At 40.1% G+C, this 144179-nt stretch overlaps 4 protein-coding genes across 6 annotated transcripts; 2 read left to right on the forward strand and 2 right to left on the reverse strand.

The window, feature by feature from the left end:
* The first annotated feature begins 31319 nt into the window (after nt 1-31319).
* BEND4 (BEN domain containing 4) lies at nt 31320-69502 on the forward strand. Its single transcript, XM_037384105.1, has 5 exons — nt 31320-31703; nt 39674-40240; nt 53145-53236; nt 57266-57506; nt 60773-69502. The coding sequence occupies exons 1-5, from the start codon at nt 31334-31336 to the stop codon at nt 60988-60990; spliced, it is 1488 nt and encodes a 495-aa protein (XP_037240002.1). The 5' UTR covers nt 31320-31333; the 3' UTR covers nt 60991-69502.
* Nucleotides 60990-69565, forward strand: LOC119146442. Its single transcript, XM_037384092.1, has one exon. The coding sequence runs from the start codon at nt 61856-61858 to the stop codon at nt 62768-62770; it is 915 nt and encodes a 304-aa protein (XP_037239989.1). The 5' UTR covers nt 60990-61855; the 3' UTR covers nt 62771-69565.
* A 3017-nt stretch (nt 69566-72582) lies between these two features.
* Nucleotides 72583-110308, reverse strand: SLC30A9 (solute carrier family 30 member 9). 2 transcript variants are annotated; one of them, XM_037384069.1, is made up of 18 exons: nt 110000-110303; nt 108062-108238; nt 104582-104644; nt 100585-100684; nt 99128-99220; nt 98662-98744; nt 97220-97278; nt 96404-96471; nt 94177-94279; nt 92225-92280; nt 90727-90862; nt 90268-90307; nt 89749-89820; nt 89176-89283; nt 87756-87921; nt 81646-81775; nt 79160-79273; nt 72583-77663 (listed from the first exon to the last, which is right to left on the reverse strand). In XM_037384069.1, exons 1-18 carry the CDS (start codon nt 110094-110096, stop codon nt 77619-77621), a joined length of 1710 nt encoding a protein of 569 aa, XP_037239966.1. In that variant the 5' UTR covers nt 110097-110303; the 3' UTR covers nt 72583-77618. The 2 variants fall into 2 exon arrangements, with proteins under 2 accessions (XP_037239966.1, XP_037239975.1); XM_037384078.1 differs by lacking the exon at nt 72583-77663 and adding an exon at nt 81128-81261 and having other exon boundaries at nt 79168-79273; nt 110000-110308.
* Nucleotides 110309-119637: 9329 nt separating this feature from the next.
* Nucleotides 119638-130824, reverse strand: TMEM33 (transmembrane protein 33). Of its 2 annotated transcripts, XM_037384121.1 has the most exons (8): nt 130751-130824; nt 130578-130642; nt 129391-129485; nt 128802-128989; nt 127768-127835; nt 126850-126983; nt 123981-124064; nt 119638-122588 (listed from the first exon to the last, which is right to left on the reverse strand). In XM_037384121.1, exons 2-8 carry the CDS (start codon nt 130632-130634, stop codon nt 122459-122461), a joined length of 756 nt encoding a protein of 251 aa, XP_037240018.1. In that variant the 5' UTR covers nt 130635-130642; nt 130751-130824; the 3' UTR covers nt 119638-122458. The 2 variants fall into 2 exon arrangements, with proteins under 2 accessions (XP_037240018.1, XP_037240026.1); XM_037384129.1 differs by lacking the exon at nt 130751-130824 and having other exon boundaries at nt 130578-130744.
* Between the last annotated feature and the right edge of the window lie 13355 nt (nt 130825-144179).

Raw genomic sequence — 144179 nt, forward strand, 5'->3', positions numbered from 1 at the left:
AGTACTTCGAGGTCTTGGTTTTCCCAAGGCACTCCAAATTTGTTGTTATGAAAAAATACAGTCTTAAATACCACAAGCCTGCTAAAATCCGAAGAAACCCACTCAGTATCCAGCTAGCCTAGTGAAATGTGTATCTTGGGGAAGCTCTTATGAACCCTCCAGTTCAGCATACATCGGCCTCCTCTGTAAGAACAACCAACAACCAGAAACTAGTCACATGTCTCCCTACACCCCAAAGATCTCCCGTCCACTAGGTTCTGAGCGTACCTAAATGACACCGTCAGAACCAGGACCTCAGAGCAATTAATAGTGGCTTTTTTATACTATGGTCAGACACAGAGGAGCTTGTACCCAACAGCCTCCCAGGTCAGTCTTGGTAGACTGGAGCTGTGGGTTTAAGCTGAAAGGGGCTCTAGTCCCAGAGCTCTTACTTCTCATGCTGTTACTCCAACCACAGAGCATTGCTGAAGAGCAAGCAGAGCCTCTGACTGTGTTTCACACTGTAGAGGGAAACAAAAAGAAACCATGATTTCTGGTCCACCTTTCTGAGGAACCAGTACACTTTCTTAGCAGAAGGAAAGAGTTGGAGAAGTACTAGCCAACAGCTCTCAGCAGAGGACCTGGTGGTCTGCAAGGAGATGGCACCATTTTTTGAGTGATCATTAGATGGCTTTTAGCATCATTCTGTTGGATAATACAGACACACACCCCTGATATTCAGTTGTTTTCACAAAAAATATTCACTGCATTTAGTTGCTGAACAGTTAATGTCTGAATTTCCAACATCTGCAACAATACTACCAAAGCTAGCAAGTAATTACAAGAGTTTCCCAGAGCCCTGAAAACCTTGCCCCTCTGTCAGCAACAGCTGTTCCATTAGTTTAATAGTCTGCACAGCGCCCTCAAGATCCTCAGATTAGTGCTTTATATTTCTGCCTTGGCAGCGTTGATGTATTTTGAGTGCTCCTTTGTCACCAAACCACCCTCCTTCTTCCAAAAAGAGTTATGTGAAAACAGGAAAGTCTACAGTTAAAAGCAAATGGTACAAATGGTCCATGAGATGTGAAACTTCCCCAGGAAGTTCCCCCCTCCTGTGTACTTCTGGAGGGTTTTTTTATAATATTGTCAGCATAAATTAATGAAAGCACTGTAACACCTGAGGATTGTACAAAGTAATGCTAGTAGATTACAAAAGCAGTTATTTTTCAGTGTGAAACAGTGGAAGTGTACAGGAGATTTTAAAAATACTGTCTGAATTTGTACTGTCCATTATTGCTAAATGTTCTCAATTCCATAGAAGTTTCTTTTGTCTTTACTATTCTTTTTTCTTTTGCTTTGAAATTATAAAAATGCTTTAAAAACATTTCAAAAGCACATGCAAACTAATATAGAGTGTGCTTAAAATCTTCTGTCAGAAAATGTTTCAATTAGAAAAATTCCATAACTTGATACTGAAATGACTTGCAGGAAGATTTTCAATAACATTTTGTTTCAGTTAATAAAACATTTTCAAAAAGTTATAACATCTGTGGCAACATATTTGCTCTAGAATAATTTGATTTCATCCTCAAGTTATTTAGTTCAGAAAATTTAAATTAAAAATAAAATTGTAAATGTAAGTCATGCCAAACAGAACATTTGTCTATGCTGCTCCACAGGAATTTTTTTTTTTCTGTGTCTTCCACAGAATGGAAATTCCACTGGAATTTCCCACAGGAACAGGAACCTGTGCACAGCTCTCACTAAAGACAACAGCCCTATAGCCAGCTCTGCGGAAAACTGTTGTCCCCAGCTCTTTAGCATGGCCTTTCTTCTTCCGTCAGTAACATTATTAACAAAGATATGGCATCTTGAAGGTTAATAGATTTGAACTTAAGGCATCATTTTGTCAAAGGGATAACAGGTTTCAGAGCTTCAGGACGGGGTTGGCTCCCACGTGTTGGCTCCTGCACTCCACGGAGAAACCTTAAGGAAGACGTCTTTGGACAACAGCTGGGCTGAGGCCATCAGCCCAGCCAGTCACAGCACATGGGCGAAGGCAGCAGGGCTCCAGAGACTCCACTCCTGCTGAGGCGGTGTGGCTAGAGATGAGGAAGCATTTAGAACAGCCCTGAGGAAGCCCATTTTGGTGGCATACCAGGACAGTGCCCTGCCTCTCCTTTGGACTGAGAGCCACAAGCTCTTTCCTTAAAGGGAATATTGAACATGGGGCCCTTCCATGAAACTGAATGAGCTGTGGGCCCATTGCCTCTCTCCAGTTTGTCTCCACAGGAGTACTGTGAAGGAGAATCTGCCTTTCTAAAGTGCTCACAGTACGGAGGTGGGCTCCATGGCATTGTCAGAGCAAAGCGAGGGTAGCCAGCCCCAGGGTCCCCCCAGGGCCCATCACCAAGTGGAAACCCTACTCTGCGGGACTGCTGTCACCCCTGTAAGCCACAAAGCCAGCAGGAAGGGGGCCAAGGAAATTAGCAGTCTTCAGACATTAACAGGTTGCTTGGCCAACAGAATTATCTGAAAGATCAAGCAAGCTGGCAAGCAAAGTGCCGGGCCTGAGCAGCAGTCCCCGTGGCTCAGGGGAGACCAGCAGAGCCACCACCCTCCTGCGAGCACGTGGGACACGCTTTGCTCACCAGGTTCCAATAAGGATCACTGGGTTTGTCCACAGCCTTCAGGGGTGAGCTGCCTTCATGTGTCTGGAGCCCTGCAGCTCGCCTGTGCATAGAAACTGCACAGGTTTTAAGTCATTGTTGTTAAATCTGCATATTTCTCTATTAATGCTTGACTTAAAAGCTGGCCTTGGCTTGGATTGTGACTCTTCAAAAACAAGGTTCTGTATTTGTCTTAAGAATGTAGTACATACAAACAACAGCAAAGGGCTGGGACCAGAGAGGAACATATTCTGTCACCATACAAAGTACAAATCCGTGGCATACATCAATTTTGAAGACTTGCAGTTCAAGTCTTGGTAGGGAGATGAATGGAAAGGAAATACAATAAAGCCATCTTCACTTACAGGCATTCATCATACAGGTACCTGCATGATGACCCACAACTTCATTGATAACGTACATCACACAATTAATCATTGTTCTGACATTCTCATGTTTTCACATAATTGTTCTCTCTGTTTCTTGGAAGCCTGTAAATCTTGCATGGTCTGGTAAAGTGCTACTCCATTTTGTCAGTCCCAGCCTTTAGTTGCTCAGGCCTTTGGCATTGCCTGCTCCCACATTTCAGTGTTCAGCCTCACGCGCCAGATCTATGTGATCAGCTTCATGACTTCCCTTCCTCATTTTAAAAGCCTTATTAATTTCCATGTATGATCATTTACAATTAAGATGCCCAGATCTACGCAGGAATCAAAGGAAGTACTTTTCCTCACGAAGTATAATTATACCAGAGGATGTTACAAAGGCCAAAAAGCATAAATGAGCTCAGAAGAGATTAGACACATTCCGGGATAATGGTGCCATCAGCACCTATTAAACACAAGTTCAGAGGCAACCTCTAGCTCAGAAACTCCTTCAGTATCTGAAGGGAAGCCTTATGCTACATGTGCGCTGTTACTTGTGTGCTTTCTTAGGCATCCACTTCTGGGCACTTTCAGAGAGCAAATTCCGAGTGCAGTGAAGGTGCCTTCCACCCAGTGCAGTGATGCTAACGTCACTAATTTCTGTGCAGCAGAGTGGACACACTGCTCCTCTCCTTGTTCATGAGCAACCAGACAAGAAAGATGCAGTTTCCACTCCTTGTGGAAGGGAGGCTGGGTTCAAATTTGGGATAGGGCTGCCTTACCTTAACAGCACTCGAGGGGTCTGCAGTGCCTGCTCTCAAAGTCCAGCAAGGCTGCACAGGACCTAGTACTCAACGCATTTCTCTGCTTTATTTCTCCGCTTAGAGCAGGTGGAGTGTGCAATAGGAGGAGGGACTGCAAAACACAGATGAATGGAAGAAAATCCAACAAGCTACCCATACAGACATCCATGGGCTTCAGTTTTATGCTACTAATCACTGTATCAGCAATCCAAACAAGATCCCTAATTTACAGACCCCTGTGTGCATCTAGAAGATAATTGGTTTCAAAGAAACCAAAGTATCTCAGGTCCAGAAACATGTGCAGGATCAGGGCTTGGGGTGGTACCTGCCTGTGGAACTGACCGGCATCCTCAGACCCACATGCCAGTGACACCTTGCCCCACTTCACCTGCTTGAGGAAACACTTACAGCACCAGCTGGTCCTCCAGCACAGAGGAAAGCCAGCCCAGCCTTTCCTTTTCTAGCCATCATTTGCATTTTTACATCATTAATCATTGATATACAACATCCTTCCTTCTGAGGAACATACCGCTGTGTCACCCTTTCACCTTCAACTTTCTCCACATTGGCAAAAGCTATGTAATTTAGGCTTGAAATCTTGGTATTTCATCTTGGCAGCTCTGCCTTCCTATAGAGAAAATACGCCACCCTTTTTTGATCTCAAGTCTTGTATCTCTAGCTGGAGCCCTAAATCTTACTTCTAGCAATAAATAATGATAATCAATATATACCATATGCTTTCTTTCATATTCTTATGTATAAATTGTCCATGTCCCTTAAAAATTGGTGTGGGAAAATATATTCTGTAGCATTCTGCGTAACAAAATAGTTACAGCCTATGCTGCATACTAGGAATTCAGTAAGACACAGCAAGAAATCAATAAAAACACAAATTGCTCCATCAATACGTACATTCATTTATACTCTTCAAGGTTATCTTTGCTATGCCAGCAGAGACACACATTTTCTCCATATATAGCCATGCATATTAAACTAGGCAAGACAGAAAGGAACGGAAACAAAAGCTATCAGCACAAATCTAATCTAGCTAGCACGCACATTCAAAGACTTCAGAGTTGGTTTGCCCCTGTTCAGGAAGCAGTCTGAAATCTGGGCACACCAGCTGACACTGACTCTCCATTCCCTATAAAATCATCTCCTTCCAAGGCAGGTGTGTTCAGTCATATAAAACATCTCCAAATTAATCTTATGGGTGTATCATTCTGTCCATTGGTATAATTTCTGTGAACAGGACTTCTTTTGCATCAGTGACAGATGAATGGATTATGACCAATGAATTGATGGGTTAAATTCTGCTCAGTGGTTATCCATGCCAAAGGAAGACAAAGAACACCCATATAAGTGTCTTTTGGGCACTTTATGTACATAGGCTTGCGCTGAAACCCACCAAGCCAGGAAGGCCCTACAAAGCTTACATCTTTACTGATGTTCCAGTTCTAGGTTATGAAGATGCTATTTTCAAAGCAGAGCTGAGTCTGCTGTGCACAAAACCAGATTCTGCAAATGTTGAGCTTTAGGGACAGAAGAGTTCATATTCCTAGTAAAAACTGGAAAAATACCAGGAAAAGACATGAGATAGGACCTGCCAGAGGTAACAGACGCTAAACAAGCAGGGCAGTGACAGAGAAAGGTCTCTTTGCATGAGGTCTCTGGTGCAGGCTAGCTGCAGTAGGAGACACCTCTTTTTTTTCCTGTAGTACTCCGTCATTGCAGAGAAACATTTCAAGAGATTGCATTGGTGAACACATGCACTGCTGGCTTGGCATGTTATTAATATTGTGCACAATAATATGCTACTTGGTTGCAGAATTTTTATTGCACCATTTATTATTTGTACAGTTCAATCAAAGCTCAACTGGCCAGGCCACCATCACTGGTATTTTCCCATTTTGACCAGTCCTGATGCAGTCTCTTGCCTCTTATTTCTGTTGTGTTTACTATTACATGCACAATTTCTGCAAGGTCAAGCTGAACATGCACCTTCCAATCAGAGCTGAACATTACATTGTTTATGGTGGATATTCATTATTTTTGTAGGCAGATCTTCATAGTGTGCTCAAGAAGAAAAAATGAACCTTGAAAAAGCATGGAAAGAGCTGCTTCCTTCATGCCACTTTCCTGATGCTGAGCGTATGGGGTAACAGCTATTCTCTTTGCTCTCATTCATCACCAGTGAGAACATCAAGATATAGATGTGAAGTAATTTGCTATGTTCTGGGCATCTCGAATCTTAATGTAGGATTAGCCATGTGTTACTAGAGACTGTGTCTCATGGACTAATTTTTCTGTTTCTGATCAGATCTCCATGCTGTATTCACCTAGAACTTATGTGCCTTGATCCAACTGGTTTTTTTCAGAACCTGCATAATTTTTAGCTAATATGGATTTTTCTTTTCTTGTCAAATAGAGTCTTCTACTTCTCAGATGAAAGCTTCATAAAAGGCCTTATGAACACTCTGTGAGAGAGTAAGATGTACATCTATGTTCTTGGAAAGCATCTCGCTGCTCTCGAGACGCCTGAATACATCTCTGTGGCTGAACACCGAGTTCAAATCTGTTTAACTCTCCATTCCTCTGCCCATGAGGTGCATTTTTATTACTCCTTTCTTTAAACATATTTACAGCGAAACCTCTCTCTGAGTTTTTCCTGATGAAACCTCAGCAAATCTTGCAGGCAGTAGCAGAAGTCAGTACCAGAGAGCACAGACATACATATACCATAGGAGTTGCACAGCAGCACAGTCTTAAAACTGTAGAAACTTTGTGTGCTGGAAAAGCTAAACAGAACAGTGAGCAAACTTGTTTGTTTCCCTCTCCAGAGGCTGAAAGCAAACTTTACAAGTGTTTTCCCCTACATGGGGTGTCTCAGCAATACATGTGTTGTTATGATTTTTGTCCAGTCCATGTTCAATATGGAAATGACAGTCTTGCAATTTTTGTAATCATCTCACAATCTATCTCTGGATTTCAGCATTTAAGCAGACAGGGGTACCGTAATGCCCCATGATTAGCTCTGATTGTGAAACTCCTTCCATAACAAAATGATAAAAGTGATCAATCATCTTAACAATAGTTAATAGCTCTTATCCAAAGCCATAATAATCCCACTCTGCAGTTTGACTATAGCAAGCTATTACCCTATCAGACCAGCCTTGTGTCTAAAGCAGCACTGTTCTCTCTTGCCTAGCAGCCTGAAAGGACACCTAATCTCTCGTAGTCCCACAGGCTTCTTTCCACCTTCCTCCACCCCTGCACGGTAATTCCTGCTCCTCTCTGGCTCTCAGTCCCCATCCTAAAATCTCAGTTAGCTCCCTGGGAGGCTGTCATAGGAAGCCTCCAGTCCCTGAAGCCACATCTTGCTGCCTGGCTGTCTTTTACTTCACCATATGTCACACCAGTACTGGACTCTTCCTTTTCACACTCATCCTTTTTCCTAGCAAAATGTAAAAATACTGTGAGTCTTGAAACATGTTATATCTTGGCATTTGCATGCTAATAAAGAGCAAGAAAATTAGCCTGTATCATAACAAGTGTGATCCTACTGGCCTTCAAGCCAGACCTGAAGGCCTGAAGTGGGGCACACACAACCTGTTAGCATCTCAATGAATGATGCAGGGATGCAGCAACTCTACCTTTTCCAGCCCAGCTTTCAAGGAACAAGCAATTACTGGTGATGCCACAGCTTTAGGAAGGGGAAAGGTCATTCCACTAAACTGCCTTTTCCTCTCTGGTTTGCCTCAAACCTATTTTTGCTCATTTCTAGTTAAATTCAGCCGAGTACATTGAATGTTGAAGGATTTTTCTTTTTTTTTTTTTAGAGTATGGGATAAAGCTTTCTGAGAAAGCAAAGACAAAGTTTGTGAGGTTGGTGGAATATGGAGACATGACACATTTCCATGCTGAAGCAAAACCAGCTAGGCAGGCAGGATCATAGAATCATAAAACAGTTTGGGTTGGAAGGGACCTTTAAGGATCACCTAGTCCAACGCGCCCTGCAATGAGCAGGGACATCAGGGTGGTCATCACCATTTGTGTACCAGAAAAGACTCATCTTCCTTATGCTGCACTCGGAGAGCAGCAGGAACTTCAGCACCCTGTAACTGGTTGTTCATTGTAAGCGATCTGCACATGTGCTGTCTGAGCCTTGCTCCTGTTTCCACAGAGGTCTGTCATTTCATTCATAAAGCCAGGCAGGACACTTGTGGTGTGGGGACAGAGTGAGTTTTCAGTTAATAGTACTCAATCACTTTTCTGCAGATTTATCACTGTGGGCTAGTCCAGGCCACCAGCCATCTGCAGAGGTGAATGCACGAAAGAAAGAAAAAAATTACCTGCTGAGATAAGACTTCTCTATAACCTTTGGAGAACCACACAGACCTCGATCCTGAGTCAAAGAAGTAAAGGGCACCATGCAGTCAGGAGAGGTCTGTAATCCAGACCCCAGAATGAAACACAGTCTCCCAAGACCTGAAAAGTAGCAGAGCTTCAAAGTATCCTTCATTAGATACCTTTTCATTAGGTAATTCACTAAATAATGTCCAGAAAGAGAAAAAAAAAAAAATCAACTCAGTACTGTAACACAGGTAAGATCATAAACGAGGTAAAGATAGGACAAAACGACTGTGACAAATTTCTCAGCCAAGTCAAGGAAAAAACTGGGTGCAGGACAGTGAGGGTTTTGCTGAACTCTCCCCAGGAACATAACTTGGTCCTATGGGCGCATATAATGATCTAGTACAGTCAGGAACTCCTCAGCTGCAGTTCAAGAGAACATGACGTGGGGTGAGCCAACACTTTTCCACTAAGGGAGCTTCCCAACTGGCACTGACACAATACAGAGAGTATCTCCAGCAACGTCCATATTTCCAAAGATGTCACTCCCTGAGAAGCAGTCTTTAGCTTTCCCATCCTTATTTAATATATTAATAAGTAACCACAGGTTCTCTTTTCCCCTGCAATGCCCAGAAATTGTATCCACTCTGGAGGGATGCTTCACTTACTCTGTGATTCAATAGCAATGACTTCACTAGCTGCACTTTTGCCTTCTGGTTTAGCATGAGAGAAAACCTTATCTTGGAGGCATTAGATGGAGGATAAATAGGTTTATTCAGATTTAGTCTGGGCTTTTATGCCTCCTTGCCCACCCTCTGGAAGATCCCCTTAAATTATTATCAAGTAGATTTCATCTTTTTTCACTTTAATAACTGTACTTTTCTTTATTACATGTTTTTAAGTCAAAAAATAGATCCGTTCACCCTTGGCACATCTGCAAATCCTTTTTTCTTAATTTATTATTTGCTTATACATTTAGTTCACACACTCCCTTGGCAGAGATAAGCTTCCAACTGTAAGACCCAACATTTCCAACTCATTTCCTACTGCCTGTGGCTGTTATCTCCATGATAGTATCTATGTTTCTGGCCCCGCACTAGCTTGTCTACCTATGTCCAACTTAAAATTCATAAATGTTCCATTTGATTTCAAGCTAATATTCCACTCATCTTCTGCAGCAGTGTCCATTGTTCAAAGAAGGAATTGCTCTGAGCTAGTGATGCTGTTGTCATCTTCTTTGTCCATGCTGTGCACACTCTGCTGGCATATGCACTCTTGCAAAATAACATAATCCATTTCAATTTTGCATATCTTCCCAAGTATCAGGCATTATCTTTGCTTACATTGGTTTTCGGTGCATCTCTATATGCTATTTTTGTCAGCCATGACTTTCTGCCGCTCTCTTTTCATCTAATATTCTGGATTGCCCTTACCAGCCACAATGTCACCTCATGTAGCCTTCACAAGAAAAAAACGCAACTTCAGTTGCCGCCTTTCAGAAGTGTTATTTTCTTTGCCATGTATTAATTCTGACTTCTCAAATAGTCACTCTTGTGAGTATTTTGACCCAGATTCTTGTCATGATCTTGTGTCTTACTAGAGACTTGGGACCCCAGGATTGTCTTGTTGGCCTTAAATGAGTCACAGGCTATGTTCCTCTTTTTGAGTCTTCAATTTCTAGATATAGATATAGTTATAGATATGGATAGGTATACATACACGTATGCTTGCATGTGTACACATATTCTACACATACTGTGTGGGGGGTTTATATAGGATATGTATGCAATCCTAGCAACATATCTTTCTTCTGTGATGTTTTTCATCACTTCTCAGTTGAACGTCTCCAAAAGAGAGTGAAATGAAAACCATTAAGCACATGAGCTGCCTCAGATCAAAGTGTTGCCAGAAACGAAATTGCCTTCTGATTATCTTCTTGTTTGCCATATCTTGTGGCTGGTGAAGTGGGATCTAAACCATCTCTAACTGTCTGGCACATTTTCAGAGAGTTTCAGCCTGTAACTTCCAACTTCCAACGTTTTCTCAGGATACTTTCTTAGCTGGTTCTCCTCTTCCTGCCTTGTGTTCTTCAGTAGCCATACAGAGCCAAAAAGCATCAGACACCTACTTTGTTCAGCGACCAGCAGCAGACACCACTGCTGCATAACAGCTGGTCTGAGCTGGCTCGTGCTGAAGGGTACGGTTCCCTACAGCACAGACCTTCTTGCTTAAGCAAAACAGCTGTGATGCTGACATGAGACCTCATGAGGCAGAACTGACTTTCCAAACCCTGGAGCCCAGCAGAGCCAGTCACAATGAGGCATTACCATCCACCCTTCTCCGAGGTCAGAGCGTGCTTCCCCAGGCCAGCAAATGCCTAGTGACCAGTGAGCTCAGACTGGCCCCTTCAGCTCTCAGGGTTTTGGGGAATCACAGTATCATGCACTGTGTAACTTTTTCAGTTCCCTCAGATCAGGTAAACTTGCAGCCCTACCTGCCAGGGGCACGAAAAGACACAGCAAATTTGTTCTGGGCTAGAAAAAGCAGGAGCTCATAATTACAGTCCATCCTGGCCAGCCCCAGTCCAAGCCCCAGGATCTGTCAGGGGAACACCAACGCTGCAAACCGCTGATTGACAAAGAGGTCCCCCAAGGTTTCAGGCTGTCTCAGATTTGGCAATCCGGTAGACGCTAACAGCAGACCTGCTGCAGGATGTTGCAAAGCCCTGTACCCTCGCTGAGGGATGCATGGCAGCTGACAGCAAGCCATAAAGCAGCGACGCCACGCACCAGTTTTGGTTCACAGCATCTCCTTTCCCCACTTCGTGTCTCTTGTTTTCCTCTGAGCTAACATCACCTCTTGGCTGACTGGCAAGACTAAAAGATTGCGAATGGTGGCGAAGCCCTGCTGATCTTTGTCCTGCCTTTGCCACAAATGCTGATAGAATGAGTATTTTATAAAAGAGACGGCTCCAGCTTAGCCAAATGTTTTCAGAACCAAGCGATTCAGGGAAGCACTAGTTATTCAGTTAGATTATAAACACATCCAAGAACATCAGAGAAGTCAAGACCTCACTGTTTACAACTTGATACAGAGAAGACAATGGAAACATCTGGCCTCTGCAAGAAGACTGCAGCCAGAAGAATCCCTCCAGTGAAGGTTTAAGAGACGTAACAATATAGTAGGCATAAAGACAGTGGCCAAGATAGTGCTGGTGCAGGGAGTCATATATATTCCTGAAACTGAGTGGTTTGTGAAAGACTCAGAATTACTTGAACACCAGTCCTCAGACTACAAAATCACCAAGCCCTCATCCTGAACAACCCTGGCTGCAAATTCACTCTGGGCAAGAGCTGTTCTGATATGTGATGTCTTTTCAGAACTTCCCAAAAGATGTGCCACAAAAGCAACTATAATAATTCACTGTCTCCAGAGGACAGTTGACATTGCAGTGATTCTCCCACTTTTCTTTAACACCACCCCTCTTATCCCTCAATAAGAAAGGCCACACGAGACTCTGGGCCTTGGATGATTATGCTGGGACTAATTCTTTTTTTCATTATTATTTTAAAAAAATCTGAGGCAATATGGTTTTGAGCCTGAGCAGATCTTATTTAATCAAACTTCTCAACAATGTCATTCATAATAATGACAGTCTGGCGGGAACTTGCAGCATCCCGAATTAAATCAAGTAGTATATAAATATAATCAAAGTATTCTCAAAGTAAATACAACTAACCCGTTTTAAAATGGCAGCTGGGTTTTGCTTTTTAATTGGGGTGACATTTTTGCTGAGGCCATTCCTTGGTGAGTTTCATATTCTTCCATTCTGTTCTGCTTTTCTTATTTGTATAGTGTTACCAAGGCATATATGAAATACATTTCAAAGTACAGATATCAGCTCATTTACAGCTAATTATAATAGGCAAGTGGTGCAGTAAATGGAACACCCGATTTTCTCCCCGCTTTTTTTTCCTTTTGGTTGAAGCTTTTGTGATGTTCTCCAGGTGACTCCCATGCATAATGTAACACTAGCAATGCTGTTTGCATAATAAGCTATTTTCTACCACAGAAGCAGAAACATTTTATCACTATAGAGAAGGCTTGGATTATGAATACATTTCATATAAGTTGATTTATGGTGAAAATTACCAATAAATGCATTCTAGCCATAAGTAAAATGTTTGTTCCTACTTTAAGAAGTAGTATTATTTGAAACTTAGGGGGAGGGGAATGCATATCCCACCAAGGGAAACTATTCATTAATATGATTCAAATGTCAGAGCTTGCAGTCACCTTCCAAAGCATGGAGCTCCCTCAGTTTGCTCCAGTGAAGTCAATGAGAGTGGAAAATGCTCAGCACTAGACAGAAGTACTCTGCATCTCACCACATTGAACCACCAGTTCTAGGGCACTTAATGCAGTATAAACAGCAAAGCAAGCCCTGCTCCAACCCAAAGGCACCTGTTGCCATCTTCACAATAGTTGTTTGTTGCCCTCTAGCTCAAAATGCTACATTTTTGTATTATGAGGTGCATGTTTCCTTATGAGTCTTTTTTAAACATATTTATTGGAATTACAGCAACATTCTCAATAAGACCTGGAGTCTCACTCACCTGCCCAGCACTACAGGAGCTGGACTATGAAGCCTGGGTCTAGTCCAGCAAATGCAGGCAGGCATCCTCCATGCACTGGAGCAGCCCCACTCTACTTTCATACCCATGCTGCAGCAAGTGGAGCAGTGGGGTTAAAAAAGGCTCCACGTGGCCCTACACACATTTTGAGATCAGCGCAAGATCACAGCTCGTGTGTTTGGTCACAGATGAAATGTGACCTAGATGCATATAAAGCACCAGCACCAGTCTCAAAACCGACACCCTTGAGACTAAGCTGGTGCCCTTTGAAGCCAGCAAAATAGAGGGCTTTGGATCTGGCCATTTGCATTGGAGGGTATCCCAGAACCAATTAATTGCCATTGCAAGTGTGTTTTTGATGGGCTAGGGTAAAGAGGCTTTCCTCGGGAAGCGCTGGACTTGCTCCTATTCAATGAGGAGCTGATCCTGCAAAGTACATGCTGTAGGCAAGCCCCAGTCCTCCTGAGCCTGCAGGGACCTTGGCGGAGCTGCCTGACAGAGCAAGGCTCTATCCCAGCGGAGCGGATCAAGCCTCCACCTTTGAAACAATGAATAAATGTACACCTCCATTTTTCAAAGCAATATGCCACTCAGATCTCCAGCTACAGTAAATCAAGGTGGTTTTATTGACACCAGAGGAGTTCTGCTGATTTACATGAGCTGAATGTCTGATCCAGAGCTGGTGATCAAGATTATTTCTGCTTAATAGAGATAACTCACAGAAGAAAACTTTTCATACAATATGTCAATGGCTTTCAACTCTACAAAATTAAGAGGCTAACACTGTAGTTGGTGCGGGGAGGGAGGGGGGAATTGACTACTACAAATGAACACACAATATTTTTTTGCTTCAGATGCCATTCTTTAGTTGTAAACATTGCTTAATGTCATAATTTCCCTGCAGATTTTGTAAGCTGCTGCAAAAATACTCTGTAGAAATCCATTGACTTTACCTGCATTATACCACAAAGGCTGGTGTGGATTTTTTTCCAAATACTTTTTTTTTTCTCTAGATGCCTTCCACTTTTACTAATTAACTTCCTTCTCTTTCCCCTGAAGACCTGCCTGTGAGGAAGAGCACTGTTCAGCAAACAGCCTTGAGCACTACACACCATTCTTCAGTTCAGCAGCTGCGAAAACGCTGCGAGCCTTTAGCAGGTGTCACTGAACCTCGGTGGGGAACGGAGCCCCCCGCAGCGGGCTCGGCGGTGCTCAGACCCACGCCACTTGCGGTCCAGCTCCTGTTGACAGCAGGATACGCAGTGCACTATCTTTGTGCAAGATCTGACAACGCTGCTGCCCTGGGTTGCCTCCGGGCAAAATCCAGCATCGTTCATTCCCACTCTCTGCTGCCAAGAAGTGTCTGTACCTACCTCTGCTTCTTACTTACATTTGCTGTTAGGGTCACCTTATAGAGCCCAGCTCACTATATTTCTCACTGGAGTGAGGGGTGTTTTGTATAAAAATGTAAATTAAACTCTTTTCCAAAGGGGGATATTCCCCGGGCACACCTTGAGTCCCAGCTTCCCTGCGTGACAGGGGCAGCACTGCTTTGTCCTGAAGGCTGCTGCTCAGGTGGCCAGCTCCACACCATCAGCCCAGCAGCACAAGTCAGCCAGCCCCTGTGTCTTGTTACCCATGGTATATTTTCAGCTCCTCTCAGGTGAGTGTTGTCCACATGTTTTGTCTGGGGATCTCTTTTTATGAGTACCACAAATCCTTGCAACCCTCCCTGCATAGTGTCCCCCTCCTGCTGTGCACTCATCCAGTCCCCGCTGCATACAGATCCTGCCCTGTAGCCTGCTTGGTAGCTCTACCTTCATACCCACGAGTCTGGCTAATACCGCTAAAGATGCCTTAGCAATGTTTCTTCCCCCTTGAGATTTCCGTCTGCTCTCTGTGCTCTGCCAGTGTCACTGCTGGCACTGGTGCTGTGGCAGCTCCATTGGCCCCAGCTGTAGCTCACTGAGCCAAAATCTCTGACATGAAGAAGGAACAGCCCAGGTTACCCAGCTGTGGACACACCAGCCTCTCCAAGTAGCAGGTACCACCAGGAAAGCTCTGGACAGGTTCCCTCATTTATCACTGAACCTGGGGCATGGGGAGTCTGTTCCAGCGCCCCTGGTCCTACTCCCCTGTAAAACAAAACTGATGCTAATTCACTAACACTGAGCCCTACATCTTCATATTTTCAATTTTAAAACATTTAAAACTATATTTTACTACCATTAAATAAGTATGTGCTTCTATGATAGTAACTAGTACTGCTGCTGGAGCAGGGATTCAAGAAATTAATTCATATTCAGATGAGATGGTGTTGTAGAGACGAAAGGTGGGAAGCAAGCTACAGAATGGGGGTGTTAGATCATGCAGTCTTAGTTACACATTTACTATATCTATAACAGCTCACTTTTCTATTTTAAACCCTACTAAGTGGAGACTATTTAAATGTACTGCTGTAGTAATAAAGAAAAGGTCAACTCAATGTCTGCCTTGGCCATTAATCAATCTTTCCCACACTTTCTAATTATCTTGATTGCCTCATTGAATGAAGCATGGGACAGTGATCATATCTATATGTTCCTTGGTTGTATCTGCTCTTGGCACCTTTTTTTTTTTTTTTTGTGGAGACCAGAAAGGATATTTTCAAATGGCAACTTTTTTTCAAAAAATATCCCCAACTTCTTCCTCTGATAACCAACTCCTTTTCTGCCTTATCTCCCACCATTTTCTGTAGCAATTTTGCTGGCTGTTCCCTATAAAATTTTGAAGTGTCTTTAATCATCTCAGGCAGCAATTTTGTGTTGTTTTTTTCCTCTCTTTTCAGTAATCTGGGATTCCCAGCATTATTCTCTCTCTCTGATTATGAATTGTAGCTTTTTATTTTTAGAGGGAGCTTAATGCAATGCAATAACACACAAACACACAGGAACGAATTATAGACATGAAAAGATCAGATTTTTTTATAGTGATAATTCCATTTTACTCCTGGGTGTCACATACCCATGAGGGACCCAAGAACTTCAGCAAGAGCAGCCAGATAGCTTGTTACCAAGGCACCCAGGGGCTGCACAGCAGATCTCCATCCCCAGGTGACAGTGAGGGCTTTGTGGAAAGAGTGTGGCAAGGGACAGGCAGCAGGTCACATGCAGACTGCTTAGATCCAGCCTAGGGACTAGGAATGTATGTAGCAAATGTCATACAGAAAGGGGCAATTGTGCAGCTGCCATATGAGCTCTGGGAGATGGTTTAGTCTCAGTTCTGCTGTATGGAGAGTACCACAGAGACAGGAGACCTGCAAGGATGGAAACCTTGTCTTAATTCTTCTGTACCGAATGCACTGGGAGTTTGGGATGTTTGAAGAATGCAGAATGGGACCCTTTGGGAGCATTTCTCACCCCCTTTGATTATCTTTACAGCTTGATTGAATGAGTCATGCAACCCAGCCCCTTCAGATATCCATTAATGACAGGCAAAAAAAGTGTATTCAAGCCATCACTGTTTTTTGTGAGCTTTGTTTTATTCCTGTTCATAAATAGCTTCAGAACAAATGTATTCATTGTTCAAAATCTTTGGCCAGTAATTTTTGCAACTTAACAGAGCCTACAATTTGCTCAAGTAATAGCTTATGGTGAGCACAGTCGTCCTCCGAAGCTGCGTCAGCAGGCAAGCAGCTTCAACAGCCTTTCAGCAGAAGGCACCAGCAGTAAACCTCTACAAACCTTGTCCCTTGCCAGAACTAGTGCACTGCTAGTGTGAAGCTCAGGTGCTCCAGCCACATCACAAAACCCCAGATCAGACTGGGTTTCTGTGGCATGATACATAAAGGGAGCTGCAATATTGCTGGCAAGGGGTCTCCTATTTTTCCTGGGACAAATAGTGCTACCAAAAAGATAACTGCAACTGTTAACATCCCCATTCTTTACATACTGACACCCTTAAAACCAGGGTGATTTCCCCAGCAACTCGAGGGCAGTGGGCTGAAGCTGGGGGAATTGAAGCCCACGACACTCCCCAGCACAGCACCAGGATCCCTAATCCAGGGCTGAGTGAGCTGGGACCTTTGCAAAGCAGATATCACCTTGGGTCCCAAAAGAGGTCAGCTGAGGTTGCTGGAGTGTCACAGCCATTTCTTTTCCACTCTTCCCCGCTTTCACGGCAGAAACAATCCACAGTGATGTTTGAGTGGATCCTGCTCCTCCACGTACCCTACTGGCTAACTCTTGGTGCTTCCCTGCTCCACATATTAACCACCCCCCAGATGCATATGTCTCTCCCCACTGAATATTTAGAGAGCTTGGCAGTCTGATTTCTCTCTCTCTGTCTGTCTTAATTGAGCATTTTGTTGGAACCAGCTACTGATTTCATACATTGCAGAGCCACACTGGCAGTACATGTGGTACCTTGCTAGATCTTACCCCTGGTAAATGGTGCATGCTACTCTAGAAATGAACAGTACAGCCAGGTTAGCACAGGTTAAGGGAGATTACCGTTATATGACTTAGTCTCATTTCCTAGTCTTCCAAAGACAATCCCATAGTGATAAATGAAACAGTATTTCTAATGGAGAATTACTAGCCGCAAAATTACAAACTTCAGATTCAGTAATAGTGCATTCAGGCAATATTTACATGACAAATAAGAAAAACCTCTGACAGAAGAATCCCTCATGTACTTGCCTGGTTTTATCACTCAGCTCACAGTTTTATCTTGCATTTAATCATATTGCCCTTCATCTGCCATCCAGTAGCCAAAGTACTAAAATAGCCTTAATCTCTCTGTATCTCATTACAATGTGAGACTCTGTTTTTGCAAAACTTTCTGTTAAGTATGATATATCTCAGCTGCATAAAATACATGCCCAAAATGCATACAGTACATGGAATAGTACTATAAATTCTAGGACCATCTTAAAAGCAAAAGCACTGGATAAAATGAAGCAGAAAATACAGTGATGGGTAGGTAAAGTGTTATTAATAGATCATAAAGGCAAATGAAAAATATCAAATGCAATCTCATTTAATAAAGAACACAGAAAAATACACATCAGTGGATTTGATGCCGTAAGACTTACTTTGAAGATTGTGCCCGTCCTTCCTCAGAGCTTATAATAAAGGGCTCCATGATGTCTGTTTAGGGCAAATACAACTATGGAGAAAACATTTTGTTTTGGTTTTAATCTCTAAATCTGTAATCAGTATGACATAATGTACTTTCGGGCCAGCACAACACGATACAGTAAGTCAACAATATTTATGATGATCGCTATTTACTTGATTAACTCCTCGTCAGCTTTAGGCCATAGACATTCAGTACTGCATAGCACTAGGTCCTTAATTGGATGTGATTGTTGTCACACCTTGGTGTTAAATTTACTCTTCACCTGCCTGGCATTTGCAAGTGGAAATCCCTTTAGGCAAATGTATGTGTGAATAACTAATTATTATCATTATTGTTGTTATTTTAGCCTCATCTTGATGGAGATTTACACTCTGAAGAGTGGTAAGTGGCACTTGGAAGTCTCTGGAATGACTGAATTTGGGCTGTAATATTATACTGCGGATAGCTGGTAATTTATTAGTTACACATTCCGTTTGTCTACACCGGTTTCTGTATATTTTAAGATCTCTGCTTTTAAGTATCTCTAAGACCCCTGTTGTTTCAATTACTTGTCACTGTGGCCTGAGGTATCATTACTACACTGAGGATAATAAACAACTCCTCCTATTTCTGTTGCTAGAGCTGTGACTAACTTAGCATGATCAAGAAGCAGCATAGGATGGAGAAGTAAGTGCCATATGGTAGGCGGTTGATCCTAAATCATATCCTGCTCTGCCAGCTTTGTTACGTGGTCTTGGGCAAACCTCTAAACCTTACTTTTTGGAAGAGCTGAGCACTATATAAACCCACAACATATACTGACTACACAAGATCACATAGTAGTTTTGAAATTATATATCCTCTGCATTTTCTTTGCTGTAATAGGGTTGAGGTCTGATGCTAGGAATAGCAGGAATCTATTTAATGCAGCAAATTTAGAAAAGCAACATTGCAGGATTAAACATCAGAGTCATTCATTTACATTACAGCGTGTGGCTGGATGTCAGTGTATGTTCTGATGGGGATAGCTTTAACACTTAGGGTAATGCTTTACTGAATATCGATTTTGACAACTGACCCGCAACTGTACTGTTGCCATCAAAGTCTAGGTACAGTTTCATCTGGTTCTTTCTGCGACTGTCTTATTAAGGCTCTCTCCATAGCTTCTTGTCATTTTCTCACAGCCGGTAATAACATTTGACCCATTTAACACAGAATTTGGGCCACGTAACTGCTGCTAATTTATTATGACCAGGTTCATCCTGTTGATCAAAAAAAGTCTCGTCTACAAGACCTGTGCCAGCCCTGAAGAATGCAGTAGTTCAGAGTTACATCTCATCTGTGTCCGTGCATCATCTAACTTAAAGTCAATTTTAAGGGCAAAGAATTATGTCATTTTTTTATTTGTTTACAATGCCACAGAAGTTATACATTAAGCGCTCCTCCCTTTATAGAGGAGCAGAAAAAATGCTCTGTAAACTCAAAGCTCATACAGAATCCTGCTGTTAGGATTTTTGCAATCATATCTTTCAGCTCCTTTTTCCATTAAGTGTAATGTTAAAGAAAAGAACTGCTTTGCAAACATTTAATAGCTTCTATCTGTCTGAACAAATGAATCCATAAGTTCTTGCCTCTATATATCTTCCCCCCCCCCGATATTCAAAAGAAGCAGTTTCTGGTTGTTTTTTCCTGCAGGTGCGAGACTGTGAGGTCCCAGGCATTTGAACATTGCTTCTTTTTCTGGGGTTTTGTGGACTGACCAGGCTGCAGGCTCAGAGTGTGAGCTGCACTGCTACACCATAGGACTATGTTCTTTCCTTATGCTGCCTGTAATAGGCTATGAGCACAAAAAACTCTGGTGGTGGGACCAGACAGAGAGCTGGGGTCAGTCTTAAAATGGCCAGTGTGGTTTGTTAAAGGACTGCAGTCAGAGTCCAAAATCTTTGATGCTGCCTTCCCCCACAGACTTTGCTACACTAGGCTGTTTGCTTGGAGGGGAAAACCATTAAATGAAGTATCACAAAACAAAAGAAAAAAAAATAGAAGAGCAAATGTAAGAAGAAATGGAAGAGATGGAAGAAGAGGAATGTGAATATGCATAGGTTCAAATTGTCGCTTTACACTCTGGAGTGAGCATTGGTTTGGTCTAAATAGGGAATTTAACCAGTACCAAGTTAGGGCGAATTTCTATCCCAGAAACTAACTACACATAAACTGTAGAAATGATGCTCGTACATGGCCAATGCAAAGCACAATTCCACCTGCAAAGGACACCAGCTGCCTTGAACGCAGCCAGCTGCCAGTGAAACCTGTCCATGCTGGATATGAGATTTTTTATTTTCTTAGGTCTAGGTGACCTAAACGTGGACTTGCCATCCCAAAAAGCTGCAAGTTCAATAAGAAGGTCCAAAACCCAAGGCTGCTGAGATCTCCAGGGACAGTAGCTGCTGGTAGCTGGGTCTCTTGCACAGATAAAAAGACTGGCAGCCTTTTGTCTACCCATTACTGGAATGGTTAGTCTCCAATTTGGGAAAGAAAACAAATATTGTTGAAAATTAAAACAGAGACAAAAGGGTTGTTTGTAATCTCCACGTTAAAGTTGTGCAATGGGATACAGAGTTACATTCCCTAGTGCTGGAAGTGGTGTGCAGTGATTTCCTCCAGTGCAGTGTTGCTACAACACTTGTATTTATACCCCACCTAAATGGCAGAACAATAGGGAATGAAACCCCTCACATTGCTAACAACCTCTTTTTTACCATGCAGGTGAGTAATGGGATAGCTGCATACAGTCAGCACTTTTAAGTTTGTGTCCTTACCACAAAATGTAATTCCTCTCACATTACTTTTCCCCTCCCTGCTTAAAAATCTTATTATATGAGGCCACTATAGCATGGCAGATGTAAGCATCAAGCTTAGTTTCCCCACATGGAGAAAATTGACTCCTCCCTCAATAAAGACAGACCAGCTTTTTTTTTTGATACCTCACCCAATATAATCTTGAGATGTACAGACAGATCAGCATTACAGATAGTTACAGACATTTTACAAGACACAAAAATAAGAATTCACGTCTTTTAAAATGAAAATTACTCTGGTTTTATATTGCTCTCTCTGTAATGGCATGAAGAACCGCAGACTTCAGAGGGAGCAAAAATCATCACATATATTTTCTAAAATATATTTCCCCAAAATAACCTTTGTATATGCATAATCTTCTAATTGTAGATTATTTTGTGTTAATTATATAAAATACCTTACTATCTGTCAAGACTCCCTCAACATCCAATTGCACAAACTAGTATTTTTTGATCTTTAACTATGTAAAACAGTGACTTTAAACCCAGTGAAGAGTGAAATAACAGACCTTAAAACCGCCAATGGAACAACACTGTCATTTCAGGCCTGTCAGGGAGTGAAGGAAGGACTGTTCTACATGTTGGGAAAAGAAAGGACCATTCCTCTAGCAACTCAGTGAGTTGTTAAGCCACAATTGTTTAAAGAACCTCATTAGCATAAGAAAAAGACTCTTGGTAGAAATGAATTAGCAGTCACAGTGCAGGTGAAGCAGACAGATAATATATGCAAGGTAATGGAATTTATTGTGAATATGGTCTAACACATGGCTGTCATCTCAGCCTGCTCTTTTTCTGATATATACTCCCATGTCATAGAAAAACAGCCTCACTGAAGTGTCCCACTCCATGTGGGAACAGAGCCTGTACCTGGAGAGTGTATCAACTTCTATGGCCCTTTGGGCATCTTTGGTCCAGAGCTCCCAGGGATGCTCACCATAACTGGCTGGCCCACCAAGGCCACCCCATGCCAGCCAGCGGTGGATTGCAACAATCTCATAACCGACACCTCTGGCAACTGAGTCAGGGAGAGGAGGCATTGAAGCACAGGTACATGTGTCTCAAACTGCAGGGACATATGAAGAAGGATCCAGTTGTCCTCCACGCAGTGCTTAAAACACACAGGTATACAGATCTCAGGTAAGATCCTGTCTGAATGTGGAGCAGTGAGCAGGAATGGAGACTTACAGGGACAGTCCTGCAAAACTTTTAGGTTGTATCACTGGGTTATTAATGTGCACAGAAACGTCTCTGTTAAGGAGTGATTCAGAGGATGGGGTTCTCAGCTGGTAAACAGGAGCCACATCTTCCCAAGACCAAGGGGTCACACTTATCTCTCCTTTCCTTGTGGCAAGGATCCCAAATACGAGGTATTACTGTCATTGTCATCATTGTCGTCATCGTCGTCATCATCATCATCATCATGACTTTGTATGGAAACACTGGTAACTGCTACTCTTTTGAAACCATGGTTAGCAGTGGTTGTTTGGAGAAAGAATAGAAGAAAAATAGAAGAAAAATAGAAGAAAAAAGAAATGAGCTCTTCTCAGACATATCCTCCCAACTCCTAGCCACCAACAATTTAGTGACTTCTTGGCATGGGCATTGTACCCATAACTCACATTTAAGAGTCAGCAATGGCTCTATGCTCTACACATTTCTCTGATATCTTTTGGATACATTACACTTCGGACCTCCTCAGCAGTCTACGGTGGTGAGTTGAGTTCATGCATGTGGCATATAGAATATGCTTGTTTTAAACTTGCTGGTTGAGTCTATGTGTCCCCCCCCAGCTTTTACAGTGGAAGGAATACTGAATCAGCATTCTTCATTCACCTTTCCCACACCACTCATGATTTTATAACCCCTTGTTATAAACCCTTTCAGTTATCCCTTCTCCAAACTGACGAGTCCACATTTATTTGGAGTCTTTTCATATGGAGGTTTGTACAAATGGTCCTGCCTAATTCACCTCACACTTTTCAGGAAGAAAAAATGTAGATATTATACTGTATAATCTGAGAAATAATATTTGATCATGTAATTAGACTGTATCATAGGCAAATGCACCAGGGAACAGAGTTAATGTTGCATGTACAACCTTAATTTTATTTCCTGACTTTTAAATGCCGAACTAGGCAACTTTAACATTTTCTTAATGCAATTTTTGTATGGAATATTATATAGCCTATTACATATGCATGCATATTGAAATATGAAATACATTAGGCTGTAGCACACAGATTGTGGCACACACATCTGAGTACTAGGTGTCGGCACTAGTCTTGACTGGCAGTGGCACAAAGTTACACAGGTCATTTCACAGTAGTGCTCTTAATGCTTTGGATGACACTGCCCTGTTGTTTATTTTCTATATACACTGTAAGTCTTACAAAGCAGTGTAACAGAGACTTTGTTTGAGAACATTTTTTTTTAATTTAATTGATGCTGCTTTTTACAAACTCCTTACAAACCTAGCCTTATTCAAATATCGAGGCTTCAGTAACTTAAAAGGAAAAGTATGTCCTCAGAAACTTTAAAAATTATGAAAATGTGAAAGAATACTATAAAAACATAAGTAATTTCCAAACATAATAATATCATGGCTTTACTTCCTGATCTCTGCAGACCTCCCTGGGTATGAAGACAGTACAATAGAAAGCTAAGAATTTCCCTTTTCAAGTGATAAGTGTAAGAAGTCCTTTTCTAGCTACAAAGGGCTATAAGATGATTGACTTCAAGGCTGACTTGTAAAGGATTAGACACTGTCCTTTCTCCATCTTGTTCCCCACTGTAATGTCAGGGTATCTCTGAAGCTACATGGCAGTTTTAGAGGTTAGAAGAAATCCTTTGCAGAGACATATTACTGAGCAAACTGCAGGGAAGACACTCGGATGAGCCAGAGTATGGGATTGATTGAAGTGGCTAATCTAAATAATTCAATACTCAGTCATCAAATGAAAAATAAAACACATCATACATGTGTCGTCATGAATGTGTGACACAAAAGGGTGCTGTCGGACATGGGGTGTCATTTCCCTGGTCAAAGACATCTAGTCTGTGTCAGGTTTACAAAAGGTTAATATCATATGACAGGAGCAAGAAATCTGCTGCCTTCAGAGGTTACTCTTGAAGAATGTCACCATGGACTGGATGGAATATACCACTAATAAATCACAGCAATGTTCTTCCAATAGACTAAGTGATTTTTTAAAAGGGCAAAAAAAATCAAATAACATATTCAGCTAACAGGTTTTGATCAGCCGATCATCTAGTGAATATTAAAAAAGCTGATCTGATGAATAAATTATTCAGTGGAAGCAGGAAAAATTAACAAATTATGTATTTGCTGAACAACAGCTAAACCATTCAGCATATATATAATTAAATATTTAGCCATACATATTTATATTGTTTCATCCAGGTGAATAAAAACTCCCGACTTTTTTTCTTTCTTCTGAGGAAAGTGGAAATAGCCTGTCTTCAGAAAGCTTGATCTCAGGTCAGCATCTCAGCGAAGCCAGCTTCATTTGCATTTTTAATCAGATGCCTATGTAAGTGAACATGTAAAATCTTAACTGTGCAAGTGTCAGATTTTAATATTTAGTTTTCCATTTTTCTGGATGCGTGTGTATCTGCATGACAGTGTGAAGAAAGAAAGGCTGTGTCTGTGCTCATGTTTTGGCTGGATGTATTTGAGCACCGTACCTTCTTTCAAGCCCAGACAGCTGTCTCTCTTGGTACTTGGGTTTTCCAGGAGCCAGAGCCTCTTGGTTTCAAACATACATATGTTCTGAAAACAATTAGGGAAGCTAATGCCCTTTCCTTGGAAAGCATGGTTTACTTCATCATTAATAGAGCTGATCAGAAAGGATTTTTATCTCGGCAAAAGAAAATTACAATAACCATTAAAAAATAAAACAAAAGGGGCTGGAGAATTACAGAGACAAAAAGAAAAAAAAAAGTTAAAAAATAAACCAAACCAAAACACCACAACCCTTTTTTTCTTAACAAGCTAAATCCTACATAAGTGAAATAGATGTTTGTGGAGGGAGAGCAAGAAATACTGTCTTCCTTGAAAAGCCACTTTCCTACCAGCTGAGAGGAAGATTTTCATAAATTTTTAAATGTTAGTCCAGATTAAAATAATGTAAATGACCTAAATTCTGATCTCCTTTACTCTAACTAAGGGTGGCAGAATCAGCACCAAAACCACTAGATATTTCTAAGGATGGTAGATGATAGAAGATTTCCTCAATTATAAAGACATTCAGGGACAGAGCATTAGTTAAAGTTAACTCTCCCCTCTCTGTTAATAGTCACAGGCAAGTTTCTCTCTCCTGTTTTAAGATGTAAATCCATTGTCACATAGCAAGGAAACAAGACTATGATAACAAGGATGCTGAATAATGGCCAGGATATAAAGAGATTCTCATGATAGAGTAATCAAAAAAGTAAATCTGATAGATGCTTGGGGTATTATCATATTATTGTCTAAGACAACCACACACATATATTTTTCTTTCAGATCCTTTGCATTTAAACAAGTAAAAGCGTACATTTTTATAGAATGTCACTTATTTGAAGAGCTGTTCTGAGATCACCTCTGGATGTCTTTTGGGTACAACTCATCTGTGTGCAGAGAGCCAGAGGTGGGTGGTGCATCAGGTGAATTTCAGCCTTTGCAAATACAACATCTGTACATTTGCCATTGAGCAAACACAGGTTTACCTATTTACTTTTTTTTCTAAGCAGATGCAGCTTGTGATGGACATGTCACCATGCATGAAGACTTGCGGAGTGATGGAATTTGTTCTCACTTGAAACCACAGAACCACAGCACCACAGCAGTCTCCTGGCCCTGCTCCCACACAATTTTGCCTTTATGTACTGCTGTCTTCCCGCCCGCCCCCCCCCCCCCCATTTCTTTTAATGTGGGTGTTTCAGTTAAGTTTGTGTTTCAAAGGTTTTAGCACCTCTCCCAACAGAGCCATTTTGTGTTGCACCAGCCAGTGTGCAGTCAAGGTCTCAGGAGACTCAGGGTTTTGCCTATTGATTTCCTTTTTTCTGGACTGTAAGTAATGATTTTTGCCTCCAAGGACAGCTTTTTGGGGTTTCCCACAGGATTACTAGTGTTACTTCTACACGATTATTAATGTAGAGGAAGTCCTTCATTTCATTTCCATGAAGTGATTGAACTCTGCATTTAAGAATGAGCTGTTAAATTGTCATGATTTCATGCAAGGTTTAGGGGCTGCCTGATAATGGAATAGTGATGGAGGCAAATGCAGGGAGGATTTTACACCCTCCAGTTCCTAACAGGCCCTCTTTAAAGCTGGGAAAGGCATCTAACCTGGGGTGAAGCCTATATTCAGCAAAGAATCCTGTGTCATCCCCATGCTTCCAGCATGGGTGGTATCTCCAGGCATCTGTCAGGCCTGTGTTTTCCATCAAATTAAGCCCAGGTGACTCTGCTTGGTAGATGCCGCATGGCTGATCATGTATATCCTGTTACGTGGAACTGCAGCCAGGTTCCCCATCTAGATGAGCTTGAGGAAGATTCCGCTTCCAGCTGTTTTCCTCTGTCCATCCCATCTGTGTTTTAACTGCAGCTGATGCGCACAGCTTGCCTGACAAAATACTTGGCAGTATTTCTGAACAGCCACCGAGCTGCGTAGGTGCCGGGCCCGAACATTAACACTTTGATGTGAAATATCAGTAACATCTCTACCTGGGGAAACCAGGTTTTTCCACTCTAATTGAGTTCTAGCTCGGTGTGACTTCTGTCCTGCAAGGACCACCCTTTTGCAGGCCTGGGTAACAGGGGCTGGAAAGCAGATGAAGGGCAGGATCTAGCAGCACCAGCGAGGGTCACATCACTTTGGCAAAGCAGCTCTACGTTACGTGGTACTGGCCGAGACAAGAGCACCAAGCCTGGGCAAAGACAAGAGCTAATGCTCCAGGAAGGTGAAGCTATTCCAAACTGCTCCGACATAGTGAAGCTTTTATAGGGCAGACAAAAGTTTGGACTCTGTTATGTCATCTGTTTCACCCATGATGTATTTCTAAAACATTCTCAGCAACAAGTACCATATACTATTTCTCCTTTCTTCAAACTGCTTTATGTAAGCTATCTTTAATTAAAACGAGCTTTTCCATGTGTCCACAATTGATTCCTTAAAATATTAATAATTTTCCCTACATCGAGTATCAAAGCCATTACTTTTTCCTGTGTGTCCTTTAACTATATTTAAATAATTCATTTATCCATTTTCCAGCCCTCAGGGAGACTGGTTCTTTTTTTTTTCTTTTTCTTTTTTTTTTTTTTTACACAATGTGATCCCATTTAAAACACAGGGTATTTCCTCCTCCTAAAGTTATAGGATGTTTTCTTTCTCGCCAGTGTTTACTCAGCACAAGAATCCAGCTAGCTACCATTTTATTAAGACACAAATGTAGCACGTAAATGTGTCTGCCTGTGTATAAATGCCCTTTCCACTGCTCATCAATCTTGCGCTAATTAGAAAGACAAAAATATTTTAAAACCAATTAATGTCACTGAGAAACATTCCAGTAATTCTCAAAATACAATGTATCAGTGATAGATACATTTCAATTATTTCCAAGCATTTTCACAGAACACTGAGTAAGCGTAAGGGAAAAGCAGGGGCTAAAAGCTGGGTCACTTGCCTGATGGATCTCTGACATAGGATGTGGATGAAGGTTTAAGTGAGACCAGCAGCTCATGTTCTCCCTCAAAAAGCTCCTGAGTCACCTGATTAAAGTGCAACCTTGACAAATATGCACAGCGTTGTCTCTCACAGTTGGAATCACCAAAGAGGCTAAAAACAGCACCATGCACTGCATAATCTCTAACCTCAGGGGACAACAAAAACAGAGAATTGCTGTGTCAATCTCATTTCCTTGTTAGGCTCATTATCATAAATGCAGGCCTTTGGTTTTGAATGCCACACTTCAATAACATTTACCTATCAACAGCCGCTGAAATATTGAATTCCACAGTCATCTTTTCCTTTTGATGCTTTCCCTTTTGTTTCTTTATCCATAAACATGAGCAACTGAGCTAAGCTTAAATTAACTAGCTGGGGTTAAATGTTTAGGGCATCAAATTATGGCTAGCCTGCTTGCAGAGTGGTTTAGATTACAGAGGAGAGTTGCCAATCTTAGCTCTCATCATGCACTCCAAATGCGCAGAGCAGTTCATGGCCAAATCCTGCATGCTTTAGTTATCGCAGGAGCACTGCTCCCATGAATAAGTGGAGCGAGATTTAGCCCCTGCTCAGAAGATAGAGATGAATCACACTTTTATTCTTTGAGTACCTCATGGTACCTTCAGCACAGGCATGTTCAGTGATTGATAGCCTGTGTCTAGATTGGGTATTTTTCTATATACTGACAAATATTCTGTTTGCGGCGATTTCTAGGGGCAGAGGAGTATACACTGCAGCAATGTTGGGTTTCTTGTTTTTCATTGTGCTCTTTATCTTTGTTTTGATTAGGTTTTTTTTCTGATGGTCAGTTACTTCCCATCCTTTTTCCGCTCAGAGATCTCTGAAATAATCCTGTTACAGATCTCCAGCCCTTAGCGTCAGTAAAACAGTGGAAACTTGCATCAGTAAACAGGTAGGGAAAGACATAACCTCCGCTTCAGGGTCAAATCCCAAGTGGTAACACAGTCTAAGGGAAATGAAGGTGTTTGGCTTTCTTGAAATGAGCTGCTGGTATCAGCTAAGGCTTCTCTTTTTCTGCCTTTTTTTTTTTTTTTAAATTGATCAAGGTAAGGGCTGTGTCTTAACTGTTTTAATCCAGTGTGCAATCAAAATGGGACCATAATTCAGAGATAAATGTTGGGTTAATAGTAATTTCATGACTACATGCTACTCACGAGACCACTTGGGTGCTGTGAACGTGCTGTGCAGGGAGCGGCTGTGGCAGGGGGCAGCCCACAACTGCTTGCAGCAGGTACAGCTGCATCTGCCCATACTTCAAGACCATCCCTTCACCCAGACTGCCTTTTTGCCAGTCTAGGGCCACACTCCTCACCTGCAAAGCCATGTCAGTCCTTCTGCAAAAGGACTGCATACCTGTACAGAATTTTTAAGTAAAATAGTGTTCCCTTAAGAAGGGGCATCCCACAAAGCCAAAGGTGGGGCTGCCAGGGTTAAATGCTTCTGCTCCACAGGGCTGAGCTGCAGGAGCCCCTCATCTGAGGCACAACACACAGCCTTTGGGCCAGCACCAGAGTCCCTCCTCTGAAACTCAGGGGAAGAGTGGTAGAAGGAAAGAGGGGGCAGGTGAGCCCAATACATTTTTTAGGTCTACATACCCAGAAGAATCACTGGGTATGTAGACCCAAAAAGAGAGCAGAACAGATGAAAAGCCAAGCCTTCCTAAAAACAACCAAAGGGGCATTTGGTGGTGGGCACTGTCAAACCTCAGCAGAAGGAAATTCAGTGCATAAAGTATCTATTTCGTTTTCCTCTTGGCTGAGGTCCCCACCTTATTTCAGTGGCTTTGGACTCCTTTAACCCCAAACTGGCTTCTCTCTTCATGTCCGTAGAGATCCAGCATCTGCCTGATGAGCTGCAGGGACCCCGGATAAAGGAGGCAGCTTGGAGGACGTCACCTGCCAACCCCAGTTTTCTGTGTGAGGCTTGTGGTAGGGCAAGGGTTGTTTCCTCCAGCAGGAGCAGAGGGGTAGGCGTCAACACCAAACAGTAGCGAGTGCCTAGGGATGTAGTTGACACTTCAGCAGGTCATTTTGGGCTGTTTCTTTGAAACTAACTACTAACAGCCTAATATTAACTTTATACAATTTTATTAATGTACTGACCTGCGATAGCTGCTGGTCGCAGCTGCGGTAGAGGCTGGTCAGATGAGACAAGGTGGAGGACGCATTTCATTTCTGAGTGGAAGCAGAGTTTCTCTCTACACTTATTTCCAGTCTCTCTTTCGCATTACAGTACTTTTTTTTTTTTTTTAAGGCACAGGCGATCAAAGAGTCAGTCAGAAAACAAAAAGACTTATGATAGATTTTGCTTAAGTAAAGTAGTGATTTCTATTACACTAGCCTTTACTTAGAGGCTTTTGGCTGCTACAAGGAATTGATTTATTCTACTTGTCAAAAAAATCAAAACCAGCAACAGCCCAGCTCCTTGTACGCCCTGCCTGAAAGAAATGCCTGGCTTGTAGAAGTTAGCTCGACTTTTCTGCAGGAGAGGGGCCGAAGACCGCGGGAGTTAATTACATCAGTAGAGAAGGGTCGCTTCTCATTTCCAGCGAGCCCAACTCCGACTAAATAAATAAAGCTGAAATGGGAGAGCAATGACCACAATATGTGGCCGAAACTCCACGTGATGACAGAGGAATGATTTCCCACCACCACTGCTTAAATATAACTAAGGTGTTCTGTAATTTTACTTCCACAAGCCAGAGGGCTTATTGTAATCCTGATAAATTATAGCAGCAGAAGCAGGAGAGAAGTGGGACAGAAGAAGGGAAATGTTAATGCAAAATATAAAATTGCCTCGCAGAAAAAGAATGGGGAGAGCGAGCGAGCGGTTTGTTATCATTTATTTTTCTTCAACATATCATTCAGTTTCAGCTGTCTCCCATCTCACCCAGATCTCCACCATTTCTCAGAAACGTCTCTCGATGGCATCTCATTCTCCTCCTGTCTTTCACCAGCGCTTCATTATTTCTTAACTGTCCCTGGAAGGGTCTGGGCAGGAGGCGGGGGAGCGGCGGGGGGGGTGCAGCGGGGCCAGCCTTTGCCCCGGCGTCCGCCTCATTCCAGCACTTTGCAAAAAGCGGGGAGCCGGGGGGGGGTGGGGGGCGTTGCAAATAATGTTAAATGTGATTAATCTCCCGGATTCCTGGAAATATGACATGCATGAGTTACAGCGAAACCTCTTTTATTTCGCCATGAAATGCTTTTGCATAATGAGAAAGAAAATGTCCTCTGTGCCCTAATCAACTCTGACAGGTCCTGGACTCCCAAATACTTTTATTTACGGCATTATTTATTGCACCCCTGGTAAGCGGGGAGGCGGGCCGGCGGCTTGCTCGCTGCGGGGGGAGCAGGGCCGGGCCGGGCCGGGCAGGGCAGGGCGGCGGGGGCAGCGGCGGCCGCGCTCCGCGCCCGGCACAGGGGCCACAAAGTTTTCGCGGCGGCTCCGCGCAGCGCGGCCCGGGCCGTGCCCCGCCGCCCCGGAGGGCCGTGCCGGCCCGGGCGGGGGGCGGGGGGTCGCGGGGGCTCCGCGGCCGCTCACCCCGCGCGGCGGCGCCCAGCGGCTCACCTGCCCCCGCGGCGGGGTGCCGGGGGCGGCGGCGGCCCCGCCAGAGCCCGCCTCCCCGCCCCGCTGCCATTAGCAGAGATTACCCTAAACACTTGCCGGTCGCCGCCCGTCTCCCTCCAGGCATTGGCGCGGCCGCCTGTCAATCAGGCCGGCGCCCTGCCGCGCCGTGGCTCCGCCGTGCCACAGAGACGAGCCGCGGCGGCGGCAGACACAGCCCCGGAGCGGGGCCGCGGCGGGCCGGGGGAGGCGGCGGAGGATGGAGGAGGAGATGCAGCCGGCGGAGGAGGGGCCCAGCACCCCCAAAATCTACAAGCAGCGGGGCCCCTACAGCGTCCTGAAGACCTTCCCCGGGAAGCGGGCGGCGCTGGCCAAGCGCTACGAGAGACCCACCATGGTGGAGGTGCCCCGCGGGCGCGGAGCGGGGCAGCCCTTCCCGCACGCCGCCGAGCCGCTGCCCTACGCGCCGCACGGCCCCTTCCCCAACGGGCCCGCCCGCCCCGCCGCCGCCCCCGGCGCTGCCCAGGGCCACCCCCGCCCGCCGCCGCCGCCGCCGGCCCCGAGCTCCTCGGGCCGCTACGGCCCCTGCCCGGCGGCGGCGGGGGGCGGCGGCGCGGAGCTGAGCGCAGGTACCCGCAACTCCTCTCCTCCGCCGTGCAACTTCGCGGGGCACTTTGCAGCAGGCGGGAGCGGGATGGGGGCCGCGGGCTCCCCCCCCCCCCCGCACGCACACACGCGGCCCCCTCCCCCGGGGGGTGGCGGCGGGCTCGGCCCCTGGCGGGGGTGCCCCACCTCGGGGCCGGCGGCGGCCGGCGCCCCGGGGCTGGGCGCGGGGGGCGCGGGGCGAACGGCCGGCTCCGCCCGCCGGTCGGGCATCGCTAAAGTTCCCGGGGGCGGGCGGGGCCGGGGCGGCTGCCCGGCCGGCGGCGCCCCCGGGGCGGCGGGGGACCGGGGAGGAGGTGGCGGCCGCCCCCCCCCTCCCCCGCGCTGCCGTCGGGGCCGTGCCGCCAGCCGCCGGCGGGGCGAGCCGCCGCCGGGCGGTTCGCACCTGCGGGAGCGGCGCTGCCGTCTGCGGGGCGGGGGGGCAGCCCCGGGCTGGCGGTCGCGGCCGGAGGGGGGGCGGCAGGCCGGGGCTGGCTGCCGGAGGGAGCCGCTGGTGACGGCGAGGCTGCTGGTACAGGGGTGGCGGTTTTCACAGAGGGGAAATAGATCGGCTGCTCGCCCGCACCGTTTCCGTAAGATGCAGCGAGGAACGGGAGATCGGGTTATTTCATTTTTTTTTCTTTAAAGGTGTAAGATACCGAGATGCTGAAGGCATATCTTTCTTCTGGTGATGGCTTGGAGTTAAAAACCACGTAGATCTTGATATGCAACCTAAATTTGGCATCAGGAAATGGGAAATTGCATCTTTAAGCAGAGTACAATCAAAAATGAATTACAATAAATCCTATATAATTGCATAGGTCATTCTCTTTAATGAGATTTTATTAACCTGACTGTCAAGCTTTTGAGTCAGGCAGATATTTTATCTTCTTCAACTGATAAAAGTGTCAGCTATAAACCACCATATAAATATTCATAAATCTACACATCTGTGGCAGCCTATCAGCATCATTCTTTTGGACATTAAAAGCATTCTAATTACTTTCTGTCTAGCAGAGCTGAAATGCTGCCTGTTATAGTATGTGCTTGGCAGGCATGATTGCTTTTGTTTGCCATCACAAATAGCAGCATCCTATTTTATATACTGATGGTCCAGAATATATTCAGGGTTTGACTGAACAGGATGAATGTTATGAAGCACCATCTGGTTTTGATAACATCGGGTATATTAACTCATCTGTTAATTTTTGACACATCATTGATTTATTTATTTAGAAAAATTGGATCCTGTTTTGGTATGTTGCTGTTTGCCTTTGTAACAAATGTGATGACATTTCCTTACTAAACAGGGAGATATGCTAGTTAATAGGATATATGGCTGTGTTTTAATGCCTGTTTTTGCACAGAAGCAGCCGTGTACTGGATTAATTTTATCATGTCTTGTTACAAATAATTCAAGTACTTTGCCAAAAAAGTTTAATACTTGAATAGATTAGCCTGAAAATTCACGGCTCTGACACGTCGTCCTGTGATCCGTGGCAGAAGGTCATCTTTTCTTTTTTCTTGAAAGTACTTCTTATGAAATGCCCAAATGGTGGTAGTTCAGTATTTTTTTGTAGCCCACAATCAAAACGTTGCCGATACATGTGACACCTACGTTTCTTTACAGAAGCAGACTACACCATGGAAAACAGCTGTATGGTAGATGATATATGAGGCCAAATTCACAGCAAAACCCTCTGGGCTTTGATGAGCAGAAGTTTGGACTTTCTCATGCCTCTGTAGACTGTACTAACCGGGTGCTGTGCTAGAACAGGCTTCAGAGCTTGGCATTGATTCAGTCCTATGCTGAAAGAAAAAGGTAGTTAAGGAACAGCCATTTGTGCACTGAAGTTCTGTGAAGTCCCTGTCCTGTCACGTACACATCCAGGCTTTACTTTAGGTTCCAATATAGGTCCCAACGTAGCCTTCTCTCAGCTAAGACTTAAGTACCAAGCCAAACGGAACAGGAGAAAACAAACCAAAAACTTGTTACTGTGTGCAGAAGTGGAATTTTGTACAAGTTGTTACCAGAGGCTGATAAAGCAAGTAGCAAGGTTTAGACCTCCTGGGTATGGTAATCCTGAGGTACGAGCTTTGCTGATCCTACTTGGTGGTGGAGAAGCACCAGGTGCTTGTGTTGGAGGAGGTGTGGCACCAATAAGCTGAGCAGGGAGCTGTGAGGGTGAGCTAGGGGGGACCTCGGGGATGTATGTATGTGAAGTGCTTCCATCTTGTCATCCAGAGCCTTGAAATGCTCTTAACAAATGTGTGAGCCAATTTAATAGCTCAGACTGCTGCTCGGGAAGCAGAACTGGGGTTTTGCCACAGGGGAGTGGGAGTGTTTGTCCGTGCTCCGTGCATGGTTGCTCTGTGCTTTGCCCGATGCCCACAGGGTCTCTGCCCACCCAGCTCCTGGGTTCCCCACAGCAGCAAGGGGCACAGGCTGGGCCCTTTCCAGAGCACCTCATAGCCAGAGGTTCATCTTCCAAGTGGTGGATGTTGTAGGAAGGGAAGGATCCATCCTTTAGCACGTATCCAGCTGCAGGTCCACTGGGTTGTTCTCCACAAGGCAAGACAGTCACCATCCCTGACTCGCACAGTTTTCCCACATAGCTTACCCGTCGCACTTGGTGGGTGATTACTTGAATGAAGGGGTGGAGGGCTGTGGATCACGGTTTTGTAGGGACACCCATTTTGCAAGGTCAATTTCAGAGATTCCCCTCTTTTTGCTGATACCTCTCCACTTGTCCAGGCAACAGTGAGCAAGCTGGCTAGTAAAATACCATTCCTGGGATGTCTAACTAGGTGCTAGCAACTTAAAACTTAATGCAGTTGGTTCTTAATCTTCAGGCATGACATTTCTGGCCCCTTGGGAGTCAGAGCACCAAGTTTTCTTTTGAGAGTGGGCATCTCACACACAGCCACAAGTAAGGACTCTTCCTGATTTTTTTTTAAGCTTTTCCTAATGGTTGAAGCTCTTGCCAAGAATGAATTGTTTCTTCCTCAGTCCCTCTCTTAAGAGACCACCCTGGCCTGCAAACTCCACAAGAATTGCAGGAAGTGGGGTTAGCAGAAGGAGGAAAAGCAGGTGTTCTTCATCCTGTGACATGGTGAGGAAAGATCTAGCTCAGGATCCCATCTTGTAGAGAAAGATCCTGAATGAGAAATGTCATCTTACAGTGAGAAATGTGGAGCTGCGCTGCAACACAAGCCTTCTCTGCTCTACTGAATAGTGGTTACCCTGACCACTGCTGCTGCAGTAAGCCACACAAACAGGTACATTCAAAGCACCAGCAGATACCCATTTTCTCGTGTAAAATATTAATTTTTTAATAGTCTGTTCAGATTATTTTCCTGGTACGAAAACAGTGTGTGTCTTTGTGTTTGGTAGCATGTAAGTTAAACAGTATCATAGTCCACCAAAGAAAGTCTTCTTCCTTAGGAAGGCATGTTGTAGACCTTACAACGTGCCTTAAATTTTAAGGTGGGCTTTGATGAAAAGTAGAGAAGAGCAGAGCTGTCTTAGAGCTGTTATTCCAGTGATAACACCTGGCATGTTTAACATGACCAGTTAATAAAACTTCTATCATGTCTAGACTGATCAAAGTGTTTTTAAGTGAACAAAGAAGGTGAAGATCATTTTTTTGGCCTGCACTGAGAAGTTGGGAACCCTCATCTAGAAGTAGATTGTCAGATCAGTACTGCAGTGATCAAACACTTGCAGTCTTCATCCAGTGGGCTATCAGTGGTCTTCATGCAAAATCCTCTAGAAAGCACCACTTAATTATGGGAGGTGTCAAATGCTTTCAGTTTTGTGACCCAATCATAGATATTTACAGCAGTGTTCATATCTAAAAACATAATGACAAAGTCTGTATGAATGGATAGTCATTTGGGAGGGTACAGAGCTGCTGCCCCAGGACCTAAATTAATAATAATATGATACTAATAAAAAAAATCAAGAAATACAAATCATCAGGTGAGAGGACTGAAACACTGCAAGGTAAAGTGTGAGATGATTGAAATTGCTAAGAAGCCTGGACTTTGGAATCTTGCTGAAAATTAAGCACCAATGAATACATGCCCTGCAGGGGAGAGTGTATGGTATTGAGTTCAGACCCACTCAATAATTAAGACTTCTTAAACCAGCTGCCCAAGATTACGAAGGAAACTATGGAAAAGCCACCACCTGAATCCAGAGCCACTGAGACCCAGCACGATTCCTTAGTAATAAAGCTGTCTGGTCTAAGTCTGGTCTAAGATTGAAAAGATCCTCAGGTGTAGGAAAAGCTGATGTTACACCTGCCAGTCTTTCGAGACATCTTTCTGATGCATCAGTGTATGTTGTCAGGTTGAGTTTTGGAAGTTTGTTCTTCCTAAAACACTGGTTTTAGTCTGGCACTTGGATAAGAAGCCCTGTAGTTCAGCATGAATGAGAAAAAGATGTAAAGATGAATGCGGTATTTGGGAGCTGGTACCTGATTTGCCATATGATGGTATCTTCTGGTTGCTTGCACTCTTAAATAATCTGGTTAGGAATACTGACACTTTTAGCCATTTAATCCTGCTCTGTTAGCACTTTATGGGCCTGATCTGGCAAGTCCACCTTTAGGCAAAAGTCTAGTTAAAGCCAATAGAAGTTCTGTAAGACTAAAGACTGCGGGGTCTGAGGCATTAGAATTACATAGTTGGTGAGCATCATAATACGGAAAAGGAGTATCACAGTAAGACTTTCATAAACCGTTTACACCGTTTTAGTCCGGTGCAGTCATTTCAATAGAATCCTCCGTTCCTAGAAAATACATATATTACATTAAATCAATTAGGGATCATAGATGAGTGATTATTCAGCAGTAATCACATAAAAACAACTTTTTGTCATTTCTTAGTGATTAGACATTGCACAGTGCTTGCATTTCTAATTACAGTCAGTCCGTAAAAGCTGAAATCCCAGTTTTTATGATATATGCTAAATGGGCAGCATTTGTTTTTGTTTCTTCTCCATCACAAGAAATAACCGCAGTTATCATTCTCATTTAGGGTTGTTCAGACTGTGGGTACGTGTACTGTTGCTGATGTAGAAGTCGCTTCAAAGTAGTACCCGCTTCAGCACAGAGACAGACGTTTCCAGAACGTGTGCTGAGAACATCCCTCGCTATTACTGCCCAGCGGTACCCACAAAAAAAACATTCGCAAATCTTTGTGCTAGCATTTCAGAATAGTCCTGCCTTGTCATGACTTTCATTTTTAAATCTTTGAGTATGGGTTAAAGTTAAGAAAAAAAACGGTAATTGCTGTTACTGTGTCTTTGTAGTTGATCTGATACTGAACTGAAGATTAAATCAATACTGTCATTTCTGTATAAAATTTCAGTTACATTTTAAGCCAGTATCACGGTGAATATGCCTAATGCATTCAATTTTATAAAAGAACTCATCATTAATTTTATCTTTACTGATATTAGTGTGTATTATAGAATTCTTCAGAAACTGGTATGTGAAATGTCAGGTTACTTTTTGCCATATTTTAGGAGAAACAATAATATTAGAGTAACATCTCTCATGCTAATCTAATCCCTTTTCAGTTGTTTCATTCATATTTTGTCCCCTTGCAACAAGGATATGCAAAGAATGAGTGACTGTTTTGTCAACAAGGACCATAATGATTAAAATACAAACAGTAAATATGACTTAAGGTCTGGAATCAGATTATAGGATTAAAATGAATGAAAAAACTGTTCTGCAGCAGGATTGCGAAGTTCTGATCAATATCATCCTGTAATAATTTTAAAGGGAAAATGTGGGAAGTAAAGAAGTAAAGCAGAGAAAGCATAGCTTGAAGTTCTTGGGGATGCTTGAGTTTCTTGATTTTCTTCTGGTCTATCACTAGGTCCCAGGCAGGAATCTGCAAAGTCACTGGGGTTCTGTGCTTTTAACTGATGTTACATCTGTTGTGCTGTGTTATTTTGAGCTTGCATCATAAGGGTTAAAGACAGGACAGCAGGTATGGAGGCTATAGAGCACCTGGCCCCTCACCAGCACCCACTTGCAAAGAGGGCAGCCGTGCCCCTGCATTTCTGCCCTTTTTGAGTTTGTAGTTTGGACAGAGGGCAATGCTTAACGTTTCGCATCAAAGATGTGTTGGAGAAATCTGCCCTGGTTTGTCTGAGCCTGTCTACAAGGGTGTGGTGTGACTCGTTAGCACAAGAGGCTGATTGCAAGGATGTTCTTGGGGCCAGCCCAATCCTTCCTTCACATGCTGGTGGGCTTTCTCTTCTCGGCCCTGGGCAGCCTTGCAGCCCAGCACTGCACCTGTGCTGGCTCTGTCCCCCTCACGTCCCTGCTCTTACGGCGAAGATCACGTGCCTGGGTGCCATGCCGGGCAGGTCTCCTCGGGCTGCCTTCAAGGCTGGAGGCACTTGTGTGCTGCTTCAGCCTGGCCCTCTTTGCAGAGATCTGGAGGATGGTAAAAATGCAGATCAGTGTTCTTTCAAATATTCTTCAGGCCAGCTGTACTAGCCTTGGTGTGAAGTAGATTTTCCACCAGAAGGTGTATCTTCTGTGTCGTGGAGAAGTACTGTGAGAAGTGCCACCTCTTTAAAGGCCCAAATTCTGAACCTTTCTGTTCTTTACGTATTATCAGTGTGATGAGGCCAAGTTTTCATCTCTGCTGATGAAGTTAAGATAAATGAAGGTCTGGGGTGCTTAGTCTCATTTATGTAGCAGGTTGCCTTTTCAAAAGTAAATGCATTTGTCACTTTCTAAAAGTCAAGCCTGCCTGAGAAAGCTCTCCAAAATTGGCAGCGCTTAAACCTACCAGTCTTTTTTTTTCTTTTTTTTCCTCATGCAAAATGTTAGTTACATCTTCTTAGACACCTAGAGGAACTCAGCTATGAATAAGCTAAAAAAATCTAAAAGGCATTATTTTTATTGGGGAACCTAACAGGTCGTATCATAAATGTCATGGTCATTTTCCATCCACGTCCAAGAGCTGTTACAGAGCTTGGGCTGTATACATAGCCACTGCAGAATGAAACATCCTACTGTGTAGGTTTAGGTTGTAGCTGCTATTGCTCCCTGAGACGTGACACCTCCTGTCACTAGAGGCAGGTCTGATTAGGTGCAGCATGGCATCTTTACCCTACTTCCAGATCTGGGCTGCTGCTTCCAGAAACTGCTGCACAGCCCTATGTAGGGTTTCCTGATTATGTCCAGAGAAGCTTGAAGAATCTGTACTGCTCTTTGCTGCATGATACTGGGCTGCCCACAAACTCATAGGAGGTCAGCAGGACAGAAAAAAATTCCTCTTCTGACCAGAGGAGCTTCGTAGTTTACATTTGATGCCTTTCCTCAGTGTGAGAAGAGGGGTTTGTGCTTATTGCTCTTGAGTTGTTCTTGGACATACCTGGAACTTAAAGCAAAAGGAACAGAAACAAAGTCCATAGAATTGGGAGTGGGTCATGTGAAGTGTCTCATGCATAGTGTCAAGCAAGTGCAGCAAAGATGAAAGTTGGGGGGGGGGGGGGAAGCTTGGAAGCCTTGTTGGAGAGGAACAGGGCATAGGATGAAGGTGTAGTGCAAAGTCCTGCAAATATGTACTGGCAATACCCACCAGCAGCCTGAAGTAGGCTTCCACAGATAGGATGGAATTTGTATCTTCTTCCCCATTTACTTTCTTAGTCCCTCTGAAAGAAGATGGCAGTAAGCAGTGACTGTCATCACAATGCGTTTCTGATGAACAGCAAGGGCATGAGGGCACTCTCAAAATAGAAGCAAAGTCAGGGTTGTTTTAAATCACAGTGTTGCAGAAGTATTAAAGCAGAAGCCATAATTTTAATGTGTTCAGAAATAAAATGCATGCTACTGTAAACAGTTCTGTACATCCATCTAGCTGCTACTGCCTGGCATAACCTTTTGCATTGGGTTTCTGTGATTCATCTTTTCTTTTGTTGCAGAGAGTCGAATGATTCTGGATGCCTTTGCCCAACAATGCAGCCGGGTTCTAAGTCTCTTAAATTGTGGTGGAAAACTACTGGACAACAACCACTCTCAGTCCATGATTTCTTGTATAAAGCAGGAAAACCCAAATTATAGTGAAAGACAAGAGCAATGTCAGCTTGGGAAAATGGTCCATAGTCAGACGTCAGACATTTTAGACATAGAGATGCAGTATATGCAAAAGAAGCAACAAACCTCAGCCTTTCTGAGAGTTTTTACCGATTCCCTTCAGAACTATTTGCTTTCTGGGAGCTTTCCTTCTCAGAACACCTCATCAGTAAATGATTTTAGCCATTTGGCAGATGTGGATCCACTTTCAACCTCTCCAGTACATACTTTAGGTGGATGGACATCTCCAGCAACATCTGAATCTCATGGTCACCCATCATCTTCTACACTTCCAGAGGAGGAAGAGGAGGAAGAGGAAGAAGGTTACTGCCCTCGATGTCAAGAGCTAGAGCAGGAGGTAATTTCATTGCAACAAGAAAATGAGGAACTTCGTAGAAAATTGGAGAGCATTCCAGGTAAATAATCCCCTGCCATCTGATACTGTCAGTCAGTGATAAAAACAGTTTGGGTAGTAGTTTGTTTGAAGTTGTTCTCATCATTTTTTAATATTGCGATCATAGCAATCGAACACTGGAATTTGTCTCCAGCCAAAATTCCTGTAGCTGTGCCCGGCAGAAAATTATCTTCTGGTACTCATCCATATGGATCTTGATTCCTAGATTAGTAGGCTGTGTTCAGGATGGGGTGTACTGTTAATCCCAAATTCCAAACATCAGGTGGTTTGTCACAGTAATTTCAAACATATGCTTTTATACCTAATTATCTGTCTTGTTCTTTAAGTTACGTTGCAGCTTATAAACCTAATTCCTCTTTGGGGCTTCTTTTTTGGTTACTTAAAGAAACTATTCAAAGTTGCATCCGTACTTTTAACTGAAATAGATTTGCCTTTTACCTTGAACAGTATCTCTTAAATTGCTGTTAGCTCAGTGAGAAGCATAAATACAGCTCCTCCCATTCATCTTCAAATAAAACCTGAAAAAAAAGCTTGACAACAACTTATCCAGTTCAGCAATACCTACCAGCCACTGGGAGAGAGAAAGCAGACAGAAAAACCTTATCTAATAGAAACCTCCTCTGTGGAAAACATCTCTTGCCCCTTTAAACTTGGTTCTCATTGTTAAGGTGCACTGAGATACTTGAAGAGTATATGGTGTTGGATAAGAACAAAATATCTTGGACCCATGTCCTCTAAAATTTAAGACAGGCAAAAATACACCTCAAATAATACTAAAAGCAAATTGGAATTTAGCAAAGAAAGGAAGTCTGCAACACACTTCTGACACATATAAATGTTGGGGAGCTGCAGCTTTCTAGATGAAGCTTGAGGTGCTTAGGGTAGGTACGTGCAAAGTTAATTGAACTAATCCCTAAGTGGCAGAAAAGCACAGATAACATAGCATGGGTTGCAAGAGAGAAAATATCTCAGAGATGTTAACTATGTAGAAAGTAAGAAGGCAGTAACCAACCGCTGCCCCAGTATGTACCTGCGGTTGCAAAATCTGAGCAAAAAGCAAGCAGCAGTCTTCATAATTCTCCCCAGCTCTCAGTGATGTATCATGCATTATTTGTTTTACATTGTGTTTTTCCTTTGTACATTGGTCCCTAGGGGTACCAGCAAATCCCATAAGCAACACTGTGCAGAGAAAACCCAAAATTTAGAATGTTTCCCCCACCTCTCCCAAAATCTGGAGTCACCATAACTCATGCACTCTCACTGGATTCAGTAGTGGTTCATACATCATGTGGAAACACTGTGACAAAGGGAATCATGTGGACTTCAACTCCTGTTGAGCCCTGGCTTTAGGTGTATAAGACCAAAAATGATCATTAGGGTCTGTAATCTGACCTACAGCTTTCATTCAGTCACCTATATTGAACCCAGCAATCTTTATGACTGACTAAAGCACAACTCATATTTGACTCAAGTGGTATCTCAGAAGACCTCCAGTCCTGAGTTGGAGACTCTGGTGAGCAGTAGCTCTGCCTCTGACCCTCACAGCTGACTCCAGTGGTTAATTACACTGGTGAAAACGAGTGCCTTATTCCTTGCCTATCTGAAATCAGCTTGTAGCCATTGGCTTTGCTCCACTAAATGAAGTGCTGTATAGGCCTTGGTAATTTTTCTGTTTGAAAGTACTTGCAGATTGAAAGCTGACTTAATTTCCATCTTAGATAAACTAAGCAAACAGAGCTGTTCAGAACTCCTCAAATGAGTTGAATCCTTCTTTGCAGTTCTTTTCTCCCCTTCTGCTCATTTCTTTAAAATCTGGGCACTGGAGAGACATGCAATATGTTACCATCTGCCTGGGCAAAGGTGAGTAGTCTCTCTGTTCCCACCCACGGACCATGCCCTGGTCATTTGGCCATGGGTCATGCAGCTGAGCTTCTTGTTCTGTGCTCATTTCTTCGTAGATGTACATAGTTTGTATTTGGCTGTGTTCATGTACTAGGTGATCTGGATTGCTTTGGCTGCCCTGTTTGCCCAGTGTTTGCTGGTTCACCAGTTTCTGCGTCATCCAGATTTTTTTTGATTGTTTTTAAATTAGCTTTATGATTCTGGTTAGAAACGTTCAATGGTATTGAAACTGCTGGAAGTCCCTGTCGAGCCTTGCTAGAAACACATCTTTTTGTGATGATTCCCTCAGTGACAAATACTGGAGATGTCAGTAGCAGGTTCTTAATCCATGTATGCTGATGTTGAGTGTTGCTGCTTTTGCAATCAGGTAACTCATGGTAGTAAGTTAAATGCCCTTCAGGAACCTAGGTATATTACATCTGTTCAACCCAACTTTTTCACACGAACCTGTAATCTCATCAAAGAATGACAGTTGGGTTAGTCTGACAAGATCCACTTTCCGTAAGACCATTTTGACTGGCATTAATTATATTCATATTCCTTAGTCCTTAGCCAATCGAATCCCATTGCAATTGTCTGTATTTTGCTAGGATTAGTGCCGGGCTAAGCAGCCGGTGTTTACCTGGGTCATCAGTTACCCTTCATCTCCCTTTAAGTGAGAGATAAACATACATAAGCACAGCTGTTTTCCACCCCCCCAGAAACAATGAACCACCTTGTTAACAGTGTATCAAAGGGAGCAGACAAACATAAAGTAAATGTGCGAGGAAGGACATATGACTTCATCAGCGAACATAAAACTGTTACCAGATGCATCTGCTGCTGTCTGGGTGAGGTATACAGGTAGGTCTAAAGTGACCCTTGCAATTGGGAAAGTGTTAAGAGCCACAGAAGCTGCCCTTGGATTTTGCTACATGGTAGGATAAAGGTCAGAGCTCCCCAGGCAGTCCCACAGCCACCACTGAGCAAGGTTAATCAAAAATCAACTAAAGGCAATGTCTAATTATTTTTGTCTCCAGTGCTGACTTTGCTCCAGTAAGCTTCTGCTGCCAAAGAAGGCAGCAGAAATTCTTCTATCACCTGGAACACCCAGCTCTGTATGTAAACAGGCGCAACACCCATTCTCTGAGCATTTTTTTGCCCATTAAGGCGTTGCACGCCTCGGGAGGGAGCCAGAATCACTCTGCTGAGGGTTTCAGTGTTGTTTGCCACTATCTGTCACATCAGAGTCATCTCAGAGCACAAACTTTGATGTACAAACCTCATGCTGGGCATCTGACAGGCCAGGCAATGTAATTAGTGCAGAGGCGAAGCAACTGCGGAGGCAGCTAGACGAGCGTGGAGGCTGCCATACTGTCCCATCAAGCTGCTGAAAGAGCTTTCTTTTTTTCGGATATAGTGGTTTTCCTTCTCATCCTTGAGGGAGCTGGGCTGGAGCTGCTGGGTGAGGCTGGCAGGGGACCCTGTGGGGCGGTGGGAGGCATGAACCGTGTTCTCCCCGCAGGTGCTGAGGCTCTCACCAGCAACCCTGTCAACAGAAGATAAAAGCACCAACCCCTCCTTTCTGCTCTGTCTATGAATCATTTTATCCTTTTCCTGAAATACTTTGCATTTCTTCTTTTTTTACTTTCCATATGCAAAAGCCCTTTTAAAATCCATGAGAGTTTGCGATCTAAAAATAGTTACCGCTGTACTTCTCTGCCTCTAGCTCTGCAAAGCACCATTTGCATGGCTCACAAAGAGAATACCGAGAAGTAGAGTGTTTTCTCAGCAGATGTAAAGGCAACGACTTTTTTTTAACAAATGTTTCAGACAACATATCCTCCTGTAGCTTTTGGACACAGAAAATAAGATTTTTCAGTTTTTAAAACTCTGCCCTGTTGCTGTAGAAGCCCTCCAGTCCTGTAGGATCTTTTTTCCCATTGCCTAGCCTCACTCTTCAGCAGATCACCACTGGAGAAAAACAATTACATGGGTGAAATATTGCATATGTTTTGGTTGTTGGTTTGGTGTTTGGTTTTTTTTTCTCAAAAAATACCCATTTGATTTGACTGAAACAATACGTAAATTTATGTGAAATCTTAATTGTTTCAGCTATGGAATAAATTAAGAAAAATTTATATTTCAGTGCTTTGGTTTTGGAGCAATGTGCGTTCTTGCAGCTTGTGCAGTTTTCCCCAATATGTTTTTTTTTAGGCAAAAACATTAACCGAACATTTTCAGTTTTCAGTTAATTTGAAAAGAAGAGAAACATTTTTATTCAGTGCATTTAGTCTTGCTTTGAAAAATAATTAAAGATTATTCCAGTTCCTGGAAGGAGTTTGGCAAATTTATCATTGACTCTTTAAGGTTTTGAGGCTGTCAAGAACATAGCAAAGTAATCCATCTATACAAGGAGAAAAGTGTCTCCTAATCTCTTTCCTCTGTATAAAAATTACTGTGGCTGTGATACATTCCCAGTAGTGAAATTAAAGACTTATTTGTGAAACTGCATGTAAGACCTGGATTTAGACCGTCTAATATATAAGGATATTAAGGAGTTCTCCTTCACTATTGTCAGCATGATTTTCTCACGAGTTTTTGGCCTAAAAGGGAGAAATTATTTCCAGGTGGTTAAAGCAAAGGCCAGGAGTCATGAGCGAGGTTTTGCCTCCTGGTGCTCCTGGCTTTGCTGCATGGTTTTGGGCAAACCAGCCTGGAAGCAGTGAAAAGGTATAAGTAAGTAAGATGAAGATGTGTGTCATAAATACAGTAATTATTCTTACCTCATTAGCCCAGCAGCAAAAGATACTCCAGCAAAGAGCAGAAGGATGGGGGTGAAAACCCCCTCAAATGTAGAGAGGTGATCGCCTATAGAGACAGCGTTCATGGTGGCCGCAAGTAGGCAAAACAAAGCAGGATTTGCAGGTAGAGTTAATATCAATGTAATTGAAAAAGAGTTTTCCGGGAGGTTTTGTGTGCCCAAGGCTTGACTTTTTTTTTTTTTTTTTTCCTGACTCTATCGGATGATCTAATAAAAGATATTACTTTTCCCTACAAATCCTGTCTCCTTTATACTTTCAGAGCATCGCATTTCCAAAGAGCCTACCACAGCTGCAGTGTAGATAAAGCAGCCATCAAGGGTTATGATGAACACTTTTTCATGTCTTTTTTTTTTTTTTTTTTTTTTTTGTCCTGTTTCTTGATGTTCACATTTAACCACTTCTTTGGTTTCCCTTGATGTTCTGGATGTTTTGGTCTGATCTCTGCCCTCGTTCTACTGTTCAGCTTCAAAGCATGAAGTTACTTCGGGAAGAGGGAGCCTCAAGCACGGTTGCCCAGTGTTTGGCATGAGAACCCCTTTGAATTTGCAGCATGGCTTTGCTTGCAGCTTGGGGCTGCCAGCTTAGTTTGCTAAGCCAGTCAGAGTACAAAAACTTACTGAAACACCTAACTGCAGCAGACCAGGGCTTTATTAATCTTTTTTGGATGCTTCTGGGTAAAAGCCCACAAGAATTTGGGGGGTCAGGTTTCTTAGCCTACTTTGTGGAGCAAGAGCTGGTAGGAGTTCTGTGGGGAGCTGCAGTTCAGCCTGGCGAGGCTGAACTCCCTGGTCTCAACTTCGGTTTGTGTTTTGCTCCTCAGCATTTTAGCAACACAAACTGCTGTCCCCGCTCACCGGGTGCTCCTTGGTTTCCCTGTTTGTTGTCAGCGGTTTAAATGTGTAGAGGGTTTACAGGGGAGGTCCCTGCCCTGAAGAATTCATGGCCGAAAGGGAGGACAAGAAGAGGTACCTTCTATTAAGTAGAAGGACAGCGAGGGAACACCGGCAAAAATGAAAGCCACAGGAGCATGTGGCAGCATCGCTTAAATGAGATGCACAGCTGCCTTGTTTGAGCTCTTTCTCTTCTGTGGCTTAGGCAGAGGTGTACATCCCAGGGGCGTATGCAAGGGGCACATGTTTTCTTCTTTCTGGGAGAAATATTTTTGTAAAAGAAAATTGAAAGAAATACAATGGCTTTTCAGATGCAGATTAACAGAAGTTGAGTAGTTTTCCACTCCACCTAGAAAACACAACTGAGAGGAATTTTAAAAGTAATGGGATATTTGCTGTAATTTTTTCTCCCTTCCTTGCTTTTGGCAGGCACGTAGGTCAGTTTAGCCAATCTTTAACACCTTTCTGCATGTAATGACGGTTCTTCTGATTTCTGCTGGCTGCTCTCACTACAAATGGGTGCTGGTTTTGTTTTGCCATCCAGTTAAAGCATCCAGATTTGTAGGGTCTTGAGTACTGAGATCAATTCCTCTTTGCTAACCCTCATCTCTCCTTGCCCCTCACTCTTTTTCCAGCTCATGGTACCCCAACAACTTGTCTTTGCAGCCCGTCCATGCAACTTCTCACTGGCTTTCAGCTGACGCTTAAAATAAATTAGTGTATGAGCTAAAATAATCCAAGCCATGTTATACTGCACACTTGTCCAAATCTCAGGCAGAGAAGGCATCTCCGTTAATGCTACAAGAAATTCATACTGCCATGTAGTTCGTCAGCAGGTTCCCTATCATTTGTTACATCTTTTTGACAGTCAAGCATCAATTTAGAAATGCCCTGCAATGAACTCAGAGTGAAGCATTGCTCAAGGTCGAATGAAGGAGGACGTGTTGCAGTTCTGAGCCACTCTTAACTAACAGCTGCTGATCAGAGTGGGGTGGATGTAGACGTACACCCTTCCCAATTCTCCTCCTCGCTGGCAAGTCAGAAGTAAATGGCCTTGAGTGCTAAGGGATTCATCTGCTGCTGTGCAGACCACCAGGAGAAATACTAGCCAGTGTCGGCTACACATCACAAAATCTCATTAATGAACAGAATAATCAGATTTCTTACTGTCTGCCTGTGGGGCTGAGGCCGCTGTGGGGAGACACACAGCCAAGCTGGAGGTGAGCCATCCCTTCTTGCTAGGGCTATCTGATGCTTTGGGAGAGGTTGGATATATCAGTTATTTACATTGGAGATACGCCTTATTTACAGCAGAGCCCAAGTATCTCTTCCTAGTGCTGTGCTTTGGCAGTACAAACTGCCCTGGAGTGTGTTACACAGGAGGCCACATTCTGGGGAGGATAAATGAGAGCACTCATTTTGACAGACACCAGTACAAGTGATTGTAGCCCGATAACACCTACAATGAGCAAAAACTCAGCCCAGACTAGTAATGGAGAAGTTCTTGGCACTTCATAAAAAGTTCGAAACAATTATTAGAGCCAAAGGTTAAAAAAAAAGGAGCTGGTGGTAACTTGGAAACATTAGAAGTATGTTGTTGAAGGCCCCAGAAGACTATCTAGGAGGAAGAGGTTCATGCTGGTTACAGAAACAACCAGCTTAGAGGGAAGGCAAAGGAACAGAAGTATAACAAGCGGAGCAGAGGGAAAGTTGATGGTGATGAGTAAAAATCAGGGGTTAGGATCAATGGAAATTTAATAATTAAAATTAACACTGGAGTGCTGTGTTCAGGAAGGAAGTTAAAGGGAGAATATGGCATCCTAATAACAGTATCGGGCAACTACCAGGTGGAAGTAGTAGGGTTTGTCAATAATATGGAACTGCTCATTGGGTATTTCTGTTCTGGTACTTGCCAAGAATAATCCCATGCAGTCACACCGATATGATGACGATGGTAAGCAGATGGAAGTATTTTCCATTTCCACTGTAACTCTGGGTGTTAGCACACACTCAACAGGAGCTTCAGGTGGGACTGCAACCTCAGCTGTTTGCCCTCCTGGTGTCGGGACAACTGGAGAGCTTGTTAGCACCAGAATTGCCAGCCCTTTTAGAAATGATAAAGAGATGCTGGTTCGAGCAGAGGTTGTAAGACGGAGCAGTTCAAGAGTGGAGTCAGGAGTAGCTCTTTCGGAGACTGGCATCGCCAGGGGAGCTGCAGCACAGGCCACCCGGAGCAGTAGCTGCTTGGGCACACCAGCTTTTCATCCCTAAGTGCACATCAAATTATTACCAGAAGCATTAGGCAGCTGCTACCAAAGCACAGTGTTTTCAAAATCATGAGATTTTGACAACTCACTTCAGGAGCTAAAAGAAAAATGAAGGTGGACAAAGAGGACTCTGACTCGTTCTTTTATGTTTTGGAATATTTGGGGTGCTCCAGAAGACTGAAAGATGCAAATACTATATGATTTTTATTTGTTTTTATAAGGATACGCGAGATGTCCTGGATGATTGTAGGCTCATTGGCCTGATACTGAGCCCAGACAAACTTAATTGCACAGCTGATACTGGCTTCAATTAATAGATTACTAGAAGAGAATAATGGAGTTTGTTCCAAGCAACATCTTGCCAAATTATGGTTTTGATAAGATTAAAAGTTTGGCTTGCTGAGGGTATTGCAGATACTCAGGGTGTTACATAACATATTACAAAAAGTGATTTAAAAAATGCAAATATATTTGTGTTCAGGAAATTGCCATAGTGCAGCTGAATTTCTGGAGGGATTCTTTCTGAAACTCTTCACAGCCCATGTTTTTAATACTGTCATCGGTGAAAGGTAGCATACAGTCATTGCTCACAGCTTGCAAGTGGTGCAGAGGTGGCAGTGAGTGAGCAAGATGAGAGGTGAGACTTGGTCAAACATGGTGTAGCATTACTATGTGTTGAGGCACAGAGAAGCTTTACTTGGTTTCAGCCCCTGAGAAATGGACACTTAGAAAAGCTTTTGGAGGACATGATGGCTTTCTGGCCAAGTATTGATGCACAGTGCAGCCAAAAGGGCTGGTGTGGTCTTCAGATGCACGGACACCTAAGTAGGTGTAGGGACTGTTGCTTTTAGCCAGAGCCCAGCGTGTCGGGAAGGTCAGTGTTGAGCTTAGCAAAGACAAGACAGAGAAATTACTTCACCACTAACTATAGGTACATAACAGGTAACAGGCATTTTCCATTTCTTTTCCAAAGACTTTACAAAACCCCACTGAAGGAAACCAAAATGCGGACTTGAAATAAGGTGTGTGTTCCTGAGGGTGAAATAACACATGCCATAACAACAAGCCGTGGGTAGAAGCTGCATCGCTGGGAGGTGACGGCTTGGGTTGTACTGTGTTGTACTTGCCGATGCTGTCTGGTGCAAAAAGGATTTAGTCTGGGAAGTTGCTGTGCTGTGTAGCAGGCCAGACTCGGAGATCACAGCCCAGCTTTTGTCGTTGGCACAGTCGGTGGCCACCACACTATTCAGCTATTTAATAGAAATTAGGATACTCCGCAAAGAAAGCTGTGTCAAGCCAAAGAAGCACTTGTTACAGCATACAGATGCCTAGAATAACAATGAAGCCTTAAAACTGGGATCAATAAACAACAAAGACCTGCCGCCTCTTACGCGTGTCCTGCTTAGCATCTTGGCAAAGCCAGCCTTCCCCAGCACGCTCGGGTCCCCGGTCGCGCTCCTCCTCACCCTTTAGCTCCCACAAAGATCTCACTCTTCACTCGCTGCAGGCCCGGTTACCTTGGCACTTCCAGTGTCTTTTCTGAGACACTGGCACTTTCAGAAGGTAAAGGCTGTGGAAACTTCTTGCTAATGGGCAGGAAAATTACTGCCTCCCTGCAGACTTTCTACTATATCGTAAGAAGTGTTATTTCGACATCAGTGTCTTTCCCTTGGTTACAGTAGGCACAGATCCCTGTTGGTGATGCCAGTGACAGTGGATACGTGCATAAGCATGCAGAGCATCAGCTCTCAGGGTTATGATCTTGTTAACTCCCTAGAGATCGCATGAAATTCAAAGAAATACAAAATAAATAAGCTATTAGGTTTAAGTGATTATTCGTCCTCACAGCTGGGAGGCGCAGGCTCTTAGAATGTTACATTTGCTGCAGGGTTTGGAGGAAAAACTTCCTGTCATCTCTCAGCAAAGAGAATATTTGCAGAGCCATAAGAGGGACGCAAAAGCAAAACCAAAGCTTTGACTCTCAGCCTCGTGCTGCCCTCTTTGTGGCTTCCTTTAGGCTTCGATTAACGCAGCAGCCGAAGAAGCCGTGGCTTTGCAAGTAGCATCTGGTGTTTGAACAGACTGAGCTTATTTGTACCAACAGCAGACCGTGATGTACGATAGCTTTACAAGTCAGAAATGCTCAGAATCCTCCAGTCACTAGAATGATAACTAAATCATACAATTTTGTGCTAGAAACATTACTGCTTTTATGAAGACAGAAATTTTTATGACCATCAGCCAGCTTTTAGCAGCTTTGTATTTCTCACTGGTAATGAGAAAGCATTTCATCAGCAGAATACAGGTGAAATAGAGCTGTACTTCATCTGCCAGGGACACAACAGGTTAAACCATTTTCTGTGTCTTCTCACTTGTGCCCCATCGCTTTGAAAGAACATGGGTAAATACATCTTTGGATAGCCTGCAGTGAAATTACTTACTGTGGGTAAAATACCATCCAGCTGTGAGATCAGCTCCTAAAAATTAGAAATTTTTGATGCATTATATTCTGTTCACTTTCAGGCCCCACGTTGTTCCACATAATTACAGGTAATATTACCAAGTATGGCTGAGAGCCATCAGGTTGTCACCAGGGACTTTTGCTAATAGAGATAACCAGAAAAGCAAGTGCAAACTTCAAGACTGTTTTGAGCACAGCTTCAAGGGCCCAAAGAAGTCTAAAGCTTCCAGGTACTGCGGATGCTTTGGCAACTGGGACATCAGTGAACTTGCTAAACAAAAAGTGACACATTTAGACAGGGCAGGAAAAGGATACTTCATAAGTATCTCTGATTTCCCAACTGTCACTCAACTCTCCTCCAAGTTCAAGTATCGTGCATCTTTCAGGCAGTAGTACAGCCATCCGTCATAGGCTCGTCCATCCTTCCTGTTACCTTGCAGGAGATGTGGGGGTCTCACAGGAGATGCTGGTTGCCCACGATACTTTCCATGCAGGTGGGAGGTTTTGCTGACCTTGTCACAGGGTTTCTGACACTGCTCAGGGCAGCAAGCCTGCATGATCATCGCTGTGCCTCTTTCTTGGGCGCCTACTTAATCAGAGAGTAAACTCTGTTCTTAGTTTAATCTTCGTCTTAGGCATGCCAGACAGCAAACACATGTGGAGTTTAAGGAAAGGGTCTCCAAATACAATCTTGCCCTTCAATCTTACAATCTTACCTTACATGGCGGGGGGGGGGGGGGGGGGGGGGGGCGGGGAGCGTGTGTAATCATTTCTTTTTCCCACATGATTTCCTGTATACAAAAATGGCGGGAGAGGGGGAGTCAAATCCTTTTTTTGCCACCCCTTCTTACAAATATCCAGTGTACTAAAATGTTCTATGTTGTTACTTTTCTCCTTTATTCCACGTAAGATCTTTTATTGAATTTTTGATTGCTGCTATATGCTAAGTACAGGGCAACTCATCACAGGAAGGCCACAGAACATGTTGGTAGGACTGTTAAGTTTGACTGCCCTTTTGACTTTTTCAGAAACTATCCAATGACACTTAAAGTGCTTTTTTTCCTACAAGAAAAAAAACAGCATCCAGGCCCTGGTGCTCATATGGCAGCGTCACTATGTAGCAACTGCGCTACCGAGACCCTGCCCTGGTCTAGCAATAGGTGGTGGAGGCACTGGAGAAATGAAACAGGTACAAGTCGCTTGAAATGCTAACTTTTGCCTAGTGCTTAACTTCCTAACCTCCTATGGCAATGTGTGACGTATCAAATGAAACAGGAGTAAACAACAGCGATGGGTCCTCTTTACAGGCAAGTCAGTGTGGAGTGAAAAGGCATTGGAGTTTATTATTCATACACGGCATTTTGAGTGACTTCTGTATGCAGACTGCTGGGTGTAACGCCACTTTGCTCTTAATAAAGAGTCTGTTTTGCACAGTGTAAAGGTGTTTTGCACCCTGGCTGCCTAGACAAGGGTGTAGTTACTGCACAGTGTGAATGCCCAGGAAAGAGTGCAAAATACCTGCAGATCCTACCTTGAGACATTCTCACTGATTTCAGCGCTTGCTTTTAGATTGCCAGCTTAAAGACAAAGCCCAGAACACCACATTTTTCCAGGTGTAAAGGCTGAATGCCAAGAAATAATAAAATAAAATAAAAAAAAGAAGGAACACTGAAGTATTTTTTTCTGGATTTTTAGCTGCAGCTATGATTATCTCTGAATATTTTAGACACACCACCGGTATGAAATGTGAGAGTGATAAGGTACCTTAAAAATGATGCTTATTTAATTTTGCACAAGTCAGTCATAATGTTGGGTTAATATCTGTTTAATTCTCCTACGGTGTTTCAGGCTCAGGAGAAAAGCACTGTATCTCAAAAATACTCCAGAGTTAATCAGGGACGTGGCAGCATCTGCTTAAGAGAGACCCGTAATTGAATCATCCCTAATTAACCTATCACCTCAGCAGAAGGGAATAGGATGTTGGTACCACTACTGAAATGGATGAGAGTGCTGGGAATAGAAAGGGGGGAGGATGAGGGAAAAAGAAATAAAGCCATTTGCCTAACACCTAGTTTTATAACAAATTTGGGAGGAGGGAGGGAAAAGAAATTAAAGTATATGAATCATTAAATCTGTTCAGTATAGTTAATCAGACTGTAGTTTCAAAAACATTTGACCATATTTACATGTTAATCAGTGCATGATTTAGGTCCAAGAAATGTTTTCTTCTTTGTGGGGTTTGGGCTATTTACAGTATTTACAGATATTTTTTCTTATTATCATTACTGCTGACCTAATTTGTATTGTAATAATTATAATTTCAAACTAGGAAAAAAACTCTTGGAAACTAGTGGGCAGAAAATAAAAGCAATGTCAGAGATCTCAACATAGGAAATACAGCATCTGTTGTATATTTATTGAATGACATGTCTGCACAAATCAAAATGAGAGGTATTTCCTATTTGAAATAAATCTCACAGACATACAAAACAGATCCTGAAGAACACTGCTTGATTTAATATTGTTCTTGTATTTTGTGCTAGATAGCTAATATACAGTAATTGCAATTTGTTTCATGCAGTGCCCTGCCAGACTGTTTTAGATTATTTGAAGACTGTACTTCAGCATCACAACCAGCTTATGGTACCACAGCCAACAGACCATCCGACTGAGGTAGTATACAGTGAAGACAAGCTACATCTCTTTATGTTTGACAATTCATTGAAAACCTGTAGGCAAATAAATCAGTAGGTGCTGGAAGAATACATTTAGTAGTAAAAATATGTAAAATCTGTTATTAAACTGTCATTCTTAGATACAGTAATCCCCCAAATGGAGGAGACTCATCACTAGTATAATCTAAGATGACTTTATTGAGCAGTGCATAACCCCCTCCATCCGCACCAGCTGCACTTTCCTTGTTTTGGTTAATTTTTCTCTCGCCTTTCCTCAGAAGCATCACTTTTATGGGTAGTATCTAGGCTAGGGCTAGCCTGGTGAAAACTGTAGCAGGGTGATTGACGGTGGCTGCACGCAGCAGTTGCCCAGTGCACAGGGGCTGCAGCCCACGCATGGAGGCACCAACATGTCATGTATGGACTCGGACATGCATATGTATAGAGTTAGTATAGCTCTAATGCAGTCCTGAGATGGTTAACACTAAGATATAAGTTTCCTTCGTTTTGCAAATAGACCCAAATATAGACTTCTGCAAGTCTTTGGAATGCTCGTGCTTTACAGAAAGCATCCCAAACAAAATGTTGAGGTTTGACAATTTTATACTTGATACAGAGTTTGGGGATTTTTGTAGTTATGATCTGTGTAAAAGCGCTGCAGTGAAAAAGCAGGAAATTTTAAGACCTCCCCTTCTCTAGAAAGTAGATGTATAGATTTATCTATGATCAATTGTAGTGTGACTCATGTTAATTTTGCTCCAGTGTGTTTCTATCCAGGCTTGTAAAAATGCTTCAAATTAAGTGGGTTTTGCTGAGACTTTTCTAGTTTGGAGTGTCTGTATTTGAGGTTCTTGCTATGCATGTTTTTGTATATGTAGTGTATATTTGTCATTACCCATTATTCACACAAACAAAATCAGAAGAGGGAAGTCTTATGTTTAATCTGACCTTCCTGTGTACAAATATGTGTGGTGCAAGCCTCATGTAGTCCAACTTACCGTAGTTTTACTGAAGATGCTTTGCAGCAGTTCAGGCTGTGCATCACATTGCTCCTCCATTCAGTTTTATCCTGTGGAAATTACAATGTACATATATATAGTTATATTTATATGTATCATTAGCTGTTATCACTCAAATATATTCCAAGAATCCATTTTCCTTTTTTTAATGTTCTTTTGCTTAACTAAAATTTTCAAGCACTGTAAAAACCGAGGCTGTTCTGTAACATCCCACATGGAATAGCTTGTCATGATGTGACAGAATTTTTTATTCAATTAAACACATAGATGCTAATCTTTTATTCATAAGCTTAATCATGTACAAATACAAGCATGAACGCATTTGTACTTTGGTTCTTCCTTCAGGGTCTGCTTATTTCATTTCTGGAAGGTTTTCTGTTTGTTTTAGTTTAATGACTGCTGGACATAGCAAACTGCATCATACATTTACCGAGAATCTTTTGCCCAGAAGTGCTTTACTTTCAGAGAAAGTAATGAAAGTATATCTGTAGCAGGAACCCAGTAATTGTTTAACAAAGTAGCATAACTCTATATCATGCCTTTGGAGAAGAATAAGGAAAAATATCCTAAATTTCAGGGGGAATAAGAAGTATAATAAAATTGGGGCTGAGGAAGTTAACACAAAATTTATTACCTTCTCCTCAATAGTAATGTGAGCTCTCATGAAATTAAGATGTTAGGCTTTTCTGCACCCTATTTCCATATTTCCATCAGTGCAATACATTTAAACACGGAGGTAGCTTCTGGGATAGCTTGCTGCTTAGCAAAGGCACACAGGAGCATCTGACCTAACGCACATGAGCAAGGCTGGAGCCTGACCCTTACGGCTTGCATGGCATTGCTTTTGCCTGCCAGGCCTTAAAAGCGAAGCAGTGCCTACAGAGTTAGCTGCAGCTCGTACTTACTTGGTGCTGGTATCAGTAAGGAGGGTTCTTGCTTCACTAAAGTTTTTTCAATAGGGAAAAAAATAGGTTTCAGAAACTTAAGGTAGGAAAGTAATTCGCTTTATATAAAAGGGATGTGGCTCTAGATGCTGAAAATAATAAGTAGCAATGTGGGGGTGTCAGATGGTCCTGTGCGTTACCTCTGTGGTGGAACAAGCCAGGGAAATGCCAGTGGCAGCTCCCCCTGAGAGGGAGTGGTCACAGCCACTTCAGCAGAAGAGTATAATACCCCCAAAGGGCTTTCCTTGCTGCACCCTGGCTCTTCCTCCTTCCCCTGTCCCTTCACCTCGTTGGCAGAGTCTGAGGAGCTGGACTGGATGGAGGGTAATGTTCTTTCCATGGCAGAGCTCCTCAGACACACTACAGGTTTCCCGGGGTGTGTGTACCTAGCAAAAATTCAAGCAGCTTCTTGTAGCGTGAGTGGAGGGGGAGGCATTGACTGCTGCCCTGTTGCAGCGGTAGGAGGAGACAAGTGAAGCGCAAAGAGAAAGTCTCGGATGGTAACAGAGTTGAACTATAGGCGAAAGGTCTTTTTCTTAGGGATTACAAACTTGGATTTACAAGCTGCAGAGGGAAGGAAGAGTTGAGATGTTTCAGGGGGAGGGGAGGGGTGCCTCAGACAAAGCCCATCTCTTCCTTTATATTTTGGCTTCCTTTGCAGAGCTTTGGATTTGCTTGTAGCTGTCTGTGCCAACAATTTGCACCACAGGGAACAAGTAGTCACATAGGCTCAGATCCCAGTGATGCTAACCCCCCCTGGGAGGTAGTGGTATCCTAAACCATACAGATTCTCTAATGACCCCCTGATCAGTCTTCACTAAATTAAACCTTCCATGTATTTATCTAACTTGCAAAAAAAATTAAAAGCAAATACCTGAGGAAAAACATGAGCAAAGATGCAACATGAGGAAAGATGCTCCCAAGCTGTCTCGCAGGATGCTATAATAAACATATGAAAGGAGGCAAGGGTAGTCCTTAAAATAGTTTTGAGATATCGAAGATCTGGAAGTGAGGAGGAGGACTTTACAACATTTGCCTACCAGTGCAGCATGCGGCTGATTGCCTCTGTTGAACATCAGACCCTTGTTTCTCTAGTTCGCTGTGACCTCCTATCTAAGCTGGAGGCTATACAAAGATTTTACTAATTGGGCCTCCAGATTTATGTGTTGTAATAAAAAAAGAGTAGCTGTAAAAGTGAGTGAGTCTCTAGAAGGGTGTGGTTTGGGTTTTTTGTGTACTTCAGTTATTTCAGCTATATTAACAGTACCATCTTACATTAATTGGGTAATCCTGAACTATGGCATTTTATGGGCAACAAGAATTAAGTACAATTTAGGTACAATCGACGAAAGAGGGCTTATAAATGTGTGTGGATTACAGGAATCCCCATAATTAGTCCCACGGCATTAATTTAGTGTTGGAATATTGAAGCACACAAATGATGAAGGTTAAAAGCAAAATTTCTTTCCACCTGACATGGTGGCATCTCCGTAAAGCTATAATTTGAGTTAATACGGCATTCATTAATAATAACGAAGCTTTTAGTTTTCATAGTTCCTTTATTTATTTTCTTTATATTTTTCACAGTAACATAACTGCTGTCAAGTTTCAGGTGTGTTCTACAGAATTAATAAATTTCTTACAAAAATAGACCAAAAGAGTCACCTCTGAAGTAAACTGTCAGCTGCGATGAAGTGATCCATTTGATCACGCTCTTCAAAGACCCTTTTTATGCATTTTAAGAGATTAAGAAGAAAGGTTATACTAAATAGTATGCCCAGTCACTGATTCTTTACTTTTTCTTAACCTGCTGTTAAAGTGGAAATTACCAATAGCCACCTCTCAAAACGTATTCCTTGCACCTCACCAAATTCATGTTCTAGAAATTGGAAATGTAATTTTAAAAGTACTCATTCTCAGTAAGAGCAATTATGTTGTGTGTTCACTTCAGGATGTGTTTCACTGTCAGTATCGCAGCTAGTTAAAAAGCATATTTTTTATTGCAACTGACATCTTTACTTATTTGCCTTGTAAAATCACAATAGAAATATTTCACTTTTTCAGGGGAGCAAGCAGTTGCTGAACAACTACCCTGTCTACATTACTAGTAAACAGTGGGATGAGGCTGTAAATTCTTCCAAGAAAGATGGACGACGGCTCCTTCGCTATCTCATCAGATTTGTTTTCACAACCGATGAGCTTAAGTACTCATGCGGCCTTGGAAAAAGGAAAAGGTCAGTGCAGTCAGGAGAGACAGGTCCTGAAAGACGTCCTCTGGATCCAGTAAAAGTAACATGTCTCAGAGGTACTGCATCTTTTCGCTCAGTGTCCACCTTATGTGATCTCATTTCACCACATTGGCTCTGGCTCAGTAGAAGCGTTTGGCTGACAGTTGCAGAACTAGAAGGGGTTTCACAGGCGGGTGAAAAGCAGCCAGAAACCCTCCGCTTTTCTTTTTTTTTATATACATACATATATATGTGTGTATGTATGTATTATATATGTGCTTTTGGTTTTTTTAAATGGGAAAAACAGGGCTGCTTATTTAAGAGAGGAGACAAATACGAGGGCACATGACACTGATATACTTGAAGCAGCAAACAAGGAAAAATCAGACAACTCTGATGACACCCTTTTATAATAAACTACAGGGCATTCTTTAACACTGATGTACAGCAGAATTAACCAGGGAATACTTATAGCCTAATGTGTAGTAGGTATATGGCACTCAAGGCTACAGTGCATCATTGGAGTTAAAAGCTAACCAAGTTTCAGAATAGGTTTGAACATTTTGTAGGGCCAAGAACATCTACAAGTTAATGACATACAAAGTGTGTGCAAATGCGTTGTCAAGGATTTAACTTTTTCTGGAGCAGTGATGCAACATTGACTGAAAAAAGTTAGGGGACAACTTTCCCCTATGTTTAGCCTGATGAGGAGGGGGAATTTTGCAAGCATTTCACGGTGTCAGAGAGCGAGTATGTTGGATAATACAGAGAAAGGGTCCAGACTGAGAAGAATTATCTGTTGTGGCAGTTCATACTTTGGTTTCCTAAAATTGTTCGAAAGGCCTGGTACTGGGCTTTGTAATGAAACAAACAAACCAGGACTTTTTAGAGCCCAATTAAAAACATGTTTGTAGTATCAGCATCTGCATTTTATAGATGCATATGCTTATCATTTCGTTAATAAACTCACAGTTAACTTTTTGTAGCATTTTGTGAACACATAGACAAAACTTTGGTTGAACTGATTTCAAGAACGTTTTACTAATCGATGCAGTGTTAAAAGGTGTATTATGGTCAGTCAGTGATAAAAATATCTTTAATCATCCAACTGGATTCCAAAGTGGTTATGTACACCAGATCGAGCCTCTTCCCGTCTAGGATAGAAGAATCCAACAAGGCCAAGTAGATAAGACTTGTAGTTGGGGTATATTGGCGTAACCAGGTAACGAACTCAGATTTTACATACAGCCAAATTAGGCAGATGCTGGGTTTTTACTACAAAGGAACCAGTTGACCTGTTATATGATACTCTACCAGACCTTGTACTCTATCAGAGCTTAATAGAAGGGCAAGTCTGTTGCACACCATGCTGCACAGAGACCTGGAATGAGATGCAGGGTCCCTAAAGCTCCCCTGGAAATGGAAGGCTGAATACAAGTGCATTGACCATTTACTAAATGGCTTTAAAGTTCTCTGAATAATGTATGCACAAGCAGCGTTAATACCCTTCTCTTTCCCTTTCTTCACCTGCCTCCCACCAAGACTTAACAGTAAATCCAGCTGTAGATGGACTTTTGCTTATGGCCACTCTCTTTCCTGGGGTCCTGGGCACACAGAACCAGTGGAGCACTCCCTGGGAGAAGGAGAAAGGCCAATTTCCTTAATTTTCAGAAGCTTGACAAGGAAGCCAAAACGTTCATTATCTAAGAACCAGTTAAGAAAACAGAGTAGACAGCTCTCCCTTGGGCTTTCATGCATGGGTGGGAATATGACAACTTTCTCCACAGAGCCAAGAGTTGGCCGCTATCTCCTACCCATTTGCAAGCCAAGGTAACAAGTGTCTGACTAATTCTCAGCACATCCAATTATTGCCTTCCCACCATAGCAGGGAGTACGAACTGCTTCTCTCCCTGCACTCAGAGTAGTTTAAACATCTGTAAACATTTTTAATATACTCCTACAATTGACTGATGTCTGGAACCAGCTTTAAAACAGCCTGGCATGCTTAAATTCTAGCATTACTCCTTTACGTGGTAACCATTTCTCCGAGAAAAACGCCAGTCTGTGGAGCCCCACGTGAACTTAACTAGGTAGGAATTACTGTTGCCTGTGTGGATATCTAGGGAAATGAATTTAAAACCGAGATAGCTATCACTTTTGCAGACACACTGCTGGAAGAGCTATGCAAAACTCACATCCTAATTGTCCAACAGATGAGATACCTTCCAGGCACAGGAACTCATGCAGAAGCACAGCATTCCCTGGTCTCGAGATGTGGTGACAGTAATGAAGTTACCTTATGCCACGTATTGTGCTGTTGGCTTGTCAACAGCAGAAAACAGAATTTAAAAACATCCTGGGACACACAATACTGAATGAGGAAATAACTAATGTTACAGAATAAATAAGCTCAGTTTCCATATGAGGTACAGCGTATCCAATATATCTAATAAGGTGCCTTCACATTTAAAATCATATTTGGACATTTCAAAGTCCAAATACATCTGTTTGAGCTATGTCTAGCAGTTAACTCCAGAATTGGTAAGGCACCTTCTGCAAGTTTAGCATGTTGCATGTCAAAGAATCCAAAAAAGAAATTATAAAAAAATGTAATCATCACATACAAATAGCTGTATGTGGAAGCACCAGCTACTTAAATAGCCCGATTACATACAGTACAATTCATTTTCTCCTGCCTTGAAAAATATCGCCAGGCTCCCCAAAATTAGCCCTCTCATCTCACGTAGCTATTTCTAAGGCAAATTTAGTCTCTGAAGAATAGGTGTCAGATTCAGGAAGATGGAGGAAGCAGGACTTAAAATGAAAGATATTCCAAACGGGAAGGAGCACCAAACTGAAGTGACAGTGGTGACATTTTCAAGCAGGTTGTGGGCAGCTGCAAGCCTGCAGATGTTGAAGCAGCCAGCAGAGGGAGACGATAAAGACCCGCAAGAGTAATCACCTTAAGGTATTAATACACAACAGGTTCCAAATGAAATACATCCTGGTTCATGCTAGCTTTCACACATACTGCACATGCTGAATTACAACCATCACTTCAAGTTAGTTCTTTTTATTTCCACAAGAAGGGATTTTATCTCCAGATCCCATGCGTCACATATTTAGCTCAGGTATAAGAATATACAGTGCATGTGGAGAAACACACTTGTACAGAAATAAAATAGGTCCGAGTGGCATTATCATGGCATCCCCATAAGGCTTTACTTCTGCCTAAATAGAGCAGTAATGCCCCCTTTCTTATTTCCCATGAGCTTTTGACACCTGGGCGATAACGGATGCTACAAAACCAAGTTGGTTTTTATCCTTGCATGTTTTCCTGCAGAATTCATTAGGATGCATTGTACTTCCAACCCGGACTGGTGGATGCCATCCGAAGAGCAAATAAACAAGGTATTCAGTGACGCAGTAGGACATGCTCGTCAAGGGCGTGCAGTGGGGACTTTTCTTCACAATGGGAACTCGTATTACGAAGGGACTGACCATCCAGGATCACAGGATGAAGTCTTCAATAGAGGTATGCAAGATGGATCTGCTGATTGATGGCAGTGAGAAGAACCTCATACAACAGTAGCAACCACTTAATTTAGGAGAGACTGTTTGTTAAACATACTTATCCTGCTGTCATTTAAGAGTCCAAAGCATGTTTGAACACATACTGCCTACATTTCAGCTTCTCCATCCTACCATGTCCCAGTTAACTGAAAGAAATACATTTCAAGACCTGCTCTATGGGACTTCTCAGTGCCTATTATTTCCAAATCCTTCATAGCACCCTCAAAGGGAAATTGCAGTTCATTTCATCTAGTTCCAGAGGAAAGGTAATTTAAAAACTATGAAAATGTCAAAAGAAACAGGAGCTACTATCTCATCTGCCTATTGCTAACAAGCCCAGGTCTGGACACAGGACAGCTGGGTACCCTTTGCTTTCCCTGTGTAGGAGATGTAAGAACAACTCTGCACACTTACTAAAAAAAAAAGCAGTCTCCCATTTCCTAACAGAAAATAATGTAATTATAGATGCTACCTTAAAATACCACACAAGATGGAAAATTCAGGGACTTCCTTTAGCCAGCTGCCAAGGAAATTAAGCTTCCCGGGTAAAACAGCAGCACTTGTCAACAGCAGAATCCTTCAAAGACCCAGAACAATAACAGGCACTTCTAATAGATAAAAATTGCTTTGTATAACAGATAGACACTGTATTTATCTAGATTTATAGGGGATTAGAGTTGATCATGACAGTTTTCATTAAAATAAGATTGCTAAAAACAAATTGCCATTTCAGAAGACAGGTTTTGCTTTGTCTGTTCCTATTCTACAGCCATATTATGTAGCTTTAGAGGCTTTAAATTGCCTTTTCTTGGTTTTGCTTTCATTTGTGTTTTATATCCATTCCTTGAAATAAATGAGGCAGCGTGCTGGTCTTAACAGTCAGATGCTCAGTGTTCCATTCAGGGAGGAGCTGGGTAAGAAAAGCCAACTTACAACTTGTGTTGTAGTTAAACCTGGGGTCCAGGCTGAGAGCTGTAAGAAAAGAGCTGTACTAGAGCAGAATTGTACTAGAGCATACAACATCGGAAGCAGATACCAAATTGAAAAAAAAAAAAAAACCACAAAAAAAACCCCACAACAAATCAGTCCACTGAAAACCTTTAATTTTAAAGGCTTGGGAGTCCACTGTCCCTCCAAATTGATGCACTGCAGAAATTATACAATGCCAAAGAAACGATACCCTTTCCTTCCCGTGTCAGGGTGTTTCCATCTCCTTTCCCTTGTCCGGTTGCTCAGGCCAGTGCTGGTGCCCTTCGCAGCCCGAACCAGCTCTCCTCGAGGCCACGTTTCCCCACTGGCCCATACAGGGAACTGCTTTTTGGGAAGAAAGTTCACTTTGCTTTTGACCATCCTTAGTGCTACCTCATCAGCGTTGGCTCTCCTGAACGTGTGTCTCATACTCCCCAGCTTTCCTAACCACCTTGTGCAAGCGACGAGAGAAGCTACTAATTGCTCCTTTTACCCTTCTCCTTCCCGACGGCCTCCCCGCGCACCGGGCAGGGCAGGAGGCACCTGGCCCCTTCCTCAAAGCTCGGGAAGGGCCCTCTGGGGCAAAGCGCTCCCTTCGCTCCGGCCTGATGGCGGATGGAGGACTGAGGCAGCCCCCCGGGGCTCAGCTCACCCACCCGATAGTCTCTTCCCACCGTTTGCCACCTCTTTGCCTGCGGTTGTGACCCGTCCCTCACAGCCGGCCGGCAGGACGTCTCGGGACATAGGGTCACCGTGCACCGCTGTAGAGGGGACCTTGCTCGGCTGGGATGTGCTTTAGGCCCTTAAATGTCCGATACCTCTCAATTAACTTTATTTGTGGTGACTTTTACAAGGGGGTTGGAAGGCACTCACTTGCCCCAGCGTAACTCAGATGTTTTCTGAAAGGGAACAAGCAGTTTAGTCACGCTGCACGCACCAGGCCGAGGGGTTTGGGAGAGCATCCCTCACCAGGGGCAGGAGATGACTTTCTTTGAGCTGTCAACGGTGCATGGTGGCCTCTGGAGGAGAAACTCGGTGTATAGAAATGTCACGGTACAGCTATCCTACAGTAGCTTTTCAGTGTTGAACTTACACTTTTTTTAAAAGAACTGTAATAGAAGATGTTACATTGCTCAGATGGTGTAAGTCTTGCTGGTCTATGTTTAATGTGGTGACACTTGCCAGAACTACTTGGTAAAACATGTCAGAACGTGTGAGTCAACATTATACTGTAAATTTGTCCACGGCGATATGTATCATGCTGTATTTTTGTAAACATTGTGATGGTTTCCTTTCAAATGGTTAATTGTATGAGGTTAAAAATACAAACGCTTCATTTTTAACAGTCGCAGAACGAATTACTGGACTGGACAGACCTCTCTCACTTAATAACCTAAAGATTTGCTGAAATAACTAGTAAGCCTAGCTTTATTTTTTAGTGTAAAAAATGTAGCCAGCGTCCTGGAACCACTCAATCCTCTGCTCTCATATTGTGCAAAGTAACCAAATGTATAGTGCTTCATCCTGAAAGCCACTCTGGCAGTAGAAATGGCTTTGCAGGTTTGGACCTTTCTTTACAAACAAAGTTTTGCCCTCAGTTGCTTGCATGCACTGGCCAGTGACATGAATCGGTAGTCACAGACAGGCATTAGCAGACACCAGCTCATTTTTTTTGGTTCATGTTTCCTTTTAAAATAATGGAGTATGACAACTTTTCTCAGTTGTCTTTGTATCCATCGTGGCCACTCGACTCTTGACCCACCATTTTAAAAACAAAAAACCCAAACCGTTCACAACAGCTTACTCCGATTATATTCGTTCATGAAGCATTATAAATTCATTCACATTGAAGTGTCTACATGCCTGCAAGATGTTAGGTATAATAGCATGGGACCTGAAGTAATAGATAGCACATAAGCCCTTGCAGAGCAAGATATCCATACTTAAGCAGTGTGCTTTGAAAGTCAGCACATCCCTTCCCAGCTATGGATGTAGACAGCAGGCTTGCAACAGAAGGAAACTGCTATCTATCATGTCACTCCAGAAAGTCCCAGGAGGATAGAGATTCTCGTCTTATCATTCCATACTCTTTAATCTTACTGTCATTTATGTATCTGCCTTCTCTCAAACTTTGTGTAGCAGTACCACACGCCCATCTGTGCCAACATGCCTTCGCTATATTTTCTATGACAAATATTTGTGGAGAAACTGTGATTAAAAAACCATTAATCCTGATATTTTTATTGTTATGGTGTAGTTAATTCTATGAATACTTTCTAATGATGATTGTACTGTGTAGAGTAAGTACAGGTTAGGGATAGACCTTTACCAGATATTGTACAAAAGAAGTGCATAGTGTAATATAGACTAGTAAGGTTTTTGTGACAATTTCTATAGGATGTGTGAATTGTTTTCTATGTGGCAACACACATTTCTTTTAAAGAATATAAAAACTTAGAGAATTTTTTAAACAGTCAATATTTTTTAATTATAAAGACATTTGTTACCTACAGTTTACTATTTCAGGTGTTAATTCTAATTTGAATATTGGTTTTATTACTGCATACCTCCAGTTCCATTTGTTCTGTTGCATAAAAATGCACAATAAAAGTTAGTCTCTGGTTAACCCCTCTCTCTCTCGGCGTTGCTGTGTTGGTGTGACAGCCATTGCAACTGGTTCTCACTATAAATATATATTAAAAGTTTTAGGCTCATATTTACATAAAAAGCTAGAGGGTTGTCTTTTGCATTAAATTCTTGTTTGGTGTGAAGCACTGGCAAGCGCAGTGAAAGATTATGAATTCAAGTATGAATATAATATAAATCATTTTCACCTCAAAATACAACCACATATATTTATGTGCTGGTTAGATAGAAAGACTGCTCAGAGAAAGTACCCATCTGCAATCTTAAGACCTGGATTTTCAAGCAGTGAAGTTTAAATCCCATTTTAATTCAAAATTCAGTGATGGCTGAATGTCTCCTGTTCTCTTCAACGCTTTAGAAAATCCCAACTCCAAATAATTTGTAGAGGAATTACAGTGACAAACATTCACCATGGCAAACCCCTTCTGCTGGGCTGTGAAGCCAGACGGGTCAGACTGCAGGCTGGTGCCATTCATTAGAAATGCTTGCCAAATGTTTCCATTATAAAACAAACATTTCAGGTGCCTGTAACGTTGCGAAACTAACAGGGGTTGGGCCAGGATTTTCTGGATCCAGGCTTCAGCCTACTGAGTTTCTTGTGAAAGTCCTTATTGGTGAAAAGCCTTATTAGTAAGATCCTCACCAAAATAATTCACGTGATTTTGAGAAATGTATGTAAAAAACTGTGTTAATCCCTCTGAAAAAAATTGTCTCTGGAACTTCTCTTTGGAACGCTCTGACTTAGACTTTTTGATGGGGCAGTACAGGCAGGGAACTGGCAGGGAAGGAGAGCATGTAGGTAAGGAACCGGAGCAGCAACTGGGTTTCTGAAGCTTGGAAAGATTCCCAGAGAGATTAGGCCTAATAGTGGAGTCCATAAGCAGCTGGTAAGCGTGAGAGGTAGCGACTGGGGCTGGACAGGCAGAGAAAGGGTAAGGAAGAAGTCCCTTGGATGGGGGAGAACCAGGCCTGGGAAATAAGGGGAACTGGCAGCACAGTTGGCTGGTCCTTCAGAAGCATGGCCCACCACTGCCGGCAGTTACGCCTTTGCTCAAGTACAAAGATGTCCCCGAAGAGAACCTGTAAGTTCAAAGTCAGCCATTGAATTTCATGCATATGAAGGAATTTCATTTTTACCTCATTTGTTTAGAACAAGCTCATGTGCAAGCTCGCTGTAATGAAAGTCTTCGTAATCTTACTTTAATAAAACTATTCAAGTTGCAAAATCTAGCCCTCAGGAGTTCAGCTAGGCAGGAACTGCCGTGTTCTCTGCCACCTTCCCTGTGCTGAGGCAACACTGTGACCGAAGCAGTCAGTCCAGGACAAGTTTCAGAATAAGAAGTGCATCAGAGTCCCAGGGAACACAGCACGACGTGGCACATTTCAACCTTCATCCCACTGTGCCCAAAACTGGGATGGTTCTACCTCTTCTTCCATAGTGGGATTGTGTGCGAAGGCTGGTGTTACTGAAGAACCAGAGCTATAGTGCCAAGCACAACAGAAAAGCCCTTGAAGACGGTAACAAGCCTGCCCACAGACTAGCTTCAGCGCATGCAGTACATAAAACCAGGCCACCGATCAAGGATAAAACCAAACAGTAAACGACTGCTGAAGAAGCAGCACCCTCCTCAAATGGCTGAGGCTCTGGGCAACAACAGCATTGTAGAGATAACGACTCCCAGGCATAAGCAGACCGAGATACTTTTGCACAGCAGCATTCATTTTGCTCTCTCCTAACATCCGAGGCCTTAAGATACTGCCTTTGCAACATTCCCTTCTCATACCTTTGCAATCAAGTAGCTCACACAGCACAGGCACCACCACCACAAGGTGAGTGCTGACCTGCAAAGTTTAGCTTTGGTTTGTAAACATGCGCATAGACAATATCTCAAAACAACCAGGGAAGAACGAACCTCCCTTGCCTTACCTGGTACTTATGCTCATCTGCGCCATGGGTGACAAATGGCCCCCAGGTGCTTCAGCAGGAGGAAAGCATGAGCACAGCTCCAGATGACAGTCATATAAATCTTTGTTATTGATACAGCAAACCAATACCACTGATGTGACTTAGGCACTCACTCCTTGAGTGGGGCCGGTTTAAACCAAAGTTTCTGTCTTGGTTATTTCCTAGCAAGTTCGTGCATGAACAGCTCTCCAGAGATAAATCCTCCCTGCTGCAGCTTGCAGTCCCTCGGTATGCTTGGCAGATCTCTGTATATGACCTTACCCTGTGAATACAAAAACCCTCCTCAAAGACTCTTCAACACCTGAAGTAGAAAAGCACCTTCCATTGCAGATGTATGGCATTAACAAGGGGGAAAAAAAAATATCCACCAGCAGATTAATTATCTGAGTCAAGAGAAAAAAAAAATCTGACATGAACTTAGATAACAGCATTGGGGAAAAAGCTAAAAAACCTTTTGTCCTTAAACTCTCCCACTCATCTGGCAGATATAATTGCCACAGCCAAGGCAGTCTTTGTAGGAAAATGGAAAGAAACAGGTTTGTTAATGACTCAAAGTAGTTTCCCATTAGTAAAGTTAATATTAGATTTAATTCTCATTTAGGAACAAGGTCAGTAACACAGCAGAAAAAGTCTAATTAACCCTTTCAAAAATGCCTTGTAGTAACGTGAGTGAAAAACTGAAGTCTTCTTGCAAAAGGATGAGAACCTGAAAGAGCTAACAACTGAACTACTTACTGAACTGATGGAAAGAGGGATTTTTTTCTAAATGATAATCCAAAATGAGAAGCAGAGCAGCAAGCAGTTCTAACACAAGTCTCTTGACAAAAGGAACGTGAAGGAAACACCTAGGCTACCTTTCTCATCCACAGCATCAGGAAGACAATTCCAGGGTGTGGCTAATCATTGAGGGGAAAAAAAAAAAAATCAGCCTTGGCAGGTTTGTGAACCCACCAAACACTAGCTAGAGCATTGCTGCACATCTCCCCCAATGACCCAGAAGTGTCTAATCGTCGCCTGAGCAGGTGGAGCTCTTAGAACGTAGAATTTGGAATTAGTGTTCTCCACCCCAAACCCCTTGTTTTGAACCACCTGGAGACTGAAGCTACATATTTGTCAGGTCAGAACCAAGGAAGTCGGTGCAAGGCATAAAGGGAAGGAGCAGAACGGGTCAAAGTCCACAAGTTTCGCATAGACCTAGCTAGAAGTAGCAGTCATGTCCCTTGCTAAGTTCTCTGCGATGAGATTATGTGAGTATTTACCTATTTCTTTTGATCAAAACCTAAGCTCTTAGTGGAAGCAACAGATCTGAGCTGTTTAGAGAAGCTGGGGACAATCGGGTTCTAAGGAAGTTTGGCTTTCTTCAATGGCAGAAGAAAGAACAAATGCCCTCCTATTTATGCCTGGAGAGAATTAAGAAATGTGAACAACATACCTATTCATGAACTTCAGCAACAGACATAAGCGTTTTGGGGTCATAAGTTGGCATACTGTGGAAATCTTGCACAACCGTAACTTGCAAGAGGAACATTTCCTCAATCAAATTCAACAACTACCAAAGCAAGCATTATTTCCTGTCTGTCACCATGGGACCAAATCTTAAAGGCAGAAATCTCATTCAACATTAAGAAACAAACCAACAACAACAACACAGCTCCTCTTCTCACCCCTCTCTGAACGAAGGAAATTAAAGGCTGCAAGAAGACTTCTCCCACAAGTGACTCATCCCCATGACTAGACTTGGGGGTGCCTTGCCAGTGCCTCAACCTTAGTCCAAGGCTAGGGCTGGAAAAAGATCATGCAGAGGGAGGTGTCTGGTTTTCATTGTTCTCTGCTCACTTTTGTTCTGCTGGGGATACATCATTTTTGATCTTTTCTTCAGGTAGAGCAGGGCTAGAAAATGGGCTGTCAGGAGAAACTGAGAGCTGCCAAAAGTGTTCTCCCACCGAGGAACTAATCTGAGCTCAGCCCAGAATGTCTTGTTTAGGCATCAGCTTTTGTTAAGGATTAGCACTGACATTAATTTATCTTTAGCATCAAAATTATGCATCAATATCAAAATTATGCATCCCCAGCAAACAGAGGTGAGCTGAGAACATGGAGGGAGAACTCAAACAAAAAACCCACACACATCTCTACCCAAGTCACTTTAAAATTGTTTCTTTTATGTACATCAAACATATCAGAGTATATCAAAGCAATAAACTTTGTCACAAAATTATTCAAACTTCTCCCTGTTGTGAAAAGCATCCCTCTTCCACTTCTCTTAAGTTACCTGCACTGTAACACATGATGGTATAGCTCAGGTATCCCCTTGTACCGTGTCTTGCTTAGTATTACTTGTGAAGTTGACTGTTTCATTGCTCAGTTTTCCCTACCTTCCTCCTCTCGTGTCCCTCAGTCTGAGCAGACACACAGGGTTCACCTCAGGCCTGTTAAGCCTCTCTGTGCTGTCTCCAACATCTGGACAGCAGCCAGATGAAAAGGTAGGGCAGAACGCAGAACACCACAAGTCTGGTCTTCTCAAGGCCACAGCCTCAGTGAAACATCTTCCTTTCAACAAAGTTTCCAAATTGTCCAAATTCATTAGAATCTTCTTACGCAGTATTTAGTTTTTGTTTTTCCTAAGATACCTGTCCTCTTTCAGGAGAAACACAATCAGTGAGGTACAAATATATAACCAAAAATACCTACATACAATTATAACATCCAGAGACCAAGTTCACATACAAATGTATTTGTATGTGCATCAAATGCAAGATGGATTTTCCTTATGATTGTAACTTGATGTGGAAAAAAACATTTTGACCCTAAATTTAATGCTTTGTGTATCCAGAATGGCCTGATTTATTTCAATTGTAAATTCCTGGTCAGTATTTCCAGGGGGAAGCGGGGAACGACACCAGAAGAAAAAAAAAAAAATCTCTAAAGCACCAAGTATCAGTCTACAATAGAGCACTGAATAACATTTAAGCCATCTCGTTTGTAGGAAAAGAGGGCCTAGAAAAGATCCTGCTAAACCCCAATTCAGCACCAGAAGAACTGAAGGAGTCTAAATTGGGAAAAAAAAAAATCACAACAGAACTTGGTTGGGTAAGTCAATACTAGAGGCAAGCTTCTGTGAAGGCAGGAATTATGTCCCTTTCCCAATGCTTTCAAAAAGTTTAATTCAAGCGGTAAAGGAAGGTTTATTCCCCATGATCTTTTAATGACATCTCCCATAAAATATTAGGAAAGACAGACAAAACTGATTCTTGAATGGAACTGTTAAGATCACCTCCAACCAGTTGACTGCAAGGTCCCACTCCAACCCATTATCAACCATTTGAAACAACTATTTAAGAATGGCCCTTCAACAAATACCGCAAGTGGAATAAAGGGGTTTGAAGATTCCAGCTTACATTATGTGAGGAGACAGAGTGCTCTCCCTCTTTTGAAATGGCTGAGCCCATCCACCTGGTTATTGAAACAGCCCAAAAAACAGTCCAATATTTAGACTTCACCTCAAACAGACAAGGCCCTGAAGTCTGTCACTCCCCTGCTCAGGCAGATTTTGTGCCATTTAGTTCATTTAATAAACAAAATAAATAACAACAAAAATCCCAAACAAACAAACAAAAAAACCCACACAAAAAAACCCACAAGAAAACACAAAACTCAAACAAAAACTATTGGCAATGGTTACATCACCCAAAAATAACGTTGCTGAATGTGGGAGCTGAGTGTTTGACTTGCAGCCTTTTGGGAACTGACCACCACACATTACCGTCCAGTGTCTCTGCAAGAAAATCCCTTGAGAAAGGGAGTCTCTTAACCTCTTAACTATGAAACGAAACATCTTTAGCAATCAAGACATATGCTGTATATCCAAAATCTTTCCTGAAATATGTTGCTTGACCACCTTATTTCTGATATCTGATACCATACAGACAAAAAAACTCCACCGTTTTCCAAGTTCTCCACTTTATCATCCAGGCTTGTTGCATTTTTGTCTCTTCCTTCCAACCACATACAGATATTTTTTTTAGCCCAATTGAAATAGTTCTTTCCAAACTGGATAAATCACCAGTTTTCATCAGTATTACTGATAAAAAGTGACACTTGAATGAACCAGACAGTACATTAAATCCTTTCCAAGATGACTAATTTCAAGTGAATGATACCTAGCTTTTTCTTAAAAGGCTTGGACAGCTTTGCCGGGACTGTCAAACTACAGTTACTGTGTACGTCTAACACACAAACCCATCTTCTTCAAGAAATTCTCCACACCCTTGACTGTACACAGACATGCGACCCATCTGTCTTACTACTTTTCTTCAGGTCACCCTTAGACCTGGATCAGATCAGTCTGAACTGGAGACAGCAGCAGCACGGCCTCCGAGCCAGGCAGAAAGAGCTTACTCGGTACTAGGGAAGGAGATGCGCGCTCTGGGGGCAAACAGGATGAAAGGCACAGGTGCCAGCTAAGTACAAGCGGTTAACAAATACAGCTTGGCTATCCTAGGCAGGTTGCTCACGTTCTGAGTACATGCTATTTAAGAGTGTGTACTGTCAACATCACAAAGGCAAACTGAATAACTAATACAAACAGATGGCTATAACAACCTTTGTTTTGCATCCATAAAATACTGTTACATGCATTTTGAATTCAGAATTGTAGCAAATCACCAACTGCTTAAAGCCAGTGTTACCACTTACCTTTACAATATGTATCAAATTGCTTAAATTAACAGAACACAACCTTTACCAGCTATGTAACATTTTTACTGGGTAATTACAACTTCCAGACATTTTACAGGATGTACCGAATTCAAGTATTACAAAAGAAGGAACATATGCAGAGAAATATCTAGATGCCTACACCTCACCAATCAAAATTACTTCCCCAAACTAATATGAAGTAACCCAAGACACAGAATGAAAAAGCCTGTACACCAAAAAGCATGGCTGGGGGAACACACTCAATTAAAAGGCTGCGTGGAAAAACATGTTTCAGCTTTGCGATTGCTCTTTGAAAGTTCTACCCTAGTGACAGTCCTCACCACTGACTTTCAGATTTAATACAATTTTGGCAATAGCCAAAATGCTTTCCAAATGTTTCTTCTCACATAGTTCTTCAGCATCTTTAATTTGAAGACAAACTTACAAAAAAACCTTTATAGTACATCATTTATACAACATTGCATATTTTTTCTTCTGTCTTCAGATTTGAAGCAGCGGATCACAACCTCAAAATTTTTAAATACAGTCTAAATACAGAAATCAAACATATCCTAGAGTGTGGAACTGTACTCCACTATTTTAACAGACACCTCCTCTCTGTAACAGCACTACGAATGCTGGCAATACAAAAATTTGACCAGGCTTACTGTTAGTGTAACACTACAGAAAGTAACCAAGACCTTTTATTGTAATTGGTGGCTTTGGTTTACATAGAAAAAAAGAAATTGTCCTCAAAAGCCTCATGTGATATAGGATAGAACAACAGTTTTCTGCCTACCTGCTATAATCCGTTGCAGTATGTCTGTGGTATTTTAAAAACGCACATCCTTTTCACATTACATTTTGAATGTTTTAACTCCTTTTCAGAATGTGATGATTTAACTGTAAGTCTCCGTTATCCACAGAAAAATATGCAACTTGAAAAATAGTAACATATTCACCAATGATTACAGTCCACTGCAAGAATTCGGTGGAACTTAGAAACTGCACCTTTTTTTTCCTTTTCTGTAGCATCTTCAGTATGGTGTTTCAATCATTTTCTGGCTGAAAGAAACTATTCGTTTTCTCTTGAATTTAGTCCAGCTCCCATTCCCACAACCACAATTACTCACCCTCCACTCACCAAATACATACCTCACCAACAGAACTCCAGACTGAGATTATACCATTGCCCTTAGCAATAAGACTGTTTTCAGAGGGCAAATAGAATTATACCTGTGAGACTCAATACCTTATTAAGAAACAGTTAAACAGAGGCACTTATTTTCATTGGGGGGGGGGGGGGCAGGAGATTATTTTTTGCTAGGGGTGGGAGGGAGGAATCACCCACCTATCTGAATATTGCTAGAATGTCATACTACATAGTTTTATGCATTCTAATGAAATATTATTTTACCGTCCTTCTCTCCAATCATAATTTCTTATTTCTGGCCAATTTTTTAGTTTGTGTTCATCTGTTCCTATTCCCAAGCGCTCAACACCTTAGTTTTTTCCCTTCCTTGTATTCTTTTTCTTTTTACCACACACTTTGTTACTGTTTCCTTTCTTTTGCTTCAGCAAAGCCTGATTGAGTGCTGTTTCTGTAGTCCATACAACCACTTAAAAGAGTTCCTGGCACATTTTATTTTCCTCAAAGCAAAGATTTCTGAAGTGCATGTCCTTTAGAAGTCTGGATTCCTATTTCTTTCCGTTTGTAATAAAGATATAGTCTACTTTTGATCTGAAATATTTGCTTCTCACTAACAAGAAAGGAAAAATTAATTATTTAACCCTCGTAACCCCTCCACAAAAGTATCTTTTTGATACACCTCAACTTCTCATTTACATTAAGTAAACTGCATGAGAGGTTAGTTGTACTCTGTTCAGAGCTGACAGCAAGAATAGAAGCAGCACAATACTTAAGCTAGAAGGGAAAAAAAGAAACCAAATTGTTATTTTATGTTCATTTCTACAATGTAAGCCTTTAGGCATGCACAGAAGTTCAATTTTTGTGCAGGAGTCAATATTAATCAATTGTTCTATTCTACCAAGCCAAAATGCCTTAAAAGTACATATGACTATAAAATGAAATACTTGTATTTCAGATCTTGAACAATATGCTTCTGTGGATGCTTTTGTAAGAAACACATCTAGGTCAACTTTAGAACAAGGATTACTTAACTGAAATTTTCAAAAATTGCCACACTTTCAATACACAAAAGCCTAAAAACCCTTTGCAGGAAGCGTGTATTTGATTGCACTCATCCTTAGTAGAGGTACCTCCCATAACGCATACTTTTTAGTTTGTTACAGAAAAAAGATAAAACAGCTAAAACTATAACAAATAAGGAGAACACAGAACTGCAATCAGTGTACTACTAGACAAAAAAAACATACTTAAAACTCTTCCCCGTACTCCCCCTTATCAAAATGGAGCCAGTAAAAATCCCTCAATAAAAACTGACTCTCCGGATATAGCTAAAAAAACTGCACCTGCCAGAATCAGAGAGCTCTGGTAGTTTTGGCTAACGCAATTTGTAGTTTTCAAAACAGCAATCACTGTTGTCAACTCAATGAACAAGCACAGTACGAATTCCAGAGACCAAAAGTAGCATCTAGCCCTGCTATTTAAAACTTAAGACACTCGTAACAGCTTCCTCCTCTAAAAGCAGAAAAAAATAATAAAATCTGTGTGGGAATTGAAGGAAGGAGAAAAGCAGAGGCTAAAAAACCTTCAGTCTGAGAATGAGTCACAGAAGATGAAGAATGCAACTTGTCCTTAAAACATATATTCTCCCGTTGCCCAAATCCCTACTACTTCTAGGGCAGAAAACACAGCAGTCTCTGTAATAGTCGCCCATTGAAGCATATTTTAGTGGTAAATACTTAACAACTGCTTTAGGAAGTGGAGGGATAGAGGGGGACCACATCAAATACTGAACTCCAGTGTATAAAAGAAATAATTTAGACTTGAAATTGATTCATGGGGGAAAGATAATCACCTCAGAATTTTATCTTTTATAGAAAAATGAATTCTACAGGAAAGCACATATTATTAATCTCCAGCCAGCTTTGACTTAAAATACATTAAAATCACTCAGTATATTGGAACATGAAGATATTTTTTCAAACACACAAATTTTACAGAATTATGAGACACTGCGCAACACATAAGCAATCTTTCACAAAGCTGAGGGCCGTAGTACTTTGAACACAATTTGAAAAAATAGAACCTGCAAGGTCAGTATACAAAAATAAATTTTAAAAGACCACATCTTGAACAAAATCCTAGACTATAACTTTGTTAACTTTATTTTAGTGAGTGCTAAATCCTTACTCCTTTTCTTTCAAGTCAATCTAAAAGAAAATTATTATGTAATTGCATTTGTGATAAAGAAAAAAAAATCCACTCATCCACACTTCGTAAGTTCTCTTTAATTCTGAGGATTCTATCATATATCACTCTATCAGCTAAGTATTTTCCCCAAAAACACTTAAAATAAAAGTAAACTAAGTAGTGGACCCACGTCACCTCAAGTTTTAGACCATAAAGACAGTTAAGAAAAAAGCGCAGTAAAAATGTCAAAATGGTTAAAACAATCTGCAAATTGTAACGTATATTAAAATGTAACAGCTTGGAATTACTTTTCCTTTCCAATCTGTCAGGCTCAATGAATTGATATTTTCATACATCTGCAAGACATGTAAACTTACAAGGTACTGCCAAAACCAGTCTGCCTGCCTTTTTGTGGTACATCACCATCCTGGTTGTTTTTAAAAATGGAACTGGGTCCTCAAACTACGCAACTGTTGTGCACCCAAAAACATCCAACTTCCAGTTCCTTAAATTTAACATACTGTGATGCTATCATCAGTAAGGTAACTGGGAGACAAGGATCTGAATTTTATCTTGCAATACAAAAGATGTGCGGATGGGTATGCGTCTGACTCATAAGGAAATCAGATTCCATTCGAATTAATCTCTGATGAACGAGAAAAACATTTTAGTAGACTTTTGGAGCAAATGCCCTATAAGAACATAAACTCACACCTCCTCTTAAACAAGGTATGGGAACACTTTAGTATTGATGTAACATTTACTGACCTCAAATATGCAACTGCAAAGTGCATACCTACACTACTCACTCGTTAATAACTCCAGCATACAAACCACTTAGGATCACACTGGCTGTCTCCACTAACCTCCCGAGTAGAACACTTTCTCAGTTTTACTTCTCTTCTGGTTTTTAAGAGTTGTGGAATAACAAGTTTATTAAAGTGTTTATTCAAATTCAAATTCCATATAAATATTCTAGGAAGAAGGAAAAAGATTATGCATTATCAGATTCCAGTGCTCTTCATGAATAAGACTAAGATCAGCAGAGCGCATACTTTGAGATGAGGTTTACATGGAAGGGTGAGGAGAAAGGTAAATGCTTTATAATGTGCTAAAATATGCCTTATTTATTTGATACAGTCTACTTCCAAATTACTTTTAAACTGCATTTCAAATCATCAGGCTTAAATATACTACCTAGTTCTACAATAGGAGAAAACCAGATAAAAGCAAGCTTTCTTTTGGATTAGCCATAATAACCTCATATGCTATAAAGAAGCCACCAGTGAATAGGGCTTACGGACAATGGTACTAAAAAGACCCCTTCACCCACAACTACTGTATGTGAAGTCCCATCTGTAACTAAACTCTGGAATGTTTTTCTACTTAAAATGACCAGCATGTGAAGTACTTTGCAGTTGTCAAAAGCAGGCTATTTTAAATTCTCATCATTCACTGGTGAGTGACACTTAGTATAAAAACTCTAAAAAGCTTTTAGTCAAACTGGACATATTGGTCTCCACAATTACCATTTGCTGCAGTACCTACAATTTAATCTTAAACTGATTTTTGAAGACTGCTGTTTCCTATCAACACTTCTTCTTTCAGCAAGTCAGTCATTTACTCAGCAACTGAGTCACTAAGACTGTCTTATTACTACCTCTCACCCATGAGCAATTCTCATTTTACTGACATACGTTAAAGTGCATAAAGGATTTTCCTCAGTTATTTATATGCAGTTATTTCACTTATATTTCAACTTCCATGACCAGTACTCATGGCCTATTTAATAAAGGCTGGGTCTCAAAGAATCTGGTATAACTTGGGTGCCTATTTCAGAAAGCCTTGAGGCTGATTATATACAGCACTAGAATTGCACATTTCAAAGTCATAAACTCTTACAAACTTATCTCGGGATTGTTGAGGACCACTGACAGAACTACTTTACTTTCCCAAACAAGCAAGGCCAATTCTTAAAGAGCACAAAATAAGCAGTTTAGAATTCAAATAACAGATCATGTCTAGATGTAAATAAATTAAGAATACAATGTATTCATTTGTTTAATTATAAATAGTTCTAATAATTTTACTATTCTAACTTCCAACTACATCTCTTACGCCTTCTAGCAAAGACTGTAAGTGGCAACACAGCCTATTAAAAGTATAAAAAGCCAAAAATGCCAGTTAACTTTTAATAAGCACGACCATAAATATCTCCCAGATTACATCTGCAGATACTTACAAATAAGAGAACAAGCATCAAAGTAGGGAAAAAAAGAACAAAATTTAAACAAGAGGAAGTTCACTGAAATCTCTACGGGGTAATTTCTTCACAGTAACTTAACATACTCTGGCTAACCACATCCAGCTAACTCCACTGAGGAGAAAAACCTTATTTTTCTGAAGTGTGGTTGGTAATCACAACAGTGGCAAAAAGCAGGTTTCCAGGTCATCGTACTTGGAGAGAAGGCCAGTGCCTGTTTGAAAGAAATTATCTCATAGAAAAGAAAAACTGTGAAAGAATCACACAGTTGAAATACTACAATTAGTTTAAGGTTGGCAGGTTCCACTGGAACAAACTCTTCCTAGCTAATCTTAATATCTCTCAAGAACCTTTAATGATATCTTGAAAGAAACTAAAGAAGTGCAAACTGACTGCAAAGGGACACAAATGGAAAAACTGTGTTGTATATTTTCAGGCAGCTACATCTGCCTAACTAACCCTCAAGTCTTAAGTTCTGAATTGCAGTAAATATACCCTGACAGACTCTCCTGTGGAATTTAAGTCAAGTAGTTTTTTAAAACTGATTTTGCCATGGAAATCTTTGTCTGCAAGTCTAGTGCTTTTCCAGAAACAGAAGCAGTGCTAACAGTCCAGGAAGCCTACAGCAAAAGTAAGCGAGGTATGATGCTGAGGTCACTGCAATTTCAGAAACTTTTCAGCCCTTTACATGACTTCTTTCCAAAATGGTAGCAACCTGAAGATTTCTTCTGCCAAGTCTATAATATCTCCAAATCCACATGACGAACATCAGGATTTCGTTGCTGAAATAAAATAAATAAATTAAAAATTCAAAATATTCAAACACATTTTTGCACATGGATACAAGTTATGTATTCCTGGTATGATGTTGGCAACTGGATAACAAATCCCCTTTTCTGGTAACATAGGGACTATTTTAACACAGGGAGCTCTTTAAAATGAGGAATAGCTTCAACAAACATTGCCCATAGTATAAGCAATTTTTTGAAGGCCAAGTCATCTTTTTACTTGATGAATACTTTTCAACATCACAAATAAACTGGTTCTTATGCATTATAAAGAAGCTCTCAATTTTTAAAAGGCTGTTAAAGTGAGATGCATATATATATATGTTTATTTGGAGAGTTTTATATAAAAACTTAAGAAAGTTTTAACAGATACTTCCCTGAATAATGGGTAAGATTGCTGACAATTTGTTCTATGTCACTGAAGCTATTTATAGAGATTCAAAATACTGTTGCTATTAAAAAATATGCATTTTCTGATACTGTAGAAATATGTTATCATTACATGAACTGTATAATCCATGAGAGGTTTAATCAAAGTCAGTGACTTCAAAATCATCCAGCACGTGAACGTGACTAGCATATTTAGTAAAGCATGTTCAACAGCAACACAACCACTAAAGTTCCTGCCTGTACCAAGAAACAGTATTCATGTTTATAGAATAATTAGTCATGAACCTGCCCCTTGAAAACCATGAAGAACTGGATCTCCTAGGGCAATTAAACTCAAAAAATAGTATTTTGATTTTTAAAAAGCACCAGTCTAGGAACAGAAATTAAAACTAGAATATTATCAAATATAATAAGCAAGGACAGACATGCTGTTGAGCAGTGTCTCATGACCAGAAAAGGCCATCATGACAGGACTGTATTTGCCTGGCAGTGAGTATACTTATAGATCTGTATTCATGTCAGAAAAGGTAAGATTAACAGTCACAATATTTTACAAAATTAAAAATGGAAACAATCCTTTGTTGCATCAACCAAAGAATATTTAAATAGCAGAATGGGAAAAAAAAAGTAATTATAAGAAAGCTATGACAGGTTTATAAATGAAGTAAACGCTGTACTGCTTCAACAGGAACAAAAAATGTGGACTAAAGCCCTCACCACACACATACACTTGATATAATGCTAAATACGAGATTTAAAAAAAAAAAAAATTAGTAACTGAAATTTGGTGCTTTACAACCAAAACATAATTCAACAGCCTGTAAATAACCTGATATTCTGAGAATATAGTAACAAAGACACAATTGGGTCTTATTTCACAAAAAAATATTGTTCTAAACTGAACAAAATACATAACAAATGGATCAATGGCAAAGTAAGGGTTTGCTGCTGGTGAGAACTTAGTTAATGATACTATCATTAGGATTATCAACCTCTTCCCTCTCCCATACTTATAACCAAAATCCCAAAAAGCAGATGCAGTGACACTGTTTAAAATGTAGCACAGAATAAGCACTCCCTAATAAGCAGTTAAATTTTACCTTCAGGTCCTTCTCAAGTCTGTCTACTTCAGCTCCCAGTGTGTCAATGATATTCTCGCCATGCTTAAGCATGAAGGCTTCTAATTCTTCAAGGGTTTTCACTTGTTGAATTTCCTAGGAACAAATCAAATTTAAGACATTTTGATGAAGAAAAGAAAAGAAAGGAGTAACACTACAGAGCGTCCTGACACATTTCAAGTGGGGAAAACCAAACAAAAAAACCCTAACACTTTTCAGATTTCCTTTCAAAATATCATCTGTTCTTATGTCTCAAAGACACAGAAGAGTAGTATCTATTCAATGAAACAGCTGGGTTACACCTGCACTTGATACAAAACCTTCTTGTATCTTTAATGGATTTCCTGCTTGACTTTCCAAGTAAGTTTAGAGAATTTCTTTCATTTCCTAGAAGTTTCTGGGGTATCCCTTGCTCACAGCAAGGCAGAGCAGGGTACCCCTGTGTATTTTTTCCTGATTTTCTTAATGTTCTTACTATTCCATTACACTGCTTACTCTGGGCATCACATTACCAACTCATCTGAAAATCCACAAGGATTACTATGAGTGCTGCTGTAAATACAGCTCTTCCATAATATTAAAAAACTTGAAAGTAGTTGATAGGAACTGAGACTAGGAGATCCATAGCATATGAGACTGCAGGAATGAGGTTAAAGATGACAGGATGCTATGCCCTTCCCTCCAAAAAACCCACAAACATCAATCAGTAGCATCAAAGCAGGTTTTACATTACAGCCTTGTCATAAGCTTTCCTTAGAGGTCTCACACCAAGTTGGCCAGAAGCCATTTGCCCTGCAGTATCTCAGCCACAGTTTAGGCGATACCAGTTGTGGTACATTTAGGACAAGTCAGTTATTGCTAACAGATAAGCGTAATTATTAAATAGCTAATTCTTCTTGTGTATACCGCTACAACACAACGTTAATTTCTACCCCTGCCATTACTCTCAACTGAAGAGGAATAATGTGCTTAGAAGATATTCCAACCACAATAACCTATGGCAACGATCACAGCAAGTCTCACAAGAAAAAGAAACCAGATTAATCTGAATGACAGTATTTCAACAAATATTTCACAACTTTAGAAAGAGTAACGTTGATACAAATGCTAGTTGAATGAACTAATTGTTTGAAAAACTATAGATCAAAAGGCAAGTGCTATGCCTGCCCTTGACTTCAGGTGGCTGTGTCCTGCTGAAAGAGGCCATTCTTCATGGGTTTATAGCTGACACGAGGTTACTACATGAAACTACAATGACCTGTGTAAGAAACAGTTGCCAGACTAGAGACAATCAGAAAGAACTTTCCCAACATCATTAATTGGAAGTCCCAGTGAAGGTTGTATGCAATCACCAAAGGGAACAGTGGGTAAAGGACAAAAGCTAACAAAGCCTTTGAAAAGTAGCCACTAAGCTGCAACAGCAAAGCCACCAAGACTCTAATATAAAACTAAGCAAACCTGCAGTGCCACAGTTGTACCAAGCTGATGGCATTCTTCCTCTCAAAATATATTAAACAAACTCGACACATGAACAGATCACTTACTGCACTACATAACATATATACATTCTTATTATGACATTAAAAGGCAGTACTTTTTAAAAATAACTGGGAAATTAATGGTTTCAAAACTTGCAGTAATTTAAATGTAAACTTAGATAACTTCTAAGTCATATTTAATAGACAGACATAAAATGCAGACATCTGATATCTAGTTTTCACTTTGAAAGGGTGGCAAAATATATAAGCAAGTTATTGGTGAAAGCGGGTAAGCAAGCAAATGTTTTGCCTAATTGAAACTCCTTGTAATTCAGATAAATTATTCTTTACTTCATACTTCATAGCTTTGCTGCGTAGAACCCAGATGAAAGCAGTTTTGTATTTCTATATGGAGGAGAGGGATTAAGAAAAGCTACTCTGAAGGACACTGAAATCAGAGACAGACACTTACTTAAGGGTGGTTAATTGTTAAACGCTGTCAAAATGCTAAGACATGTGATGCCAGCAATCCATATTCAAGCCTAGTTTGAATGGCAGGATCTGTAAACCATAACACTGCATCTTCAGCACCCAAGGCGAATGGCTCTGCCAAAACAGATGCTTATTCTCAGGTGACAGGCTTCCAGTTTTAACTAGAGTTCTTGTAATTCAATAAAATATTATTGGAAGAAATATGTTCTCATCAAAATTATTTTGGACAAGTCTGTATTTTCTAACAAAAACTTGAATTAAAAAACATCTGCCCTCCTCAGCTCAGAAGTGGCTCTGTTTCAGCAGCACATAATAGGATTCCATATACAGATATTTAACACAGTAACACAAAATAAAAACATCTGCAATCCTTCAAAATGAAGAAGCGGAACAGATCTCACCTACTTGAAAATCTTGGGTTTAGACATACTTGAAATTGCAAAGTAAATATCAAATACTGGATGTTACAAAATCTTTTTTTAAAAAAAAAAAACATACTTGTAGCAGCTGTTCAATGTCTTGTTTTTCCAGGTAAGAACGAGTAACAACCCGTCCATCAAAGTCTACTTCTGCCTTGAATCTCACTTTGCTCATTCCCATGTCTGTAGCTTTAACATCATGAATTGCTCTGAAACACATAATTTTTAAAGAAAATGTATAACAACATAAAACAAACAACTAGCTAGTTTGACTTCTGATATTAACAATATTGTCACAGTAAAATGATCCTTTTAAAAGGCCACTGCCTTTGACTAACATATGCTTATTTTGCCACCACACTCTTCCATTAAATACTGATTTTTATTTAACTGGTTATGCTGTTTCTATAGTTATCTGCTACACTAACACATCCATACACAGTTTGCTGCAATAAAAGACAGACCACAAGAAGCATCACAGATTCAGAACTAGACTAATAGTATTTAAAAAAAAATCCTACATTAGAAAGTGAGAACTTCCCTATTCTTGAGTTAAACTTCTAAGTTCAACTTACTTGCTACTGCAAAGTTTTAAGCATATACTGACCCTATTTAACAATCTTTAAGTACCATCAATTCTGAAGTAAAAGAACAATAACTACTGTCAACTACTGAAAGCACACACTGCAATTACAGAAGTGTCCTTTCCTAGATAATTACAATTTGTAAAGGCATGACCTTCTGGAGAATTTTTTATTCAAAGTAACATTTGATGTAAGAAAAACTTACAGATACTGTGTTTGGAACTCATTTTTGACTGTACTGAGTTACTGATCATGATTAATCACAGCACAGCTGTTTGTAAATGCTGAAATGCGTTATTTAAAGGTTCCTAATAGATACTAGAACATGAATGTTGCAATATGTTTACATTTTGGTCCTTTGAAAACTCCTGGTTTTCCATAGCATATTTTTGTTCTGGTTTGTTAGATAAACTCCATGATGCATGAACATGGGTAATAAACAAAAAGTGCTCTAATAAGGTATGAAGTAAACTCACAACCCAGACATACTGTGGTATATTTCAACAGTGAAATAAATATAAAATAAAACATTAAAATAATCTTATTAGAAAAAACCTAGAGTAACAAACTTAGTTATCTTTAAAGCCAAGTATAATTTAAAATTGCCACTGCAGAGTAAGTTTCCATATTTTTTCTATCAAGACCAGAAAAAAGTGGAAACTAAAATACAGGACAAATCGCCAAGAAGTTTCAAATGTTTTAAATTCTTTCTTTTGACATTTCCAAAGCAAAGCAAGTAAATATTCCACAGACTTTGGTTTTATTACACAGAAAAATGCAATAAAATCTAACACACAATTTAGATTCACCAATAAAGCTGACTTGATGGAAAGTAGTAAACCTTTTCCCCCCCGTTCATCTAAGTGGTGCAATTTCACAGCATCTTTAAATTTAGCTTGTCCTTTGTTTTAAGCAAATTTACTCCTCCCAACTAGAAATGTTTCTTCTCATCTAAATGTTTATAAATCAGAACTAAACTAACTTCACAGGCAGTGCAGGAAGAAAGCAGAAGGCATGTATTTTGAAAGTAGCCTGATAGAGTGAACAGCCAACAAAGAACAGGAGACAGAAATTTAAGATTAACAGTCACAGGAAATGTTTATGGAATGTTTCTTGTAATACTCAGGTAGAGGACGGGTAAGCACAGTAAAAAAAAAAAAAAAAACCACCATGAAATATATATAGATACACCAAAATATACATCTTAGTAAACATTTAAGCAGATTAAAAGAACTATAAGCTTCATGGTAGCCATAAAGAATTTCTAGCTCTAATCAAATTTACACAGCTTTCTGTGGGAAGCTACCAAATCAAAACAGTATTAACTGGAGTAACCTAAAGGACATCGAGCTACCTCCTCACACAAGAGGGTATTTAAGATAACTGGTGCAGTTCAATGAAGGTTATTGAATTCAGAGAACTTGTATCCATGTGATATATCTTCAACATTTTTGAATCAAGTGCCTATCAGAGCTAAGCAAGAAGCTAAGAGGTATTTGAGATTCTCATTAAGTAGTAACCTGATAAAATTCAGTGGAATGATGCATATTCTGTAAATGTGAAGGAAAAAAAGTCTACCTTACTGCTTATAATCTGTCCAGGAAAGATAAAGACAGTGAGTCGGAAGGAGAAAACACTAATAATTCAAAAATACAAATGTGTATGCTAGAACTTAAGCTACAAAGCTTACTTATGGAAGCTTCTAGATGGCTAGTAGACACCATCAATCCAATCTAGGGAAAAGAGTAAATTTCACATTAAAGAAACATTTGCCAGAGGACACCAAGTTACTGGTTTTGAGCCATCAGTTATAATTTTTTTTTCTCCAAACCAGACAGCCAGATTTTCCAGCACAACACAGTAGCACAATTACCCAACAGCTGTTACAATGAAGTAAATATTGAAGATGAAAATGTCACTAAGAATAGTTTATGCCATAAGAACAGAATCAGGACAGTCTGTACCACATCATATATTTTATTTCACAGTTCTGAAAGCCTAATTTTCCTGTGAAATGAGGAAGTCTTTTAGCATCAAGCCTAACATTTCAGTTAAACTGAACACAAAGATTTAGGCACCAAAAGTAGCAATGAGAATTAAGAATGGAATGTTTGTATAGCAAAAAATAAAATCAAATAATTTTTCAGCTGAGAGAAACTCACTGAAAGCCCATTCTGGATCATAAACAAAGTAAGGGCTACCACTAGAAGTTACCAAGCTAAATGAAAAGAAAGAGGAAATAAATAACAGCCATGAGCCTAAAAAAGAAATTATGAAGTCCAGCAAACTGACAGAAGTATACAAACCAACTTTTTTTAAGTATAGCAAAACCAAAGGATAATCTCGAAACAAGCCTGCTACTAGATGGAAATCGTAAAATTGTTACTGATGATATAGAACAGACAGAAACATACAGTAATCATTGTTTTCTTGGTCTAAAAAAAGCAAAACAATATATTACTACTACAAAGCATTTCCCTATTAGTAGCAGAGAAGCATATTGGATATTTAAAAGGGAAAAAAAGCTTCTAATTCAGCAGGCTCCATAACTTGCATTCAAAAGCAAAAAGAACTAAGAATAACTGTGAAGGCAAATAAATTTTTCATCCTGCAACACTGATGAGAATTAAAAAAACCAGATTATATTAACACCACTGTGCCACAATTTAAGACCAGCAAATGAGGCAATCCATTTAACTAAAGACAACTTCACCTGACAACCCAAGGAAAAATAGTGAAAAAGGTGGCAGGAAAAAATTATATATTAAGAGCATTAATTCCAGTCATTAAGGTTTTAGAGAATGTAGGTCCTGTCAAACAACATGGTTAAAAAAAAAAACTTTTAAAAATCAAAAAACCCTCAAGATTTAGCTGAAAAAAAAAGATCAACAACACAGAGATTAATTATTTCAGTAGGACAGCAGTTAGCACTGTCTGATAAATCACATACTTTATAATTGCCAGTGGAACACAACGCTCAGGCAAGCAGCTGCTGGAATAGTAAGTTAAGTGGTGGTGGTGGCAGTGACAGGGGCAGTGGGGAGTTGAAATCAGAGCCTCTGGATCCTTTGGTCAATTTGAATCTAGAATACCTTCTGATGAATACTAAATGATTCCCTAGTAATTCTCCTACATATTTGGCAGAATGCATCTGAAAATAAAGATTGAAAACTCTCCATGAAAGAACAAGGGACGACTGTTCTGGGAAGCAGCAACTGCAAAAAGGATTGCATTAAGAACTCGGGTAGTTTGGTAGCTAAAAAACCTGAAAGGTTGAAGTAAAAAGAGCAAATATTAGTCACAGCTTTAGAAGCAGACCAGCACTCAGGAGCTTTTTCTTTTACATTTGGTGCCAGTAGGAAAAGTCTAAGAGTAGAGCATACTACTGCAACACTCCATTTAAGAAAACGGGAGAGTTTGAATGTTGATGAAAATGCTGAAATTCCTACAATCCCAAAGCTGTTGATGAAAATGTACAAGTAGCCTTTTGAAGAAAGGCATGTCCAAAGAAGGGCAACAAAGCTTGTGAAGGGTCTGCAGCACAAGTCTTATGATGAGCAGCTGAAGGAATCTGGGTTGTTTAGCCTGGAGAGGATGAGGCTCAGGGGAGAACTTATTGCTCTCCACAACTACCTGAAAGGAGGCTGTAGGCAGGTGGCAGTAGGCCTCTTCTCCCAGGTAACAAGCAACAGGACAAGAGGTCCCACCAGGGGAGGTCTAGATTGGGTATTAGGAAAAATTTCTTCACTAAAAGGGCAATCAAGCATTGGAACAGGCTGCCCAGGGAAGTCGTAGAATCACCATCCCTGAAATGTTCAAAAAATGTGTAGATGTGGTGCTTACAAGTATGATTTAGTGGTGGACTTGACAATCCTGGGTTAACAGACTTGATGATTTCAAAGGTCTTTCCAATCTAAATGATTCTACAAGTCTATGAAACACTTGATGCTAAAAAGACTTCCTCATTTCACAGGAAAAATTTGAAAACAAACCAAAAACTAACCAATGGCTGGAATAATTAAAAAAAATTAAGAGTAGCTTCTTCCCCAGATTATGCCTAGTTACAAGCAAGGTTAATTATATATTTACATTTGAGAGAATTCTGAGATGAAGAACAGGTGTCTTATCAGAAGGTGTAAGTTAACCAAGCTCAAAATATCCGGCTTGTTACAAGAAGAACTTGGTCAAAAACAAAAGCTGCACTACAAGAAAACAAAGCAGATAATATAATGGATCTAAGAAAAGAGATCACTCGAGACAAAGTGCACACAGAAAGAAGGTCCTGCAAATGACGTTAGGAAAAGCAACTAAACATGTTTCAGCTTCCAACCTTAAGAGAAACACACAGTTTCTTACCAAGTCTTCACTTGGTTTTTTCACATGCTTTTTTAAAGTTGTTACTTCTTGTTTCAAAAAAGTATCTACGGCAAGGAGACAAACTAAGCCTGCTCTGCTGAGAAGCTACAGCCATCTACAAAATGGAATACAATATAAAACGGTGCTTGGGATAGAAGAAATTTTATGATTCCAGACTGAGACAAGTAAAAGCCACCTGTGCACTTTGGAAAAAAGAACTACAGAAGCTGAGTACCAATAACCATATGAATTCACCTACTCTAACACAGTACTGTTGACACATGCTCCACACTCAGAGTAATCCAGGACCACCACAAATACTTTAAGCAGAGCTTAGTTACTGACATGTGGAAATTCTAACACAATTCTATTCCAAACCAGGAATCTGGTTTAGCTTCTGGAATGAAAGGTATGTCATTCAGACCTGTTGCTTGCAACTGAGATAATGCAGTACTTAATTTCTTTCTATTATTCTGGTGCTAACTAATGGGCTTGGGGTTTTTCCTCCAGAGCTCAGTAATGACTACAAATAAAAAAAGCACTAAAATATTCCAGCTGATTTACACAGAAATACATTCCCGAATAAAGATTTTGAAGAAAACAAAAAGGGGTTTTGCTTCTAAATCAAGCTTAGTAGGGTTAAAGCTAAAATAGCTCCCTAAAAAGCATTTAAACAGGATTTCAGAATTACAGTGAGCTATAAGTCTATTTCACTACAAATTGCAGATTTCCAAAGAAAAAGAAATTAGCATTAAGTTCATTCTGTAAGCATCTAACATGCAGAATCTATTACATCATAATACTACTGCAGCACTTCACTGCCAACTGCTACAGAATTCCAGACACTGAATATTAACAGTAACAGAATTTAAATATTTAAGTGCTAATAAACTATAAAAGCAACATTACAGTATCATTTAGAAGTGGTTGCATTTCATGCATTTGAAAACAGTTCTGTTTGTGATGGCTTTCTCATTAAGTCATTGTCAACTCCTTTAATGTAACTGTTAGAAGATATTTGCAATTTTATTTCAGCTGTGGAACATCTGAGAGGTACAAGTATTCACTTACTGAAATTTTTAGCACAGAAATAGAAGTTAGCAGATTCTACAATCTCAGATGAATCCACCCTAAAAATAATCAATCTCACCAGGTTTCTCCCATTTAAAGTGCTTGAACTATTTTTTCCAAATGCTATTTTCTTGCTCTTTGCTGTTCTTAGCAGAGATTGAGCTGTAAAGATTCTCACCTTACTACAGGATCACTTTCCAGTAACTCGGTGAGTCGCTGCAGTTGTTCAGGTTGAATGGATCGTCCCAGCAGGGCTTCAGTGTTAGTATAGATTAGAAATGCTGACACAGTTCCTAACAGAGTTCCAACACCTAGAGACCCCACACTGTCATAATATGGATTTCCTAAATAAGATACATCAAATTAGTTTCACATAGTATTTCTAAGACATAGCAGATAATTCAGAGATCACACTGAAAAGAGTATATAGTTGGGGGGGGGGGGGGCGCGGTTTGGGTTTTTGCTTTTTGATTGGATTTTTTATTTTTGGATGGGGTTGGGGGGTGGGGCGGGGGGGTGTTTTTTTTAAGGCACTGGCAATTCTTTCCTACCAAGGAACAAGGTGAAGCTGCAAGAAAAGAAATTATCTTAAGATAAAGTCTCCAGTCCCTCCTGTCACCTGCAGGACTAATAAATGAGTAAATTCTTGTCAGCTATTTGGGTTTATGTGTACAGAATTACCTTTATTATTATAACATTATATACACCTAAACACAGTAGTAGCACAAAAGTCTGTTCTTTCATCAGTAACTCAAAAATTTGGAAGTATTAACCATTTCTGGAATACAGTAGGTTTTAAACGTGTACTCATGCATATTCAGATTTGTAGAAACGGTAATCTATTTTTAAGTTTATGAAGGAAACTAGAGAACTGACTTCTACATAAAAAAATGCAACATGCAATTAACTCATTAAAAGCCAAAACCCAACAAAATTACCATATTTATTTTGTTAAACAATTGAAAAGCCAAAGCCAATACTTATTTGTCCCTTTTTAAGTAATCTTCCCTCTTTAGAAAGCTTAACTGTGCAGCAAATTGAGACTTTGAATCAGCTGCCATATAGATCATCCTATCTGCACCACTTGCATTTGCCACACTGCTCAGGAGCAGCTGTTGTAATCTAAAGATAACATTAATAGCACTATGTATCAAAAGGAAGGAAAGGGCTGCTTCCTTAAATCCTCCCCACATGCACGTGGAGCTGCACACCAACTAATGAAACTCAAATTATGTAATCCCACCATGGCACAAAGTGATTTATATAACTGACTGCAATAAATATACCTTTAGTAAAAAATATCTTAGTTTGTATTACAAAATCGCTCAAAAGAAAGTCAGACCCATCTGCATGTCCTCTTTCAAGCTTAACCCCATCAATAACAGACATGAAAAAACCCCAAACTTTTAAAGTATCTTCAAATCAAACTACTAGAAATCAGATCAGATAACAGTATAAACCTCTAGAAGCTTACGCAGTACAAGTATCAGAGTAGATATGTGTTTAAGGCAACCAAAATAAACTAAATGCTCTGTGTTCATGTCGTGCACAGGAAGAAATTCACATCCTGATTGCCTCAGCTTGAGGCAGAATTTTACCTGTTAAAGAAGTCAGACCCATACAGGTAGCAGCTACAGCCACACTCAGAACTGCTGCAGCATCCTCCAGTAACACCACATTTGTACTAGGATCACGACTCTGCACAACTGCATATACAACAACAAAAATTACATTGCTTTGGAAAGCTTTACTTTACTACATTATGCACAGTACTTAAGCTACACTAACATCAGCAACTTAAAAGAAAAATTTCTGTAAGTATAGAAGAGTAAACTCAATTTCTGCATACGCACACAATTCTGGAAGCATTCATTAATACAAGGAACAAGCCCTGTGCCAATTACAGAAGCTTCCCTAAAATGTTTGAAAAAATTAAAGGGGCACTTATCCTGAAAAATGCAAGTAGTTTAGTAGAAGTATCTAAGTAGCATTACTTAAATCAACAGGTTTTCATCGAATTTGTCAAATGTATTTATTATTACAATAGAAAGCAGATCAATAAAGCAAGGGGAAAGGAAAATCAGACAAAACTGTTTTGATCCTTATGCAAATACTGGTAAATAGATTCTGTTTTAAATAATCACATACCTTACTGCTATAACGACACATACCATATTGATAAAATGACAGACCCTTGGCTCGAGCACTCCTGCGAATTTCATTTATAGCAACAAGAAGGGTAGCTGAAACAACACCAAAGTAGTTACTGAAAATGGTTAGCGGCAAAAAGACCTGTTTCCATTTTGAAGAGGGGGAATTTTTCTTTATATCATAGTACAAGATCATCAAGAAAGCTCCAATTATTGATACTTTGAATAATGACAAAGCATAAAGTTACCTTATTTTCTACCTGTCTCCCCCATACAAATCAGAACAGCTATATCCACTGACAGTTTAATACCAAAAGGAATTCTACGTATACTTTCCAAGTGATGTGTTCTTCAACTTCTTATTATATAGACAGATAATAATTTTTTCCCACTTTTTCTTTTTTGTTTGTTTACAACACAAGTATGTGCAACAGAGTGCAAAACTACTGTGTAAGCAAGGACCAATTATTACTGTAACTACTCATATTGTACACTTGGACATTAAAAAAATAAATAGAACTGTTTCTTGAAACTGCATACCTCCTTCAGATACCAGTGACCCTGCTAAAATGCAGTATGCCTGTATGAAAAAAAAAAAAAAGTCTCAATTATTATGTTATACGCATATTTGTACAGATCTCTTCACCATAGACTATCCAAATGCAGCATTCCAGAACCTCATTACCCACTGTGCTGTGTAGGTGTCCCTAAACAGAAGGCAGCCAACAATATTTGAATTGTGCAATATATTGTAAAGTGGGAAAGGAGGACCTCTTGGGAGATGTGAAGGGAAGATGCAGGGTTTAAAAAACAGCTCATTTTGCTGTAAGTTCAGCTACAGTTTAACATGATTCTTTTTCTTAAAAACATTCTCAATAAGGATGGTTTGAGTTAATTGTGCTGGGATTCAAACTGACTCAGGAAGTGAATTTCAGACTGTGCCATTACTTTCTATTAAGTCACCAGAGTTAGATACAATATCAAACAAGATCAGCTTACCCAGAGAAGAGATTCTATAGGATGAGGGTGGAGTAAACCTATGATCCCATGATACCAAGAAAGTCCTGCACCCATCATGAAAATGCCCACCCCACTAATTAGGGAGGCAATATAGCGCATGTTTGTGAAACCATACCTAGATGAAAACAAAGAAAGTGATTTAGGAAAGTAAGATTCTGTATCTCTGCAAACATAGCTACAAGTTTTTCCATGTCTGAAATTACCATCATAGGACTGGACATCTATCTAAAACAAAGCTGCTAAATCCAACCTAATACAAGGAAAAGAAAAGCCACTTGGAAAAGGGTACCTAGAACATGCAAGGACATCAAGCATAGATATCTAATTCATTTTTAAACAAGCTATTTACACAGCTGTATTAGCTCTTGTGCAAAGACTATGGGTTTTACTACCGTTAAAAAAAAAAAATCAAACCAATAGTCATGTCACTTTTACATTTTATTGAAATGCTACTTCTAAATGAAAACTTTAGCCTTATATCCAGCCAGTCTACGTATTTTAAAATACTAATTTAAAGGGAATAAAGCTTGTGACACCTTTAAGCAGCTCAGCTAACTACACACATTCAAGGCTTGCAGTTTTTAAAAACAGTGGGAAGAGCTAAGGCAGTATTTAGGAGTGTACCTTTATTCCCTTTTTTTTTTTTTTTTTTTTTTTATTAACTGGTACTAGAAACCATACATTTCTTTAGCAATACTGAAAAACCAGTAGTACAAAAGACTACACTGAGGAAGAAGGGAAAAAAGTGAGGGAGGGGAAGGAGATACAATGAATATTTAGACAAATTTAAGATTAAAATATTTTTCAAATTATCTGACGTTTTTAATGCAGAAAAGCTTAATTAATTCTGTACATTAGGTGTATTTCGAACTAGTGCTTACAGTATGACTGCTCAAACATGTGAAGTGTAAAGCAGGTCAATACCAAGAAAGTATCATAGAGAATACAGCTTCTAACTTTCATAAGTTGTAAGAACTTGTCAATAATATCCCTATTACTCAGATAAAAACAAAGAGCAGTTGGTCACACACATCTCCTTATGATACAAGTGGCTGCCTTGCAGAAAAGCACTTTGTTGAAAACAGAAAAAGGGCAGTATTTCTTGTTTCTAAAAGATCTCGCCATTCACGTGAACAGTGCTTAAAAACAAAGTAAATCTATCCACTGGAAGAGGTAGAAGAGTCCAAAATAACTTGAAGAAGTAATGTAAATTAAAACCGTATCAAAAAACATACCACTGAAAAATAAAATAAAATAAAAAACCAGTAAATATAACATGCATCAAGCCACTGAAGCTGCAACTCCTGCAGTTTGGAAGAAATCTCTTTCCATATTTTATCTATTGTAAAATCAGAAACAATGCATTTCAGAAATTATACAAAATGGCAGATTAAAAAGAACAAGATGACACACAAACAATAACTGATCTTACTCCTCTATATAATTACCAAAATCATTATTTACTCAAAAAGCTTACGGATGACTAGGGTCTGGCGTCCTTGCAGACTGACTGATGCCCAAAGCTAGCAATGCCTAATTAGGACAAATGGAAAAAAACCTTTGTTATTAAAAATAAATTTAGAAACCTTTATCAACTGAACTTGAAAGATAAAGGCAGATGCAGTTTGCTTATCTGCACATATGCTTTGTAACTGATACTTTATTAGAGCTGGAATATAATCCTCAAAATCTGTCATCAAAATCTACCACCCAAAAAAAATTGTTAATTATACCTATATGTAAGTATTTCTATAGTGTGTGTCTGTGTGTGTGTGGATATATATATAATTACTGTTAATTATAATTTTAGAATTGCAACTGAAAGTGAACATTACATGCAATCACAAGTGTTGTTGATCTGCTTCAATGTGAAGGAATGAAGTTGTTCAGGAAACACAGCTATTTAAATAAATCCCTCTTGAAAAGAAATTATACTGAGACTATGGTGATGGCATTCTACATTTAAAGCAATAATTTTACACTGCAGCTTCTTTCAGTAGTGAACTTCGTATTCTCCAAACTGTAGAAAAGAATTATTTTGAAGTAAGATAGCAGGAGGTTTTTATTTCTAAATGGCCTGTTTGGCATATATTTAATTAGGATGTATTACACTATTGATGCAGTAAGTTATAAATCTACACCTTAATTCTGTGAAGCATGTGCTTTGTTTTAGGACTATGAATTATTGAAACATAATAACAAGTATTAAAATTTAGACACTTCAGTCTTCACAGCAGCAAGCTGCTTTGAGGCAGCAAGGTTTCTCCTGTTTTTTCCCAAAACCACATACTCGAATATTTGAGCAAAAACCCCAGGCATTTCCAGTGGAACATTTAACTTTCACATTTAAAAACCAGAATAGCTCTTCCACACATAAGTGGTCAATAATGCCACTATCAAACTTGGTTCACCTATAAATTGACACACTGGGCCAAATGAGTATCACACACTAAGGCTGCCTCCCCATAAATTTAAGTATTATCAATTGAGTGAGTAGCACCCTTCCCTTTACTTTACAGCTGGAATAGGTGAAAGTTTGTGTAAACCCATTTACAGAAAAATAGCAAACAAAATGTGAGTCCTCAAATCAGTCGTTCTGGACAGAGAAGCATACCAGGTACAACTGAAGCAAAAAGGTATCCCAAACTATTTTATAATGCTTTTTAAGATATTAAGTCTGCTCTAATGTTCCATACATTCTTTAAAATTGGAGAGGCATAAGACTGTTGCGTTTTATATGAGGCACAAGCTATCCAAGGAATCCTTGCGTGAGTTGCAGGATGGTTTCAGCCACTCATTTTTAGGTGGGTTTTTTTGTTTCCAAAGCCTTGCTATACCAAAAACTGCAACAAGAAAGATTATTTCTCCATTGAGAGGAGAAATTTAAAGGTCTTGTAATGTATGCCTCAAGCATGCTAAAGAAAATAGTGGAAAAACGAGCATTAATTTTGTCCCTGCATACTAATATTACTTGTCCAGCTCTGAGTCTGCCGTACCACCTCCCAAAGTAAATGTGCCAGGTATGTGGCTACTTGTGCTGTAAGAGGCTGCTAAGGCAGTCTAGAAATAGAAAAAAAAACAGAGAGGGTCATATTCTCATTATTCTACCAAGAGATGACTAAGCAACAAAGTCTGTCATTCTATTACAACAACGAACAGGAAAAGTATTTGAAATATGAACCAAAATAAGAAAGAGGTATACTTTGTACATCATCTTAGTTTCAAGTCCCACTTATCTATGAAGTAGCCAAGTGTAAGTCTGCTTACAACAACTCTTCTCTTTCAACTCACTTCTAAAAAAACTTCAGAATCTAACTTTTTTTTTTTTTTTTTGCTTTCAAGTGTAATACAACTACTCTAAGTATCTATCTTTATTCCTGAAAAACTATTACAAGTGTTAACTTAAGCAGAATGGAAAAAAATACTCACCTGGTTACATGTGTCTGCTAAAGAATGTATGGCTTCTGAAAACATACTTGCAGAACCCGTGTAAACCCAAGCAAGTAGCTTAAAGAAGAAGTTCAACCCATTTCTGAAAACAAAGCAAAGAAATAAACTAAACGCCAACAGAATATCTGGTCCTTAATATTCTCAGCAAAACCACAAGTGCTGTACAATCATGCATCACCTACTGGCAAGTAGTGAAACCAAGTGTCAATTTAATCACTAAGTGTCAATTTAATCATTAGAGGCAAATACAACATACAGATTTTCTGCATGGTTACTATTGCAAAGCTCTTTCAACTAAACTTGATATGTAAAGATATACACTTTACTTTTGCAAACTAGTTAATTTCTAAGCAGTTCCAATACGTTACACTTCCTGAAAACTACCATCACATTCACTACTCAGAACAACTAACTGCCTATTCAACAGGAGAATACAAGCCGTAAAAATTTCCTTTTCTCGTTCTTCAGTCCTTTCACTCCTATACATTCCCTTCCAATCCTGGATGGAGTGCAAGGTTCCCCACTTCAATCTCAGCTTGGGCAATTCAAACAAACATAAGACAACAGACAGGAAGACAAGGCTGTCATTAGATTACACTGAAAAATTATCTATGGAATTTTTCCATTAAGATGTCCAGGGTGACCTGTCAAGTCTTTTTTAGGCTACAAGCTCACTGGACTGTGAGCATTGTGTTATGTTGTACAGAGAAAGGTAACAGCACTAAAATGCCAGTCCACATTCTCACTTCAAACATTCATTACCAGGTTACAATCATGTTGCAAAGAAAATCATACCAGAGGATTGTAACATTCTCCTTTACCTTTTTTAATACACTTCAATTTAGCTTACTGGCAATTTTAAAAAGTATTCAAATGCAATTACGTGTTATAAATAAGTATTAACAACATCTTGTAGCTGCAGTTTTGAACAACCACATGCCAAGAAACAATATTTATAAAGTTAGAGGAAGCACGAGTCCAGCCCCTTGATATACACAAAACTATACACTTAATTAAGTAACATGCATTGTCAAGGTCATCCTTAAAGAATTTTTGTGAGACTACATCCACTCCTTCAAGCAAGAGGTAGCACTGTTTTCTATACCTCCGTTCACCCATGGACCTGAATGTGCTTTACAATTTTTAATTCAGTCTCATTACCTCATGAGATGGTAAAGCATCACCATAACTTACAGGTAAGAAGTATAAATAATGCATAAGTTAGCGGACAACCCAAGAAGAAAGGAAGGCTGTTTTAACACTAAACCATAATTTAAACTCCCTGTGTTAATTACAAGTTCTTCCAACTCACAGCGTAGTGCATCTTTAGCACAGAAAGAAAAATACATTGAATGAGATTCATGAGCACAGTCTCTTGACTTTTGTATTATTCTTCTCAATGTTGTATTAAGGGAGTTAACAGCTTATCTGAAGGTACAATTCAGCTGTGGGGCCCTCAACTCTTCAGATAATACAACAGGCACTCAGCTTATGTTTTATTGCACCCCTACAAATTCCGAATCTGTGGGGGGATTTGACGTCCTAAAAATCTAAAAAGAAGCCACACTAAGACTTTTGAAAAATTCACAGGTTTTATGGCAAGTAAATTTTAGTCATCATTTCCTGAGAAAAACTCAATATACTTCTATGTATTTCATGCCAGAGAGTCTCTGTTCATTTGCTTTACATCTGGATCATTAGTTTAGTTTTGTTTCATTCAAACTTGTAAGGCATGTGAAAGGCAAAAACCTCTCCTAAAATATCCCACTTTCAGTTAGAGAGGAAAAGAGCTGAATAACAGCAGAAAAAGAAAAGTGAATTCTTTTTGTTGGTTATATGGAAGATTGTTTAAAACATATGAAAAGCTTCCTTGCAAGAAGGAGCAAGAAAAAAGGAAAACTTCAAATGCCTGCCTCTCCATGTCCTTCAAGATTTCAGTTTTCACTTTAATAAACTGTTTAGTCTGATCAACTTCAAAAAATTTGCTCTTCTATGATCAGAGATATATTCTATCCCTGATCTCTACATATTGATGGATGTATTTACCTAAAACCTTTCCTGCCAATAATGAATAAACAAATTTATTAACTTCAGTTACAGAGACACACAGTTATCTTTAGCTTGAATACAGACTGTTCTAATTTCCAGGATAATAAAAATAAATCGTTTTATACTTGCATAAACAAAACATTTATTTTTAACTTACATGCAAATAGCTACCATCACCACCTTCCCTGGTCCCTTGAAAAACATAGCTGCTGCACTGGAGCGTGGCTATATAAAGAAATAAGAGATTATTAAAATAAAATGACCATATATTGACCTCATGAAGGACCTACCATACAAATTATTAAATAAAATCTTTGCATTGCCCTGTACTACCAAATTGAAGCTACAGTCCTTGAAGCCTACTAATTTACTGCTGCATTCTCACCCAAACTGCAGTTGGGTGTTACACATTTGTACAAATGGATGGCTATAAAAAGGATAAACCTAAAAGGCCTCCAGCAAGGGCCACTGCAACCGTAAGGACAGGAGCCAGCTGTGCAGCAGAAAGATTATCACAGCAGAGCCACTGGATCTAGGGAATGGGTCTGCTTAAGCAAAGAGGAAGGGCCAGAGCACAGTGTTCATGTTTGGGGTTTTTTTCCTTGGGAAAATTATTTCATTTCTTTAAATTAACAATATATTTACTATACATGTTTATAGGCTATAGATGAAATCACTAATACACCTGCGATCTTTTTAATAAGACAATTGACTGAAAAAAAAACCAACCACAAACCACACCCCACCTTACTCGTGGACTACACTGCCACAGTAGGAACACATTTAAACTGGCATCGAAACATTTACCACTACATTACAATCAGGAATAGATCTGGTATATTACGGTGCAAATAAATGTTCAAATAAAATCGTTAGTTAAGCTTATGCAACCATTTCACAACTTTTTTACTTCAAAAGATGTCAGTACATCTCATGGCATTTTTCTAGACAAAAACTTTAAAACACATCTTACCTTAGTATTTCCAAAGAACTCCTTGTATTCCCTCAGCAGCCTTTGGTTTCTAAATAGGTCTGCAATACAAAATTGTTATCATGAATACATACTAGTAACCAGTAGTTTAAGGGATTGAAGTTTTGGGGTTTTTTTTAATGTAGCAGCCAACTTCTAGTAAGAGCTACATGGTCTATCTTTCTTCGTGAAAAACTCCTCTCCTAATATTTTTAATCAGAACCACCTAATACTATATACTAATGCAAAATGCCAAATAGAGTCTATCATGATTCTATATATCACCACCATTTCTACCAACAAAGGATGATACACAGAGAGAAAAGCCCAAAATACAGTGCACCAAATCCAGGTACTCTACTGCCCCTCTCCTGCCCCTTAACCACAAAGGAAAGGGGGAAGGATGCTACAAAGCAAGTCTCTTATCAGCATTTTTCCATCCACTAACAATGTTCAGTAACTTCAAAATAAACTTTGCTATACTACAGTATCTAGAAGCTGCAGTGCTAGATTCTCCCCTACAAAGTTATACAAAACACATTGTACGCAACAATTTAAATAGAGTAAAACAGCCAGTAGTACAAGGATAGTTTGCAAAAAAAAAAGATTACCACTTCAAGTATACATGTTTCAGTATGTTATTATGACTGAGTATTATTTTAATCTCATTTTTTTAATTGTCCAAGAATTATTCTGCTTGGTCGCTAAAAATTTTGAAGCTACTGACTGCACCCTCAGTACACACACTTACAGGTACCTTAACAAGTACCTGCAGCTCTAACCCTTTTACTAGGAGCATGTTCCAGTGGCACAATAGTTTCAAAGAAATTAACAAGACCTCTAATTTTAAGGTGCATAATTGGAATAAGTACCTTGAAGTACTATTGCTTCTCCTGTGATTTTAACTGACTAGACAGATCAAAATCCATTACAAGCTACTGATATGACTGTACCTGTTACTGATAATACCAGCAAGGATGACAACAATGATATTAAGCAAAAAGATGATTTGGGGGTGTTTCCCCCCTCCCCTTCTGAAGCATAAAGGAAAGCTGAATTACTTTCAAAGGAAAAATAAATGAGTAATGGTATAGTATAAAAATCTGGATTGGTTTTAAGTCTTCCCAAAGCTCTCAATAAAAAAAAAAAATCTGAAACCATTGAAGATGTTAATCATAATCTAAAAATTGAACCCCCCAAAGAATGACTACAGATCTCAACTGGATGTATATTCTTGCTATATCAGATAGATGACAAAACGTAAGATAGTAACAGACTATATCTGCATAAATAGTTAACATGTTACTCTAACACTATGCTATAAAACTTTATCAGCAGTTGCCAATTCAAAATTTGTACGTTGATGAAATAATGTAACATCTAGTGGATTTCTAACAATTACTCTGTTGTTTAAATTTGAAGTTATCTGAAAACTCTATACTCACTTTCTCTGTACTTGATTTCTGCCTCTTTACGTCGTTTTCTTTCTCTAGCAAGAGCCTCTGGACTACCCCACACTTCAAGAGATCTGCAAAGAGTAAAAGCACCTTAACAGCGGTTCTATTTCAGCAATTTCTTTGCAGTTTGACATTACAAATGCCTTTCGTAAAAGCAAAACATTACATCATTCTTTCTGATAGGAAGCCATGCAGACTACTTTACAGAATAAAAAGCTGGGCAAGAGGAGGCTAAGGACAAGCACTTAAGCTTTGGACACATGAAACATGCCCTCCAATTTTACTTACACCATGTAATTATTACAATAACGGGGATATAAAATGTGTTCTGACAGAAAATAGAAAACATTATTGCCTTTTCACATTGTAAACCTGATTTTTAAAAGGTTTTTCTCTCTCTCATATAATCCATTTTAAACAATCCTAACATTTTCCTTCATAAAAATGTTCTTACTTTGCCTCTACATCTGATCTCAGGTACACAGTGAATGTCTCAATGTCATCGTGGGGGCTTCGTCGTCTAATTTTCCTCAGCTGGTCTAGATCACTAAGGAAAGTGGACAAACAGTTTAGTGCAAGAAAAAGTTCATATTATTCTAATTTTACTTTTATATCTGGGTGATCTTCCACAATTTTAATATTATTGCTTTGCAGTAAAAAAACCTGAAGTTGTTTACTTGAGACAAACAGAACAGATTCACCACATGAAGCAAGCAATCCCTAGGATGTAATAAAAACCACTGTTTTCTCCACACTCAGAAGTTCAAATCATGTCCTCACAATATGAAATACTATACATGGAAGACAATGTAATAAAAACTGAATAATAAAACATCCAAGGAATGATCTGCATGTAAATAATAATGTGCACAAATCCTAAACAAGAGGGTTCATGGCTTAATGTCTCTACATGGAAATCGTTAAGTCATGTGACATGAAAATTTAAGGAATTTAATTTCAAAACCTACACAGCCCACACAAGCCGCAAAAGGTTTGAAATAAACCTATTTCGGGGAACTGATAAATTTCCTGTGCTGAGCTCCACATTAGGGCATCTACGTTAAGAAGCATCAGGGATTTTATTTATTATTTTTTTAAATAAAACAGAACATTTCATTTTTAGCCCAACCAATTATCCAGTCCCTTTTTCTTCCCTCCCTTTTGGTCAATCCAGGAAAACTTTACCAAGTTATTTCTCTGCACAGCAAGCCAATTATGACAAAAACATGGAAGAGGACTAAGCATAACTTGTTACTGGATTTTCTGCAAAGACCAAGTCTAGCAACGTACACTGTATGTAAAAGCTGGGCGGAACAGTGTCAGCATAAGAAGTTGCTAAGCCTTTAGATTTAATATGGGTCACACATTCACACATCCAACATGCATGAAATCTGACAGACACTTCAACTACAGCAATACTCAGTCAGACCTGCTGGCAGGCATGGCACATAGTAAAAGGCAGTAAATATGAATCAAGTAACAACAGTTAGGTCACAATGAATAAGATCATATTATATTTTATTCCAAAGTACAGAGCCCATGTAACATGAAGTTTCCACTGATCTTTTAGAAGTGTTCACATCATCACAACCTCAATATGCTGAAACGAAAGTTATTTGCCTTACCCCCTGCAACCAGCTGCTTTAGAGGTGGACTCCCCCCAGTTAGATTTATGGTCACATTAAGTACAAATAAACTCCATTAAGAAGCAAGTACAAAAACATGTAAACTGCAACTTCCTAACCCACTGTAACAGTAAGTAAACAAGAACTAACTTCAGCCACTTATGATTATGTATACCACAAAAGCATTTAGAAAAAGTTGCTGTGCAAAAATCACTCTGCAATCACAAGTACTTCTGAAGCACATACAAATATTCACCATTTAAATTTCAACTCAAGCCCATCATACCTGGATTTAAGACAAAACTCATTTATTGCTCTGACTCCAGTGATGAAGTTATTCTGTGTGTATTTTGGTCCATACTCTCTTTTTTTAAGGACTGCTTTCACTTAAAAACAGAAATCGATAAGCAAGTTAAGCCACAGGTGGAGACCATAGCAGAAACTTCAAAAGGTAATTCAATCTAGTGTCGTATTACACCTCTAAGCGGAGATCTGAAAAACAATACTTGTCAATGAGACAGAAAACTTACAGCAAAGAGAAAGGAATATTCTTCATTGTAGAAATGAGTAAAAGTAGAATGATTTACCTCGAAAAATGCTACTTGCTACATTGTAGTTCACAGCTCTCAAACATCCCACACACTTAACTGCCATGGTCAGCTACTGCTCCAACTTTGATGTCAGAGATCGTGTTTGGCTACTACGATAGATTTCAAATATGGCAATTGGAAACCCTCATCCTAGCAACTGAAACAGCAACTTAGAGCTCCACATCTTTTTCCAACACTTAACCAACTGTACCTTCTGCAGATAGGATTTTTGACCTTTGCAGACTATACAGAGAACAGAGACAGACTGTACACATTGTTTTTCTCACCTACTACTTTCAAAATTAGCACACTTAATATGGCCATTTATAAAAATTAAAAATCTATATTATTTATAATGCCTTGAATTTCTAGAAGGTGTACTCTGATCACATCAGATTTTCATGCTCAAGGAAAAGAATACCACACGTATTCAGAAAAAGGATGAATGGAATTTTAAATTTATGCCATTACTCCTTGCTGGTCTATACGTACGTAACTTCATCTTATCTTCAAAACTAAGTCACTACATACTCACCTCCGTTAAAAACGTTACACTTAGTAGTAGAAGAGTTACAACTGTTGAAAGGTATAACATTACAGAACACAACTGAAAACACAATGCTCAAATTCTGCAGATGAGAAAACTTATGAGCGCACGTGAACTTCTTGTATATAACAGGACTGATAAGACTTCTAGTTAAGTCCAAAACTTCTCCTTTAATCACAGGATACTTACAGAAAGATACTGCTTTTAAAGACTTTGAGAAAAATTTTCTCAGAGCTCTACATTGCCTTATTTCTGAGTCTTGAAGGCTTAAAGGTAAAATATATTGCTTGACACTCAACAATGCACTAACACTTCAAATATTGCTATTTACCATAATAATATTTCTGTCATCCAGTTTGAACTTAAACAGTTTTAGTATTTGAGTAATCACATGCATCCCACAATGCTCCTGAGCAAAGGTGACAAAGAAAATTAGAGATTTCCTAACAACAGTCCATCATTAACTAAAGCTAGAACAGGATGAACATTTTTAAACAAGAATGCTTCCCATTTCTTTTTATTTGAAACAGGTATATATCCAAAGTGTATTGACCTTAGTGAAACATAACTTGTGGATTTATCAAACACTTAACTAATCCATCTTTCAGAAATGCAGGTAAATTTCACTAAAAGAAAATACTGTAACCAAATGCTCACTGCAGAGTATCTCAACAATCCTACCCCTAGTTCAAATAACTGTATAAAACCGGTGCTAAACAGGGGGAATCAATTTGGTATTTTCAAGAGAAGGACAAAGCCCAATAAAAATGATGTAAATAAAATACTTTAAATAGCACAAATTTTTAAGATCAGTGACCCTTTGAAAACGTTGTCTTACTAATACTTGGATCATTAAGTTTCTAAGTCACAGCAGCATCTGAAGACCAGAATTCCACATTCTAGACACTATCAAAATCTTTAACATAAACATTCTTGCTTGCATGTCTATAACCTACAGAGCCAAAACTCTCTTCTCACTGAAGGATGTATCTATTTTTACAATTATTTCACAATCTAATTTCTCCTATCTACCTTGTATGTTCTCCTTGCATGCATGCACTAAGTGACAAGAGACCCAAAGAAATTTACGTAAAGGATGTAGACAAGAGTGTACAGAAAAAAGACAGAGACAGAGTCGCTGATGTCACCTTATAACCAGCAAGTACTATCACTTGATGTTTCTTTACATTTGGGGAAAGACAGAAGGAATCTTGATATAGTTTCAGTCTGCTGAATCACTTTCACTTGAGAGAATATATTATTTTTTTTGATGGAGTTTGAAGAGAAGTGGTAACTTCTATTTTGGTAAAGTTCTTTCCATACATAAAAGGCTAGGAGAGATCAAAAACCCCAAAAAGATGGGTTTTTAATAGGATAAATCTCACAACGTAACAAAAACTACTGGAGTGAAGATGGAGTGAAATAAGTCATGATAAATTAAAAACATGAAACTTAGTTATGTTCTTATTTTATCTGCTTATGTTTTTAAACCATGTAACTAAAGACAAAAACATGTACTTATTTGTATTGGGTTTGTGAAACAAGGTTTTAGTGGAGGGGGCTACAAGGGTGGCTTCTGTGAAGAAGCTGCCCCTATGTCTGATGGAGCCAATGCCAGCCAGCTCCAAGACAGAACCCTGACACTGCCCAACACTGAGCCCATCAGTGACAGTGGTAGCACCTCTGGGATAGCACATTTAATGGGGCGGGCGCAGTGGGAGTGGGGAGAGACTGCACAACTGCAGCCAAAGAGAAAAGTGAGAACATGTGAGAGCAACAGCCCTGCAGACACCCAGGTCAGTGAAGAAGGAAGGGGAGAAGGTGCTCCAGGCACCAGAGCAGGTATTCCCCGGCAGCCTGTGATGAAGACACGGTGGGGCAGGCTGTGCCCTTCAGCCCATGGAGGTCTACAGTGGAGCAGATATCCATCTGCAGCTGAGGGAGGACCCCACACTGGAGCAGGTGTGTGCCTGAAGGAGGCTGTGACCTCGTGGGAAGCCTGTGCTGGAGCAGGGGCCTGGCAGGACCTGTGGATCCATGGAGAGAGGAGCCCAGGCTGGAGCAGGGTTGCTGGCAGGGCTTGTGATCCTGTAGGGGAGCCAGGCTGGGGCAGTCTACTCCTGAAGGACTGAACCCTGTGGAAGGGACCCATGCTGGAGTAGTTCATGAAGAACTATAGTCAATGGGAAGGACTCACGTTGAAGAAGTTCATGGAGGACCGTCTCCCATGGGAGGGACCCCACACTGAAGCAGGGGAAGACTGTGATGAGCCCTTTCCCTAAGGAGGAAGAAGTGGCAGAGACAACCTGTGATGAACTGACTGCAACCCCCATTCCTTATCCCCCTGCACGGCTAGGGGGAGGAGGCAGAAAAAATCAAGAGTAAAGTTAAGCCTGGGGTAGAAGAAGAAGCTGTTTTAAGATTCAGTTTTTATTTCTCATTACCCTATCCTGATTTGACTGGTAATAAATTCAACTGATTTGCCCAAGTTGAGTTTGTTTTGCCCATGACAGTAATTGCTGAGTGATTTTTTTTTTTACTCCCTGTCCTTATCTCAACCCACAAGCCTTTTGTTATATTTTTTCTTGCCTGTGTTTAGTTGAGGAGGGTAGTGATAGAGCAGCTTTGATGGGCACCTGGCATTCAGCTATGGTCAACCCACCACATCACTACTACAGGAACAAATGGGAACATCGCAGGATTCAGATTAGGCAGTTCATGTGGTCAAAATATATTTAGAAGCAACACTGATTAGATTAACTCAGCAATAAGAAGGAACAGAGGAAGACTTAGAACAACAAACAGGGGAAGATCAAGTATTCAGCTTAGCCACATTAAGACTGAGACGGTGAATGGACATGCCTAGAAAACAAATAAAGTGTTTTCCTGACAAACTCATCAGCTTAAATGAAACAAAAACAGACGCAGAAGAGCAAGTAATTAGAAAGAATACTGCTATATTTAATTTTTCAGGAACCATTTTCAAACAAATGGGTACCAAACAAAGCCGACATACGAATGTGTTTTAAAACGTTATTCACTAACTTGTTATACAATTGAAGAGGAACCACAGTTTCCTTACACATAACTTTTTTTTACTACTAGCAGACAGTAGTGAAGCTTCAATACAGTAAGTATTACTTTACCTTTTACTTGGATTGGCTCTTTAAGGAAAGACTGGTTTAGGCCTGCATTGGTGGTATCTTGTCCTGTAAGATAAAAATAAAGCTCACTGGAAATATGGAAGTACCTACTTTTCTTATTGGGAAAGAGTTTGGTTGACATAAAATAAGAATATATCTTAAAATTGTTTCCCATCCTGACAATAAAAAACATTTTTGCGATATTTCCAACATTTAACAGTCTCAAAATAAAAGACAGAAATTGTAAAAAATAAATAACAAAATAAGAAATTTAATGGAGCATAGATCAATAAACTCATAGCAGCCTGCAGAAGAGCACCAACTTGCAACATAGTTCAGAAAAGTATCCTGAAGTTTTAAAAAAATATTTTAACAGTGTACTTACAGCCTGTGCCAATTTTTATGCAAAATTTAAATAATTTTAGGTAATAAATTATATATAGTTTATGGTTGCTGATCACCCAAGCTTCATAGAGCTTTCAAGCTGTAATTCAGTTTTAAAGGACTAAAGCTTTTTCACTTACAAAAAGCTAGTTCCTTAAAATACAGAATATTTAAACTAAAATCCACAGCTCTCATGTTACAAGCTAGAATTAGAATGAAAACAAAGTATTTTAGCTGGTTCTGAAACTTGAGGATATGATTCAATGCGAAGTCACTGAAAAATAATTTACAATACTGTTAAGTGAATCTTAGTATTTGGAAAATAATAAATTCCAGTAATTTCTGTGAGATTTCTACTTAGAAATCAGAAGTACTACTTAAAGATGCCATATTTGTATTTTCATCTGCTACATCTCAACATAGCTTTCAGAACAAAAACCTTATGATTCTAGCATGTTGAATCAACATACCCACTCTTTTGTGACCTAACACACTTCTAACACTGCAGGTTTTCCATTAACAAAATTAACACTGTTGTTATTGAAAATTGTATTTTTTTAAAAAATCAAAAATTTTCGAGCAGGTTTGTGTTGATTAATGAGATACTGCTAGCTTAACACGCTACTTGAATTACTCAGAGGTCAGATATTCTTGAAGGTTGGACTACATAACTATCTTTCCATCAGGCAATTAATTACTGCCCTAACAGCAACTGAGGACTAAGGCCAATAACAATCCAAGCATACTTTCTTGGAAAAATAACACTTATAAGTTTATGAAACTGATCTTAATACACCACAAAAAAGGCCGGACCATAAATAACTAGCATTCCTAAAACAGTAATCCCTATCAGTCGTTGTTTGACTTGAAAACAACATCAAAAAACCCTTTGCTGTTCCTTTCCTTTCTTTTCTTACCTGGTTTAAAGCACCAGACAGCCAATCTATTAATTTTCATGATAAAAATCTTCAGCTAAGATTGCTTAGCAAAAACGGAGTAGTAGCTTCTTTTCAGAAACTGTGTGCAACCATTGGTTATTAAAAGAAGTATCACCAACACCATTTAACAAAAGATTGGGTCATAAGATTTTGGGGGAGGGGGGCAGCAGACAAATAAAAATTTAGATACTTTTGTATGCACAGAGATTGATGTACATCAAATACCCTCTTACAGTTTACCACCTTGGCCTAGAGACTGGACAAAAATAGCAGTGCATGAGTGAGAAAAAAAATATGCAGAGGCTGATATGATAGATTATTTCAAGATTAATGCATTAATATTTTCAATATCACATTAACAAGAAAAGCATTTCCCAAGTTTACTGATAAAGAAATGAAGGTCCAAAAGAGGTCATTATTTGCTAAATATTTAAGTTACTGGACAAGCATGGCAATCTTTACAAGTAGTATATTACCTTTTCAGAATTCTACCAAAACATCATGCTTTTTTTAAAAATAAACAGTAGTAATACATCCATAATGCATAAGAATATCCTATCCACTAGACCCCAGAAAACACCCCCTATATGAAGCGTGCATATAACAATATGCATTCCAAAATAAACTTCAAAGCTACTGTTCATCTATGCACAGTATCTCTAGATAGCAGTTTCATAGACACTCAGGTAAGTCAGCCCCCACTCTCAACAGAAGGTAAGTCTGATGGTGCTGATGTGGTGCAGTTCCACTCAGGCTTACTATGACACAAGGCTACACTGCCACAAAGGGCAGCATCTCTCCTCCAGACATTTTACATGAGCAGGGTCGGCTTACTGATCCATCCTACCTCTACCCTAGCTCTGCAAAGCAAGAAAGCAAATAATTGTTCACAAAACAGGCCTAAACGTCATTAATGCCAGCACAAGATAGTGAACAATCAGAGAGGGGTAGGAGAAGGTGGCAACACTCCTTCTGATGACAGTCAACAATTATATAAACAAGGCAAGCATGAAAGCAATAGTGCTAGACTATTTTCACATGTCCGAATTTTAACACCAGTAACTGCACATTAAGAATCCAGAAAGCACCAACAACTCCAGTGGGCTCTCCAGTCTTTCACGGTATTCAGGAAGACATTCTTCTGCAAGAACCTCGCCCTCTAGCAACCACCTTCAGCTCAAGGCTTTCCAAGGAACATAAACGGTCTTAAGTATTATCCTCTTCTCAAATCCAATCACAGACTTAACAAACATCTAACTGTTACACTTACAAAAACATGGAAGATCCACTTTTGTACTTCCAAACATCAGAAAAATAAGACTCTTAGTTGGCTATAGTTACCAGTTTTTAAAGACTGCTGCAAGCCTCAGGTTACTAAACAAAGAGAATACCTGTTAACCTGACAATGAAGAGTAGGAAATTTTCTTTAGTAAACCGCTTAGTTTTAGACAAAAGCACACAGAAAGAGCTTTCATTTTGAAAAGCATTTCTTCTGTCTTAAGCAGTAGTCTTCCAAACATATCTGTGCAGTCCTACATTTAATAAACATAAAAAATAGAGGATGCTACTATGGACCAAGGACAAGACTGTTCTGAATTTCACAAGCACCTAACTAGCACAAGACTGACAATCAAACTGAACAGCAAGGAAGGTCAGGTTATGTCCATTATATCAAGCGCTCAATGTGAATGCTGCAGTTTTGACAACTGTCAGGTTAGAAAGCTCTAGCAGATGAAACAGCTCAACCTTTACCAGTCATCTATAGCCTGACCTGGTGAAGTCATGGCACTCCGTATTCACATTCATTCAATTTTTATCACTAGTTCATTGCACACAACAAACCTGAAATACTACAAAAAGAATTCAAGCAAGCAAGCAAAGTGGTAAAAGACAAGTAACACATTCCATTTCTTATCCCTCAAGTTACCTAATCCCTTCTGATAACCACATTTTATCATCACCACTTTAATTACTCTAAACTTAAATTTCAGCATTCCTCCCTGCTTATGCATTTGAAATTTATATGTAGATGCCGACAAGCAAATATGCTTATCATATTTGCTTTAATATCAACAACATTGATAACAAATAAGTTACCAATTGTTAAATACAAAAAGGTTTTACATTTATATAAATACCTTTTATTTTAGCTTAGTACTACCTGTTCCAACTTTACGCAGGTTTTCTTCAGAGGTGGATCTATTTGTATCTTCTGATCCAAGATCTTTTTTCTGACCACTGGAGGTATAAACTCTCACTTGACTCATCAACTGCACAGGCAGACGATTGCATGGCAGAATATAAGTCAGACTCCCGTTTTTCATTGAAGTGTGCCATCCTAACACCAGGAGGAAAAAAAAAGATGTTTCAGGCAACCATTTTGGAAAGAAAAAGAAGGGAAAGTGGTTCAGCTATACCAGCTTAAGCTAGCTTTTATGTACTGATCTGTGCTTATTTTACCCATGCTTAGGCATTACAAAATGGGAGTACACAGCATGCTTTCACTGCTTCCCTTCAAATACCCACTTTTAAACTTCATTTTAACACTAAGGTTTTTCCCCATACAATCTGGTATGCACTTTTTCCAAAGACCTCTCAATGACCTTAAATGGGTTAAAAACAAAAATGATACGAAGTTATTTGATAAGATTGGCTGATACATTGTCCTGTTCTAGTCACACTGCCTCAAAATCTTTAAAAAACAAATACTGATAAAAGAACAAATACAGACCACTACAAAACTATAAGCCACCGCTGTCATTTCATTTCGCTCTGTGTACACTTTGTACAAACCACAGCTTGTGGTTTGCACACAGCTCATAAATTCAGAAAAACTTAACTGTGTGCATTACACATTAAGAGTTGTATACAGTACAGGCCAACCTGTATTAGCAACCAGTTTCTTTTAGGCAGCACAAACACTTCTGTAAAGAGGGTATATAACTCCTCCAACCACAAACACAACAGGCAAACTGGCTGCTTTGGAAAACACTCATTAAAAGAATAAATAAAATCAAAAAAAGTTAAGCAATGCCAGTAAATCGAGTCATGCAAAGTATGACGAATGATACATGAATAACACACCTCTCACAAAATGGTAGTATTTTATAAAACTGTTTATTCCATAAAAGTCTCAACAGCTTTTATTTTAGTCCTCTATAGTACTGAAGCACCTGCATGCGTGCATGCACAATTTGGACCTTATAGAAGAACAATTTCACCAACAAAAGTCAGATCCGCTCTTACTATTAGTTGTTGCTAATGTGACAAAAGCCCAGAAAAATCACCTCATCCCAGCTCAGCAAGCTTACTGATCACAGCTCATAAAACACCACAATGAATACATGGCACAAGATGAGCACTATTGTTTCCTAAGGTTTGGTGATACTGGAATGGCTGAAAAGGTAAACTTGATCAGCGTGTTTAGAGGATGTTTTTCCTACTAATGCACACATACACAAGGAATCATTAAAGAAAAAGGGTATTTGCTGCAATTCAACCGTAAGTGATTACATGAAGAGGGACAAATATGGTCAGACTGAATTCCGTGGGATCTGTGGCCTAAAGCCAGGGCCCACCTCGCAGACCAACACAAATGCTGTCAGACCACGCTTGGTTTTACAGAATCACTGCAAACCAACCCCAACGCGGGCATGACGTGCCAGTTTTACGTAACACCGGGGCTGACCGGGCAGCAGGCCTGCAAGGGGCGCGTGAAAACACGGGCGACGAGGGGCCACGCTGTCAGGATACACCTCACCTGCCGGGCGGTTACGGGTTGGAACATTTTCCTTCTTTTTGAAGCGGATACCGAGAAGGCCGCCTGCGCCCTCCGGCGGCTCCCGGCCCGGGGGTGCCCCTCAGCCGAGGGCAGTGTCGCTGCCCCGAAGGAAAGCCCTTCCCGCCGGTGCGGCCGCCCCAGGCCCGGCGAGCGCCGGCACTGGCTCTGCCCCACGCGGACTCGGGGCTCGGCTGCGGCTTCTTACGGGACCCGACCTAGGAAGACGGGGGCCCGCCACCCCGGCCCGGTCCTACCAGCCCCGGGGGGTGGCGGCAGCCCGCCGGCGCGGCGCAGCTGGCCGGGCCCCGAGGGACTCACCGTGGCAAGCGCGGGGGAGCGGCGCCGCCTGGCACCGCAGGTACAGGCGATAGAGGCCACGGCAGCCCCGCCGCTGGGCGGCCAGGGCCGGCATCATGGCGGCGACGGCCCGCGCAGCCCGGCCGCTCCCCGCCGCACGCCAGCGGCCGGCGAGCGGGCGACGATTCGCATCGGAGAAGCCCGGCGCGGCTCCCGCTGGCCCCGGGCGGCAGCGGCGGCACCCGGGAGGCCGGCGGTGGGCGGCGCCGCGGCACCCGGATGTGCGGAAGGGACAGGGGCCGCGCCCGGGCGCGACGCCCCGCGGCCGCCGCTGACTCACCCGCCCCGCCCGCTGCGCCTGCGCGCGCCGCCTCAGGGCGGCGGGGCCCCGGCACGGAGCGTGTGGCGCCGCGACGGGACGGGCCCCGCCCGGCCTGCAGCGCCCGCCGGGAGCGCCTCCTGCCCCCCTTTACCGCTCGTAACGGAGAGGGAGCGTATACGTGTGCGTAACACGCGTACGCGCGCTACGTTTGTTAGCGCGGGTAAAGACGCCTGACAGTGCGCTGTTGTAGGTAACATCGAAGATGGCCAGGCGGAAACGCGCGCCCCTGCCCTAGGCTCCTCCCTACAGCGCGCCCCCGAACGGGTTCCCGCCGCCGAGGGGGCTGCCCCCGCGCCTCCCTCAGCCCCTCGCCAAGGCCCGGCCCTCGCCTCGGCTCTCCGGCGGGCTTTTTTATAAAAAGTTTTTCCAGAAGAGCTTTGATACTAATTTACATGACTCCGAGAAAAAGTTTCTGGCTTCTTTGTCTTCATTTGCGTGCTGGGAGGAACGCGGGAGCTCGCCAGAAGTTAGCTTGGCAGGGAATGTGAATAATTAATGTACCCGATAGTCCACAAAGCGTTTGATCGCTGAGGAGAATTACTACGGTGCCTGTCTTTCACGTACCAAATTAGATTTTGAACAAGGTTTGCTGGCACGTAGCTTCTTTACCAGGCAGCGAGTGATTAGCATTGCCAATACGAGTTTTCCTAGAAGCCCAAAGGAAGCAAATTAAAATAAAATACTTGCATAAAATAATTAACACTCATCTACCCCGTAGCCCGGTTGCAGCCATAACCTGTGAAGCGGGAGTATTGCAACAGATGCTGTATCATTAGGTACCAGATGCACCACAATAGAGTTAAGTGCTAAATTCACTGCAAGCTGTAGAGTAGCAAAGGTGAGGTCAATTCGCCAGTTTTATTCAAGGTCTAACATGCAGCTGATGTATGTTTTGCTGTCTGCTTGTTTTGGCAAAAGCCTAACAATTAAAAATAAAAAAAAATAATAAAAAAAAAAAAAAAAAAAAAAACACAAAATGACACACATGAGGTTTAGAGTTCACTTTCCTTTCTTTACATAAAGATCTTTGAAAGAATATAGAAATTCCCGAAACAGTTGTAATTCCTGAAGTCTTTTCTATACTCTAGATGAGACTGTAACTGTTACATTACTTCTAAAAATATTTTTGTTTGTTTCTCATTTCCTATCCAAAACCAAATGGAATTACTAAACTATTTCATATTATTTTATCCAGCTGAATAACTGAATTTGCTTGTCTGGTTTTGTTGTTGTAAATACAAAACAAGAAGGAAAATACTAAAGCTGGAATATCATAGACAGATTAATACTACTGGTGTGGCCGTCAACCAGGATTTACATGATCAAGGGCTCTGCATGAACCACCCTACCAATAAACACTGAAACCTGAGGAAGGCAAAGAACAAGCAAAAAGAGCACCAGTAACAGCCTATTCAGCCTGGGATAGCCAAGTACATAAAACAATTGATAATGAATTACCATGCCTCACAGCACGTAGCTGCAGCATCCTAAGACAAAAATCTCAAATCCTTATTTATGAGCATCACAACCATTAGTTATCAATCACTAGCAATAAATGCAGAAACACCCTAAATTACACGGAACTGATTATGTATTTCAGTACATCCAAACTATATTAAAACAACTTTTTGCCTATGGAGAAGACTACTATATGTAGCCATAGCGAAATGGTGAGATCTTGTTTCTCATTTGGTGACAAAATTTTCATTCAGTATAGCTGGAATTGCATCCTAAGGTTTAATTTTGAATAATAGTTATTCAGTAGCTATTTAAAGCCTGTATTCCATGAAATCAAGCCAGTTTAAAGCAAAAACCATAAAAATAAACCCCCTCATTCACATTCAAGTTGCTAAACTTTGCACTTATAAAAAAAAAATTATATGCCATGCTTGTACAGGGGCTTCTGTGCCATCTGAACCCCTGGCTACAGGACAGAAGTTCTCATACACCTATTGTGTGAAAATCATGATATACTGCTCATAAGCAGAGGGAGGCTAGCTACTATATTGGGGTCATTTCCTCAGGCATCCTTCTGCAAAAATTCTAGAACGCTGTTGTATAAAGCATATTATCCTGTCAGTAAAAACTTAACAGGTTAAGTTGCTTTACCAGGTCCTCGGGGAAAAACAGGGACTTTGTGGGTGCCACTTTTTAAGATTGAGAACCTGCTTTATGGAGACACTTGAAAAGTTTCTTGATCTGTAAGTGGTCCTAAGTAAAGACAGGCAACTTGATTGATATATAGACCTTTGGAAACTTTTTCCCTTGTTCCTGTTTATTTAAAAGTAGTAACTAACTGACTGGATAACTCAAGCTACAACAGTACATTATGATGAAATTCACCAGTGTTACTGCGTAGCTTTGTGTATCATGGATTTCTTGCTAATATACAGTGAAGGATTTTTGTGTTCCTTACATGAAAAATGATGTAATATAAACCCAATTTGAATATTTTTAAATCTGAAATTCATTAAAGATTTCAAGTTCATATAATGGAGGAGACTTGCAATGTCTCTAGACCAGTGGCAAGAGCTGAGGTAATTACTTAATATAGTTTACATTACTCTTTGGGATTCCCATAACATCCTATCTTGTGTGTCTTTCATACAGCATAGCAAGGTTTTTAAAAGGGACAGACTGGTTTGATTTTTGTACTTTTTATGATCCTACACATATCATATACTGCTAAAACCAAGTAAATACGTAATTATAGTTAAAAAAAGTGTGAATACATGGAGTGTCCAGTGATCCCAAAGAGACAAGTTTTTCAGGTGAAATATTTAAATTAACAGAAAAAGAATAAATATTTCACAGCATGCAGTTGCATGAGAGGAACGACTCTTCTGAAGCACAACATGGTGAATCTACAGAAGTCTGCGTAACACCATTCAGTCACATAGATGTGTAAAGTTATTTTGTGGTCACTGGGTCAAAGATCAACATAAGGTAGAAACAGGTATCTTTCATTTCCAGCACGTGGGTGTTTTCAGTTATTCACATGCAGCTCATTCACCTGAACACCAGCGGTTACCTTGGTTTCTTGAACCGTGTGCAGCAGCACTCAACAATCCCTTTCAACTCCAGTAGCAGCCAGGCAGCTAGTGACCTGCTGCTGCTGGAGCAGCTTGCTGTCCTCTCACAGCACAGGCTGGAAACCGCATCCTTTCCTCAGGAATCCGGGTGATGCACGCCAGTTCTTCTCGGAGGCTAAGCTGACATCAATACTGCAGAATCAGTTGAAATAGGAGTACGAGTACAATAAAGCAGAGGGAGGGAATTCCAGAAGAGAGAAAGGGTATCACAAGAGCAGACGGCAACAGGAGATGTGACAGGTAAAGAAGGAAAGGAACATCAGGACAGGAGAAAGATGGTATAAACTTTGAGGGCTAGAGATTGGGCTAGAGATTGACAGCAGAGGCAGAGATATCATTTGGCCCTTTATTTAGAGTTGAAACACTTCAGGACACCATGTGTTGTCTCCATGGTTTGGAAGCCCTCCATTGCCGCATGTACTTGGTACACACATGAGAACCTGGTAGTAATGCAGCCCCCACCAGTCAGACCTGACAAGAGACTAGGGTTTACTAGGAGTCTAGAGCAGACTTACCATGAAACCAAACTGGAACATGAGAACAATCAGGGGTTTTGCTTTAAAAAAATCCAGTATGGCTCCAATTTAACACTCCAGTGCAGACACTCCTTTTAGCTACCCAGCACTCTGTTTTCCTAAAGGGACATGTTACACTTTCACATTACACTTCTAAAATATTTGCTCTCCCACTGGGGAATGCAGACTCACTTGCCTATCTCAACAAAAATCGATGGGAGTTATACTGGGACACAGGCAGCTACAATCAAATTATGGAGAAGGGAAAGATTCATACAACATATATCCAGAAGTGTGTGCTCCATTGTTATGGAAAAGTACAAAAAATATTTACTGTTCCCGGATCAATAATTCCATACCCACACATGCAGGAAATACTTCTATTGTAAAGCAGCAACATCCTAAGCAAAAAGAAATCAGGATTCTGCTAATATAAATTACCATGCTTTATGACTGCAAGGATTTGACAATAAATGTTTTTAAACAGATCTTTATTATGAGATGCTCTCACAGATCATGGGGTCTTTTAGCATCCCAACAATCATAAACATTTAGACTTGCAAGCGGTTACTTCTTTAAAGAAACCTTAACCATAAATCTGGTTTTCTTCTGATCTCCTTTCTAATGCATAAGGCAGACAAATTCTTGCAAAGCCAAAGTACAATAAATCATGGAGAGACATTATTCTTCTGAAAAATTTAAAGGGGGGAAAAAAAAAAAAAAAGACTCTCCTATAGCCAATAGGCACATGAAGAGCACATGAAATTACTAAAATGTTGTGCTTCATAGTTGCAGACTGGCCACTAGAGGTCAGTAGTTTGGAATAAAATTAGCACACGGAAGAATGCCAGTTCATTTCAAATGAAAAAAATCGTATTATCAAATTAAACTTCCAGCCTTTAAGTAAGGAAAAAGAATTCTTTAAGGTTAGAGCACTCATCTTTATCCTAAATCATAAAGCTAGTTCAACATCCTTAAACACAATACTAGGTATATAATACATGGAAAAAACTACTCTTTTTTTCTCTAGAGTAATATGCAGACATGCATAGAAACACCAGAACAGCCGAAGCTTTCTGCATCATCAGGTCTAGTCTCCTGCTACTCCACCTGTCCTACAGTCTCGTACATGAACAAATCAAGGACCAGCTTAAAAGCAGCTCAATTCTTCTGCTTGTAAGGAAAAAAAAAATATTATAAAAATGTGAAATAAGTTTGACTAGTACTTTTGAAGTGTATAAAGGCAGGATATTAGAAGCACTTATGTAGCACAAGAATCTTTTTTAAAAAACTATTTCCCTTACAAACGTGTAACACTGCAAAGAGGCAAGGCTGGCAGAGGGCAGGAAGAGGTTTTCTTCATTATAAAGAACAAAGTGTATTAATATATCCCAATGGCAAAAAAAAACAATCAAAATACATGTTTCATTTAGTCATTTATCTGCTGCTTTCAGTATACATACACACCATCAATCCACAGCACACTGATGCAACCAAACATCTGGCTTACCTCTGCCCCAGGAGTGATGTTAAAAAATTTGAGAGAATTAAAAATGTGACTGGAACCACTGGATGCTAAACAAAACACCTGCTGAATTAATGCTTGATGCTGTAACTAGTTTCTAAGGCTTCACTATTTGTCTTACACAATTATACAACTGAAAAAATGCCAGTGGATACAGGATAACTCAGGAAGTCAACTACAGATTTCTATCTGCCATAATGGCTTTCATTTAAACTTAACACTGAAAGGATTCACAAGGATTTTTGTTGTGCTTTAGTTAGAACCTAACAGAAGTTGCTATAGCAGAAAGTATTTTGAAAGGAATTGTAATAGACAAACATCTGTCATCTCAAAACACTGGTCAGATTGTCTAGTTTTAAAAAATTAAATCAAAAATCTTAAAAAGATAAATTACAAATATCATATTCTATACGTGTCTTTACACACAGAAGCAAACATCAGTAAAAAACCCCATGCAGTTGCATATACATCTTCCACTAGATTGCCAATATAAAAAAGTAGCAAAGCAACATAGAAATGTAAAAGCTTAAAAAGTCAAGTAACCCAGTAGCAATATAGAGCAGAGGAAGTGTTTATTTCTCTACTTTTCCACTACAGGAACTTCAAACAGAATGGACAAGAACACGTAATTGCACTGCAGCAGTTTTCCATTTTAAGTAAACCAAGATCAGCATGTCAGCTCTTGCACAACGAGGCAGCATCCAAACGTGCTATTCCAATAGTATTTTCATAGAGACTAGAGTTAGCAATAATTTACAACTAAGAAACTTAAGTGCTATCCATAGGATACTGATGGCATAAACCCATTAATGGTGAGTTTGGGTTTGTGAAAGCAACAGAGCACCAAGTAGGATTTCCAAATCTTTTTACCAGAGCTCAACTCTTCTGTGTTCTCGTTATTCTCCCCATTCTTCCTCCTTCTCCTTCTGTTATATTTCTACCTTTGTGAGAAGTTCTGAAAAGTTAACATTGCTTTAACCCTTGCAGATAAGCTGAAAATCAGAAGCTATAAAGGTGCAGGGTTAATTTTCCTGCGAAATATCTCAACCAAGTGATGCACCACCTTCATCCAACACACTCTTGCTCTTCACATTGGCAAAGATGCATGAGCGAACATTCACAGGAACACACACAGCAATGAAAATACCAAGACCTGCACTCGTTCTCAGAGCCAGGTTCCCCACCCCAGGCAGGAGCCTGGACTGCTGCAACACTTCACTGGCCTCACCAGCAAGACACCATGATCAGGCACATGGAAACCGATAAAGGGAGATAATCAAATTAAGTTAAGAGCAAAATCATGCCTCCTCAGAATACAATCCACACTGCTGCTTCTACAAAACTGCAGCTGGGTGGTGGTAGCCAGCTGCAGCAGAATAAAGCCCACGTGGTTGGCACTGGGGCTGAACAGAAGTCAGCTATGTAATGTGCCACCACAAATGAGCTAAGCCTAGCCCTCGAGAAGAGGGTAACACAAGGCCACACTACTAACACTGGTTTACAGTTTGCTTACTAGTTGCAAAACACATTACTATACTGGTCCAAATGCCAAGTAATCAGGCCCTAGCTATGCCTTGGTTTCAGTTCAGCAGTAGCACTTAGTAAGATGTAATCATAGTCACAAAGTAACCTACTTTAAGATTAAAGGGACAGGACTCCTGCCAAAACACAGGTGTACAGTGTTTCTCTATTAACACCTGCACTGAAAACACAGCAGTACACTGAGCAGACAGATATATTTTTTCACAGGTTCATGTTACATATGCCAAGTATAAAGCAGAATAGCTCCAATGACCATGATCAACTTTTGTTGTGGTTGACATACAACTTAATCTTGCTGTTTCTCTAGACAAAGCAAATGAGAAGCCGCAGTACCTCACTGCATCCTGCACCGGACGGACACACACAAAAACACAACAAAAAAACTCACCCCACAACAGCCAACACACACCTAGAACGTTTAACATGGAAAGCTGTTGGTCAGTAGCGCAAACTTGGAGTTTTGAACTTAAACAAGCACTATTTTGCAACACAACATTAGTAATATTTTAAATCCAGGAAAAAAAAACCTGTGCAATTTGATTTCAAAAACATCAACAAAACCATAGCTATATCAATACAGAAAACAATTTAATTTGTTTCAAAATAAATATTTGACATACAAAGCACATACAGTGAAAAAAGGTCACAAATTACAAATGGAGATACTTGCTCATTCACTGAGAAAAGCCCTTGGTATTTCCAATTTCGTTCCATCAAATTTATCATTCTTGCTGATTTAAGCACAGCACTAAACAAATATGGATCCCAGTGCTCTCTTTCACAGGTACTGGTATGGATAATTTACTGCAGTGATCTAATTTGAAAATCAGTAGGGACCAGTAAATCGCTGCATAAAAGAAAGAGCGAATGAGGTGCTTTTTCCTTAGTGTCAGCAGCCTGTGATTATTATGTTTATTAGATTTTCTTGAAAGAGCTTCACATTTTCTCAAATATGCAGGAGAACTATATTTCCCCTCTGAGCCCTTACATTAGCATTTTGTGCCTCAGTCCTTGAATACAAGTAAAAGATGAATTTTCCAATTAATTTTAGAAGTTTGTACCATCTGGATGGCACAGAGCTAAGCAATGAAACTCCCTTACCTGCACAGTATCTGCCATTATCACAGAGCTGGCTTCTGCAGAAAACTTGGTAAGTAATGCTGACATTTTATGAAAAAGATATTTTTGAATCCACATTTAAGATTAAATTCAATTACATTTTGCTTCCTGATAATGCATCTTTAAAATACAGGATTGCTTAAGGTTCTATCCTTGAAAGGCAATTTAAGACAGCAAGGCCTGAGTCTTCCTGTGATTTTAAGAAAATTATAGCACAAGAGAAGTTACAGTACAAAGATACAGTAACCAATTTCAGTGTGTATATATAGTTTAACCACAAATACTTGTATCGCAACAATTAAAAATTATGGTCAATTACAACAGATCAACATACTTTACTAACATCTAGCATGCAAGTGCTTGCGATCTTATTCTACTGTTATTTTTCCTCACCAGAAAGATGAGGATACCAGGGGCCGTACCTAGCTCTTGCACATGGGAATCAATTTTTGACGTCATTTTAAAAGAACATGCTGTTGTTCTAGCTTAATGGTCTTTTGCTACCCTTAATCTAGGTGCTGTAAGGTACAGTACCTTTTGAAACTGTTTAAGCAGCAGTTAGTATCATTTTGGAAAAAGGACTGAGCAGTCTTATGTGGTGTAGAAACAAATCAGTTGCCTGTGGATGCTTGTCCAACTTTTTTTTTTTTTAAATCTATTTCCTGCTCTGCCATAGCTCTTACATTGCCTCAGGTGAGTGCTCTTTCCTTCCATGCCTCAGTTCCTGTCTGTAAAGTGGGCAAGAAGTGTACTTCCTTAATTAACAAGGGATCTGTACAGCAAGTCTTACAACATGGTGCCTAACAATAAAAGAGGTCCAACACAGACCGTACAAAATAACCAGCTACATTATTTGTTTGGACAGTACTATTACATACATGGTTAGCAGCTCAAAAACTGTTGGAACAAATAGTGGTTCATGATTATGTTAAAAATCCTTAAAACATGTAACTAAATATTAATGGATATTGCTCCCTTTGAACGTCCATCAAAAGGGAACAAAACATAAAACTGACAGCACAAAAATGACAATAGAAGTGTAACAGTAGATAAAAGACAATAAAGAAAAGGATGGAGGCTTTAGTGAATTACTTTGCATGTAAGAAGTTCAAAAAGTGAGAACAGACAAGTCTTATGTCACAGCATCACTTCCACAGCAAGCTTGTGCACAGCAAGGGGTAGGTCTACCCACAGAATCTATGCAAAAGCACTTTTAATTCACAAAAGCCAAGACCATCAAAGACTATGACCAGTGTGATTTGTATCAGTGGAAACAGTTGCCACATTAGGTAGATAACCTTTCAGTGGGACAAAAACCTCTTCTGTTTCGCATTTGGGGTTGGCAAGCATTTTATGGTCAGTTGCAAAACTTTACTACCAGACTTCTGTTACAGCCTCTGCATCACAGCTAGCTGTTGACAGCACAGCAGCATGAACATACGGTTCTTTTCACCAGAAAAAACCTCAAGCTAACAGCACGCAACCAGCATTTCATGTGTTTAATTTAATCGTTAGCATAGAAACAGTCACAAACTGTGGTAAGGAAGCAAGAACAAGGACAGAATGGTTTTGCCAGCATTGAGGAAACAATGTTACCACTTCAGCAGCATAAAGGCTGCAGTAAAAATCGAAGTTGAAGCAGAGTATAGGTCAGTTGCCCTATTTATTTTGCTTGGAAGTTATTCTTACCCCATGGTTCCATGTTGTCTTGGCACATCAGAGAGGTAAGTTTTACTAGGCCACAAGTAAAATCCAGACCTCATTTGTCAAGCAACATCTTGCAAAGCCAAGAATATACTACTAGCCAAATCAAACCCCACTTATGAAACATATTCCTCTGCTTGACCCATTTTTAAGACTTAATGAAAAGAGTTAACAAGAATTCAGTATCCACATATAAGGCCTACTTCATAACACCGTCTTCCAGCCCTCTCTTTACTGAAACCTCATTCACTTACTCCTTTTAATCTTCCTCAACCATCCAGAGTAAGAGCTCATGACTTTGCATCCTTCAGTTACAGTTGCAATACATCAGATCCAATTTAGACTCCTCTCTAATTTAATAACAGCATACAATTAAAGGAACAGTAGACTGCACCCAGAACAGCAGTCTTAGACCACAAAAATTTGCTCAGAAGTAACATGATATTTTGCTTATATTAATTACAATAGTATTTATTTGCCTTCCACTCCCAGTATGGCAGACCAACCTACATGATCAAATTAATTTTTAAATCAGTGGTGCAAATAGCTGAACAGAATCTGATGTCACCACTTGAAAAATATACCATGGAACATGAAAGAGGGTCTAGAATAGCACTGAAGAATTAAAATAGTAAGAGGTACGTCTAGATTTCTGCTCTGATTAGACACCATTGTTGCAGTGCTTATTCTTGGGTTAGATTTTGAAGGAAAAGGGTCATACATTTTTGCACTTTAGAAGGCAAAAATTCCCTATAAAACAATTTAGAAACACACAAGACATTATGTCCCAGTTCAGAAGCAGCCATGGGAATGTAAGAACATGCACACGTACACGTCAGCATTCTGCTCAACTTCCGGGTTCAAGCATCAGTATGTTCTGTTAGAGAGAAAATAAGCTTGAAGAGCCTAGCAAATTACATTTAACACTCCTTTTATTGCAGTAGAAATTTTAGTTTTTATAAAATCCTCAAATTACAGGATATACATATAATTAATCTTGTTGCAAGTCTTTAGTAGCTGTAGAGCGTTACTGCATGCAGTTGCTTCTGCAGTGTTCTATAAATAGCTAATCATGTTCAGAGAGCAAGACAAGTAGCCAAAGAATATATTCAATTACCAATTGGTTCATCAGCACCAAGAGGTTGAGCAAAAAATGAAGTTTATAAATACATGGCTCTGATCTAACAAACTAATACAAGTGGGAAGTCTGAATGATATCCACATCACAAACAAGGTAATTCAATAGTTACAGGAAAATACTTGGCTTCAAGACTGTTTTTCAAAGTGTTTCATATAAGATTTCTCTGACCAAGGAAGAATAGTTAAGTACAGTGCTATAGAAGTTTACAGAAGGTCAATGAAAACCATTTAATTTTATGCAATTAATTACAGAACAGTTTACAGAAAAATTAACTACAGAAAATTAGGCAAATACTTTGCCTTGAATTTATGGAAAGAAGTTGTGTTCAGACAATATTCTTTTTCTACTACCTACCTTTCAGCTGCTGGGTGAATGCATTATCAGCACACAATTTAATATTCATTTCTGTAGTCATGACATTGGCTTCAGATCAGTCATCAGATGGATTTATGCCAAAAAAATCCTACACCCGTTTGTTTCAGAAGCTGCCTAAACAGGTGCAATCCTTTATGCAAATGTCCCATCACAACCAGAGTCTCAGAAACTGAAAGAACCATTTATATAGCACTAGCTACAGATTAACTTCCTAAAAAGCTGACATGCTTGAATTACTGCAGTGTCATATTTCTGTGGACACAAGAACTAATCTGCTATGATTCTGCAACAGTTACTTCATTTACATTGATTCACTTAAGAGATGGTTAAGTTTAAGCATTGCATCTTTGTCTGGAAAGCCTATAGGTCAGCAATTTGGCTTGGTAAAACATCTTGTTATGACTAGATAACTGCACAGTTTTCTATGATCAGTCTCGATTATTTCTTCCAACAACATAACGTAAGATTGTCACAAGGTAGAAACTTGGAAGAGTTCTTTTTAAGTATTATTAATAAAAATAGCCTCTCCTCAGAAAAGGTGTTAACTATGTCAGCTTGATAGATTTTAATCCCTTTTGTTAAATTCAAAGTGGACCATATTTTTACATTGGGTTTAGTAATTTAGACAAAATGGTTCTACAGATACATTTAGTAAGCAGAAGAATACTGTCCGAAGTGTTCTGCATAGGTATGTGTACCAATGCTATCCACTGGAGACATCCTACAGTGGCTATAGTTCCAACTAACATACACCTACTGAGCACAGACTTCTTAAGAGTTTTAGTTAACCTCAAACACTCCTCGATTCAAAAAAACCACAATTCCTTATGACTGGGCATGTTTTGGATAGGATGCAGCTACTTTCCCCCACCCCCTCAGCCCACCAGTTAGCAACACAGCACAGTAATTTTAAGTTTCCATGACTTGCTTTTCATATTCTAAGTTTCATATTATCTCCAAGAAAAGCATATACACATTTTTTATACAGCCTGGAGTGAGATCAGTGTAAAACCAGGAATTTATAATCATCAGCAGAAGTGCCAGCTGCTCATAATGTTCACAAAACATAAGTGCCTGAAATTTGGCTATGCAACGGTTGGTGCCAATCTGCTTATAAAGGAAATGCTGCTGAGGCACAGTCTTCTTACAAAAACGGGGCATGAGGGTTTCATTATTAAGTGTTCAACAACAATCCTCAGCTCAGTGAAAAGAGTCCTGAAAAAAAACAGATTTGAAGAGTTTTAAAATCCTACAACATTTATCAGAAGTATCATCTAAATCTATGTTTTTCATTCACTTCTTTTCTCAACACCACACACACACACTCTAGTTTGCAAATTCTATAGATCAGCTAGGTGTTGTAATATCTTGCAAGAGCTTCAGAATTCTTGTCTTTTAAATATTAAGCGTTTTAATTAACTTTAGTTCAGCAGCTTCCAGCTGAGGACAGACAAAGACAGCAGAAAAATTCTACCTTCAAGCAAAAAAAAAAAGTTATTAAAAAAGAAACAGTAATGCTTTATCAGAAATAGCGTAAGAACTTGGGAGGTAATTGTGCGTTTGCACTGCTTCTTGTCAAAACGCAAGAACCCTGCATTCTAGAAGCAACTATTAGAAGACAGACATGAGAAGTAAAACCCACAGCACTAGTTTCCCTTAAAACTACATAAAGGCCAGTAGAACATCTTGAATAAACTAGTTCTATTGCAAATTAGTTTTAGTATTGCACAACTTAAATTATTTTTAGATACCAAAGTAGTAAAGGGCCTTCATAGATCTATTTTTTTTATTAAAAGACTACATGTACTAAGATGGAACAATTGATCTCTTACAAAATAGTAAGGAATAGGAGGCAACTAAGCTTATAATTCTCAGACCTGTCTTTACATACTATGGCAGCCAAAGCTACTTCCTTAATACTTTAAAAAAACATTTTCTAATCAAGTAGTGATCGGACTGGAAAGCATGTTCACAAAAATCTTACACAATGTAACGCCTGTCATGTGCAGTTCTAAGAAAACACTGACCTGAGCAAATCCTCACAGAAATACTTATGATTTCGAAGTTTAAAGCAGTATTATTGGCTTGACCAACTTTCAAACAAAATCAATAAGGCTCTATTTCTATTATAATTCACCTGACTTATGAATTTAACTAAAGGAGGTAATGAACATGTTGACAGAAAAAAAAAATCTATGGATGATCTTAAACATTACACAAGTTCATAAGCACCTGTTCATGTATAGGCTTAGCCTCAGACAGGCCTGGAATCTAAAAACAAGGACATCTTTCTGGTAAATGGTTGCAGAACAGTTGGAAGACTTTCTTCTCCCAAAACATAGTTTTAATTACTCAAGCATGCTCTGAAAGCTTCCATTCAAGAATGGTGGTACACTTCAGAAAAGTACAGTTAGATAAAATGAATGTCACCTTGAACCAGCTGTGTGTTTTGGGTTTTTTTAGAATCCAGATGTATTCCACATTCTATGATTACCAATTGCAGATTTAGTATTATGAGCTATGCATTCATTTTAGAATGAAAATGAACGCATATGCCTGAACACTATGCAGTTAAACATTAACTTTCAAAATCAATTTAGTGCTTACCGACAGTATGGATTTCGCCGAGAGGAGTAGCGTAATGTAAGAAATCTATAGTAAATGAATGGCTGGAGCAGACTCCCTTGCCCACTGAAAGAGAATAGAGAAGCAGAGCTTAATACTGACAGGAAAAAAAAAAAAATCAGTACTTTTCCTAATAAAAGCAAACAAACTACTTAGGCTCAAAAAAAGCTAGATTGGGGTCACATCGGTTCAGATAATCTAAATCTGGCAAGAAAAACACATACCCATATACTTATGAAAGCAGAAACTTACATTATAGAACTGCTCAATGAAGCACCTGAAGTGCTGTTCTTGTATTGATTTTATATTTATTAAGTTTTTTTTACATGCCTCATTTCTGGTGGCGTGTAGAGGGATGAAGCTGAGTTAATTAACATTGATAATATACAGCTGTGGGCTGGCTTCAGGGGCTGTGAGGGACTGCTTCTGTTTAAAGGTTGGGCAGCCAAGGAAGGGAGAGCAGCCAAGGAAGAGAGAGGAGGAAGAAGCAGAGAGAAGAGAGAGGACGCGCACCCAGGATGAGGAGAAACTAGGAGAAGGCAGCAGAGGGACTGACATGAAGAGTATGCTGGTATGAGATGGTAAAGGACCTTGTTGCAGCCAGTTAGTTTGGAGAGTGCTGTGACAGTGGTGAGCAAAGAATCACAGAAACGATGGTGGATGCCTATTCAGTGTTAAAAAAAGCTTGCTGGTCAAGCACAGAAATTGGCTGACAAAGAGTCCAGTTAGAGCAAGCTGCTTCAGCTCTAATTGCAGCACTTTCAGCATGTGGACCATATTTTAGTATATTTTGAAAAACTCAGAACACACTGGATATTACAGATATTTTGAGACACAAACACCAAGCTGATACCCGACTACGTCAGCGTACACTGAAATTAGGTTTTGATACTATATAAGGCTGCTGTTTCACATGATGGTGCTGTAAAATAGTGAAAGGATAGCACACAAACCACATACAGCAAACCACTGAAATACCACAAGTTTCATTTTAATGACTGAAGCTTCTTCCTTATATAACACAGTATTAAAAAGCTCCATCTGAAGTTGAACATAACAGTTCCAGTAGCTACAGCTCCTTCAAGTATGAACAATATCTTTACCCAGAAGAAAAAATACAAAGTGAAAAGGAAAGTGAGCTACAGGACAGGGGGAAAGAGGAAATATTGCACTTCTACAGTATTTACAAGCAATTTAATATGATAAAACAGTTTAAAGAATAAATTCTCACAATAGCTGCATTTAACCATTATATTATTTTACAATTTGGTATATGATCTTTTATAAACTTCAGTATCTACTAGGTGACATATGAAATAGTAACACTTCACATACTAACTTCTCCAGAGAGAGACGCTAAAAAACTTCTCCTAAAGACAAGTTTCAGATACTGAATACAGAATAACTGTCAGTTGGTAAGCAGCCTTAAATAAACTGAATCCTCCAGGGCAGAAGTACTGAAGTGTTCAGCTGACATATCAAAAGATAAAAGACAAATTATACATTCTATCAACTTCCAAGAAGATAAAGCCTCTCTTCTGCTGCCTGTGAGACCACTCAAGACAAATGCTCTCACTGGGCTATGACTTGTATAGAACAAAGGGGCATATTCCCCCTCCAAATATTAAAAGGCAATGACCCAAACTTCAGTGACTGGCAGGTCATTATGCCTATACGATTCCAACATGCATATGTTCAAGATCCCTAAAATCAATACAACAGGCTGCACAGCAGGCAAAACCAACCGGAATTAAAAAAAAAAAAAAAAAAAAAAAAAAGAGAGAGAGACAAGGGTCACTGGTCAGAAGTAACATAGGAGAGGACACAATCTACTCCTGTTTGCCTACTTCGGGCACAAAGCAATTTCATGCCACTTAAATTTCTGGAATCTAACAGTCAAAAATAAAGAGTTTGCTCCCAGGGAAGCTGAAGATCTTAATATTCTATTACAAAATTAAACTTACTGAACAATGTAGGAGAACACAAGTTACAGGCCTGAAAAACTTTGATTTGACCCAACAACGTCATCCATGCTATGAAAGGGAAGTGGGTTTTGGTACTCATTTATATCAGTGTGAATGCTTTTTGATTTCATGATGCACCAACTTGAGAAGTCTAGGAATCCAGTAAATTTAACTCTAAGTTCAAGTCTCATGTGGTTTGACCCCAGCTGGCAACTAAGTACCACGCAGCTGTTCACTCATTCACATATGCACACACATCCCCGGTGGAATGGGGAGGAGAATCAGAAAAAGGTAAAACTTATGAGTTGAGGTAAGAACAAGATAATAACTGAAAGTAAAATATAATAATAACAACAGCTGCAATGAAAAGGGGAGAGAGAGGGAGGAAGAGAGGGAACGAAAGGAATAAAGCCCAAGGCAAGTGATGCACAATACAATTGCTCACCACCTGCTGACCAATGTCCACCCTGAGCCCATCAGTGGCCCCCAGCCAACTCCCCTCCAGTTTATATAATGAGCACAATGTTCTGTGGTATGGAATATCGCTTTAGCTAGTTCTGGTCAGCTGTCTTGACTCTGCTCCCTCCCAGATTCTTGCACACCTGCTCACTGGCAGAGCATGGGAAACTGAAAAGCCCTTGAGTTAGTATAAACATCACCTAGCAACAACTAAAAACATCAGCATTATCAACATTATTCTCATACCAAATCCAAAACACAGCACTGTACCAGCTATTAAGTAAATTAACTTTATCCTAGCCAAAACCAGAACAACTTGGTCAGCCAGAACCATCCAAATTGAGATCTGTGACCCATGTAACTCAATCCCAAAAAGTAATCTTGTGTAAAAAGTTTCTAATTCTGAAAATACTTATTGTAATTCTTACCTGAAGAGCATAAAAACTGTAGCTGGCATCAGGAAAATTTCATTGCAAGCAATGAATTTTAGAATATTCTGTTGATTAGCATTCAGTTTCTCTAGAAGATTTCTCAGAAAGGGCAGACTATTTGAACTTCGTGCCTTTTAAGAAGAAAAAAAAAGAGACTGCCAGAAAACTTGCAAGTAACACCTAGCTTCTCTAACACAAAGAAACCAAAATATTAATAATTATCATTTACAACTCGTTTCAACATTTTAAGACTAGATCCTTTAAAAACATTGAGATCAGTATCCTGAAGAAAACTACCGGAAGCTTAGAACTCCATAATTACATGAAGTACAATTAAAAACAGAAGGTGTTGCAATTCCCTCACCCATTTATTTTAAGTTCAACTGCACAGAGATAGCCACAAGCCTGAGTCTGTCCACTAGGAGGAAGTGCCTATGGTAGCAAGACAGCCCAGTTAAGAACACCAAAGGTCAGCCTTACATTAGGCTGCACAAATCAGTTCATTGAGCAGCAGGTCCAACTGGCAAGTATTCTGCTTGCTAGCCTCACCCTGCAGTTTGTTATTTTACTGCTGAAATAGAGTATTAAATTTCACAGATTATGGTTTAGCTTGGAAAGACACGTCTTAAGTTTCAACTTAACTGTTACACAGCTTTTACTTCATTCAAAGAACAGCAGTTGAAGAAAGACAGTGTCAACTCCAACACATCACTGGGTCATAACAGAAGTGGGGAGAAGGGGGGCCAGAAAGAACCCAAAAAAAAAAAAGGGACTTCTCAGATTCTCTGTGCTCAGATTCCACAATACACTAACTCCTCTAGCAGCTAAAGGAAACCATAATTGCAACTCAAATCTGTTTATAAACCCCAAAAATAGCAGCAGCATTAATTGTATCACACATCATATCATACTTACATCAAGAACCTTCTTTGTATACGTGGCAGCATGAAGCAAAGAGAACAGCAGAACTGGAAAAATACTCACTGAAGCAAGCAATAAGGAAAATGACAAGCTGCACAAGTGCTTTATTTCTCTGTGATGTTATGCTAACACAGAAGTCATAGCTTGATGGCTCTTTGCAAGAGGTTGGTTGGAATGACCTATACCGGATTAAGATATGTATGTCTAACATCTGTATTTATAGCTCTTCCCTGTTTCTTACACCTCTTCACTACCGATTTTTATTAATTTCAAAATATGTGTATATGCAGGTATGCAAAAGTACAACATACACCATTATACACCAGTGCATTTCTACTGAAATGCATTCTTTCTGCATGAAAGACACAAGAGATTACTACTTAAAACCTATCAAATACATGTAATCATAATATTTTTTTTATTAAGAGATGCTACAGAATGGATTTCTTTGTCAAAGAACATGCAGTTGCCAGCCATGCAGACTCTAGAGAGCAAGAACATAGACATTCCTTTGCCAGTGAAATTTAACAGTAGGACATTAAGCATATAGAGAGAGCGGCACAAAGTCTGTTCTTACATATCTTTGATAAGCCACAGGAGTAAGTCTTTTTTGCAGACTATCTGTTTAATAACTCATCTGAAAAAGCTAGTACTGAATAATTGTCTCTCTACATGACGTATATCCTACTTACAGTTAGCACTCATATATAAACCCAGTACTGGTAATAAATTAAAGTTAGCAGCTTCTCTAAGTACCACTTGAGGCTGGTCATATAATCCACCAAACTTATGCCTCACAAAAAGAAAACTTAAGTAACTAGAGACTGCAGTGCACTTAGTTACAGAGGTCATTAACCTGAATATGGATCAATCATCATAAGCCTCTCCTATTTTACATAGAGTATGTTCTATGAATAGCAAACGTTCTAGTTTAAACTAGTTTTTAAAATCGTGGCACAGGTGAGGAAATGAATCAAGTTTTTTAAATATTTAAAAAACATTACCAGGATGACACAAGTAAAGGATACTTGTAACAGGGTAGGAATTCACAAAGATAAGAGAGTACAACAGGTAGTGGCAGCTGTCCTCCAGCAAAGCCTGGGCCAGAAACGCCCTGCTAAGCTGAAAGTGTGGTAGCCTTTGGTGTAGTCGGAGGGCACTAGTAAGAGCATTTGCCAGCAAGGCACGCTGATAAAAGCTTGCTGCTTCATGCAACCTGCAAATCATCAGAGGAGACGTTACCATATGAACAAGCCCCTGCTCAGAAGTCTTCCACCCTTGAGAATTGCATCATAATTGAACAATACCCAAAAATAAAACTCAAAAACTGGTAACACGGACTTACTACAGGTACCAAAGGTAAAACAACTTAATACATTACTCCGTAACTTAACATAAAAACATGCATTTGCCACTATTTTGCAGCTGCTCAACGTATTTCTCCAAACATATCTACAACTGGTTTAAAACAATCTAAAATCTGTAAACTGTTCTGACAAAAAGCATCCAAGTCAGCTGAATAACAGACATTTACCCTTACATAAAAAACAACTCTATGAAAAGGGAATATAGTTACTTTGTATTTTTTATGCTAGTTTACAATATTACAATACATACCCTAGAAGAGGCAGGACAAATAAAGCTGAGCAGTAAACTGTGAACAAGCGGGAAATCCACATTGCTGTATCCAACTTGTTAGCCATCAAAAATTGCTACATTGGAGGAAGAAAAGAAGAAACCCAACCCCCACAGAAATTGGTATCTTAGTATTTGCATATAATGAACACTCTTCCCTTCTATATTAAATTGACAGTTTTTCTCCAACCTTGAGCAGAAGCAAATTATAGCTTGAAGCAAAGAGCATCTTTTTATTCATCAATATTTGATTCACATGAAGTTACTAACCAGATCAACAACAGCCAGGCTTCCTCAGAACCAAAAGGTTCCTTTGTACACTACAACTAAATACAGTCGTAAGATCTTCTATGGAAGTATTTTTTCTACAGAAACCAACCTCACTAAACAGCCAACTTCAAAAATGTAATCATGCAAAGTTCTGTTTAGAATACACTACCCACACCTGGGGCTAAATCTCCACAATTCTTACTGGGGAGAAAAAAAAAGAAAGGGTCTGGCAAAGTTAGCATAACTACACTGTAAGGCAACTGGCATCTTTTTGGTCTACATATTCTTGACCTCAAAAAAGCAAAAAGCTTTTAACAGTAACCTAGCACCTCTCCCATTACTGGGGCTCTCCTTAACCACAGCCATCTTCACTCCTGATACAGTCTCTGTACCAGAAAAGCTCTAATGAAACACAGCATGTTTTTGCCTGCTAGGTGCCTAAGAGTCAAAACATCAGCTTCCTTTCACCCGAAAGAGCTCTAAGGTTTTTTCCAAATACGAAAAATACGAGCTTTTTAAGACTTTTCCTCTATGTTCCCAGACCCTTTTTATGAAAGTGACCTGAAATTAACCTGACCTGCAAACCATATTCGTATCATTATCTTCTGCCTCACTTGCACAATTTAAGTATAGACAGATAGCTGCTGCGACACGGAGTTAGATTTTATTAAGGTATTTTCAAGAATGGCGGCGCTGCAACAACACGTTTTTATGAAGTGAAAAAACGCTTCCCGTGCCGTCCCCGGCCGAGCTACCGGCCATACTGCGATCCCAGCAGGGCAAGGGGTGTCCGCGCCACTGGAACAACGCCGCGGCCGGCCCACGGCCCTCACGCTCACCCCCACCCCGCACGGGCCGAGCCGGGCCGGCGCGGCGGCCTGCTCCCGCACCCCCCTTACCACGGCTCCGCCGCCGGCTCCGCCTTGCATGGGCCCGTTCTGCGTGGAGTCTGCCATGGCCGCACCTGCGGGGAGAGAAGCGCCTGAACTACAGCACCGACGACCGCGGCGGCCGCCACCTCCCGAGCGTCCGCTCCCAGGCCGACACCGCAGCGCGGCCGCCCGCCACCCACCGCAAGCGCCACGCACGGCACGGCACCACGCACTGCTCCCGCGCCGCGCGGACACGGCCAGACGTCACTTCCGGCGGGCCGCAGGGGCTGCCGGGCAATGTAGGCCGGGCAGCGTAGGCCCGGCGGAGCGGCGCGGCCCTGCTGGGAGGCGGGGCGGGGTGCCGCGGCCCCTGGCCCCTCCGGGAGCGGCATCTCCCGCGGCCCGGCCCCTGCCTCCGCCAGAGCCCCTCGGGTGCGGCGCCTTGCCCGGTGTTGCTGCTCAGCTGGCCCTAGGGGGCCTTCTGTGTTCTGACAGCAAAAGCAACAATATTAATGCTCGCTTCCCTGCTAGTGTGGGGAGTGTTTACTTACTGAGGGCCAAACGGGCCTTACAGAGCCCCTTAGCAAAACACAGACTTAGTGCTGCGCATCTGCAGTGTAAATGGGAATCGTGACAGGTCCTAGACAGGGCGCTCCCCCGTTCCTTAGTGCTGCGGTAGCAGGGTCGGGTCACACAGAAATGATGCACTGTGCAAATTGAATACTGTGCGGCCTTGGGCTGTGTCCATGTGTTGGTAGTGTTACTAGTTCCCTATAACATAGTAAGACAAAAAAACAAAAGCCTTTTAAAAGCCGTGTGTGCCCAAAAGTTCATACTGTGAGGGGTATTAGATTAAAATGCAGCAGCTCTGAAATAAGTTTCTGAAATCTTTGGTCAATAATAATTAAATAAAGCTAAGGAGCTTTAATCAAGCACAGGTATATTAGTAACATTGATAGGGGGACCAAGCTGGATAGCACAAAGCGGAAGCCTACTGCTCACTCTGCAACATGTAGCATTCACCATTTGCGAGGTCTTGGAAAGGGTTAATCCTCCATTAATCTGATCCTTGTCTTTTTTTTTAATGATCTGTGCTGGATAACTATGCAAACATGTGTCTGTTCTCAGCTGGAAGTCTGTAAATCTAGTATAACTCAGCTGAAGGGGTATCAAAGTAAAAATGTGGGCCTCAAGACCAGCCCCCTTGACTTGGAGCTCCTGCAGCCTCTGTGGTTTGTAGGGCTGGGTTTCTCTCAGAGATGTGCAGCAGGTTCCCCCTCCTGGCAGCATGGGTTCCAGAACAGCAAGCCATCTGCTCCGGTTTCTAATCATTCCCAGATGCTTTCAATTACTCTTCAGCAGTAAAAAAGACATATTCTGCAACCAAGGATGTTGGAATCAACATCCTCAATCAGCCTCATTTCTGGTTTATGATGATTAAACTTGAAGATTGATTGGAAGAGACTCGGGAAGACATCAGGAGAATATGTAATGAGGTATGATGATGGGGAAGGAGCAAAACAAGGGTCAGCTGATAGGGATTCTAATGTCATAACAATTACAAGTAAACTAAGGGTTTAAGCAAATTAACACTTTTTAAATGGAAGATGCAGAACCTGGTTTTCCACTTTTTTCCTAACTCTCATCTCTCACTAAGTAGCTGCAAAGTATGCACAAGAGCTACCTGGTATTTTTGGGCCGCTTTTCTGCAGGTGGGGAAGACTCTAGTAAACTGCTAAAGAGTTAAGACTCTCAGTGTGTCTCCTGGGTGCTCTCAAATGCGTAATAAAAAGATTAACAAATGTATATGCTAAACAAAAATCAAGGCTTTAAATATAGCCCAAGTAAAGTAAGTTTAACCATTACTAGATTATTTTATTACTAAAGAAAATACTAATATATTTGGGAGATTTATTTAGATGCAACTGAAACATGGATATAGATATCAAAGACCACCAGATATTTAACACTGCCAAACTGAACTATCACAAGGGAAAACAACCTGATCAGTCTTCAAGATTATGTATTTCTTAAAAGAACCTAGGATGACAAATCCATGTCTTTGTTAGGAATGCTTATTTATTTCTTAGCATTTCTAATTTAGGAAGAACTGAATACAGACACATGCAAAGCAGTCATTTCTAGAGTCTGGTTTGCTAACAGTCATAACACTTCTGTATTTTCTTCTAGCAAAAGTTGCCTTTCACAGATTGAACTTAATTTCATTTAAATAGAATGTTAAACCATTGTTTATTACCAAAAGTTAATGCCTTTAGAAGTGCCATACTTTTGAAAATTTAATAAGGAATATCACACTTGGCCCTTTACAGCCAAGAAATCCCCTTTGGTTTATATCAGGTTTTCTTTTCCCAGCTTTCTTCTTCATTTTTGTTCTGCATCTGTTGTCATTTCTTGTTTGATACAGTCTTTCCTGTTGAGCAACTCAGACCACACTACTATTTACTTCAGCTTGAGAGAGGACATTAAATTATATCTTAAGAAATAATCAGCTGTTGGCTTCTCCCTTTCCCAATTCTCCTCTGCTATAATATTGCTGATTGAGCATAGAGGAGGAACAGAAATCGATTCCTGTGTTATTAATGATTTGGTTTCTGACAGTTGTAATGGGGATTCTTCCGGGCCATCAAGGCACCAGTTTGCTTTCACTGTTCATTGATAGTTCAGATATTTAGAAGAGTATCATTGTAATTGCTGAGGACTTGTCTACCTCATTAGCAGTATAGTCCCATTTCTCCTCTGTGGCAGTCCAACACAATCAGCGCAGACATACCTGAAATTGTACTACATATTTCTCTGTTTGCCCCCAGTGAATTATCAGAGAATTATTGGCAGTAATGACAGATGAAATCAGCTCTCTCTTAATTTAAAAAATTATGGATGCAGAGAGATGTATTTTGAACTTTTGGGCCCAAATATATACACCTACTTCCACTAACCCACTTTGAAGTCTCAGGGGAACAAAAATAAAATACCTTAATGTGTCTGTAAAATAATTAATATATTTTAGAAATATATGAAAGAAAATACGCAATGCTTTGCATTTGTTTGCCTCCAGCTGAGATCCTCCAGACACAGTGCAAGTTTACTAGTGCTCATAGCTATTAGATGTTCAACTAGATGCTACATCGCTATTAGATGTTCAATGAAGACTTTAGGTCAAAAAGGTTAGTAATTTGCTTGTAGGCACATGACCAGTTGGGCTTGAAATGGAATCCACAACTCCAGAGTCCCCATTGCCAGATTTCTTCTTAGTTGCTGTGTTTTCAGATTAAATCATATGGAAAACTCCGTATGTAATTTGAAGACAGTTTGAGTATCTGAAGAAGAAGGAGGCTTTTATGGTGTTTCAAATTGATTACTGCAAACCTCATTACAGGCACTATGGAAATACTTTATAAACAACAATTATTATTAAATAAATTTTGACAGCCATAAGAAATAATTTTATAGAACCAGTATTTTGCATTACAGGTTGTTTTAGATTTGAACTTTTTATAAAAAATACTTTAATAGCATCACCATCAGAAACATGCAATCTTTGGTGATCTCCAGTGGCCTTAATTCTCAATCATTTTAAAAGAAGCAGATTTGCCATTATTTAAGTGGTGTTCACGACCTTGCAGCATGGAGCACCTGAGGTTCAGATGATGATTTATCTATTTTGCCTTTCTTGATTTGAAAGGAGGTACTGTTACTAACATCTGTATGCAGTTTTCATTTATTTCAAATAAAAGAGAGAACATTCATCCAAGGTCGATAGGATTGCAGTTCCTCATAGTCAAACTAGCTCCATTATTTGTATCAGTAGGGTATAATGCAAAGCTAAAATAAGTTTTTATGCAAAGTTGTAATGAACAATTTGGTTCTTGTTTGTGGTTATCTCAAGCTGTCTGTCCAAATCTCAAGAAACAATAAAGGACATCGGGTCAATGCCTGTTACATTTTTCAGAAAAAGAAACAGAAGTCTTCTGTCTCCCTCTACCAGATTGCTTTGTGATTTTTGCTCGATGGTCTGTTGCAATATCAAACATGGTCTTCTTTCTTTTCCCTTACAGCTGGAGTTTCCATTTACTCACCCTTTCTGGAAGGATTACACTTTTAATCGCTGAGTGCCTGCCAAAGCAGTGAAAAAAGGAAACCACAACCTTTTTGAAGAGGTGCAAAATAGGAAGATATTCCTTCCAGTTGCTTTCTGTGTCAGCATTTTCATAACTGTCAGCATTTTGGTATATCCCTGTGTGACACAGATACATAACACAGAAGCTGCAAGTGTAAGCTTAAGATGGTACAAAGAACTATGATAATTTTTATTTTTTTTTAAAGATTGGAGGTATGGCACAAGGCTTGACATGTGATTGAATCAGAGAGCAGCCTTAGCAGCGTATTAATTCCAGTCCACTAAGGACATGAAAATATTGGAAACTTAAGAATGGAAAGAAAATGGGCAAGTGTTCCTTTAACAAATGCAAAGAAGGTTAGGAAGATTTCAGAATTCTACAGCAAGAGACCATATCAGCAAATGGAGGAAAACGGTGAATTATGGATGTGAACTTTCGACTACCTGTACTGCCCAATTAGAAATACCACAGCAGAAAAGATTGATAAGCATCCTCTTACAAGCTTGAAGAAGTGTCTGGAAGAGTATTGATTAATGCTGAACTCAGTACTGAGTTGTTGGTTAAAGGCTCCTTTTCTCCTACTAATCACAGGCTACAACAAGGGAATAAAAAGAGGACAAGGGAGAAAACCCCAAAGCTGTGAGCTTTCAGCTCATGATGTAAGGAATGTTAGCTGTATGTATGCATAAAAATGTGTAAGGAAATATTGCCTTTCTGAAATAGTGTCTGCTATATGAACAGAGCAAAAAACCCACCAAGTTTGGTGACAGTAACACTTGACACGGTTCTGCATTAATAACTAAAGTCTAATGACACTATAATCTGTGGTCCGGTCTTTCTCAGCAGAGATACTCATGAACAGGATTATATTTCTTCTATTCATTCAGTGTAAGCAGATGTTTACAGATAAATAATTAGGATTGCAAGCTGTACAAGCTGAATGAAAATGAACCACTAAGACATACTTTGCTTTTATCTGAAGGTCATGCAAGCCAAAGACTTCCCTCAACATAAGTGTACCAGTCAGAATGCAGAGAATCCCACCCTGTTCACATACAAAACTTATCTCACAACTACAGCAAATGTGGGGGCTGCATGTTTTTTTGTTCTCTGCATCCCCAAAGCTGCCTCTGATTTCATCCACAAGCACCTTTAGACGTTTGTTCATGTCTGCCAGTATCATCTGCACTCTTAAGATCACTATAAAAGTACCAGGGCAGTAAATGTTTTACAGGTGTATATGAAAATCCTTATTAAAATTAGAGGGGGCTTCAGAGAGCTTTTCATTTTGGACAGTTTTTACACAATCCAGTATGTCTTCCTAACCAGAGTAGGTTCCAGTACTCTCGTTTATAATATTACATAAATTCTTCTTGATCTTCTACCATGTATTCCGGGTGCTGAGTTTAAAAGTCCTTTGCAGTACAGATATACTCTGAAATCAGTAACTTTCTTCATTCTTTGTGAGATCCCATTGAGAAATTCAGTCACAGAAAACTGGATGGATGATTACATGATAGGAATATGTGGAAATATTTTATATTTGATATTAAATTGTTTAAACACGAAGATTGGCAATCTTCTGTAGATATTTTACTGTTGCTTTTTTTTTTTTTAAGGTATTTTTATTTGTTGGTGTTTATTCATTCACAGCATATCCACTTCCAAACATAGGAGGCAAATGCTCCAAAGGGTCCAGTTTATGTAATTAATCCCTCTATTTTTTATTTTATTCTATATAATTTAATTAGATTAATCTAGGTTTATAATCATTGCCAAAAAAAGTATATGCATATTTTATCCAACTGTTTTTTGTAGCTACTGATAATCAATAATAGCTTAGAACTTAGAAAAGATAAAGAATACATGGAAAGACAATCAGGTTAATTAGATTTGTCCTTCCAAACAGTCATAGGTAAAGTCCATCCATTTAAATCTGATCTAATCATGTGCTAAAGTGGCGTGAAATTGAATGAAATCAAGCTGTCCATATCCCAGAAAATGTTCTTACTGAGATATAAAAATCCTCAAGGATACCAATTAGTCAGATAGTCTACTGATAAGTCAAGGATAAGTTTCTCACTCAGTCGTAATGCTTCCGATTTATATATTGACCACGGTGACTGGTAATGGAAGAATATTCTTTGAGGCTCATAACTTCTTATTGAATTCAGCCTTCCATGTTATGACTCTGGCAGAAAAGAACTATCTTACATTTCTTCTTTGTCAATCTTTGGTTGCTTATATATAGCCACTAGTAATTGCTTTATTAGGAATGTAAAATATAGAGGGGTTAGGGTTCAAGGGAGATATCTGCCATTATAGAAAGGAAATCATAAGCAATCTAGAGAGAGTCACAAGTGAAATGAAGAGTTACACACAAAGCAAGATTTTTGACAGGGATGACAGCTTCTGAAACATAATAGTCAGTGGCATGGGAAGAGAGGCGCAGGAAGTTCAGGGCATGTCTGTAGCAAACTATCTGTGCTTACTGTTAGCTTTTTCACTGAGGTTTAATAAGACTTTTCGTGACTTATACTATTTATTCTTGCTGACAGGAATTTTGATGAGTTGCACACTTCTGAGAAGTAACCAAATGCCCTTGATCTCGTTTTCTTAATCAAAAGATAAAACAGAGATTTAAAAAAAAAAAAAATCTTTGTCATAGATAGGTTTGCTTTACATTACAGTTTGCCCAAGACCACTACAAATAGTTCTCGTCTGGACCTATGTTTTAATCTTCATGGATGACATAAGGGAGAGGGTCTTTACAAAAAGCCTTGAAATATTAAGAAGTCTGGCAAGCTTGTCATGTGATTCCTTCAGAGTCATTTGTCTGGAGCAGGAAACAATGTGCAGATGTAAAGTTTAAAGTCATTCTCAGGAGATGAAGGAAATTTTTGGAAGTTCACCTAATGATAAAATTCAATGACTTCATGGGTAATTAATATCCTGGGAAAGATACTTAAAGGTAAGGGAACCCAGCCAGTGCTCAGTATAATTCCTCTGACAGCCCACTGGGGAGGAAAAAACCATGAGACGTCTTCAGCAGGTAAATTCATGATGACTGAGGTAGGAAAGATATGAAGATGTTTGGCCACTAAGAGTCATTCATGCTAAGGATTTTAAGCAGCATTCTAGGATTAAGACTGGCAGAGTGGATATAAAAGAAAATGGAAAAAAATGATGACAAGGGAAAGATGTAACTGGCACCCAAATTTTAGCACAAGTAGAAAAAACCAGAGACATAGAGGTATTAAAATAGATAAAGGAACATCAGTCAGGAGAAGGTTGAAGTGTAAGAAGGAAGCTGTAGCAGGTGGTGGGCTTAGTGACAGCAATGTGCTTGAGAAATGGGAGATGAACAACAAGAAATGATAGAATAAATTACATGCAACAGTATATTGCTGAGAGGGAGTGGAATCTGTATCCTTGGAGATTTTCGAGACTCATATATGGTCCTATCTTAAGGGGGAGATTGAACCACCAGGCCCCTGGAATCCTTTCCAATCAGTATTTGTATGATTCTGTGAAAACTGAGGGTCTTACACAGCAAAAATGAAGAAACTGGAACAACTAGTGATGGGTGTGACATCCACCATTGTCAGGATAACAAATGCATGATGGAATAGCAGGCACGGTTGTTAAGGAGTACTGAAGGATAAGAACTCTTAAGGAGTCCTAGAAATTAAATTGATGAGAAACAGTAAAGGTTAATAACAGAATAAATGTTCTCAGGAATTCCATCATTATGAAAAATGTTGATTTCTAAGATACAGATGAAAAAATAGAGGTTATTTGTAACCATGCAGTGCAGCTACTCCAAGTGTTACAGCTCACAAACTTCCTCATGAATACTGCATCAACAAGCAGATCTGCTACATCAATCTCAGATTTGGAAATAATACAAATATTGTAAGATAACCATTTATTGAAAATAACCCTGGACTGAGCAATTGCAAATTGATATGGCTTAAAATAAATCAAAGAATAAACAAAAGATATTTATCAAAGCTTTTTATATTTTGCAACAATATCCATCAATAAATTAAGTAAATGGTTAGTGAGGTCATTTGTACAGAGGAATTCAAATAAAGGTGAAATAAGAAAATAAAAAATATATATGCTATAGCAGGATATCTGTAATTCCTTCCCCAGTCTCTTAAAATGGCCAGGAAGAAAAATTCTCAAGTTTAGGTAGTGTAGGTTGCTGGAGAAGAAGACAAAGAGGTTGCGTTGCTACTCTTGCCACCACCCTCACATAGATCTGAATTAATACATAGTGAAAAGTTACTGGAAATAAACATAATGTCTGAGATTTCTTAATGTTACAAACAATTTAAAAATAATTAAATTTTAAATCAGCTAAAAGTCAATGGAAGTTTATGAAAGATGTAAAATGGAGTTGGTTTTCTATAAAAAGGAAACATAGTAGATTTCAGATATCCCATCAGTTTAAAAAAATGGCATGATGCTGCATGGCTCTGCTAGTGGCAATGGAGAAGAAGGAATAGAGGAACCACAGGTAAGTAATGAACTGGCTCTGGCAAAGATGACAAAGATTAAACGGGGAAGACTGATGGGTACTGACTGATATAGTTCCTTAAAGATAAAGTGTAAGGCTGTTGTTGTTCATTGTGCTCATAACTGCACAGCGGCATAGGTATAAGTATGGACATAGGGTTATTGGCAGCGTTGCAAAGGTATGAGGCACCTTCAAGACAAATTAATTGCTTTATCATGCAGAAAAAAATCTGAACAGCTTCAAGGCCTTGAGAAATAAAAACATGATCAAAATCAGTAGTATTGTGTGCAAAATCATAACCATGTGGTCACAAGAGAACTGCTAGTGGAAAGTTACATCATCTGGAACCGACCTAGGTGGAGCTGAAGGTACGACTACCAAAGCACAGATATGAGCTGCCAAAATGATAGGCAATGTGAGGGATACACGCGATCCTGCTGGCAATAAGAAGAAACGGGCACATTATTGCCATTGTACGTAGCAAAGATGAAACCTCATGTGGAACACACTGTATGGTTTTGGCGATGTAAGTTCAAGAATAAAGAAGTGAAACAGAAGTACAGAGAGTTATATTCTTCAGGGGAACAGCTGATTTTATCAGAGGACAGTAGAAGATAATGACTCTGTATTAGTTAGGTAACAACAGGAAAGACATGCCATTAATTAAGCTGGAGTTGTTACGAAAATAAATGGGTATAAATTGCTATTCATGTATTTAGAGCAGAAACAAGAAACAGCCTCCTAACCAAACAACCAGAATCTGTAGTAGTTTCAGTGAGTATTGTGGAACTAAAACATCAAAATGCTCTTAAAATGGAGTTTAGTAATTTTATGCAGCTTGACAACCCGGATGGTTCCTCCTGGGAAGTTAAGGAGAAACTCTCTTTAAATCATCCTTAAAGGGTTTTATTTAACTACAACCTTTAATTGGGAGGCATGAAACAGCACCAGACATGATTGTTTTTACTGTTTTGATTTAAAGGACACTATGAACATGTCCACAAAATGAAGATTTCAGTGGTTAGCACATACTTTGAGACCTGCTGCTATTTTCATTTTTACCTGAAAAAAATTCTGATAGTGCTGATACATTAAAATTCTAAATAATTAATATTTTTTCAAAGAAAAAGTGTTTCTCCATCATGAGTTTTTATCCAAAGGGATGGAAATTAAATTATTTTGTGTGGGTTTTTTAAATAATCTCAGTACTCTGCAATTTCTGAAAACAATTTTGCAAGATGGCTGGAAAAAAGCATCTCTGAGGTTCTGTAACTAAAATGAGATGCCATAGGGGGTCCCGTAGTCAAATGATTAAAATTTCACTAAAAACTTGCCACACACACACACACACACACACACTTTGGAGCTGGAAATGAAAGCCTCTTAGAAGTGTCTAGAATCCAAGTCACCAGGCAGGAGAAAGGTCTGTCAGTGCTGTCTCCAAGCACAAAGTAAAATCTTGGCTTTTGTCTGAATTTCCAAACAGCTATCTCTCAGACTTCATTGAATCTTTCCAACGGTCGCGTCCCAGTCTCTGGCCTCCTTTTGGACTTCTTTTGGGCACCAAAGCCAAGCAAGTCAGAACCTTGTTCATCAGCTGTAATCCCAAGATCAGCCTTTCCTCAGTACTATATGGATGCTTTGAACCTAAGGTACAGCTAAGCTAACAGCCTGAAATATGAACAGAGAGCAGGTCATGGAGCTTGTCCTTCTGAAAGCCACAACAAAGATGTGGCACTTTTGGCCAGGACACCAGTTGTACACCCACTTAACATGGTGCTCACTTTCTGGAGTTGTCCAAGCCCAAGATAAGGATGCTGTTGGAACTGTAGAGTTCAAAACGTGGTAACCATAACAGGTCTGACTGCCTGTATTAACTACAGTCCTATTTGAAACCCACTTCCTCAAGAATATTTTCCAGTGCATCTGCTTTTATGAAGACCTTAGCTTAGAAGAAATAAAAATGTTTTTCCAGAAAAAATATGAATATTTATAACTTTTGCTAATATAATGACCTTACAATCCTGTCGTGGAAGTGTATTCTTCCAATTCAATACTTCTAAGTATTGAATACGATCCAGCTATTTTACAACAGTTTTAAAAGAGAGGTGCCTCAGGCATAAACCATAAAATTAAATTATTTTCACCTGTGAGCATCGGATCATGCAATAAAATAAAACTTAGGTCAATCAGATATTTATTTGGCTTGGCTTTGCATAATGCATATCAGAGGATTTATCACTTAGCAATAAAAATGTAAAATAATTCAAAAGTCAAACATAGATAAATTAAAAAAGAATATAAATAAGAACATGTAGACCTGTCTTCTAACTGTAACTTCTGATTAAGGTTAAATTTATGAGTGAATTAATGCATTCCTATTCCTAATTTTTACTTCTAATTAGAATATAATCTAAAATAGGTATTCAATGCATGAAAAAAATACTTTGCATAAGAAAATACACAGCTTTTTGTCCTCTTGGCCAAATACGTGCCCGTCATGAGGATAAATGTCTTTTATATCTTCTTATCATGATACATCCTGTGTACCAGTGCGTGGCCCAGGAAGAAGATGAAATGCTACAAAACTGATAAAAATGAGAATGGAGGACCAAACAGTAGCTAAAGGGAAAGGCGTAGTTAGTGATCTAAGAGAACGAGCTGTGATTTCTTATCTCTTATGAAGATGCCATGTCTTGCTCTGCAAGAGGTAGCAAGGTCAGAATTTTCGTTATGTCCCAGTCAGTGCTGGAAAACCTTGCAACTGATTCTGTCGTGATAAGGACATCATATCAGGTGCAATTTAAGTCTTACTCTCACTAAACCCAGGTGAAAGAACAAACTGGGGAGCACAACCTCAATAACACAGCAAATTGCTAGTAAACTTATTTCTGAAACGTATTTTGGAATTCTGGAATTATTAAGACCTCTTACATAGTAAATGAGTGAAGAAACTTGGGTGAATTTCCTGTTTCTGCAGTATTCTCAGGGTTCAATTAGTAGAGATTTAGAGCATTATGATCTGATAATTTGTATTCCATGTCTACTAGAATCGTAACTTTCTAGTGTGCCTTTCAAGCAAATTCGCTCATGATAATCCAGATTTCTAATTATCCAGAAACTGGATTGTAGCTGCTCACTGTTCTTGAAAACTAAACGGAGCACTACACTTGTGTTTTTTTCAGTAAACACTTACAGCTGCATTTAACTTGGGTTGATATGACCCCACTTACTTCATCCAGGGCCAGGGCCTCAGACTGCAAAAGCCCAGGAACAAAACAAAAAAAAAAGATTTATTTTCATCTGAGCAAGTGCAGCATTCAGCAGAGTCTCAATAGCCTCGTTTGTGGCTTTTAGAGGTGACAGTAACAAAAGCAGCAAAGCACAGAACAATGATAATCGCAAAATAGTAGTGGTAAGTTCTGTTCATTATTTATGGTATAATTATCTCATAAAATTTCACTGGAGACCCTCACATTAAGATTCTTCTTGTTTAAAGTATAAACCAATCTAATACTGCAAAAAAGGTCACTAGAAATGAATAGTGAATAATATTTGTGACAAGAAGGGTAGTTAGAAGTATTTAATATATTGAAGGACTTTTTCAGTGGTGTTGGCATCCAAGTATTTCTGGCATTTGCAGATGTAGAATTGCATGATATCTTGAAGGAATGGTATTTCTCAAAGAACAGCAAAGTTTACTAGGAACCAGAAATGGGGGGGGGGGGGGGGGGGGGGGGATTTCTTCTTAAACTCTTAAGGGGACTTTCATGCTATTTATCTATTCTTTTGAAAATGGAACACTCATGCCATCTAATCACCACTTCCCCAGATTCTGAGAGACCGATAAAGGGGCACATTGATACCCAGTGAATAGAAATACAGTATTGCATTTTGGATTTGATCTGTTCTGTGCGTTCTTTATATTCAACCCATAATATTCAAAGATTGTTTTCATGAACCTAGCTTGTGCAGTTGCTAGTCATCTGATTTCATTCTGCTCTGGAGATCAGTGTGAATAGTTTTTCTTTCCTATTAGAGTATTGAGTATCAAACCATCTAGTTTGAGAAATACTTTAAACAACATCTACCATATGTATTAGTTATACAGAAATATAGTACTTCAATTTGTATCAGTTGCTAAAAGCTTTTTCAGTAATGCTATCAAATGTGATCAGTTTGAGTAAAGGCATTAACATCTAGTATAAAAATAAAACTTTGTTTTATGAAGAATAAACTTCCTAAGGCTAATACCAAACAATCAGGTGACTTTGTATTAGACTTTCATTAGATCTCACCTGTAGAGACCTACTGTGAAATCTTGTTTTGAAATTATAAGTTAAAATCAGTTCAGTGGTTTCATACTTGCTCCTTGTAGGTATTTGTCTGGGTAGCAAAATCACCACACTATTCAATGTGTTCATCAGTCTAAAAGTAAAAGCAACTAGAAACTATTTTTCTAGGTGGAATAGAGTCCGAGTTACATTTTAAACTACAGCAAGAACCCATGGGTGAGGAGGCTTGATTTCACTCCTTTTGTGCTACTGACTTGCATCATTAAAAGGCCATAAATGACAGCACCCCTGTGCCTTAGTATCATAACTAGTAAGGAGGCTGCTGAAACACATCCTTACAAAATGTAGTTACAATCTTAATTCAAAGGCCTACCTGTGAAGACCCTTTTCCCACCTATTTAGGGAAGTCATGGACTCCTGGCCACTCTCTGCAATCCATCCCACATAGCCATCCAGTAGTCCCTAGGTAAGGTTATGTTGAAGATACTATGTGCACCTTGGACCAGGATAGAGAGTATGAATATGAATGATACAGATTCAAGTGATGATTGCACACAGTTATTCCTCACTGCACCAGAAATCCAAGGTAGTCAGGGTGATGCTGGGGGCATTTAAACTGTTTAGTAAAAAAAAACCAGAAAGTGAAGTTGAGCAGTCATGGTAGATCATC

The sequence above is a fragment of the Falco rusticolus genome, chromosome 1 (assembly GCF_015220075.1).
Source record: "Falco rusticolus isolate bFalRus1 chromosome 1, bFalRus1.pri, whole genome shotgun sequence".
In the NCBI taxonomy this organism is placed as follows: Eukaryota; Metazoa; Chordata; class Aves; order Falconiformes; family Falconidae; genus Falco; species Falco rusticolus.

What these genes read in the sequence shown, in the direction of transcription:
- TMEM33 (XM_037384121.1), bottom strand. Translation starts at nt 130,634, where the DNA reads ATGGCAGACTCCACGCAGAACGGGCCCATGCAAGGCGGAGCCGGCGGC. An exon ending in ATACAAAGAAGGTTCTTGAT is followed by an intron (nt 126,984 to 127,767) that starts GTAAGTATGATA and finishes TCTTCTTAAAAG; the next exon opens with GCACGAAGTTCAAATAGTCT. An exon ending in CGGCGAAATCCATACTGTCG is followed by an intron (nt 122,589 to 123,980) that starts GTAAGCACTAAA and finishes GTTTTTTTTCAG; the next exon opens with GACTCTTTTCACTGAGCTGA.
- BEND4 (XM_037384105.1), top strand. Translation starts at nt 31,334, where the DNA reads ATGGAGGAGGAGATGCAGCCGGCGGAGGAGGGGCCCAGCACCCCCAAA. An exon ending in AAAATTGGAGAGCATTCCAG is followed by an intron (nt 40,241 to 53,144) that starts GTAAATAATCCC and finishes TGTTTCATGCAG; the next exon opens with TGCCCTGCCAGACTGTTTTA. An exon ending in AAAAGTAACATGTCTCAGAG is followed by an intron (nt 57,507 to 60,772) that starts GTACTGCATCTT and finishes GTTTTCCTGCAG; the next exon opens with AATTCATTAGGATGCATTGT.
- SLC30A9 (XM_037384069.1), bottom strand. Translation starts at nt 110,096, where the DNA reads ATGATGCCGGCCCTGGCCGCCCAGCGGCGGGGCTGCCGTGGCCTCTAT. An exon ending in AGATCAGATGTAGAGGCAAA is followed by an intron (nt 98,745 to 99,127) that starts GTAAGAACATTT and finishes TACTCTTTGCAG; the next exon opens with ATCTCTTGAAGTGTGGGGTA. An exon ending in CTATAGAATCTCTTCTCTGG is followed by an intron (nt 90,308 to 90,726) that starts GTAAGCTGATCT and finishes TTTTTCATACAG; the next exon opens with GCATACTGCATTTTAGCAGG.
- LOC119146442 (XM_037384092.1), top strand. Translation starts at nt 61,856, where the DNA reads ATGAGGCAGCGTGCTGGTCTTAACAGTCAGATGCTCAGTGTTCCATTC.